This window comes from Scleropages formosus, chromosome 8 (assembly GCF_900964775.1).
Source record: "Scleropages formosus chromosome 8, fSclFor1.1, whole genome shotgun sequence".
In the NCBI taxonomy this organism is placed as follows: Eukaryota; Metazoa; Chordata; class Actinopteri; order Osteoglossiformes; family Osteoglossidae; genus Scleropages; species Scleropages formosus.
This window is the reverse complement of record NC_041813.1, coordinates 26979411-27085759: the sequence shown is the minus strand read 5'-3', so window position 1 is coordinate 27085759 and position 106349 is coordinate 26979411. Positions and strand designations below refer to the sequence as shown.

At 45.0% G+C, this 106349-nt stretch overlaps 7 protein-coding genes and 1 long non-coding RNA gene across 10 annotated transcripts; 3 read left to right on the top strand and 5 right to left on the bottom strand.

Moving 5' to 3' along the window:
- Positions 1–31860: 31860 nt before the first annotated feature.
- LOC108936996 (neuronal pentraxin-1-like) lies at positions 31861–36558 on the top strand. Of its 2 annotated transcripts, none has more exons than XM_018756726.2 (5): positions 31861–32396; positions 32807–33011; positions 34051–34295; positions 34705–34884; positions 35497–36558. In XM_018756726.2, exons 1-5 carry the CDS (start codon positions 31956–31958, stop codon positions 35716–35718), a joined length of 1293 nt encoding a protein of 430 aa, XP_018612242.1. In that variant the 5' UTR covers positions 31861–31955; the 3' UTR covers positions 35719–36558. The 2 variants fall into 2 exon arrangements, with proteins under 2 accessions (XP_018612242.1, XP_018612231.1); XM_018756715.2 differs by having other exon boundaries at positions 32804–33011.
- Positions 36559–38715: 2157 nt separating this feature from the next.
- On the bottom strand, positions 38716–47978 carry LOC108937079 (uncharacterized). The gene is made up of 3 exons (XR_001966323.1): positions 47918–47978; positions 42248–42298; positions 38716–38755 (listed from the first exon to the last, which is right to left on the bottom strand). It is a non-coding gene; the product is annotated as an uncharacterized LOC108937079 (long non-coding RNA).
- A 9249-nt stretch (positions 47979–57227) lies between these two features.
- On the bottom strand, positions 57228–67888 carry LOC108936979 (SEC14-like protein 1). Of its 2 annotated transcripts, none has more exons than XM_018756667.1 (16): positions 67654–67888; positions 66387–66511; positions 64603–64752; positions 64385–64516; positions 63940–64068; positions 63285–63507; positions 63015–63124; positions 62533–62722; positions 62169–62257; positions 62010–62080; positions 60826–60997; positions 60557–60691; positions 58483–58617; positions 57999–58226; positions 57587–57765; positions 57228–57484 (listed from the first exon to the last, which is right to left on the bottom strand). In XM_018756667.1, the coding sequence occupies exons 2-16, from the start codon at positions 66447–66449 to the stop codon at positions 57379–57381; spliced, it is 2112 nt and encodes a 703-aa protein (XP_018612183.1). In that variant the 5' UTR covers positions 66450–66511; positions 67654–67888; the 3' UTR covers positions 57228–57378. The 2 variants fall into 2 exon arrangements, with proteins under 2 accessions (XP_018612183.1, XP_018612193.1); XM_018756677.1 differs by having other exon boundaries at positions 67703–67888.
- A 1770-nt stretch (positions 67889–69658) lies between these two features.
- On the bottom strand, positions 69659–83595 carry LOC108937372 (rab11 family-interacting protein 4A-like). The gene is made up of 15 exons (XM_018757283.2): positions 83183–83595; positions 81188–81275; positions 80137–80222; positions 76835–76983; positions 76322–76513; positions 76040–76174; positions 74580–74615; positions 74211–74310; positions 73971–74074; positions 73226–73366; positions 72959–73040; positions 72725–72862; positions 72507–72638; positions 72248–72391; positions 69659–71997 (listed from the first exon to the last, which is right to left on the bottom strand). Exons 1-15 carry the CDS (start codon positions 83333–83335, stop codon positions 71881–71883), a joined length of 1797 nt encoding a protein of 598 aa, XP_018612799.1. The 5' UTR covers positions 83336–83595; the 3' UTR covers positions 69659–71880.
- An 815-nt stretch (positions 83596–84410) lies between these two features.
- coil (coilin p80) lies at positions 84411–88760 on the bottom strand. Its single transcript, XM_029254348.1, has 7 exons — positions 88280–88760; positions 87177–88137; positions 86927–87016; positions 86738–86785; positions 86390–86459; positions 85795–85883; positions 84411–85173 (listed from the first exon to the last, which is right to left on the bottom strand). Exons 1-7 carry the CDS (start codon positions 88528–88530, stop codon positions 85114–85116), a joined length of 1569 nt encoding a protein of 522 aa, XP_029110181.1. The 5' UTR covers positions 88531–88760; the 3' UTR covers positions 84411–85113.
- Positions 88735–95298, top strand: scpep1 (serine carboxypeptidase 1). Its single transcript, XM_018756114.2, has 13 exons — positions 88735–88845; positions 89553–89692; positions 89876–89965; positions 90331–90486; positions 90651–90725; positions 90841–90913; positions 91142–91179; positions 91432–91560; positions 91886–91970; positions 92157–92270; positions 92565–92702; positions 92941–93104; positions 93254–95298. Exons 1-13 carry the CDS (start codon positions 88791–88793, stop codon positions 93314–93316), a joined length of 1320 nt encoding a protein of 439 aa, XP_018611630.2. The 5' UTR covers positions 88735–88790; the 3' UTR covers positions 93317–95298.
- Positions 95299–99337: 4039 nt separating this feature from the next.
- LOC108936858 (meteorin-like protein) lies at positions 99338–102151 on the bottom strand. The gene is made up of 4 exons (XM_029254333.1): positions 102042–102151; positions 101185–101582; positions 100826–100885; positions 99338–99690 (listed from the first exon to the last, which is right to left on the bottom strand). Exons 1-4 carry the CDS (start codon positions 102149–102151, stop codon positions 99371–99373), a joined length of 888 nt encoding a protein of 295 aa, XP_029110166.1. The 3' UTR covers positions 99338–99370.
- A 1743-nt stretch (positions 102152–103894) lies between these two features.
- Positions 103895–106099, top strand: c8h17orf67 (chromosome 8 C17orf67 homolog). Its single transcript, XM_018756804.2, has 3 exons — positions 103895–104072; positions 105113–105213; positions 105878–106099. Exons 1-3 carry the CDS (start codon positions 104018–104020, stop codon positions 105992–105994), a joined length of 273 nt encoding a protein of 90 aa, XP_018612320.1. The 5' UTR covers positions 103895–104017; the 3' UTR covers positions 105995–106099.
- The last annotated feature ends 250 nt before the right edge of the window (positions 106100–106349 follow it).

The window sequence follows — 106349 nt, the reverse complement described above, 5'->3', positions numbered from 1 at the left end:
CTCTATGCATCCTGTGCCATCACTTAAGTCTTAAATTACTTTCTAAGGCTGCAAAAGAACTTTGTGTTTATGGCCATGGAACCACAGAGGAGATCAAAAGTGTATACATATCCAGAAAATTACATATTACACATAAATAATAGCATTAAGATTAGCTGTAGTTTCAATAACCATGATTTAAACATAAAAAGAACTACATTTATTAAATGTTAACGTACAGTGAACGATGAACCTCGGTGCAGCAAGTGGTAGGTAACAAACTAGGTTTGCTTGAGACTTTCATTCTGCAGCTATGTCTCCTTCTCTCAATGTAATGCATAAATTGTACTTTGCTGAAATGTACGTTGCTTTGGACAAAAGCATCTGCTAAATGAATAAATGTAAATGTAAATTTAAATGTACAGTGCTGTGAAACCAATTTAAAACAAATTACTGTTAAGATAACAATTTTTTTAAAAAGACCATAGCTTGTCAGGAAAAAAAAAAAAAACAATAATTCACACACACTTTCAGAACCGCTTGTCCCAGGGAACCAGAGCCTACCCAGTAACACAGGGCATAAGGCCAGAGGGAACACACCCAGGACGGGACACCAGTCCGTCGCAAGGCACCCCAAGTGGGACTCGAACCCCAGACCCACCAGAGAGCAGGACTGCTGTCCAACCCCCTGCGCCACCGCACCCCCACAATAATTCATATGCACCCATTTCATATATTTTTTTGAACTGCGAGCACCACCCAGCACATAAACCTTGGGCATGTAACTAGACAAACCAGACTTGGGCATGTAACTCAGAATCAAAGAAATAGTCTAGAGTTTAACGGAGAGTCAAAAAGACACAATGAATCTGCAGACAAATATGAACTAGGTGATGTGTGAAATCAATATTAAAAGCGATGTCTACAGAGGACACTTGGAGAACTGCAAGCCAGCATTCTATATTGAACCTCCGTGAGCTTTCCTTGCTCAGCGTGAAGCATCAAGGCTGTCAGATCCAGCCAAGCGACAAGAGAAGCCAAGCTGACACAGATGTTTCTCCATTAAGGTCAAAACTAAGAAACGAAGACGAGGTACTGGCTACCAAGCACGGAGGCAATGTCCATTTTTGTGCCCACGCCGTGAGCCTGTGAAAGGTCACATGACTAAGGAGATCCACTGGACAGATGTGTCTGTGTGGCCCTGTGACCCAGCAGAGGCGAGAAACCTGGATGGAGCTCGCCTGACTGTTTGCTGAAACGGAAGGGTGGCGAAATGCACAGCTGCACAAACAGCTGAAGTGTTAAACGCTGAACCACATATAAAAGACTTTACATGAAAGCCCTTGCTAAGCTTCCAAATGCTCCAGTGTAAATTTCACACTGAGTATCTGACGGTGCGAAGGGTCAGGAGTCAAAGAGTCAGACTGTCACCTGGCTGCGGTCCATTACAGTCTTTCTCTGCGGGGAACACCAACACCAGAGTAAAAACTATACACTCCACACTGGATTCTAATTCTGAAAAAGTCATGGGGAAGAAAAATAAACCGAGTTTCATCAACGCATCCATAGTGCAAGACAGCTTAGCTGTCCAGTCAGCGACACGATGAAGACATAATGTCGGCAGGTGGATAGTCGTGAACCAACGTCCACTTCACTGCACACAACAGTAAACCAGTGGTGAGGCTGAACCAAGTGTGATTGATCGTCTTTAAGAAACTCCAGCAAAGGCCATAACTTATTTGGCAGGGGAAACAAAGCATAAAAAATTGTCAAAAAATATCTTGCGAAAGGGCACAGTTTACCAGAAGTCAAAACGAACATTCATTTAATTTACAAACAAACAGCTCCATATTCGTATACGTTTAATTATTCAACTTCTGAAGCTGAGTTACATAGAAATATGTGTTTCTTCCTCAGAAAATCTGCCTCAGCATTCTTCCACTCTGATTGGAAGAGAGTTCAATGGGCTTTGACTAACAGTGCTCCGATTGGAGGAGAGTTTAAGCGATTTCAGGCCAGGAACGCTCTGATTGGAGAAACGCCACAGCAGGAAACTACACAAGTTTTGTCTGGAATAATGGGATGTGCTTTTCTTCTTATGAATCTTTTACATCCCCACAAGCCCCCGCGGTTTGTGGGCCGGCAAAACAGCTTGCGTTGCGTAATGCTAATGTTTACACTGTTGCTTTCCATTCCAGATATTGACATTGTTACTACTGAAACATGTATAAGTGCTGAAACAAGTGGGAAGAAATCACCCAGTGAGGACAGCCATCACCATGTCCATATTTCCTTCGTCTTTATTGCAGAGAGATGTATTTTTACTTGTCCGAAGCAAGAGTTATTGATAGGAGCCTCGGTACAGCCTGTTTGTTACGTTCGTTCATCATGGCATTCACGCCATAGCTGCCCAAATGAGAAATTCACTGGACACCCAGTAAACACAGAGGGGTGCCCACTAATTGACCAGAAGAGGCTCTTTTGTAGCGGCTTTATCAGTCAGTTGAATCATTTTTGGTGGCACACACAGTTCCTTAACCACAATGGCACCTTCTGCCAGAATACCTTGAGGGAGTCAGGCTGACAGAAAGGATTTAAGTCAAGGATGGATACCTCTTGTTGCATCTAATGTGCATGGTTTCTTGCTAGATGTGCACACCAGTGCAAAAGTTGCTCGGAAACAGTGTCAATGTAACCCCATCGCCACTAGGAACACAACGCACGCTACAGAGACCAGATCGCACAGCTTGAATAAGTTAGCAAAACCTTTTTTCACTCATCCTCAATAACACACACACATTTTCAGAACCACTTGTCCTATAGGGGGTCACAGGGAACCAGAGCCTACCCGGCAGCACAGGACGCAAGGCCGGAGGGAGAAGGGACACACCTAGGACAGGGTACCAGTCCGTCGCAAGGCACCCCAAGCGGGACTTGAACCCCCAGACCCACCGCACAGCAGGACTGTGGTTCAACCCACTGCGCCACCACACCCCCCATGTGTGTATCAGTGATAATACAATGTTTTCTGTGTTTCTCTACAGACTGTCTGGCTGTTGTGTCACAAAAAGAGGCTGTGAAGCTCTGGCTTCAGCTCTGCATTCAAACCCTTGTTCACACCTGAGAGAACTGGATCTGAGCTACAATTACCCAGGAGACTCAGGAGTGAAGTTGCTCTCTGATCTACTGGAGGATCCACACTGTAAACTGGAGACACTGCAGTAAGTACTGTGTGTGTGTGTGTTAGATTACTACTCACCCTTATATATGTGTGTAGAAATGGTTCCACCAAATGAATGAGTCCATGTATCAGTGTGAAAACAGTAAAGTGCTCATACTGTTGCTCTCCCACTGTCACAGGTCTCTGAGTTTCCACACACACTTCATAGACAGGCTGTGTGTGTCTCTCAGTCACTGTGTGTCCTTCTGCTTCTCCTGTTACCAAATATAAGGATGAGTGAGGGAAAAGAAAAAAAAGAAAATCAATAAAGAGTTGCATTTCATTTTACTGGTATTGATGTAGTTTTAAATAATATTTTGATAAACACTGGTTTCACAGTAATGTGCTGCTCTGCTTTCACAAGCATTCTGAGCCCTGCTTGCAGCGCAGGGATCTCACAGCACAGCTAAACCACTGCAAACAAGATGCTGGTCTTCCTGGGTCTTGTAGCTGCTGGAGTTGTTTGACTCCAGCTTTTCCAAATGGGTGTGACAGAAGCTCGGGGTTTCTTTTTCTGTCACATTCTGAATTCTTAGCTTTTATGCTCCTCCTCACCAGCCCCACAACCTCCACAGTCATGCACACCCCGAGAGTGCTCTGCACTTGGTATGAAAAGTGCAGCAAAGGGCTGAGAAAAGATGCACGGAGATAGAGAAGCGGCCCACACAGAGAAGTTCCGGGAGGGACAGTAGCAGGGAGGACCAGCGATAACAGATGACAGCATCACATCCTGACACACGTCCAGCTGAGCAGTTGTCAGGCGTGGGAAAGTTTTTATTCAATAATCTACAAATGCAAAATTCAGCAGTTTCCCCCTTATCCCTTCCACAGAGCTGCAGAAGCTCTGCTTTGCTGCAAAGAGAACGCACATGCCACCCGCTCAACAGCAGGTCCTGCTTGTATCTCACTCCCAAAGTAAACCACTTATAGGATCTTATATTAAATGACATTGTTCTCAGAGTGCATGAATGATGAAGTTCTTGTTTAAAGGCAAGAGTCATTAGTGAGGCAAGCGGTGAAATGATGCCCGCAGCCCATCTCTCAGCACAAGACCTGGGTTATAAAATACTGACCCAGAGCTTAGCGGAACAGCTCATTAGCAATCCCAAGCAATCTGGTAATGAATGAACTGTTTCGTGGTAATGTTCCCGCTCATGTATAATTCAACACACAAAGCAAACGGAAGGAGAAAGAAAAAGCAACATCAAATAAAGAATGATAGCAGAAAAATTGAAAGGGACCTTAATGACAACACAGACTGACATGCAGAGAAAGGTGGCGAGGCGTGATTTCTGTAGGGACATGTAGTGGCAAATTGTACACTGGTGGCCACCTCTATTTCACAGGTGAGACCATGACGTCCCAGTAGCCATACCCTGTCTGTAAAGAGGTGGGAGCTCTAGAGCAGCAGCCATTCACGTCACTGGAGATGACAAACGTCAAGTCAATAATACACCACAGGTGCTCACGCCATCTCAAGATCGGGGCCTCAGGTCTTCTGGATATACCATAGCAGGATTCGAAACAAATCCCACACAGATTGAAGTGAGATTACCATATTAAAACTGAATGGCTGGTATGCATTTTACAAAGCTTGCATGAATTAGAGAAAAGATGGTATCTTTTATAGACTATAACTGTAGTTAAAACAAGTTTATTGCCCAGAACTTTTCTTTATGCGACAAGTCACAGCACACAAGCTTTTGATTTCCATACTATCACTCATACATGCCTGCAGGAAATAATTCAGAGGAGCTCATGACAGATTCATTGTACAGCATGGATATTTGGGGAGGGGGACCTCTTTTCAGAGACCTTCAGCCTTCAGAGGACTTTTTGTGAAGGTTTCCTGCATCAAAGGGTGCCAGTTAAGTAGATATCACCTCCTCATGGCAGAACCGAGAATAGGCATGGTTTTATTCCTGCATTTTCCACACAGCAGGCTACTGTCAGAAGGCAGTATCAATCAGAGTACTGCTACAGACAAGGGACACCACAGTAAAACCAGGGTTCAGAGGTACAAAGCCAACTTCAGAGGACCTAAACAAAGTAATTAAAGTCTGCTGTGACATAGTGCCAAGGACAGCTTAGAGCAGGAGGTATTCAACATATTTCATATGCACTTGCCCTAGTATAATACTTTTAATTTGACTGGGACTTTGACACTGAGATGAAAACAGGGCGACATCTGAATGTGGAGATAAAAGAACCCATAAACTTAAAATATATAGGTCCAGACACTTTCATCAGGCATTCAGACCTTGAGTCCATTACTGTCAAGTCTTAATGGGTGAGACATTCAAAAGTCAGAATTATGTGGATTTTCACCACAGTCAAGGGGAGTACTACTCAACCTGAGGATGTCACAATTTCTGAAGTTCCGATGTTTAAGCAGGAAAGATCCAGGATGCATCTAAACTCTGAGACACGCTCTATGGGTTCCCAAAGCTGATATGTTTCGCAGTGTGAAAGAAGTGCATCAAGAGCACTGTGCACTTCTGTAAAGATATGAGTGCTCTTCTAGTGAGCTGCAACAACTCAGAGACGAACCCTTGCCCATCTGACAGACAGAGGCAGAAGTGACATGTGTGCCAATGCCTGGGCCTTTAACAATGATCAGTGCCACTGAGGATGAACATTGACCATTAGCCTGTTTATGGGCAGGTTAAGTAGTGAGCAGCTCTGTGGTGGCCTGTGCTCTCCGGAGCCTGCCGAGACTCGGCCGCAACAGCGGCCTGGAGTACTGAGCTCGAGAGGTTGGGGGGGGGGCACCGGGGCAGGCAGAGGGGATTAGCCGACAGATGGCTGGGTCCAGCGCAGCAGAATGAAACCTTCCGATTGAGTCTGAGAGTGAAATGGAGCGTTAGAGTGGAGATGATATTGTCACACGTTACCTCCCCAAACTCCTCCAAAGATGGCAGAACTCCCACCTCCCTTTCAGGACATTGCAATATCACCACCAATTTCACATACATTATTAATTTAGCACTCACGTCATACGAAAGTAGTTACATACTGTATTTTATGATTTTATGATAGAAAAAATGAACAATCTATCCCAAGGTGGTACAAGGTAACTGTTTGCCCTCTCTCTATCTCTCCTTATATGCTCACTGAAAATAAAAAAACCCTCTGACAAAATCCATTTTATTGGCCATTTTTCTACAGAGGGCACTGTTTGTTACTTATATCCATCAAGGCACTGCTGTCAGCTCTGCGTCAAACCACTCGCGTCAGCTGGTCGTAGCTTACATGCCCGTGTGAGCGTCTGGGCCACAAGAGCTTACTGCAAACCACAAGCAGTGAAGCATCCTTTGCGTAAGATTTTCATGCGCCTTCAAAAGGAAGCAACAAAAAGCATGACAAAGCATCAGTCACGAGTCAATGTCTTTTTGTCTTTGGTTGCCAGATGCAATATGTTACAACTCTTGGGTTTATCGAAAAGATTTCAGCAAGGTCTAGATGCTGACCGGCCGGAAAAGTACACAAACTGCACCGTGCACCATTTCAAAGACAAAGGGCAGGATTTCAGGGTATTGCTATGAGTGTCTATTCGTCAAATGTCGCATGACCTTTTTTTAAGCGTTGCAAGGTTTCCTTTTGGAGTTAATATTCCATCCACCTGTGCGGCCACCCCTCCTTTTCCTTTGAGGGTCTGTTTGTGAGGCACACTGTGGTTAACACTTAATACCATGAATAAAGACTCTGCCCTCACAGAAAAGCCAGTAAATGTCAACCTTACAGCCAGCCTAGTGATGCCCTAAATCTCCAGAAAGATTATGTAAAGTGGGGGTGAGTCCAAACACTAATCTTGGTGGTTGCTTTCACTGGGGTTTGTGACTGTATGTTAAAAATGTCATTCAGGGTGATGGGATGCGTCAAGTAAAAAAAGAAAGAACTTAAACCTAAATAAATCCCCTTTTCCTTTATGTGCCTCAGTACGTCTGAGAGGCTGCAGCTGCTGCACTGCAAGCTTTCATCCGCACCCATGGGACTTTGGACCAAATACTACTTGAATCTCTTCCCTGGCTTTCACTTCATATGTTGGTGGACGTGATTCTCAGTGAGAACTTTCTCTACAAAGGCAGGCTTAGAGAACTGTGAGAAAGATATAAGGTAGCGATAAAAACAAAAGGGGAAATATTTCTAAACAAAAATTATTACAGTAATAAGAATAGTAACAGCAACAATAATATGAATACATTTTTACTTATGCATTTGGAAGATGCTTTTCTCCAAAGAGATGTAAGACTCAGAGTTAATAAAAGTTCATTACACACACTTAGATGCAAACACAATTATTACAGCACATCTTATCTGTGATTTTGGTGCACACATTACTTAGTGGCCATAGCAGTGACTTTCAAATAGCAAATACAGAGATAAAAACAGTAGAGGGTAATGGAAAAACTGAAAGGAAAAAATGGGTTCAAAACAGATGAAATTTGAGACCATTTTTCAATGCTGGAAGGGATTCAGCAGTTCTGAGGGATATGCAGAGTTTGTCCTACTACACTGTGGTCAAGTCTTTTTAGTTTTAGACCTCTTGTAAGGAGAACAAGCAAGTAAATAGATGTGGATGTAATAATAATAATAATAATAAGAATAATAATAAGAATAAAAGGTGTGACACATAGCAGTCAAGGGACTAACTAGTACCTGGACACAGGCAGAGGATGGACTATATTGAGGCCAGCGATGAGCAAAATGATGGTCAGATATGGGCCAAACAGAAGCCATGCATGAGGTAGACATGGGACAAATATAGGACAGAAACAAACCAAACAGAGAAGATTCTGCCCAGTGCAGTCCATGGATGAGCTAGACAGTCCTGGTGAAGCCAGCCAAAGACAAACTCCAGCCAGGTCAATCCCCATACTGTCTCCACATCTATAATTCTAGGCACAGCCAACCTGATTTAGCACTGATAGCAATTATTATCCCATTCCCAAATACAGATACATTTTAATTTCGGAGTAAATAACAAAAGAAATGCTACTGAACAGCTTAACTGAACAGCTTCAACGTTTTTCCCATGCACATGTCACGGGTAATATCCAGGTATTGTCTCAACCTCCAGTTTTCATTCAATAGTAATTTAATATTTGCTGCACATCTTATGAGGGGAAATATTTATCGATAGATGTTTTTCTGGTTCATGAATCGTGCCATCTGTGCGTCTCGACTTCACAAAGTAGAATCCTGCGCACCACACTCTCTCTTATTCCTCTAAATGTAGGAACATTAATTCATTAACTGGTGCCCTAAAAATAAGACTATCAGTCATATATAAGCACAATAATCCAAAATTCTTGGCAGCTGTACAACATTCAGACTTCTGCTCATCCCGTTCCATGTTATAATCCTTTAGTAAGGCCATCCCAGAAACATGAGTGACATAGTATGGGTAGTTTATCAACTCACAGCAACCCACATCAACACATTTAAGTATGAACTGTTTCCATCCAGCCCTAGGTTGAAATTGTTTTCTGCTCAAGTGTCTGGGCATAAGGGACTGTGTTCCATGTTCAGACAATACTACAGCTCTGTCAAAAAAAAAACAAAGCAACAAAAAGTCAGTTAATATTAAAAGATCTCCTCATGGTAGCACAAACACTGCTCTCAAAGTGGAAGTAAGTGTGCATTTGTGCGTATCTTTTGATTTGACAGGTAACACTAGGTGGAAAAACTTGGACAGAAACCTTACCTTTATCTGACCACCCAATGGATGATGATGATGATGAGTTCTACCCCGTGAGGTTTTTTGCTACAGAGAGAAGTAGATCATCAATAATAAAGTGTGGGGGGAGACTGTAACAAAAGACAAAACTTGTCAAGATCTTGGAAAATGTGAACGCTGATACATCCTACACCACAGCATGTTTGCACAGTGGCTGCTTGGCTCAGAACATCAACTGTGACAGAGAAAGATAAACAGCTCTAAGTGTGAACTGTAAGGGATGCAGAAGCAACAGTAGCCCTGAGGATCTGTTCGCAGAAAGCAGCAAAACTGAAGATGAACATGGACTGTGAGCCGAATTAATTGGCATGCAAGCTTCAGAAAAGAACAGCAGGAGGACCTTTATCCTCCTTGTGAAGCAGGATAAAATGAATGCTGTCAACCATAATCTTCTCCACCAATGCTGATAGTGGAGAGGTCAGCTGGAGACCGTTTTAACTCCTTTCAGGTGATGAAAAACTCAGGATATATGCAGAGGAGTGCAGTGAATAGGGATATTCTAATTAGGCAATAACTTTCAACAAGAGCTCAATAAGACTGCACTACTAAGCTACCAGGGGCCAGTGCTATTGGGTCTACATGACCTGTAGAAAAATATAAATAATGTCACATACATGCATGTGTACATATATCTGTACACACACACACACACACAAGCACAGTGCAGTTCAGAGATTCTCTCAGACGTCTGCCAAAACATGTTCTTTCATCCTTTTGGGCATTGTTAGGAAGGAAAGGCAAAGGTAATTCCTTTGAAGTATCATTTGAGAGACTGAAAAGTGGAAAAAAACACACACACATACACACACACACAGAAAAAATTGATCCTGCAAATACATGACACTTCAAATCTGGCAAGTTTTCAAAGAGCATTTCCGGCTTTTGTTGATTTCCCAGCCAGCTGCCTTCTGCACCGTGCCCTTTTTGAGTGGAACGCTGTCCTGCTGATTGAGGGGAAGTTTTCAAGATGTTCTGCGCTGACAACACGCTTCATGGGAAGAAAACGTCTCAGAAGCACCAGGGTGCTCAGCCTTCCATCTTTGCACGCAAGAACATTCAAAATCCTGAGAGTCACTGTGTTCTTCATTATTTTACAGGGGTATGACAAAGATGCTGAGCATGTGACAGACAAGTGTGAGGGAGGAATTCCATTTTGTGACTCATAAGTGTCTCAATGCAGCACTTCAGAAATGTCACATTGGTTCACAGTGTCATACTGGGGCCTGGCATTTTTTCATAATCTCTTTAAACAGAGAATTCAACAGTTCATATAAGATGCATATAAAATGCTTAATTGCTTACTCCACTTATTTCACATATGAAGGGTGACATAATATTTTCCCCTCATCCAATTTCGCGCTGAGGCCAAAGTATTTACTTTGTAAACCTGGACAGTTGAGTGTCTTTTTCTCTTCTAATGAGTGAAGAGAAGTGTGACGAATAGAAGAACATAACACTGACAAAGAGACATTTGGGACAAAAGAACTGATAGAGGACAAAAGTAAGGAGGCAGCTAATGCACTAAGAGGGAAGGGGAACAAGATCTCAGTGCACTGCAGTCTTGAACGAGGAGCAACTTCCTGTTTTGCTTCCTCTCCGTGTCACAGACTGGTCACCTTCCAAAAAACCAAGTCACAGGTGGTGAGCATCTCTCATACATACAGTAGCAGTCAAAAGTCTTGAGAACATTTGCTGGACTCGAGCTTTTTAAGGAGGCACTTAGTTCATTTTTTTCAATTAATTAATTGATTTTGAGCTGGAAATCAGCAAACATGTCTTCCCAGCTTCCCACAGTTTCATTGTGTGCTGCATGTCCTCTCCTGGCTGTGGAGTGTTTTCATGTCGGTTCTATGCTACCCTTGAGGGGCCAAGCAGAGGAAGGTAGGCTTATGGAAGGCCACGATCCAGAGAGGGAGGAGAAGACAACATAGCTGGAACAGTGCTGGGAACACACCCAGTGAAGTCTAACATAATCCATTCACAATCTGCCCACAGCACAAATTCCATCCCCCACCCTCTATCCTCACACATGCATACACACCCGAAACGGAATAACAGAAGCGTATTTGCAATACAAGGATTCCTTTCTAATTCTAATTCCTGCCGTGCAAATGATAGGATTGTTGCTGCATGGGCTAGGCTGAGGGCAAGTGGCAGAGCTCATGGGTGGACAGATCCAGGGGATAATATCCAGGATGCATGGGGAAAACATCCAAGCACCAAAGACTGAGATTCAAGAACCTGGACCCAAGGGACACGTGATGATTGCCTTGGCATCCAAGAGCCTTTCTTTCAACTCGGACAAAGAGAATATTCAAGATCAATGCAAGATGCTTTCTCTGACCTTAACTCCTCCTATACACTCTGTAAACTCAAATCTACAAAACAAATCCAAGGGTGTAATTTGCACCCACTTTCCTGCTGCAGAGTTTATACAAAACCCCAAATTCTCTTGTGATTGTCATGATTCTCAGAGTTTTCAAAACTTGAGAGTTTTACACATTTCCGGTCAAAAACTTATCCAGTTAAGGTCATGGTGATGCCAACACAATCACAGGAAGCACAAGACACAAGGCAGCCTAGACTGAGGACGATCGGATACGAGCCAAACACGGTGTACTGGTGTGTATATCACAGACACATGCACGCATGCACACACACACACAGGGAATCAAGAATCCGAGGGAAACCAGTGAGCAACCAGTGAGTAAGTACTAGAAACAATAACATGAACTGATGGGCTTTCAAAGTCTGCGGTCACACACCATTAAATTCACATATGATACTTGATATATATTCCTGTAGTAATGCAAGAGCATGAAAGGGGCACTCCAGGCAAAATCCACTAAAAAATATTCTCAAAACTAATATGTGTATTAAAAATGTGCACAGCACATCCAGACTAAAGAGTTAAACACAATGCAATCTATTTGCACGTATAAAAAAAATGGAGCCCATATCTCACGCTTGACCCATTAGCAAATGTGCCAGCCTAAGTAGATTTAAAGACACAGTCATTCAATCAGTCAGAATGAAAAAAAAAAAATTAAATTAAGTATAGCTAACAGAGGGCACGTGAAGCTTCAACAGCTCCCACTATATCAGTGAAATACCGACCAGCTGTCATGTCGAATATTCAGGACCCAGTGGAAGCCCTGCACCTGCGAGAAGCAGGAGAGCACAACTCTCCTAGTACATGCATGCGGGCCTTTTTTAAATTCTTTTCAATACATCTTTTACATTTAATATGGCTAATGACTGTTTTGAAAAATTTATTTTCTAAATACATTACTGCAGTTGTTTATAGAAGTACTTTTTTCAATCTAAATGAAACTCACTTTTGAAGAGAACCTGGCAGGTCATTATTTAACAAGGTCATGGGTTCTAACAAAAGCCTGTATGTAGTGCAGATCATAGAAAGGTGAGTTGAGTAGCCCTTGTGTAAAGAATAGCTGTGAAGAGGTCTTATGAGACTGCATGTTCAGACATTGGTTAAAAGGAATAGAATAAATTCAGTCCACGGTGAATACTATAGCTCGTAATCTAATATCTCACTGGCTCTTACAGATTGATTCTTCCAGGAGCATTTCGCCTACAATGGAAATCCACATATTTTCATTCACAAATCCATTTCTTATGGCACTGCCATACCTTGCACATCATCTGAAATGCCAAAAAGAAACAAAAAATCCAATCTGATATGAGCCAAATAATAAAAGCATTTGTTTGCTTAAAGTTTTGTTTTTTGCCAAAAATAAGGAAGGCAGACATTGTTAGATACAAAATATTCAACGAAATTTTCAATCACATTATTCTGTAGATATTCACAATAAGAAGGGGATAAACAAATGTGTGATGGGGTAAAAGTATGTAATGAAAAAAATAAATTATACCCACTCTCATTTTCAGTTTACCAATTAATATGTAACAATTTAACATCCAAATGATAAAAGTGCAAATTTGATCTCATTAGCATTAAGTTGCAAAATTAACACACTTTGAATGTTTTACTGCCCTTTGCATCCTGAACATATGAAATGTTAAACAAAATGAAATAAAATGAATGCTTAATCAGCATGTTGCTAGAGTTGGTATTATGAGGCTGGTTGACCTCGATGACCCAGATGCTGAGGGAACAAGTTGGAGCAGCCTGACTTGTGACTAAGAAGGATGCCTGAAGATAGAAGCTGGGTGGTAGATTCATGAGAGGCTGCAGGAGATAATTAATAGTCACCAACTCTATCCCCTATGGTCACTAGCTCTGCCCACTGTAGCCGTTAATTCTGTTCTTATTGCCACCAGTCCAGTCACCATGGCACATTTCCATCATTGCATTTGTTTTGAGTCTACTCAACTACTTGTCCAGGCAATGGTGACATCCCATCTGAACTACTGCCACTCTCTCTTGTGTGGCCTTCCCGCTACTGCCATCAAACCTCTGCAGCTGATACAGAATGCTGCTGCACGAGTTGTGTTTGACTTGCTGAAGCGTTCCCATGTATCTCCTCTACTCATTTCTCTGCACTGGCTTCCTATAGCTGCCTGGATCAAATTTAAGACCCTGGTTATGGCCTACAAATGCATCAATAGCACTGCTCCTAGCTATTTACAAGACTTGATCAACCACTACACCCCAACCAGATCGCTTCGCTCGTCTACTTCTGCTCGCTTGGTGGTCCCCCACACGAAAGGTAAAATGTGGGCGTTCTCAGTTCTGGCTCATTGTGGTGGAATGACCTTCCCCTCTCACTCAGAACTGCTGAAACTGTCTACATTCAAGAAGGGTCTGAAAACTCACCTTTTCCCGACTCACTTCACCCATGATCTCCGTATGGTGTAAATGTTCATGGACCGTGACTTTATGATCATGCCTAGATAAGCCTTTACACAGCTGCTACTCCTGTATTGTATGTAAATGTCTGGACCTTTAAAAAAAAAAACAACAATTTGTAGGAAGGTGATCAGGATTCGGGGGCGCGGTGGGTTGGACCAGGTCCTGCTCTCCAGTGGGTCTGGGGTTCAAGTCCCGCTTGGGGTGCCTTGCGACGGACTGGCGTCCAGTCCTGGGTGTGTCCCCTCCCCCTCCGGCCTTACGCCCTGTGTTGCCGGGTAGGCTCCGGTTCCCCGCGACCCCGTATGGGACAAGCGGCTCTGAAAATGTGTGCGTGTGTGATCAGGATTCATGTATCTTGAGTTTTACGTACCTATTCGTGCAATGAACATTGGTGGATAAAGTGGAAAAAACCAAACTAAGTTTACTTAAGAATCACATGTATGCAACTACGTCTCTCTTTCTTCTAATGTAATATTACACAAATAGTATTTTCTCTGAGATGTATGTCGCTTTGGAGAAAAGTGTTTGCGAAATGAATAAATGTTAATGTAATGTAATGTTTTAAAGTAAAAATTACTCTTGATATGTTTAATAATTCTTTGCAACTGAGAAAATCTGAATATCATAAATTGTTGGAATAAAGGTAAAATGTGAAAATATGATTTTTGCAGTACATTTCCTGAGAAATCTGTTTCCCTAAAGAATTTGTGCATGATAGTGAGAATTGCAGCAGAAGCATTCAGTGCAAAAATGACATGCAAATATATGCAGCCATAATGGGCTGTCACAGTGGGCCAGACAACAGGCTTATGCATTATTAGTGTCAGCTGTGAAAACGCATGGTGCATCTCCGCTGAGTACTTCCCTTCCCCACACAAAACCTAATGCCAGGTCTCCTTGGATGTAGAACCGGTCCCATGCGAGTGACATCATTTGTTTGGCCCGATGACAGTCTGCGCCCCCCCCTTCCCCGGTTCAGTTTTGACTCCTGCTGTGGTCTGCTGATTTTACTTTCTCTTCACTGACACTCTTCCACAAACCAGGTGACAATACTGCACCACAGTCCCTTGAAGCAGATGACATTGAGATTAAGTGACCTTGTGCTCATGAACACCAGATATGCTCCCCTGGGACTTGAAGCTGTAACATTCTGTCCAGTATATACACTGTCTGCATAGATGTAGCACAGCATGGTGTGTTCTTTCAGAGGATTAACCAAGAGTAAATACACACAGGTGTCATTTCCTTCCCGAATATAGAGAGCCAGCAAAGGACAAGAGGAAAACAGCACTGTGTTTGTATCAACAAACAGGCACTGGGAAGTTGGCCATATGACAACTCAAGCTTATTGTAAAAAACAAATTATTTTCTTCACATAGGAATAAATATTTAAATACTTAATAAGTACAAAGCAAATTAAAACAGAACTACTGTAAGAAGCAGCCGTCTGCTCTTCACCTCCTGTTCTGTAATCAACACCAAAAAATTGTTGTGTTTTTTTACTAAAGGGTTTTAAAAACTATGGTAACTCCAAACCAGTTCTGAGGGCATCTCTCTGGATAAGAACCCACTGGAATCAAGAAGTCCTTGTTAAAGCCCAAGAGGGGATTTTCTCAGACAGCACAGAGTCCTTCAACTCACCTTGCAGCACTAAGCTTGGGCAGGAACCAGGTGCCCCAGGGGGCTGGGAGGGAAGGGTCAATGTGAAGCACACATAGACGAGTCCCAGATTATTCATTCATCTGGGTGTCTTTCACTCTCTGTGCAGATTAAAGTTAAAAAACAGCCAGATCCCCTGTCATCCCAGTAGCCTCCGGCACATTTAGAACAGGGAGAGACATGACAGGGGAGAGCAGAACAAGTGGGTAATGAAATTAAGTTTGCCAGGTTCAGGGGGAGCAAGGGCTATCGCTGCGTGGATCGGCGGGGATCAGGACGCGGGACCAGCCTGTTTTGGCTGCCTGTGTGTGTGGGGGATTAACGGCACAGGTAGGAAACGTGCACTGAGGGCACATGCTCAGATAAAGTGAGGGGGTGGAGGGGGGAAGGTATCGGCAAATGTTTAGAAAATGAATTACAGAAAGGAATAAACCTGAGTGTGGCAGACGGTGAAGCAGGGCCAGTGAGCCAATACGCCTGACAAACCTGGGCTCGGATTTGACAGCACGAACACAACCGGTACACAAGCACTGCACCCCAAGAAAAAAACACAGCCAGCTTGAAACAACCACAAATGAGCAGCCTTCTTTTTGAGAAACGGTTGTATATTCTCTCTCCCATGAAAATTCTGCTAACCTTGTGACTGCCTCCAACGAATCTCATACCAGATGAACCACAGTGCATTATTGCACAGTAGGAAGCGTGTTGGCTTCTACCAGTTTGCTTGCCTTGTTACCTCGCAGCGCTTCCCTGTGACTTGGCTCTACCCCCCACCGAATTGTGCAAGAGGACAGTGAGACAGCAGCAATCCACCAGGGTTGCTGTAGTAAACACCAGTAGGAACTTTCATGAGGAAAATTTTTAACAGCTGTGATTGTCAGAAACACCTCCTTGTGTGAGTCCCATCTCATTTCACTGGATAACATCTGGGCTGACCCACATTCTGTCCGCGGTGGCTGGGCCGAGTACCTCATAAGACCACACATCTGTGGAGGGACAGGTGTGCGAGGCTGCCCTAACAAGACCGCTGTGATTAACAGAACGCCGTGCACCTGGGAAGAGAATTAGACTGAGGCCTACTGGGCAGAATGCAATTGGGTCACAGCGCAGGAAACCATTGAATGGAGAGAAGGTAGAGCAAAGGTTCAGGAGCTGAGCTCCTCACTAAAAAGTTGTTGATTTCTTCCCCGGTGGGCATCCGCAGCTGCACCTTTGAGAAGCAGGGTTCTTCATCTGAATTACCTCGGTAATAACATTCAGTGAAATATATTGGTGAATCTCTAAAGTACAGAAGCAGCTTTGGATGAAAATGTCTACAAAGCAAAAGCATGAACTATTAAATAAAAAGAAATTAAATGTTGTTGTCCGGTAGCGGGATCAACATTGTTTTTGAGTCTCTTGCCGGTGCTCCCCTCTAAGGTAGTCAAACCGATGGTACGAAGCCGGGGAGAGAGAATGGGTATACTTGTAGGCGGATGCCTCCCAGAAAGAGATCTGCATCGACTTTGCCTTGTGCAGTTTCTAAAACAAAACAAACTAGATGAGACATCATACAGCCCACTTCTCCTTTCTATCTTGTGCCGTGCCTTGCTGTAAACTGACATCTGCCAAGCAGCAAGTAGTGTAGATCAAACGGGTGGTAACGAGCAAACACGCACAACATCAGATGGAGGTTCGCTCTGGATCCTGGAAGGAGCTATGCCAGTGCAGTAGTACAGGAGAAGAGAACCCATCACTTGCTGTGTCTTCAACAGTAGAACACAAAATGAAGACAGAACATGTTGATGGAGGCAGTCCACAGATCTGCAGGGTGCCTAATTAAATGAATCCTCTCCAAGACTGGGGATCCTGGATTAGTTTTTTGTTTTTTATTTTCATATAAAAGCAAAGTAGTTCTTGGCTCTGACTGAAATAGCAAGCTTGTTCAATGGAGGGGGTCTTGTGAGGGCTGTAGCTGTCACTGAGTGAAATGCGGGAGCTGGTGTTGAAAGGGCTCTAGTCGAGGGTCTGAGCATCGTTTAAGCATGTGGCGTATGATGACTAACCTGAGGCCACCATTGTACCTGCCATGTGTTGACTTTGCCTGTGATAAATCTTGAAACTGGCCTCTTTGGACTCCTCAGCACTATTTACACAATTATGAGATCCTATTATCAATGCACCAAAGGAACAGGCAGCAGAGTTGAACCACATGGAGAGGCACTTCAGTGGAAACAGATCTTTCCAAAAAACGTATTTGCAGAGCACTTTAGAAAACACCGAAGGGGACAAACCATGTCAAATCATTATCCTTCAGACCCAATACATTTGTTTATGGAAATGTATTTGAAATTAAAGCTTGGAAAACATGACATGCCGTTACCAACAAGTAATAGATATGACACTCGACAGAAAGGCCTGGGAAAACACACATTTTTTGCTCCTATTTTACCCCAAGTAAATCATGTAAGTATTGGTGTTGACATTTGGCACCGCTGGATAATTCTGCTGAAGCATTTTATGTTAATAAATGCTCCTGAATTTTCAACAGCTTCCCACCTTCTTGGGTTTGAATGTCGGGGATATGTGCCAAGTTCTGTGACCACAGTGTTGTATAATTACCATACACCAAGTCACCGGTGACTGAAGGTGGAATAGCAGCAAATGTTGCCTCATTCAGGTGTATGGACCCCAAGCTGTGGAAGCATCTGCGATGACAAATATGGCAGCATTTTCTGTCACTTCTCCCTTTGACACGGAATGCCACGTGCTCAGGCTTGAACAGTGCCAGATTCCACTCTTTTACATAAGTTCTGAACTCAAAAAGGATGTAAAAAACACAGCTTCCCCATGCTTGCCCTCTTGGCCACGGAGGAATGTCTTTTCTGAGTGCTATGGAACCATCCAGCATCAGCAAACAGTAAACCAGCACAATCCTGTTTGAAAGCGCTCACGGCATGCAGCCAGAATCCCGCAACAGATCCTTTTTGGATCCTGTTAGGTCAATCCTGTGCGGTGATGGGATGCATTTTGTTTCATAACAGGATTCATGCATGTGAACAAGAGCCTTGTAAACATCTTCAAAAAAAAAAAAAACAAAACAGAAGTGCAGGTGGTCTAGCCACTCTGTAAAGCAAATGAATGCAGAACAATAAATATCATAATGAGGAATAAGACCTCAAAAACCAGAAGAGGTACTTGCTGTTTTGTCTCTGAGTAACCAAGCTTAAACAGCATCAGTAAATGTCAACCAATAGAAGTGCACAGCTCTTCAAGGACAGTGTTGCTTTGGATAAAAGCAAATAAATAATGTAAGATCTCTCTGGGCAAGGGCATCTACGATAGGAATAAATGTAGATGAATATGTGTCCATTCCACACCAAGGCTTGCAGGGGGACCTTCTGTGTCCCACCAGAGTTCTAGTCCGTGAATTCAAAGTTCTAAGAGTAAAGGCTCAGGTGGAGTTGCGAGGCAGCTAACTCTCGCAGCAAACTGCACGCTCTTATTCCGACAACCATCCTGAAGAAGTGAGGAATGATGTCTGAATCCATGGCCCGGAGATCGTGCATCTGCCTTCACTGGTAGTCTCTCCCCAGCTGTGGGCTGGAGACGTCAACCTCGCTAATGCTGCACACACTTATGAAGGGATGGTGATGTGTGCCCCACAGAATTTTGGGCCAGTAATGACCTGCCAAGTCTGGAGACCTCAGGCATTTATTAAAGGGTAGCTGGATTTTGCAAATGACCAGCTAGTAACAAGGCATTTGAGGAATGCCACAAAATAAAGTCTAACTTCTGTTTAACTTCTGAAAAAGGTATATTTACTACCTGTATTCTTTTACTTACAAACCTGTAAGAATGCATGAGGCTTGAAGAGTAACTGGCAAATAGACAAACAAATAAAAAAATGATTCAGGCAGACTGCCTTCAGCGCTGGAAAAATCAGAGAGCATGCAATCCCTGCCCAGGTACTTTCTTTCCAACTTGGAAACTTCAGCCTTTGAATCTGAACAGATTCAAAAAATGAAATGAAAAGAAATAAACAAATAAGTGAAAGCTAGACTGAAGGCTGAAGTGAGGCACCACGGGAAATAAAAATACACGGTGCTGCTGAATACTGGAGATCTTAGCACACACCCCCACTCTCACCCACCCTCTAGCCCGGCTCTTCTGCTGACAGCAATGTCCTGGGTTACGTAACAGCACTCACTGGCACACCGTACACGTACTGTAGCTGTGGCAACGGGGGTGGAAGCTCTGTAATCCAGGACTTTAATCTGATTTTCCCCCTTCCGCTTTTGGGGTGGACTGCTGGTTAACATGGGATGGCCTGGCACAGCGACAGACTTGCCCCCATGGATGTAGTGCCCCAAAGTGCCCTTTGTCTGCCCAGCGTGGGCTCAGCCCACCAGCGGCTCATGGCAAGCACATAGCACACAGCCAGCGAGCGCACGTACGCCGTCAGGTAACAGAAATGTATTCATGATTCCAACAGTTTCCAACTTCCCTGCCTTCAAAACTCCTCTGCCTCAGAACTGTACATTTGGATTTCACAGTCATACCCCAATCCCTGCTGTCTAGTCATGGCTGCCCTTCCATGTACAGTCCTTCCCTTTACTGACTGCAAAACCTTTCACACACATTTACACTGCGTTATTTATTATAACGGGGGTGCGGTGGCGCAGTGGGTTGGACCACAGTCCTGCTCTCCGGTGGGTCTGGGGTTCGGGTCCCGCTTGGGGTGCCTTGCGACGGACTGGCATCCCGTCCTGGATGTGTCCCCTCCCCCTCTGGCCTTACGCCCTGTGTTACCGGGTTGGCTCCGGTTCCCCGCAACCCTGTATGGGACAAGCGGTTCTGAAAATGTGTGTGTGTGTATTTATTATAACACTTTCATACTTTGCACTACTGTAGGATAGCACATGCAGTTCTCTCCTTTGCTTGTCTGATTAGTGTTTCACTCCAGAGTCCAACAGTATGTCTTGCGACTTGGACCGAAAACCATGATAAAACCCTACATGGATGGCCTTTTGTCTGCTTTTGAGTATATGGCTTACTTGTGAGATTATACTAATAGCAGAACAGCTCTGAACTGTGATGCTCAGATAGAATGGTGCTCAGACTTGGTTTCTGCAAGCCCACCACGGTTAACGTCCAATAGTTTCAGTAAGGTTTCAAGGCTGTTTTCAGAGGTCATTGCTGGGTTGGTCAACAGCTTCCAAGATGGAACCGCCATGCGTCTTTGGCCTCCGACCTCTTATCTGGGATGCTCATTGTGACCTGACAGCTTGGGCACAGAAGCTTTGGTGGTTTGTGCCACATCATGCTATAGCTCAAATCATTCAATCACACAGCAAAGAGAGCCCACATGAGTTTAACGGGATCAGGCTCTCTACAATACTGGCAGAGGAAACAAGATCACCCTCCCCTTGTTGCCCATTTGTCAAGATAATGATTTTAAAAATGAAATCTAAATTACTTTGCACTACCAAAGTATGTTTTCTTTGATCAAGATGCAGTTTATCCTGCAAATGTACCACTAGGGAGTTAGTTTTATTTGCTTGCTTTTCAGTTCAGACAGTAATGTGTTCTGACAAACACACACTAATACAACAGATACAAGAAATAATGAAACCCAGAAGAGGGGTAATACTTCATTCTGTGCCGAAGTTGAATCAGAAGTGGCAGCACAGGAGGTCAGAGTAAGAGCACTGTCACCATTACAGCAATATGGCACCTTTTAAAATAGAACAGCAAGGTGCCAGCGACTAGGAGGTGATCTGGGAGGACAAACAGGGGAATGTCACGGAAACATACTATACTACTAGTTGTTCTTGAAACGGGATATAGCAATCCTTGGACAGCAGGTAGCACAGTGGTCAGAACAGTCAGTGATATGGAGCTGAAACCCCAGATTTGATGACATTACAAGCAAAGTTAAACTCAATTAAAACTATAAGGTGCTGAATTTATGTGAAGGGCAAGAGCATACAGAGGTGTCATCTCAGCAGAGAAGCAACTGATCAAATGCCCTGATTTCACTGTGTCTTTTTGTGATTTCCAAAGCAAACATTACAACATGCTAATAAACGTAAGGACAAGGAAATGAACACTTTGTTACTTACAGCGCAATAAATATTAACCTTAGTGTCTGTTCTGCTCTAAGGAACGACTTCTGTAAATATCAAGAAATGTGATGTGATTAAAGAAAGAACACTGCAAGCTGTGTGACTCGTTCTGGATACAAACATGGGATAAGCAAATTTATTATTCATCAAATTGTAGTAGTATAGATAAAAGCACATCCAGCCAAGCGATTCCCCAAAGCAGCAAAACTGTGGGCTTCTGGGAGAAAAACACCTCGTAGGAGATAATGGCTGGATATTCATTTTAATCCCTTTTAACCTCAGTCTTTAAACGAGGTTCACTGGTCATGCCCTGAGCTCTAAATTTAGAGTGTGGTTTTAAGGTCTTGTGCAAATAAATAAATAAATAAATAAACAGGCCCTGTCATTGTAAGCTCAGAATTAATTTGCGTATATGTGCACAAGTATGTGTGTGTGTGTGTGTGTGTGTGTGTGTGTGTGTGTGTTTCTCTCCAGGACTCGCTGTTTAATATCCATCTGTGTTATTTTAGTAATATGATGATAGGGGTTAGTACAGTGTCACTCCAGTAAAAAGGGTAAGTAAATTGTCCAAGTTAAGGCAAAATGACTGACAAATGAACTAATAAAAAAGCAGGTACTCATTAGACAGTCTACGAGGTAAATTAGAACCTTTCCAAGGTGTTACAGAACCAATACGTTAAGCTGCTTGGCAAAGCCAAACCAGGACAATGTTTCTGAACATCCTTAGGACGATGTGACTCAGGCTGGTGTTCTTAGGATGACAGCGAAGATCTAAGTATACAGTAAGCAGCAGTAAAAGTAAGTAAACAGCCCATTGATTACAATACCTCTAAATTTGGCTAAGCTGAGCTAAGTTTACCAATGTGTTGGTAAACATGTTTTTACACGGAAAACACCTCTCCCGTGAAGAAGGGATCAGTGACTGAATGAGAACCTGACCCTGTGTTCACATGTGAGATCAGCAGTCCAGGTGATCCCTTCACAAATCCAGTCTATTGCAGGAGCTTTTTGTCAACATTCAGTTTTCTGCTCCTTGTGCCCACCTCTGCTATCTCGCAGAAAGCTGCCAATTTCCTCCCATCAGCAGGGCCGCCCACCTTGGGATCGGAAGGGCTACTACCATCCATCTGTCTTCGTTCGGTTGCAAAGGTGCCATTGGTTCAGTGCTGTCTATATCTTCCCCTTTTGCTCCTGCAAGCCAACAACCCAGCAAAGCTACCCACAACCCTCTCGTCTCGGTCACATTGTGAACCTTATTTCATTTTATCTTATTTTTTTAATTTGTTTCTACACAAAAAAGTCAAGTCAATTGAAATTCAAAGCCTTGAATTTCACATAGTGAGAGAGGCATCATGCGAGACACTCTTCCAGCTGGAGCGTAATGGCGGTGAGAACACAAAGTGAAGGCTGATGGGATTTCCAGGGTCAAAGACATTGAAATATTTGTGCTTCCTAAAAGACACTTAACTCAGACTGGGAACTGCTTTTCAGAGATGAGCAGACCAGCCAACGCTACTGCTTTCAGATGGTCTGGTCTTTCAGCGATTAGCTCGGCAGGGGTAATCGCCATGGGGTTGTAGGACAGGTGACTTTAAATAGGTTGCATGTCAAGGCTTGCAGTAATTACAGAGAGGGGCTAATCGGCTTGTGTGGAGAGAACGGGCTTAGTGAAAGCAAAGCCATGCCCGCAAACCCTCTTGCGGTCCACTGCCAGCGCAGGCCTCACGGTGCATAAAAATACAGATTCCCCCCCAAAATGTTTTCTTTAGATTATTTTCAGACCCATGAACACATAAACATACACACATACATACTACTCTCATTGCCCCTCTACTTCAAATCAGTGTTAAAGAAAAGCTCAAATGCTATGTCTGTAGGCCACTTTCTCCCCTCCACAGAATCTAAATTTTCATTCCCATTTACATTCTGTTTATGTAGCTGGTAGCCACTGCGGAATAAACACAATTCCTGCCAAATACACTGTAAATGCAGACATATCGGGGGGGTGGGAGGATCTGCTCAGAGCAGTACAGCAGGCTATGCTACAATGTGACGGAAACATCTCCTCTTTCTCCCTGCCCAACGGTTCTCTTTTGCAACAGCGAATATCGAAAGAAATTTAATCAACCGTAAAATAATACCTCTGCTTGCATTCATAAACAGTCACTTAACAGGTTCTTCCTTCCCCTGTGGGAAGCTAAGTTACAGGAAGAGGGGCAGGATTCCACCCTCGAGGTAGTCTGCAGAGCCAGCCCACTGCGCCCACTACTCACACCACTCCCCTTTGCTGTGCTCCACGCATTTTGGCATAATCCTCCTTTGCTTGATTTTTGACCAGATTTCAACAAGCATCATGAGGTGAGCATGAGTTTTCTCTCGTTTTCTTTCTTTTGCTCTCCACCGGGCTCCGATTTACATGTCATCAGCAATGAAAGCCCAAGTGAACACATGAATATTTCAGCAGCAGAAAACCAAAATGATGACTCCGATGCAAGCCTCACATGGGCAGTGGCCTGATACAAGGTCATGTGACTGTTGTCTGCAGGGGCAACACGCCATGGCACTGCGGGGAGAGAAGTTACTTTTGAATTTGCAGTAAACTTGACGCCTCGCCGAACCCTGCTTCGCTCACAAAGATTATACAATACAGTCGCTTTCAGTATGGTTTGTAGTTTGATTTCGGCTGAAGCACAGCAGTTCATCTCGAGGCTTTTGGTTTAACGTCAACAAATAAGAGATGACATTTTCAGTTTATAAGCGGAAGCTGCAATGAAGACCATGTAAGGTCACAGAGAAAGAGAATCAGAAAAAAAGAGGGAGTGAATGATCAGCGCTCAAAGAGGTCATGTAGGATTTACTCTCCATATTGATGTTGAATCAAGATTTTCAGCAATGATTCACATCACCATGTGGGGGAAAGATATCTGATGCGAACACGCTTCTCAGTGAGTCAAACACACCCCAGCAGCAACCCAGGGGAGCCAAACCCACATGCTAAAGACTCTAACAGCAGATATAATACATCACCATAGCTGGTGTTTGCCCCATGCAAACAAAAGAGTGACGAAAATACACCTGTTAGTCATGCTGAGGGCTGCTTGTTCCTGGATTAGTCAATATTAAATGCTGATACAGTGGGGAGAAACCAGGTAGGAATTTGAATGTGATTTTCAGAAGAAGCACCTCAGAAGGTTCAAATCAGTTCACAGAACTCCTCTTGCTGCAGCAGGTTTTGCTGAAGTGCTTCTGCCATGGCAATGGGCCCTGGTGTGCCTGCTTCAGAAGGACACTGGCGGCGCTGTGGTTTTATTGCGATGCAAAGCACCCTGTTCCAGGGCAAGTGGACATCCAAAAAATGAATCTGAAGGAGATAACAAAGAGCTATTGCCAAAATGTCTTCTTTCAAAAACAAAGAAATGGCAATAAGTGAAGCATAAACTGGAAATAAATGTAACTGAACCGATGGCCATTTCCTAGGCCGCTGGATCCAGTGGGTTCCACATGACTTTTCATGGACCCAATGAGTGCAAGTTAAGGCTCACGCAGCCTATGCACAGCACCATAGAAGTATATAAGTGGGAGACTGACCAAGTTAGGTTGCTGAGGATTATCTGCTCATTTATGATCAGAGCCTGAAGCATAATGCCACCACTGCTGTAATTGTAAATATGAGATACGGAAGCGGTTATTTACATTCTAAACAGGCTCATAAACTAAATGATTCCCTCCGGAACAATCAGGGTTAATTAGACAAGAGTAAGATAATTAAGGCCTCCATCTAATATCTCTTCTTTGCTCATTGACCTATTGGGGGGTGCAGTGGGTTGGACCGGGTCCTGCTCTCCAGTGGGTCTGCGGTTTGAATCCCGCTTGGGGTGCCTTGCGACGGACTAGCGTCCCGTCCTGGGTGTGTCCCCTCCCCTTCCGGCCTTACGCCCTGTGTTACTGGGTGGGCTCCGGTTCCCCGCGACCCTGTATGGGACAAGCGGTTCAGAAAGTATGTGTGTGTGTGTGTGTGTGTGCTCATCGACCTGTACCAGTTAAACGTATGACAAAAGAGTGAGGGAATACTTAATTTAAAAAAAAAGTCCTATATCGTTACAATACTTGCACAACAGAGGGGTGCGGTGGCGCAGTGGGTTGGACCACAGTCCTGCTCTCTGGTGTGTCTGGGGTTCAAGTCCCGCTTGGGGTGCCTTGCGATGGACTGGCGTCCCGTCCTGGATGTGTCCCCTCCCCCTCCGGCCTTACGCCCTGTGTTACCGGGTAGGCTCCGGTTCCCTGTGACCCTGTATGGGACAAGCGGTTCTGAAAATGTGTGTGTGTACTTACACAATATTTTTCTACTTTTTTAGTGAAGCAGTTTAGTTTAAGTACTTCCTCACCTAACTTTTGACTTTGAACTGTCAAATTCAGACCAGTCATTAACTACAGGGTGAAATCTTGCTCTCTGACAGACTGGCAAGGCAAAAATAAATCCAGTAAGAGCAATATCTCCTCAGCATCTATTAAATCATTGTTTCTTTGTGTCTGAGCCACGGAGTTATTTGACACACATGCTCATAAAAACCTATATTAATAAAAACATTATTAATAAACCAAAATTTGGCACAAATAAAAGCAACATCAGACTCAAAACTGCTAAATGAAAAAATTCTCTCAATTGACTGATATATGCATTTTAATCAAGGAAAAACCTTGCCATAACACAATTTTGACATTCTCCCCAAAGAATATTTTTTTGAACAACGCAGCCCAGGAAGACTTCCTTGAATCTGGAGCTTCATGCAAATTTATGCAAATGGGGGAATAAGTGTGTGCAATTCTGCTTGCAGCTACAGATTTCCCCCTGCCAAGTGGATGCGGCTGAGGAGACCTCAGCTGAGCTGGTGCAGTAATGAGGTGCAGGAGTGCTGAAGCAGGAGCTCTTTGCCAGGAGGGGGCACTCTTTCTCCTGCACACACTCAATGACCAGCCCTGGGTGCAATGCGCTCATGGTGGTCCTGCTGCATGCTGGACACTAGCAACTGTGACCCATTCTGGCAACTGTGTTTCCATTACCACTTGCTGAAGTGGTTAAAATAGGGCCCACCTAGTACACTGGTCCCGAATACTTACATGTTTCTTAATTAATTTGTCACCTGCTGAGATGGTGATGGAAAGATTCGCTTTGGTTTAAGCTCTAAGATCCATCATAACTTAAAACCAGTTGTAGGATATACTGGGAAAAGATGGTATGAAAGGACTGAATTTATAACTAACCACTGTCTGTCAAGCCAGCTCACAATCAGACACGCAGACATCAGCAGACTCTAATAACAAGCTATGCGCTAAAAGCTTAATAGTTAATTATGGGAGCCTTGCAAAGAATGTTTTTTTAAATCTCACTGCAAGGACATCTCCTGCATGTACAAGAGAGTTGTACTGAAGGTTCTAACTCCGTGGGATGAGTTAATGGACTTCAAAAAAGCATAGCTACTCCAACAGGCACCCTTGATTGGTTGAGGAAAGAGCAACACTTGGTTCTGGTCACCTCGACAAAAGCAAGGCATTCAGTTAGAGGATCCAGGAGTGTTTCAGAATGCTTACTCCATTAGTTTCCAGTCTGCTCCTTTAATCTGCTCTCCAACATGCCTTACTAATGCTGAAATGTTCTGATAACCTCTCTGTGTATTAATGATGTTGGTCAATAGCAGTGTCAAATGCTCTTCAGATCATCCATACAAGCCAAAACCATGACAACACATAACCGAGGAGAAAAAAAAACTCCAACTGCCTTACGAAAAGTTTGCTTGAACTGGTAAAAATATGCTTTGGCAGATGTTTCAGTTCAAACAATATATGCATATGTGGTTTTTAGTTAATAATCACTATCACAAATGGCTAATTGTTGGGCTTTTTGCATTGGGCAGAATGGTCTACTGTATGAAACCACGTTGAGCAGTGCTGCCAGCCTTGCACAGTTTTTAAAAGCTTCTGATATGGACCTTCCATTCCTCCACTGTCAGAGGGTAGTTAGGGCTGACCTTCATCTACCTTCATTATCCTCTTTTCCCAGGCTTTGCACTGGAAGTGCCAGTTCTGGGGCTACAGTGGCTTGTTGCATTCCTCTGACACCTTCTTTTCTCAGTGATATACCACCATATTCACACGAAACCCGCCCCCAACCCTTATGCAACATGCACATCCTACTCTATGCCTAAGACCAGAAAGAACAAACAAAAAGGAAATGTTATTATGGCGTTCACAAGCATCAGCTAAAACTCACTCAGATGCCCCAGAACATGAACACCATCCAAATGCAGATTATCCTGGAGTTGTATCTGGAGACACACGTGACAAACTTGTTGATCATTTTTTATCTCACAACTAATGCTATTTTAAAGCCATTTCTTTTCCAGTCAAAACTCACACAGCTGGTGAAACTTATCCTACAGTAAATGTTGTTCATGATCGAACACAAGAATGTACATATATATCATCAGAGATGTTGCAATCAACTATGTTAAACAGACATAAACATTAGTGACAGAATCAGAATACATTTTAACATCTAATGTCCAACAGTACATTTCTCAAGGATGCATGAAGTCATTGTAAAGGCAAAAAAATATTGAACTGACTGAGAATAATTGTAATAGTTTTCATTAGTAAAGAAAGGTTTGTTATGAAAGAGAGATTCTCACCTATTTACAGGCAGCTGTGTGTCAGTTTGTGAATATACTGATGTTCGTAGACTGTTGTGAATCAACCCCATCAAACATACAGTTTGGACAAAACTGATCTGTTCCATTTGATGTACTACTCCATTCAAGAAAATAAAACCCGGTGAAATCGATTATGTTCTCCTGGAGTAAGTAAGCATCTGTCTCTCTAGCAAAGAGCCATTCTAGGGGAGGCAGATGAGAGTGTGTGGAGGTGTGAGGGGGCGTAAGGGGGGTGTAAGGGGGCAAGGGGGTTTTCCATGAGGGGGTCTGGACTCTAAATCCTCTTTCTGCCATACTCTCTCAAGCCCCCCATTATCTTATGACACGAGCAGCGGACTGAAGGGTGGATAAAATATTCAACAACAAAAAGAAAAAGAAAAAAAATCTATTTTTAGAGAGGGGAAAAACTTCAGTTGTATTATTTATGTTGCCAACCACGTCCATGTAGATGGAGATGCGGCAGCCAGAGAGACAGGAAAGGCACAGAATGGTGGGAAGGGGGTGAGGGCAGAATGGCAGGCAGAGTGCAAAAATGAGGTGGAGAGAAAGCAGTAGGAAGTGGGGTCACCATTCATGGAACCACTAGGGACAATTTGATTTTCTTAGTTTCATTTTTTTGGTGGTCAGATCCAAACTGATGAGGGATGCCAGAGCTCAGAGACATGGATACAGCCCAGGCTACATCATTCCACAGTGATGAGACAGGGGTCCCCAGCTGAGAAGTCCCTGTGTACAGCTTGGGGTTTCCTGGCTGGAAGATAGTCCTTAAAATGAGGTCAGTGTTCTAACCTCTGTGCATTGAAACAACCTGGTACCTTGGTACAGCTCAGACTCAGCTAAGCAACACATGCTTGTGGGCTTGCAGATTTATCAGCGCTGCACACTAATAAATTAAAGCAGCAAACCCTACCAAGTGAGATGTGAAATGGGTAGGAGGCATATTGGAGAAAACCAGCTTAAGGAAAGTAGGGGTTAGGGTCTGAACAACAGTTCAAAACATAATAGATGCACTGGAAATTGTTATTTCAGAGCTGGCGTCAGTCTTTCCAGCAATGTTGTGAACTGTGACCTGTGTAAGGGGTTTTAGATTCTTGCATCTGTCAAGAAAATAAGGAAAAAGAAGAGAAAGTGTCAATATGGGAATCAAAACTTTTACAGTATACTAAATATACCTGTTCCTACACTCTAACCGCAGTTATGGGTTGACAAGTGGCTAAAAGAAGAAACGGTATGAACGTTTTTCCCAATTATTCTTTCTAAAGTTCTCTTGTATGTCCCTGACAAATCAAAGAAGGGAAAAGCACGTTAGTCAGCTTAATAAAAGTGTTATCTCAGATGATGCATTATGTCAATTTGTAATGGCACCAATGCGAGAAAAAGTAATCAAATTATAACCTTTAATGAAAGACGAGGTATGGAAGCAAAGTACCATTTACAGTCCAGGAGCAGAACGGGACTGGAACCTGTGACTGATGATGGTGCTTAATGAACTCCACGCAGGCTGTTTTTCACATCCTGGCCTTTCAGTATTTCCAGGCCTTACTGAGAGGTCTCTATTACACTAAGAAGATAAACCCATTCCTCATGGTACTAAAGGATGCTCAGTACAACAGGGATATTGTTATAGTGCTTATCAATAAGTACAAGAGCACAAAATGCTGAAGGTAGCTTGGTTTGCTGTATCTACTCATACTGCTGGAGATGTTTACATTTAACAGGTGCAAATTTTATGAAGGGAACTATATCAAAGCTTCTTTAAGGACTTGGACCAGTAACTATTTGAGCATAGTGTCAGATCCTTAACTACTATATCTGCCATTTGCGACTACTCTGCACTAAGTCATTCTCTTGCTGTTCCATCCACTCAGTCTATCCTGAGTCGTTTCCACGAAAACATGCATTATTGCTATCAGGTCTAAAACTCTGTGAATCTGTGAAAATGGCTTCAGACAGAACAGCCTGGAAAGAGACAAATCATTGAGTGGCAACAGACATAAAGTATAATACTGCTTGTGTTGCTGTTGTTGATGTTTTGAATTCCCACACATATTTTCAGCAATGCTAACCACTGAAGGCCGAAGGAAGGTTAACAGCGTAGATCGGCATGGAAACAACTAATCTGCACCACTGATTGTGGTCTGTTTGTTACCAATGGATTTGGTGTGAACACATGGATCCACAAGAATTAACATGAATGTCTTTGACACTGCTGTGGTACTCGCAACAGAATGTTTCCTGTAAAGGAAAACGGTAAATAAATAATGAGGAAACGAGGCCAGATATTCGTCTTATATTTGGTGTAAGAGGCTTGCATTTCTTGTGCTAATTAGTACATTTGTCCTGTGAATATAACACCGCAGACTAAGATTATACTGACTGTGTGTCCAGAAAAATGAACCAAAACAATGCTTATCTAAATAAATGCATGGTTATTTGGAAAAATATTTACAATGAAATACTGCAATTTAAAATTCTAAAAATAAAGAACTGTTAATGCATGCATAGGTTGAAAGGGTTGAATCTGCTGACCTTTCCAAATCTCCTACATTAACAGCTTGTGCATTTATAACAAGAAGTGAATGTCAGTTTAATCAGTGCTACCATCAGTATTTGATGAAGCTGCTGGGGAGTAGCCCACTGACTACTGTTATGTTTCTTGACCCATAAAAAGTGATGAATTCAAAGAACTTTGAAAATTTCTACATCTCTTGTAAAACTACTCATTTAAAAGGCTCTTTAAAGCCCCTAAAAATTATCTATAGCGGAACAAGTAAACAAAAGGGAGGTTCCTGAATAAAGGTGGTCCTCCAGAAAACGTGCAATGAGCTCAGTGCTTCTTTACTTATAATATATGGACATATGATATATTTCAAAGAAAGAGAAGAAATGGCTTACAGTTCACAAAATTTTTGTTTAATGATAACTGCGATGGACTGGCGTCCCGTCCTGGGTGTGTCTCCTCCCCCTCCAGTCTTGCGCCTTGTGTTGCTGGGTTAGGCTCCGGTTTGCCGCGACGCCGCTCGGGACGGGGGGTTTCAGTCAATGTGTGTGTGTGTGTGTGTGTGTGTGTGTGTGTGTGAAATAACTGTGGGCTGACAAGTAAATGTGGAACCTCTTCCCTATAATTCAACGGAATATTAATCCATTTACATAATGATTCGTCACTATAAATCTAATATCTATTTCATGACACCTGTTACAGACGCCAAATAAGCGAACGATAAAATAAAAACAAAAAAACTGCAAAAACCTCCAATGCCTTCTTTCACGGACAAGCATACTCGATTAAATCAAAAAGGTTCCGAGGAAAAAAAAAACAGAATAAAATGAAAACAAAAATAGCAAGAAAGATTCAATGCTTTCATTGGTATGCACACACAATTAAATGTCTTTCTCTCAAACCAGTACTGCAGCAATAAAACGGAAATGACAAAGCGCCTCCACAATTAATTATGTATTTCTGATGCTTGGAAGTAAAGAGTTGTAATCTGTTAAAGCGGGTGTTGCTCTACCTTAACGCGCCGCCCACATAGACCCCCCACCGCGATGCGGCTCCGCGCGCCATATAAAGCGGGCGCGCTCTCCGAAGCGCCCTCCACAGCGGACAGCGCCGAGGTGCTGAAAGTCGCGGCAGCCGCGATTCGCGATTCAACTTTCCTCTCCTCTCCTCTCCTCTCTTTGTCAAAAGACAAAACCAGACCTCGACAACATGAAGAACGCCACGAAGGAAGCCGCCGCGAAACTTCTCATACTGCCACTCCTGCTCGTGCAGACACGGGGCCAGGATTTCGGGCAGACCCAGTTCATCTGCACGTCCGTGCCCAAGGACGTGGACCTGTGCGCGGCCACCATGCAGAACGGCGTCGCGTCCGAGGACCTCAAGAGCACGGTGATGCAGCTCAGGGAGACCGTGCTGCAGCAAAAGGAGACCATCATGAACCACAAGGAGACCATACGGGAGCTCACGTCCAAGCTGAACCGCTGCGAAAGCCAAAGCATGCCCGAGGCGGGTGATTCCCGAGCGAGCGGCCGCAGGAAGGAGAGCGGCTCCAAGAACACCATGGGCGACGTGTCGCGCGCGCCGTCGGACACGCTCTCTCAGCTGGGACAGACCTTGCAGTCCCTCAAGCAGAGGCTGGAGAACCTCGAGGTACGTGTGGACGAGCAGAGCGTCAGAAAGCCCCTCCGATTGCTCTGTGTTCCGCTCGAGAAATTCGGCGCAAACATCAACATGACGAATTTTCTCATATAGGCTTGATTTCACCCTATTAATATCCCATTTCCTTTCCCGTCTTTTAATCATTCCCCGTATTTTGGAAAACTTTCCATCATTTGAGAAGGTAAAGAGTCCTAATCCGTCGTGCGGCCAGTCGAGGACAGACGGCTTTTCTGACCAATTTAGTTACCTGATGCAAGTCGCTGCACAGCAGGCCAATCAGCTCTAAATGAGTTAATCTGCCTCTAATCGTCCAAAGTACCCTCTAAACAACTGTAAACATTGATTGCTTACTCTACCTGACGCGTGCGGTTTCCGCGGTGCCTTTGCCTTTACTGCAGCAGTTCAGCAGAACCAACAGCTCGGTTCAGGCCAATGGGCTCAAGGAGCTCCTGCAGAACAAAATCGACGAGCTGGAGCGCCAGGTCCTGTCCCGCGTGAACAGCCTCGAGGAGGGCAGGACGAGCCTGCGCAACGAGACGGAGCAGCGTGGCAAGGTGGAGTCCACGCTCACCTCCCTGCACCAGAGGATCACAGACTTGGAGAAAGGTGATCAGCACGACGTGAACGGGGTCCACAGTGGCCACAGTGTTTGTGCCACGTGTTTCGCGCGTGAATAGTAAATATACGCCAATGAACGTGCAGTGGGGAGTATAACCGTTATTCACTGACACCTTGATAATAAATTAATAAAGTGAATGGTAAATGAAGTTAATGTAAATTCATTTACCATTGATTCCATTTATTTTATAGAGCAGGGAATTCTGACTGCATCTGTTAAAGTGCCTTGATCAAAGATTCCACACCTGGAAGGGGATTTAAGCCAGGAACTCTGACCAGTATACTAACTGCACGCTGCAATAAATGCGTTCATTTAATGCAAATCTATATAGCTATCAAAATCATGGAACTGCGTCTCTAACGCTGATGCAGAGGGGGGTTTGAGGGCACTTGCACTGCTTTGTATATCCCTGACATGAAGACTTTGACATGCATTGTTAATTCATTTATACCACCTTGGTATAAATTCAGTATAAATCCAGTAGAGCCTACCATGAGGCAATCTGAAATTGATCTTGGATCTGAGGATGCAGTTTTCCTTTCCCAGGTGAGAGGTACTGAGCTGAGCAAAATCATCAGTAGCTGCGATGCAGCACACTCCTATCACCAAACACATCTGAAATGTGGACTGCTGTGCAAGCTTACAGATCTCCCTCCTGCTCAGAATTTTTTTTTAAAAAAGCAGGATGGTGTGGGGAATGCAGTCTCAATATTGTAGACTGTTGGCTGCTTTCACGGATAACACGGTTTGTTGTATAACCGGTGGCAATAATTGCTGCAAAATGTCATCCATATGAGCTCTAAATCCGCGGTCATTTTCAAAACTAGTGTTTTTTTCCCTCCTCTTACAATGCTATGTAACAGCCATTACTGAGACAATGAAATGTAAACTGTATAGACTGTTACATTTTATTAATCACAATGATCATTTACCCAAAGTCATTAGAGATATAAAAACTTCTTTCTGGAACACAGGCAGCTATTGAAACTCAAAATTTTAAGCAAACAGTTTCTATTCCACCTGCAGGTCAGAAAGACAACCGACCACTGGACCGATTCCAGCTGACTTTTCCCTTACGTACCAACTACATGTATGCCAAAGTGAAGAAGAGTTTGCCTGAGATGTACGCCTTCACTGTGTGCATGTGGCTTAAGTCCAATGCATCACCCAGTGTGGGCACTCCGTTTTCCTATGCTGTCCCAGGCCAGGCCAATGAGTTGGTGCTCATCGGGTGGGGGAACAACCCCATGGAGATTCTCATTAATGACAAGGTAACCAGAATCACACGGTCCACACACATGCAATGCCACAACCAAGGCAGATTTGTAATATAATTAAAATTGCACACATCGAATATCAGAATGGTATGTATGCAACAGAGATACATTGTTACACATTCCCATAACTCATGTGGCCAAGTGCGACCATTTCTGTGACAATCAGGTTAATTGCAAAGGCATCATGTTTACACTGCAAAATTTGTTTTAGCCGATGTGTGGTGTTCTGAAGAAAATTTTTTAAAGGCAAAGCCCTTGTTCTTAGGCAGTAAAAGATTAAATAATCTTAAGAAAAAATACAAGCAGGCCACTATGAAAATTAACACTGACATTTAGGTAAACAAAAAATTAATCACTTCTGTTAAGAGAGACAAACATAACAGAGGCATTTCTTTGGTCACAGATGGCAAAGCTGCCATTTGTCATCAACGATGGCAAGTGGCACCACATTTGCATCACATGGACCACACGTGACGGGGTGTGGGAAGCCTTCCAGGATGGAGTCATAAGGGGCAACGGGGAAAACCTTGCACCTTACCACCCAATCAAACCACAGGGAGTGCTAGTCTTGGGCCAGGAACAGGTAACAACCATTCAATTACTGTTTTTTTAACCTCCTTCTAGAGACTGGTGACCTTTGGTGTAATAACCACTGCTTCAGCCATCAGTAGTTTCTCTCAAAGCAGCATTTGGTTTCTACCATAGTTTCAATCTAGGAGAGACTAAATGGGTTCTGGTTCCTTTAAAAAAGATGAATGAATTGCAACCTTACCTTTGTTAATTTTAAACAACCGGCTGATGCACAGTCAATGGGAGTCAACTACATGTACATGAATTATTTAGTAATTCAGGACTGTTGGTCCAACTGAGAAAATTGTACCATTTGATTATTTCAATTTAATGCATGCTTTATTTGAATCAGTAACATGGGCCACTTGTGTGCATGTTTTCTGAAGAAACAGAGTGACTGTGAAGTTTTGTTCATTCTATTTTAAAGAGTGGAGAGTGAAACAAATGTAACATGAGAAAAATATATGCTTGTTTTTAAGTTGCTTTGTATGGCAATGAACAAAATGTTGCTAGTGTTATTTTGTAATGATTGTATTAGGTAGATTATGAACCAAAGAACTTTCCCTTTTGCAGGATTGAGGATAATTTAAATAAAGGATAACTAATTAAAATGTATTTCTAACAGGACACACTGGGAGGTGGTTTTGATGCAACACAAGCATTTGTGGGAAACATGGCCAATTTCAACATGTGGGACAGGAAGCTATCAAGTGGGGAGATTTACAACCTGGCCACGTGCAGCAGCAAAGCGCAGACGGGAAATGTCTTGGCATGGGCCGAGACCAGTATCGACATCTACGGTGGCATTTCCAAATGGACCTTTGAGCCTTGCCGCCAGATCAACTGATCAACACGACTGGAAGGAAAAGAAAGGAAAAAACACTTAACTCTAGGTTTCTGTTTGTCTTCATTTTAGTATTTCAAAACCAGGAAATATCTAAAGACAGAACAAAACAAGGAGTTCATACAGGCATTTTCATTTATTTGGAAGCAGTCCAACTACAGGTTTTCATTTTATGTAGCCTACATTTGTACTGTTTTATAACTAAGAAAGCTATACTGCTATAAATCTGATTTCATTTAATGTGAAAAAGTAATGTCTGAGAGACCCACAAAATTTTATACTTTTTTTTTTTTTGTTAAACAGAAAGACAGATGACATAGTGGGTCTGTCTGAAACCAGGTAGGTTAGCATATAATAACCAATGACATAGTATTTGAATCTATAAGACCTTTTTAATGTTTTTCCCACCAAACACCCTGGAACTTCACTGTGAGCAAAGTGGGAAGAAAAGAGACAGGAATGTGAAAACACCACAGAACGGGATGGATTTTCTTTTTTCCACTTGTTTCATTAATTTGCTGTAAGTGGTAAAGAACACAATTTTTATTGCCAACATATTAACAACCTGGGTGCCTTGAGTTGGTTAAAAAATTCAGCACACCTCATTTAATTAAATCATTTACATGTTTAATATATGTTTAATGTAGAATATCCGAACTGTATCATTATTACAATCTGTTATTGACCACTTTAAGTTTTGACAGGTGTTTGTACTCTGTTTGGAATGCTTTCTGTATTGCAACAGCATGAATGATCAAACGCTGCAATGGCATCAGCAAAAGTCTGCTTTTACTATCCTCTTTTTAGGTTGAGATTTTTTACTGTATTGTTATATGCTGTAAGCATGGCAACACTGAAAGATGAAAGTATAATTTTTGTAATAAAATTGTGATACTTAAATGTGTGCTAGTGTGTGCACATGCCTATCTACAGAAAATGCCATTTCTGTTAATTAAAAAAAAAAAAATTCTCAAGTACAGCTGTATGAACAACAGTTATGGACCAATTAAGATAAAAGTACAGCAGAGTCACTTGAGTCAAAGTGTACTGCTTCCCTCCTCCTAAGCGAGTTAACAGACTTTGGACAGAGAAGACTCCAAAATCTTTGCCTATCATGACTAAGTGTACCTTCCACTGCTGCTGAGTGCAGCTATAAAACAGTACCCTAGATAGCTGTAAGTCAAGGCTCTCCATGTGCCTTTAACAAATGCTGCGCGTAAGAAGAGAAGCTTTGATCAACTCGCACTTCTGTGCTTCTGTGTATCCGTTCTGCTAGGAACGGCCAGAATATTTTTTTCTAGCCTACAAATAAAATGACCACTGCTTTTGTATCTGTAGTACAAGTCCTGTAGGACATGATCACAGCTGGTGAAACGCTTGTGTTGGTGACACACAAGGACCATTTTGCAGGTGCGGTGCTCTTACATCAGTTTGATGAGCAATGGCTTTGGTTGAGTACCCTTCCCACTTGAAGGGGCTGTAAGGTATTGGTACTCACAAGCCTGCCATTCCACAGATTATTTCAGTTGTGAATCTTCCTTCCGTTCACACATTAAGACTTGGCAATAAAACCCCTACCCACTTAAGTTTTATTGTGAAAACCAAAGGATATCCATTCTTGTGGGATGGGAATGGTTTTAATACCACACAATTACATGGTGAGTCTAGACCTCATAACATTTTTAAAATTCCTTTTGGGTTGTTAGAGACCTCAGTTTTAAGGTCTCCCATGGCTTGTAGAGACAGACTACTACAGACTCTAACATTACAATGCACACAATGTTCAACAGACTTGAAACACCTCAGAGGCGGTTTACCAACCCAAGGGACAAAGGTCAGAGTTTAACCTTTGTATCAGGATTCAGGGCCTTTGGTGCCAGACCTCCTTGGGACAGGTGTATGCCTAGTATTAATACCTTTGTCAGGTCCATCTGAGCCATTACCAGCGACCTCCTGAGGGTATGCATCGTGTTGGGTTACCCTCATAATCTGAGCATTGCAGTGTCACAGCCTCTGTTCCCCCCTTCCTGCCTGGCCTGAGAGATACACCAAAAATAGAAATCCTTCAGCTTTATTCTGACCTCTAAACATCCATTCCCTGATCATCACAATCTCTCACATGTTCAGAGTATAGTATCAAGCTCTGCACTATGTCAGGGATGTGATGGTATAGCATTTTTGAAATTACAGAAATATAAGCAACACGAAGGTTGTACTATTCTTAACAGCCTTTTTAACAGCACTTAGTTGTAAATTTACATCATTATGTTTATCGTATTTGCTATGAATTTTGGAGTAAAATTTGCTTATTTTCAGTGTCGACAAGAGAAGGCATTGTTACTGGCAAAATGTGATACAATGGCTAAAACTGAATTGGTGGATTAGAATCTCTAATCCACAGTCAGAAATGTCAAGGTATACCAGTCTTAGCATTTTGGCATTTACTAACCAATTAAATAATGTATCTGGTGGGAGCACTATAACAGACACAATCATATTCTGCTACACAGCTGGTAAGCGCCGAAATACAAACAAGTTGACATGTACGTCGCTTTGGAGAAAAGAGTTTGCCAAATGAATAAATGTAAATGTAAATAAATGTAAGTAATGCTAAAGTATATAAAGGCAGCAAGAACACACTTTGGACATTTTAATTACCTCACCCCCAAATTAACAGGAATGCTGAATACTGAATGTTTTTACAATTATTTTTGTAAAGGGTCTGCAAGTACTTCCACTTTGGGGAGGTTTAATGTGCAAATAATGAATAGCTAAGATGGCAGCATTCTTTTCTGGGTAACGCTAAACTGACAGGCCTTTGGAGATGACTGGCACTAAGCCCAAATAATGTAGCCCCAGGGATGATAAATATTAATGTTCTGTGTGGGCAGCGGCAAAGGAATATTAGCGCCGCAACGTCTCTCACCGCTGAGCGATCTCAGACTGAGGCAAGGCTGGTTCTCCTCTTGCTCAGTATGGGAGGGAAGGCTCCTTCCCTTGCAGGCACAGAGCTCCTCCAGTCTCCGATTATGGCCCATGGCTGAAAAGAGAAGGTCCCAAGCTTGACCCAGTCGACTTTTTATCTCTCTGAGTTAATGCCGTGTGAACTCTCAACATCAATAAGAAGCCTGCAGGACCTGGAGTAACAGTGCAATCTGTGCAGCTGGGGCAACTATACTGCTGAGAGCTAAAACCATCTACAGAAAACATCTCTGCTCCACAGCTGCAGATCTCTTAACAGTGGTATACCTTCTACATCACATTCCAAGGTCATTCACTCCTGTCACCCTCTCACTACACACCCTAAGAATGGTTCTAACAGAGTGACAGGAAAAATGGCTCTGTACTGGTGGGAGGATTATTTAGTAACAGATTTATTACAGTTTTGTGCACACATTTTCTGAAATCATGCTGTGTGCAAAATATGGGCACCACCAAAAAGGTGTAAGTGTTAATGGAAATCTTTACACTGCCTCGTGCATCTGCTCATTCTAAACAGAGCTGTCAAACACAACCGTAACGTATGTGTAACCCAAACGCAGCATTATCATAACAAGCTGTGTACATGTGTAACGCCCATTTCAGAGGATCTCCTTATACAAGGTCACAGACAACAGCCCAGCTCCTAAGTACATATCTGTCAAAAATCCTGAAAAACTACCAACATGTCAACCAATGTTTTCTAAATGCCATGCAGCATCCATCAGTTCATTTTGGCAACCTCCTCAAACCTCAATCAGGCCACATGGGATAAGGTTAACCCAAACCCTCCTGGCCATCAGAAATCCCAACAACCCATGCCTTAGTGCTTGATAACCAGGCGGATCACTCATCCATACATCGGTGAAACACACTCTCTCTGTGTCACTTACACACTAGGGGGAACCCAGACAGCATGTCTTTGGACTGTCGGTGGAAACCAGAGCACCCAGAGGAAACCCATGCAGACACGGGGAGAATATGCAAACTCCACACAGACTGAGCAGCGATCCAACCCACATCCTCTCCACCACACAGGCGCTGTGAGAAAGCAGCGCTACTCACTGCGCTATCGTGCCACCCAAAATTACAAGTATAAAAGTACTTGCAAAAAAAGTACAAAACTACTTCATCTGTCAGTCAGGAATCAGTCCAGACTACTCAGGATGAGATCTTATTAAAATTGTGACTGTTGGTACAACCCTTGTGGCACAACTTACACACCAGTCTGAATGAAAGCAAGAAGTCATCCAGTGTAGCCTGTCTGTATTATAACAGTGTCAACCCTGAAAATGCCTGCAACAAAAAATTCTGATCATTTATGAATTTCTTGTATGGAAGATGCCGTTAGCATTGGCAACATACAGAGCCTTAATCAATACAAGCACAAGGTGTGAAAGGCCATTTACACACAAAATACAAATTGCAAGACTCAAGCAGAAAGGAATAAAATTATCATTTATAATTTTTAAAAAAGTGTAATTCAGTTCCTTATCCTGGAAGGAATGTTGCTTCTTTGGCAACAAACAAGATTATGATGGTATGTTCTTGAGATTGTCAACAACCCTTAGGACCCTTCGCAATGACAATGAGAAGATGACTTTTGTTGATGGCAACTGATGTTCCATGATGTTCCACTTATCCTTACAGAAAAAAAGGTTGAAAATGTTGAGCGACTGCAAAATTATGGATTTCTGGCATTGTGTGGTTAATCTGCCCTAGTAACGTTTTATGTGTCGCAAACCTATTCATACTATTGAACACGTACCAGCACAGTCACACATATCTGTAAACAATCTGCACTTTGCAATGGTGGGATCACGGCACTGGGCCATCACGTGACCTGGCTCTGGAACAGGTCAACGGGTTTCCATGCTTACCAATTAGACCGGGGTTAGCCAAGGATCAACAAGCTAAGGTGACACCTCCTTCTCTTTTCTTATGTGACAGACTAAGTCAACTTCCTACTGTTCTCCTTTTAGTTATGTCTGTTTTCAGGCACTATGCTTTATGGGAGAAGAGAGGGACATGAGTTCCAAAAAAAAAGCCACCTGCAGCTCCACAGCACAGGCACAAAGCTAATTATTCCACAATACTAAATCTGACCACCAGTTACAGATGTTAAAAAAACCAAAAAGAAAAGAAGCCACAGAGCAAGCAAAAGCTGCCAAGGTTTCAGGAAAACAAGTACAAGTATAGTTACACTACCCTCTACTGACCCCCACCAAAGCTGGCTCAGATAGACTGAGCTCTTGTTCCTCAGTGTCCAGAGAAAGTCAAGCCTGGTTGCTGTGGAGGTGGATGGAGGGGTGGGTGTGAGGGTCACAAGGTCAGATCTTATGCAGTCTGCAAGACAGGTGCCAGAGCTAACGTGTAAGCTCAGTATCGCCTTAAAGTGACTGTATTTATGTGCTTAGCAGACATTTTCAACCAAAGCTTATTTACAAACCTTACAGATTTACAGGTCTAATTGAAAAAGCACCTCTGTTTAAAGGAAATAAAGGATATCGCCATGCTGACACTGCAATATTTTGCACACTTTGCTAGATCCATTGGCACCATTCCTCACAGTCACCTCTGGAACTCCACCCGGTTACGTTGTAACCCATTTACTCCTACGCCTCCCTGGTACTTTCCATCCTTATGAACTGTTCTGGGACCAGATTACAATCAATCTCCTCTGACAGCACTGATTAACTGTCATGTCTAAATATAGTAGGTTTGCTTATCTCTTATCAATACTGCTGTCGATTCAGATTAATGGGACAATTTAAAGCTATTTCGTAAGAGATTTGCAGAAGATGCCTAGCTACAGTTTGGAATTACAATCCTGTCTACTGTTATTACTAAGCCTCAGAACACTGTTCCCCCATAATGTCGACCCTTTGACTCTATTTACAATTGCAATTACAGAATACTGTACTTTGATATGACTAATACGATTGTAGCGCAGCAGGTAGCGCTTTCCGCCTCAAAATGCCTGGACTGTTCAAGCATGGCTTTGAATCTGACTCAGTCTGTGTGAAGTTTGCATGTTCTCCCCATGTCTGCATGGGTTTCCTCCCACAGCCTAAAGACATGCAATTCAGGTGAATTGGCAATGCTAAAATACATGCAGTGTATGGCTACCTTGTGATGGATTGGTGTCCCGTCCAGGTTCTTATTACCCCCTGTCTTGTGCCTAGTGATTCTGGGATAGACTCCAGACCTTTTCGTTCTAGACTGTCACATCTGGAGAGAACTTGGTCATGACCTGATACAAGCTGATCACTAGATAACTGTCTCCAAAGCTACCCAGAAAACCAATTTTCTCCTCTGGAAGAAGTGACAGCAGTGCAAGTGTTTTCGAGAAAATATGAAAACATGTACTGTAGTATAAATACAGTGAATGAAAAGTAAACTAAATATTTCTTAAATATCATCATTTCAGTAAACAACAGGTTTTCCCCTACAGCTGTTCATGGATGGCAGGAAACCTTGCATACACATGCTTACGAATACCCAGTGTGCTGTTTGTCCTGCAATAAGTATAATATAATTAATGACTACTTACCACAAAGGGAAATATTTAATTTCCTTCTCCCTCCTTTTAGTCTGCTTTGGCCTGCAAAAGAAAGTCCCTTTATTTTCTGTAGTTGTCAAATGTACTCATCGTGTAGTTCTTCTGGTCTACCATCCACTGTGTCCATAACATTACAACTCACATACAGTTTGGTTGTTGCTGTTTCTGTTGTGTACACTACAATGCTGTGCTCTGCACACTATAACATGAATAAACTTTTTAATCCCCAACTGACTTAATACATCAATAGTCATAAACAGAGACACAGTGCATGACAGCTTCAGCGCTGTAGCTGATAATACTGATCAGATTTTTATCCCTGATACAAGTACATGAGACATTACTGCTATGAGTCCACTCAAAATAATCCTTGGGATTAAAACAGATTTTTATGATTTCATTTCACATGTTTTTAATCCTTCTATATCTTCAGTGTTTCAAGACACAGTCAGTTTGTTTTTTAGAAATTAATTACACTGGAAAAAATGAAGAGAAAATCCAACAGATGCAATCTCACGCCTCCACTTGGAGTTTTGTCTTTCTGGCAATATGTTCCATTTCAGGCTTTGATGTAGTCTGCAGTGCATATATCTGAAAATGAATCCCGACCACAGTGTGTGCTGGAGTCAGCAGTTGGCTCCATGCAAATCAAATGAGCCCATAGTTGTACTGAAACACAGTGCTAGTTAATATCCACACTGAGGCCACATTAGATATTTTACTCTGGAATGAAAGCCCATATGCGCTTTTAATATCTCAACAATTCCGCTGCAAGCATACTGCAGTACAACCACCAAAGGGAGCATGTTGTTATTAATGTTTTTCACTGATGCAGGGTGGGATGAAAAATCTAATTGCAATAGGAAAATAAGCAAATCATTCAGCCTATATCTGAGAAACGTGTTCTGAAAATATTTGTTAGCTATCACAAAAGGATGACCTATAAAGTTTTCTTAGTTATGATTACTCCCCCTTCTGGGACACAGGCCCCCATCCAGAGCTCTCCAGGCATTTCTGCCAGTCTCTTCAGCTGCCCCCGCTATGGCCCATCCTCTTGACATCTTCCTCCAGGTCATGGGACCAAGTGTTTTTTGGATGGCTTCTTTTCTTTCTCTCCTGGGGGCTCCATGTAAGGGCTTGTCTAGTAATGCTAGAAGTTGGTCTGCAAAGGGTGTGGCTTATCCATCTCCAATATCCCTGGAGAATCTCTTGATCTGCCGAAGCATTCCCATGTATCTCCTCTACTTGTTTCTCTGCACTGGCTTCCTATAGCTGCCCGGATCAAATGCAAGACCCTGGTTATTGCCTACAAATGCATCAGTAGAACTGTAGAGATGTTCGCTGCTTTGGAGAAAAGCGTCTGTTAAATGAATAAATGGAAATCTGCTGGCTGCTGTCTTGTACATTGCCACAGCTCCTGGTTGCTGATGGTGTCAAGCTAGCAAATTTGGAGGATTCTTCTCAAACAGGTATTAATAAAAGCCTGAATCTTCTTGTTGGTGCTAAAAGTGGTCCTCCAGGTCTCAGATCCATAGAGTAAAACTGACTTCACCTTGGTGTTGAAAAGTCTGATCTTGGCTGTGATGGAAAGATTGGAGGCGTTGACTTTGAGGACTTTGCTCTTCCCTTTGAGGACTAGTTGAGTTGTCTGCGATGACGCTGGTCTTTTCCTGCATCTATTGCTGGGTGTGGGAGGACGTCAGCAAAATCAAGACCATCTAGCTGTGTCCACAGGATGCCGTTTTGCTTCTGTGCTGTGAATGTTCTCATGACCTAGTCTATCGCAGCATGGACAAGAAAGGTGACAACCAGTAGCCCTGCCTCACTCCCATCTGGACCTAGAAGCCATCAGTGAGTTCACTGTCCTGGACAACCCTGCATATCACCCCCTCATAGGAGTTCCTGATGATGTTTGTGATCTTCTCTGGCACCCCATAGTGTCTCAGAAGCTTCTGGAGGATCTCCCTCTCCATGCTATCAAACGCCTTTTCATAGTCAATGAAGTTGATGTACAGGGGCGAGTTACACTCCAGTGACTGCTCCAAGATGATGCGCAGTGTTGCAGTCTGATCGATACAAGATCTGTCCTTGCCAGCTTGCTCGAAACAAGCTTGCTGATCTTAGAGCTCAACATTGTTCTTCATCCTATTTAGGAGGATCCTGCTGATCACCTTGCTTGGGATTTCACATTAAGATAATTCCTCTGTAGTTAGAGCAGGAGAGGAGGTTGTCTTTCTTGGGGATCTTGATAAGACAGCCCTTCTTCTAGTCTGACGGGACTATGTTCATTTTCTCAGATTTTCTTAAGTCCCATTAAGTCTCACATAATAATGATGATGTCTCTTTCAGGGCAGCTTTGTATGATGGTCTGCAGCATGCTATAGCACTTGTCCTTGCTTTTCACCTCGCTGTCATTTGTTGGGGTATTGCACTGGATGATGTTCATGTTAATCCTCCTCTTTCTGGTTCTAAAGGAAGCTGCAATGATCCTAGGATCATGGGCATCCCATCTGTTAAGTGCTTTCTGGGCTGTCTTGGACAGCATTAAGGCGACTGCTTGCGTGAGGGGCATGTTGTCTTCCTTGTGGCCTGAGAACAGCATCAGCTCCCCAGTGGTGAGCCTCTGCTGGCTGGAGCCTGTCCATATCAATTCACTGATTCCTAGGATGACAAGGTTATAGGTCTTTATTTCAGCGGCCACTTGTGCTGTCTTCCCAACTTCGTACATGGTCCTTACATTCCATGTTCCAGTGGTGATGGTAACCGTGGCTGAAATGCTTCCAGATGGATCTGGCTTTCAGTGCTCAGCATATGTCCTTTCGATGAAGGTTCATCTTCTCCCAGGGCTGAGATGTCCTGAGTATCTCTTGCTGGCGTATCTGTAGCTAGCAATGTTTTACGGTAAAGGGTTGCTGGCCCCTCGCCCAACCCTCCTCTTTCCTCATCCAGGCTTGAGACTGGCCATGGCGGAGTTTTCAAGTTTTCTTCTAAGACATTAATGATATTTAAAACCCACACTTTGCATTTTGCAAACAGGAACAGCAGGAGTTTGCATTACTAGTGTGTCCTTACTCAAAAGAGTCTTGTTTCAGACACAAAGGTCAGAGTTCAGCAAACAGCACAGTCGAAACAGCTGCTTTCTGGAGATGTAGCACAAGAGAAAGGTACAAGCTGCTCATTTCTGTGGCTGGGGCACTAATTTTATAGGCTAGAAATATATTTTATAAAAAACATTGCTTGCTTGGAGAAACACCAAAACTTGCATTACTGTAATTTTAACACTATAAGTTTTAGAGAAGGTTAAAATATCTACAACCCGATGTACAAAACCAAACAGAAGCATGCCTGCTCTGCAGATCTACACCATGTATTCTACCTTGACTAAAGAGAAGTATTCAGAGCAACTATAAAAGTTCCATAAAGGTTTATGGTACGGTATCTAGGTTTCCTTGTCTACATTTACATTTATTCATTTAACAGATACTTTTCTTAGCAGACAATTTTACCCAAGGTCACATATAATCTTAGATTTACTAACTCCCTCAACAATCATTTACAGATCTATACAATAGAGCAACGTAACATACACAAACTGGTACAGGTATGGCCTTGGACTGTGAGAGGCAACCAAAGCATGTAGTGGAAACTCCTGCCAACCTCGGAGAGAACATGCAAACTACAAAAATGAGTAGGGTCGAAACTACATTCAGTGATATAGCCCAGACATTGCAAGACATCAGCTGGACCTGCTGTGCCTTAAGTAAATATCAACTTTTAAATATTTTCAGCTTTTTAAAAAAAGAGACTAATTTTTCTGTAAGTCATCTGGTTGTACAAGGATATGAATGTGTAACAGAATGTTCTGCTGATCATCTAATTGAAAAGCACACCACAGAACCCATTATCACATTAGGAAAGAGGAAATGGAGGGGCTACGATTGACAAGAGGAGACTCCATTAGGGAAATCAAGTGTGTGCAAGTGGAGGGGTGGTTATGCATCGTCTTGCTCATCATTTCAATACCAGAGCAAGGATGATGATCTAGGGTTTGTACTGCATGCTAAACAGTGCTGGGAATAGACCGGCAGCAAATGTGACAGACCACTTACTGGTTCCTACAAGGAAACAACAGCAGGTCCCTTCATACAGCTGCCCCCCCCCACACATTCAAACAAAAATCACAAAAGATGTGTGATCCACTGATGGAAGGGTCACTGCGAGTCTTTCAGCAAATGTGTGAGATATTAGTGTGCCTGGGAGAGATGAATATGCACCTGAGTGTGTGCGTGGTACTATGTGGTTGTCTTCAAATGTTTATAGTAAGTGTGTATTTGTGAGTGCCTGTGTGAGAATATGCAGGCGTTAATGTGTGTGTCCATGAATGTCTTTAAAAGTATCCAAGTGATGGTGTGTGCTCACTTGAGAATATAAGTGCATCTCTGAGTGTATATATAAGGTAGTGTGAGCCTCTAAGAGTGCCTGGACCAGTATGAAATTCAAACATTTCTCCTCAGTGCCAACAGTATTTTCCTCTGCTCGTGTCAGCTGTCTCTATGAATCCATACAAGAGGTGTGACAGCCACCGTCGTCCTGCAAAACAAACTGACCCTCTCGTCACTCCCAATAATGCACACTGCTCACAGAATGTCCCCTGCTGTCATGCGTGACAGATATGGGAAATAATAGGGCTGGCAGGTGCTTAACACAGATCGAACACCATCCACCTCCAGCTCTTTGTGACGGATTTATTTGCCATGCAGAATCCCACTCTCCACAAACGCACAGAAAGAACATTGAAGACAGTTTTCAGCATGTGAGTATTTAATTGTTCAGTGCCAGCTTCAGCTGAATGCACCCCGCTAAAATATAAGGTAGGCCCAAAACGTCACTGTGAAATCATCAGAATAACTGACGTCATTCCAATATAATCAGTATAATGTCAATGTGCAATTAACTATCAAGGCCTTTCTACCCACATCTTTACTTTACACCTGGGATGCACAACTCTGGTCCTGGAGAGCCAGAGGCTGTGCTAGGTTTTGCTCATCTGCATCTTATAATTGCTGTATTAAGTAGTTACCTGGATGTTATGTCAACTCATCTGGTATCTCAGGAGTCAATCTGAATTACTTCAAAATGTATTCTGTAATTTATGCAGGGCTTGGACTCCTGGAACAGTCTCACATCCAACCTTTACACTGATTTGCAGAAGGAGAATCAGCTAGCCCTCAACCTCGGCAATACCAAAAAACCACGAAATTAGATATATTGCATTGGTTTTAAATTCTCACATTTCATGAGTGTCCCTGAAGAAAAAAAAAATCATACATCACACAGAAGCAAAACTAGTGTGGAATTTGTGTCATGTTTGCAGCACTTTAACATGGTCAAAAATTTAAAATTATTTTTAACATATGAAATTAAATTCAAATATACTTTACATAAAGCAGATTTTTAAAATTTTATTCCCTGAGGCGCCCGATGTTGTTTTAGGCGGCAAACTGGAAGGGGCGCGCGACTATCTGAATGCAAATATATTCTGTTTTAAACAAACTTTGAAAGTCTGTTTTACACGAAGTATCACAGAACACATTGTTAAAGAAAGTCTTAAAGTAAACTGGGATATAACATACCATGTGAAAAAAAATCATAAAAACGTACCGAGCCGACGAAGAACGTCGCGCGCTGATTTCTCCGAACGGGTGAGCTGCACCTGAACTGCCGCCTACGGTCGTCGTCCGCGAGCCCTGCTAACTCGTTAAAAACTTTACTGTCCCACTCTGTACACGGAGCCAAATCTGATATCTCGACAGAGTTTTTAGAGCAATTTTCGTCCGCCTTCCGAAACAGACTGTAATTAAACACCCCCAGGTAGGTATTCCTAATCTTAATTGAATGGTGTCTTTCCAGAAACGTCAGTGATAAAAAAAGTGAAACATCACATGTATCATAATGTTATGACAGTGTATATATTGTATATATAATATACCAGTCTTATTTTAGAAGCAATATTTATACAGACTGTGTTAGGGATTTGGTGTCGAGAGGACAGAGTATAATCGTTTTTTTCTTGGTCCAGTAATTTTGACCTTACCGCATGTAATGCCTTCTGCAGAAATTCCCTCTTCTCTAATAGTTATTTAAAATTGTGTACAGTCCTTGTACTTCTGTATTAAAATCATCATTATCCTCTTTATTCAACTGGATAGGTAATCATCTGCAGTGCAAGACAATTTTACCTGTTTTTGCAGTTACTGTACTTCATTTTTACAGGTACCAGGTTCTTTGGATAAGTATGTAATTTGTACTTTTTTCTCAACCATAATCATTAGACTATGCCTGAGAACTAAGTCGAGGCCTTAAATCAACAAACCGTGTCTACATCATTGAACAAGGTAGTTAACCTTAGTGCTTTCAGTCAGCATAAGTCTGAATTAACAGCTGAAAATGTAGTAGTAAACCGTTCTAAAAGTTAATGCCATGTAACTATAATGGGGGAGGTGTTGACATTTATAGATGGAGCTGTGGAAAAAGCATGGACTTAGAAGCCTTTCTCTGCAAACTCAAAGTTTAAGGGAAGCTTGTCTTGCTCAAAAGTTTGACAGGAGAGCACAGAGAACCAGGCTGCTGTCAGAAAAGGTCTTCCCAGGAGAGTGACAATTGAAATCTGGAGTGCCATAATAAGGACAGCGTGGGAGGTGTCGTTCAGGTAAGATGTCATGCTGACGGTGCTACACAGTGACTCAGTGTGGTCATTAAATGTCCCATATTGCTGTCCCTAAAGAGTAATGCAAGAACCAAATTCAGTTTGAAAATGCCAGCCTGTCATTCAAAACATCAAAAGTTAACTACATAACATCGCTTTGCTGGTCCTTTCTCAAGATTATATTAAATTTGAGTAACAAGATGGTTGCACTTTCAAGTTCATTTCTGTACGTTAATAATAGCCTAACTGAGTGCCATTGAGTTCTATATTACTATGCTTGCCACCTCCCGCAGTTTAGCTATGATATCCTGTAGGTCACCTGCTTCTTTGCACTGTATAGGTTACAGGCACATCCACCCATTCGTGTAACATCAAGACTCCTGTGTCTGAAAATGTGTTTCAATGAGGCAGTGAAATTTTTGGCCATATGTTTGACAACAGGAAGCCAAATACAGATGCATAAAAGTTCACTCAGGACATTTAAAGTCTTAGTTTGTCTTCTTGTAAGTTTGTAGGGTTTAAGAGGCAGAATTTTAAATAGCTTTTTTAATGCCAGGGGGGCAGCTCTTTCCGTGGCTGTTCATTTACCTTGTTAGTGACTTATCTGTCATCAGTTTCTTGGGAACAACTTGCTTGTCAACAATGTCCCATGAGGTGTCAGCAATGTCCTTGATCGTAACTCACAAGCTACCTACTGCTCTAGCTACTCTCTTCCCATCAACTCTCCTTCCTCTTATTAACTTTTTTTAGCAAATTGAATCACTGGTTATTGTGTATTTTACTTGAAGGGTACTTCATGTGTATTGCACATCTTTCTTAAGCCAAAGTTCCAATTGCTGTACCAATGAAAGAAAATCATTTAAATATTTAACTGGTATTTGTTTTTTGTTTTCCTCAAAGTTTTCATGTCACATCTGTATTACTTGTATTAATTAAAAGTCAGCATGCACACATGGGCTGTCAAACTCAATTGTCATAAGGTGTTTTTTGCGTGTTTTTCCTCCAGCATATTCTTTTATCATTTAAACAGATCCATTATTCTGTTAACATCATTATTTAATTAATCCTTTTCTGGAGAGGTTCCATTCTTGTCCATGTAGGGACACAATTTAAGACAGTTTTTTTTTGTCTCTTTAAGCAATGTTAGTACCAGGAGAGCATCCTAAATTGGTTTAATTGATGGAATAATCAGTTGACTTCAGTGTTTACATGCTAAGTGGAAACAGGAAAAGGGGATGTGTACCCATTCCCTAGAATTAAGCCTTGGCGATGCAGCACCACTTATGTGAAGAAACAGGTACATTGTGTCCTTGTGCCTTAAGAAGAGATGCTCACCTTCAAAGTTATATGAATACTGAAATAATCCTACCTCCCTGCCTGTCCATCAGCCACCAGAAGCCAACAAAGCCACAATCCATAACAATAATTGTTATGTTCTGCTGGTTTGTAGCATGAAGTAGAGGGGAAAAATAATATTTATGGATGATAAAGTTGCTTTTCAAATTTGGTGTTGTATTGTATCTCCGTGTTTTGGCCATATTGTTGTTAACCGGGGGGATTATAATTGCATTTGTTCGAAATGTAAGGTTAGCCAGAACTTCCACACAAAGAAAATACAATAGCAGTGCACAAAACTGTTAAATCTTAGCTGCGAAAGAAAAACAAGGGTGGGGCACCTTACTTCATTTTTCAAAAAAACACCACACATGGTAAAGCTGACCCTGTGGATCTTTAAGTTGATCTTTATTATATTTTAAATATGGTCATCCACAGTATATGCGAAGACAAGTACCGATAGCTGCTGATTTATGGAACAGCAAAAAAAAAAAAAAAAAGTCACCAATAGACTGTCTCCTTCTGAAAACTGGGTTCAGTAATTTGGTCCTCTCTTCCAAATAAAGAAAATGAAGCATTTCTAATCAGGGTATGTTTGTAGAAAATATTTGTTGCACTGTCACCAATGCAAGAAATCATCAACTGTTCATTTAAATTTAATGACAATGTCTATAACAGCCATAAGTTGAGAATAGAATATGTCCAGCATTACAAGTGTACTGTATTTAATTTTTCTAAAAGGACCTTGAAAATGCTGAGAGCCAAGGTGCCCCACATACTTAAATGGGGCTATCCACTTGCATGCTTGAACTGAAAGCCATCCCACTGCCTCCTCCTCTTTAGTTTTGGCTTGTTGGGCTTTTACAGATGAGACCAGAGTAAACATCTGAAGTCTGTGTTTCTGACAAGTCCATTAGCTCCTCATCTCTCTGTGGTAATAAACAGGAATGAACACAGGTTAAAAGGATGACCACTGTTAAAAGACATAATTCAACAAGCCCTACTCTAGCTATGTTGAGAACAACACACTACAGAGTAACTACAAGAAGGATCAATACATTTTATGCTTCTTCCTTCCTTGTTTTATGAGCAGGAAGTTTGAAAAACAAAAATTTTAGAAAATACCCACCAGTTTATGAACTGATTTCTTACATTTAAACTATTCCTGCAATTTCATTATGTGGATTGTTTCCAGTTGTAAAGCTGGCATATGTAAGAATCTGAAAGGCAGTAATTTTGCCTCTCTTTTTTTGGACTGAATACATGCATTGTTCATTTGCTGTGAAATTCGCAATTAGAACTTCTTATATAAACAAACTCCACTCCAAGTTGTTGCCAGCTTCATTTGCCTGGAGGACTTATGTAATGATTAAGAATAGTGATGTGGCCAGAGTACAATTTGACAACATGGAAAATACATTCTACTTCAGTCGTCTCTGTTTGATTGGATACCAGAAAAATCCATATGTTTGCCTTCTTCTGCACACAAAATACCCCATTAGCTTCTGACTTGCCAAGAAAGAAACACTTTATGGTCCAACATTGGGATATTAAGATTAATATGCAAGCAATTTAATCGATTTAGCATAAGTCAAGAAATAATAGGTGTCTACAGTTTTGAGCAACTTATCAGTACTGGTTACGTAGAACATGTTTAATTCTGTCATTTGTAGCTTCAAACATGAACTAAAAACATGTGGAAACTATCACTGCTGGTTCCAGGATATTTTTTCCTTTAATCCTTAATTGGGTCAATAATCTCTCTAATTAGACTAAATGACCATGTGTTCAATGTGCCGTGGAGCTGATGACAATGAACAGATTGTACACTGTTACAGGATATAGATCCCTGAACTGGATTACCTGTCTCTTTCAACCAGCACTTCAAATCCTTATTTTTACATGCTGCTGCCGCTGCTTTTGGACACCATTGGATAACCCTGTCTATTTGGCATACAATACTTTTCATGTGCACAACACTCAAAACATATATAAAAAAAAAAAACCTCCACAGATTTAATCTCTCACTGGTTCTTTGTGTGTACGTAATCACATTCATGTACTATTTAAGCACTGCACAAGAGCCAGATGTGTAAAATGAAAGCAGAGACAAGTCTGTAATGAAACAGAAAACACAGGCAGGCACTTAAGTACACACACAAAGCATGCTGAGAAGGTTGCCATTGCAACTGCTTTCACTCTGTGGATCCCATCAGAAATTATACTATATCAGAAATGTATTTAAAATCCCTTAACATGAAAGACCATGCATAAATGGGGACTGTAGACCAATATAACAGCAAATCTAAATTTCAGGCCATCCAAGTGAAAGGATTAATTAAACATCCATGATGTAGTCCTTTTGAAATGGATTCTTAAGGCCACTGTAAACAAAACCCATCAAAGTCCAGAGGTCAGGGAATAACAGCAAAGTTTAAATTAATGTGATAAGTTGCCTTTTTTTGCATACTATGAAACCTCAACACTCCTCAGTCATGCTCTGTTGTTATTTATTATTAGAATGGTTGAAATATCCCAGGCCAGTTAAGGACAGCTATCCTTAATTAGCCCCACAAACTACAGTCCTCATGGGGCTCCTTGCCACTTAGCCAATCAGACGGGATTGTCCCTGTCACAATAAATGCAGAATAAGCTTAGAGGGTCGCAATTACCAGGAGCAGTCAGCTTAGCCAGTCTCTGAATGCATTACAGCCTCTTGCTGGCCCAGAGCCTGGAAGGAAGTCCATGTCAGTGGAAGGACCTTTGAGTGGACATCGGTGCATGTGTACAGAATCATAAAAGTGCCACTAATGGGCCTTCTTAAATACAGCCCTCCTGCTCTCTAGGGTTGAATAGCAAAGGCCTTCCATGCATTTCATCTGTTCCCTCAGGTGAAGCATCAGACTATGAGTTCCAATATCCAATATCCATTGCTGAGTGATGGCAGCTTTCCAGACTCAAGAATTACATGTCAGTTACCAGCTGAGTTAGACTTGTAACACCAGGCTGACATGTGAAAATCATTTGATCAATAAATCAAGTAATTACAGGCAAAGACTGAACCTTGACATACAACACATGCTAGGGCTCCCCAAGGAATGCAGTCAGCAACTGCCATTATTGTACTGCTTCTATCAAACATCAGTAAAATAATCATAGTGACAAAATAAGGTATGTGTGCATCTTTGGATAGGGAAAGAAAAACTTAAATTAACTGTCTGACAGAATGAATCCACCCATTGTAGACCGTATACAATAAAACAAAAAGTGAAAGGGGGAAAAAAAAAAAAAAAACAGGCTCAATGGAGGATCAAGGGACATGTATCAGAATGTAGAGCAACTGCTGGAGAATCACCTTTTCCAGCTACTTCAAAAGATTTTCATAGAGGAAAAATTGGATACCCTCCACAAAGCAGGTTATAGACTGGAATGAAAGGCGGTGAATCCCAGGGAATGGCTCAGAGCAACGCTCTTTCTGTCTCTCTTCTGCATGTTGTGGGAGTCATCTAACTGATCTCAATGGCTTACAAACCACAGAGCCTCACCCATCCATTACACCCCATTTAGAATTTGATTCTCCCGCTTCCAAAGTTAAACAGCTGGCAGTTCATGCACCTCTACTTTACTGGTATACATCTGCTGATCTGGCTAGCTGACTACAAACGCTAAATGGTTATTCGATTCTATTTATTTTTATATAGCGCTCTTATTACCGGAATGACAAGGATTGCTGAAAAATTTTCCGGAGGATACAGAGCAAAGATCCAAAAGATGCAGCATTTTGTGATGATATCCTGCCAGTGTACACTTGCATTACATTTTCCCTAAAGTAGCAATGTAAATTCAACCTCCAGATCCAGTTCAGAGGACTATACAGCACACCCTACGTGACTCTCAAGGATTGAGACAGCACACCATTGATGTAAATCACTTCCTGAGGATTGACACTGCCCAGCAAAAGTATAAAAGCACTATACCGCATAGCTCTGAAGAAGTGAATCTATACACACAGGTGTGAAACAGACACACTAAGGCTCAGCACTGATTTAGTGACTGGAAGAGAAAAAGCTAGTAGCTTTCTTACAGGAGTACGTGTGGCATTTCACTCTTCTGGCATTTCCAGAATCTCTTTTTTTTTATCTCCTGTCTACAGAACAAAGATGGATGACAGCAAATGAATCACTTGAAGGGCTAGCAAAGCATCTGACCCACTGGGTCCCCTATTATTTAATGAAGAAAATAACTCAAATGTCAAGAAATACAAGTCAGCGAGTCCAGAAAGCAGGTATGAAGTAGGGAAGATGTTTCAACAAAAAGGGTCAAACTGGAACAGATCCTAGACCCTATAGCAGACAGAAGCACATTTTTAAATATATTCATTTGCCTAGGCTACATAGAAACAACTAGGTGACTGAGAAGTACAACAGAAGTTCTTTACACATCGTAGTAAATAAGCATGAGACTATACTGAATAAGTGGACAAAACTCAGAGTAGCCAAAGGATGGGGTTTGTTGGGGAGTTTCGTTCCCATATTACCTGCTCCGGATGCTCAGCAGCCTTGCGATGTGATGACACATCTTAAATTTCTGGAGTTTAAGGTCATCCTTTAGAAGTAGCACTCCATGCCCACACTGATGACAGAACAGTAGGTTGGCAGCGTGATCAAAACATGACACACACAGCAGTTAAAAACTGCCATCTTATGGCACTGGAAGGAAGTTCATGCAGTAGCTGAATACAATAGAACGATGTGTGGGGTCAGTACACATGAGTGGCTAGAACAATTAAAACTTCAATTAAACACATAGGGAGATTTTTTTTCTTTAAATAAAACTTACTTTCCTAGAGTAAATGTCATACGAAGTCAGTCCTTACAGAAACAGATGGAAGGTGAAGGTGCACAGAATAACAATAGAGATAGAAGCAGAATTATACAGGCCCCTTTATGACTCAGATCATTACTGAAAATTATTTTTCTTGCCATTTGGTGAGCCATATTTTTTTGCAAGCATTAGAACAACTGAACATTAGGCTCATTATTAGATTCAACTAATGACATGACACCATTCTGAAGGAATTCAAATGTCCTCCCACTTCTCAGTAATATTCATGTATGTCACTGCATCCTTAAGCATCTGGAGATGCTCTGAAACATACAGCACACTGTTCTACAGTCTTGGCAACTACCAGAACAATATCTGTACACAAAAGCTGTTTCAGCTTGATAGTTATGCAATTTAAATATCTATGCAGTTAGAATGAAGTTATTGTAGAGTATTTTTTTAAATTATGATGCAATATTCTCACTAGCCAGAGAATTCAGGCTTGTGCATTTATGACAACACTAGTTCATGCAAATTATAGTCAATATCACACAGACTTTGCTGTTGATAGATGATGGCCATCTTTTCAGCAACACTTCTATAAACACCTGTGGCATGCAGCCACATCTGACACAGACACACACACCATTTGCACTTGGCAACCTGTCATGATTACAGCTTACTTTGATGCTGAAACCTGGGACAATAGCAAGTTGATCGTTATGAAGGACCCACCACTGACCTAAATTCTCAGTCAGTTAGCCACCATCCAGCGGCAACAAATAACTCAGGATGAGCGCAGTTACATCATCCATGAGATATTGAGTCTACTCACCAAGCATGAGACAAGGCTCTTTGGCGCAGCTCTCCAACATGTCCCTGGACAACACTCCTCAGACCTTCCTGGATGTCTCTGAGGGTACTACTCTAACCTGATGATGGCCCCAGGAGGAGTGGAGCCTCCAGCTGAACTCCCTCATCACCAGTGAAGCCATTGTCACTGCCAGCCAGTTGCTTGACTGTGGCAACCAACTACACAATCCTCCAGGCGACCGACTCGGTACACTTGGCACAATTCCTTTCTGAGTATGTTACAACAATCACACCACATGGACATCATAAAGTACCTGTCTGGTCACAGAACACTATGGTACTCAGGGCTCCATGTAATTGCCCATTTCAGTGTAAAAATTGCCTCACACTTGTAGAACCAGAAAAAATATCTTTATAGAGACATCACTCTGTAAATGGAGGAAAACAGGAAAACACAATATTCAAAAGGTGAAACGACAATCAATTATGCCTGAAGTAGCAGCATGTGGCGACAACTCATACTGTAGCATGATCAGGAGTACATCACAAATCCGTTTGGTGGTGTTACACATGGTGTATGATATTTAGGTTATCCCCAGAGAACATACCAAAGATGGACTTTTTCCAGGATGGGGCACTTCAGTGACCCACCAGTGAGATTCACCTTCAGATTACCCACCAAAATAGACCAAATGCTCATCTAACAGGGTTTACTGGTCATCTCCCTTTGTTCATGCCTAAGAGAGTGGCGAGAGCACCTTGCCACAGAGTACCTAACTAAGAGTTAAATAACTTTAAGACCCTCCTTTGGGATCAGTAAACTAAACTCAACCGCTGGTTGACCACTTCAGTTATACAAAGACAGATTAGACACACTTATATATGCTTGCATTCACTGAAGAACATACACAAGCAAAAGAAATATGGACTTTTATTTCCTCTGGCAAACATATGAAATGTATTGCCTTTTAGCACTGTGCCTTCAGTTTTCTTGCCCAACTTTTTACCGGACAAGGTCAGGCACGTAAAAGATGTACAGATAAATGCCAGCATACATCCGGATGGCATATTATCTGTGTGCAGTTTGCATGTTCTCCACGTGTCTGCGTGAGTTTCTTCCAGGTGCTCCGGTTTCCTCCCACAGTCCCAAGACAGGCTGTTCCGGTGGACTGGTAACCAAGTCACACAGTGTGTGAGTGATAGAGTGTGTTTCATTGATTTATGGATGAGTGACTCATTGTAAGCAGTGTATCTAGCAGTGTAAGTCACCTTGGTGACTAAGGTGTGGGCTGATAACACTGCCTAATGTTCAATGGAAGTCACTTTGGAGAAAAGTGTCTGCTAAATGAAGTAATGTAGTGTAGTGTAATACCCATGTAAATATCTTCCATTTGACAAGAAGGAGCCTGACCCTCAATCCTTGCTCCTATTGATACGACCAGTGTTATCTAGAGACAGTGGAACTGCAGCAGGACTGCTCAGAGGAGGTGGTGGTAGCACTGAGCATGGAAAAGCCACTGTGGCTGGACTCCAGACTGGTCATCGAGCCCCTGGAAAAGAGGGAGGTCATGCCTCCGCGTCAGTACCAAGCTGACAAAGCAGGCCAGGGACACTGGGGGAGAAAGTTGGGAAATCATAGTAACTCAGCTGACCTGAAATCATGGGAGGCCAGCAGCTCAGTGTAGTACATTATCCTGCATCTTGGGGGCAACACCTGCAAGCTGGCCAGCACCTCATCCATGCGAGGCCTGTAAGAGGCAGCACACGGTGGTGCAGACTGGAGCTTCCATTGCAATAAATAGAATCCTGCCCATCTGGTCACATGGGAGCCCTGCAGATGTCAGAGAGGGTAGCGAAGATGTGGGAGGCTACAGTCCTTCATCTCTTAGCTACATTATTAACTGGCTGAGAGCTGTAGTACCTGGAGTCTAGGTTGTGTTATAAGCCTGGAAAAAGCTCCTTAGTGAGACAACGTAACATAATTGGCAGTATTTAACTAATGATCACTGTCTATAACCATACATTCCTTTTTTAAGCTCATTAACTCTTACTGCCATCTCTGACCTGCACACTCTCACCCTCCTTGCAAGTGAGGGGTGACTCCACTGCGATGTAGTCCTTCCCCAGCTGCCAGGACCTATCAATCAGCTGCACACTGTTCGCGCCCTGCAGGTCCTTCCTCAGGGGCTGGGGCACACACTTTGAGTGAAAAATGCTAAAAATGACATCGCCCTTGCAAACATCGAAGTCCCAGGTGATAACAGAAGAAGCATCGATCACTTCAACCAACACCTGTGTTGATGAAAAAAAAATTATTGGTGACTAACAGTACATGTTTTTCAGAATGAAACAGAAGGAAGCAAGAACACATTTTGCAATGTTAAACTGTTCTGCCATTGTCATTACATTGATAACTGCATTACTGCAATTTAATTCCTCTACCACCAGATGGGGTCATGTACGCTGCTGGTCAAATGCTTCATTTTACAACACTTCCGCTTTGGTTTTTGTGCCCAAGGGCAGACATTCACTATATCAGTGACCTAACCTCATGTGGAGCACCCTTGGCAATGCTGACGCTCTGATAGATGGTCTCTGGCCACAGACGTATGTCTTCAATCCCTATGTCTTCCAGCGTCTTGTACAGGTTTTTGGGGACCAGTCCTCCTTCAGGGACTTGGCACTGAATGAATCACAGCAGACATCTATCAGCCACATCTTAGTGTGTTTTTTTTTTTTTTTTTTAAATAATTCTCATATATAACATACAAGTAATGACACACTTCAGTATTTAGTACTGGGCTTGTAACTTGTTATTGCTGAGTACTTTGATTTATGAGCAAACAATAATAATCATTACAAACTACAGTTTGAATCCCATTATTAATAATAGATTATTAATATTATTATGGGGTTCGGGGCTCGTTGCTACGGGCTGTTCGTTCCCTGTATGACCGGAGCAGGAGCTTGGTTCGCATTGCCGGCAGTAAGTCAGACCTGTTCCCGGTGCATGTTGGACTCCGCCAGGGCTGCCCTTTGTCACCGATTCTGTTCATTATTTTTATGGACAGAATTTCTAGGCGCAGTCAGGGAACGGAGGGTGTCTGTTTTGGTGGCCGCGAGATCTCGTCTCTGCTTTTTGCGGACGATGTGGTCCTGTTGGCTTCATCAAGTCAAGACTTGCAGCGTGCACTGGGGAGGTTTGCAGCCGAGTGCGAAGCGGCGGGGATGAGAATCAGCACCTCCAAATCCGAGGCCATGGTTCTCAGTCGGAAAAAGGTGGATTGCTCCCTCCGGGTTAGGGGGGAGTTGCTCCCTCAAGTGGAGGAGTTTAAGTACCTTGGGGTCTTGTTCACGAGTGAGGGAAAAATGGAGCGGCAGGTCGACAGACGGATCGGTGCGGCGTCTGCAGTAATGCGGTCATTGTACCGGTCTGTTGTGGTGAAGAGGGAGCTGAGTCGTAAGGCGAAGCTCTCAATTTACCGGTCGATCTACGTTCCTACCCTCACCTATGGTCATGAACTCTGGATCATGACCGAAAGAATGAGATCGCGGATACAAGCGGCAGAAATGAGTTTCCTCCGCAGAGTGGCTGGGCGCACCCTTAGGGATAGGGTGAGGAGCTCAGTCACCCGGGAGGAGCTCGGAGTAGAGCCGCTGCTCCTCCGCATCGAGAGGAGCCAGTTGAGGTGGCTCGGGCATCTGTTCCGGATGCCTCCTGGACGCCTCCCTGGGGAGGTGCTCCGGGCTTGTCCCACTGGGAGGAGGCCTCGGGGCAGACCCAGGACACGTTGGAGAGACTATGTCTCCCGGCTGGCCTGGGAACGCCTTGGGGTTCCCCCAGAGGAACTGGAGGAGGTGTGCGGGGAGAGGGAGGTCTGGAGTACTCTGCTCGGACTGCTGCCCCCGCGACCCGGCCCCGGATAAAAGCGGAGGAAGATGGATGGATGGATGGACTAAAAAATATATACAATAAGCTATTATATGTTTAAATAGCAAATCTCACTTAGGGAAGACTAACATGCATTCATGTAGATACTGGAACAGACATTAGAAAAGACTTATGTTGCTCACACCGCTTTCCCACTGTTTTGTAACAACAGTTTTACATTATTTTAACATGCTTTTTCATATCTAAAGTCTACATAACTTTAACAAAGTCTAATTAAATGTACAAATTTAACTTGACCATGAAAGGGAATTTTCATGGCCTGGGTGCATGTAAAGCAGAGTAAGGATATAAGAAGATAAAGTAATTAAGGAGGCTGAATTAATACACATCCGCCTTACCTGTCCTGTTTTGATATGGTACTGAGGTAAAACAAACAGAAAACTGTAAGACCTGTTCACAGTATTAGAGACACACACACACACACATTTTTAGAACCGCTTGTCCCATACGGGGTCGCAGGGAACCGGAGCCTACCCGGTAACACAGGGCGTAAGGCCGGAGGGGGAGGGGGAGGGGACACACCCGGGACGGGACGCCAGTCCGTCGCAAGGCACCCCAAGCGGGACTCGAACCCCAGACCCACCGGAGAGCAGGACAGTGGTCCAACCCACTGCGCCCCACCAGTATTAGATATTGACCCTGTATTTCACCTCAGAGGCAGCCCACTCACCACACAGTCTCCACCTAGGAAGTCAGGAATAACTTCACAGTCAATGTAGTCCACTAAGCCACCTGGTCCCCTGTAGTCATTCCCTGCATAGATGAGGAACTTCTTCCGTGTGTTCTCATCAATGAAGGGACTGATCTGAAGACCAAGGCAATATCACAATGTTTTTTTCACCACTGAAAATGATTACAACAGTAAAAGAGACTTCATTACAACTTGACTCATTGTTTTTGTATTTTTCTAAAGAAAATGTGACCAAAAGTTCCACTCACAAAAGTCCAGAGGACAGGGAATACTCGGGGGGCCCTCACAATAAGCAGACGTCCCAGGGTCTCAGGGTAGTTGGCCTCCACCACCTCAATGATGCGCAGCAGTGCCCTGACGGCTGGTCGCCACAGATGCCTCATGCTCAGGCCCTCTAGGTCCACCAGACAGGTCCAGCAGCTGCAGGCAAGAACAAACACAAACTTTTCTTTGTTAAGGATGGTCATATTTTAGCTCAGTATGGGATGGGACATTACACCCATTTTCTCAGTATTGCAGCCTACACGTGTTCACTCAATATAGAATGGAACCTTACACATCTTTTGAGTGCAGACTCTCACACATCCTGATAGCAATAGGACAATACGATAGAAAAGTGGGACAACTGATAGCGTAGCTGTAGAGGTGCTGCCTTTGGACTCCAAGGTCACAGGTTCGATTCCTACCTCCAGCTGTAGTACGCATGAACAGGGAACTTACCCTAAATTGCTCCCGTAAAAATTACCCAGCTGTATAAATGGGTAAATAATTAAGTAACAACTTTGTAAGTCGCTTTGAAAAAAAAACATCAGCTAAATATAAATACAAGTAGAAGACACCTTTGTACCCCTGATGCCTGTACTTTGTGAGGTATAATCTGAGGTGGTCTTGATCTAGACTACCTCCTGACCCAAATTAAGGCAAAGTTCTGTATAAATTCTCTTTAGTTGTATACATTAATAATGCATCCTGCCACAAAAAAAAATAAGCGTGGCAAAATAGCACAGTGGTCACAGCCTCCACCTTCTGGAGTCGAAGGGTCCAAATTCCACCTCCACCTACTGCAGTACCCTTGAGCAAGGATGTTAGCCTAGACTATATAAACTGTATGGAGCTTAACATTGTAAGCTGCTTTGGAAAAAAATATCAGCTAAAAGTTTATTTTTAAAAAATTTAAAAAACACTCCATACTACTTTAGACAGCAGGAAACAATGAAAAGTCCTAAGAGAAAAATAATGTACCTATCCAGTCTCATCATTCTTTACATGTGGTACTCATGCCAAACTGTTGTCAGAAGTTAATCATTTGCAGTAGGTAGGTAACTGAGGTCAAAGTTTCATTCTGCAAACACAAGAACATATGCCAGTAAGGGCAGTGGATGGAACACAGATTCACCAAGGAAAGATCTGCTGAAATCAGCTATTTCAGTACCTTACTGGCCGGCGGAACAACTTGGTATTTTCTCCACAGCGTCTCAAACCCTCTTCGTTGATTGACAGTACCTGGGTTAGAGAGAAAAGGCGTTAACAGCATTCGCACTTTGAGTAAGGGATATGCATGTGTGCGTGCTGGTCCACACAGTTCACTCACATGTCTCAGCAAAGACTCTTGCCCCACGGCACGAACCAGCCCTTTAGTGTCCATCTGACCCAAACGTAGGATGTAGAGAGGGCGCCCATCTGTGGGATTGGGGCAGGAAAATATATTCAGTTTTAATGACTGCATCTCATGGCTGTCACATTACAGTCATGCATTTCCCCACACTGTCAATAAAACAGCCAGCTGGGACACTGAGCCAAAGTTTTATGGACTGTAAATAAGACAAACATTTACAGCGTGGCCACATAATAAAGACATGGTTCTTTATTTCAGTTTACCACTAGTTATGTAATACTTTACACTACTCCATCTCATCCTGATTCTATCTTGCGGCACACTGGCTTTCATTCTATACCTCTGTCATCGTGGTGCCAGCCCCCAGAGTAGTATTCCAGCAAGACCTGCGGAGGTGCCCATGTCTCCAGCAAGTAGTCCACCTGGTGTTGCTTCCGCCAGGTGAGTGACTGGCAGAGGAAGTCACGCGCTTTGTCCACGTTGAAGTCACGTGCACGCAGGAAGCGCAGGATATGCTCATCCTTGGGGATCTGTGGAAGCGGTGGGTTTTAGTTATATTAGAGCTAATACTGTCACTATTTTCGTTACGTGATGCTTTTATCCAAAGCAACTTGCAATTTTACTCTTTTTTCGTAGGTGGATAATTTACTGAGGGAATTCAGGACAACACTCTTAGTACTCCAGAACATCTCCTTGGATTTTGAGTAGTAACCCTCAGCTTATAAGAGCAGGTTCTTAACCACTACACTAGCCAAGCTGTTACCCTTTAATGAAGTCCTTAGGGGTGTGGCATTTGTAGGTTTGGGTGCCCCAATGTCTCACCTTGCCCTTGTGGGTCTCCTGCAGCCACAAGCGCAGCTGAATCAAGCAACTCTCCTGCAGAGGAGTGAGGTCTCCCAGGTAGTGCCTGATATAGTCTGCCTCTAGCTTATCTGCAGGGCACACAAGCACACAAAGTGTGCCTCTCAAAGCACTACAGTTGTAAAAAATAAGACAAGTCATCACCGTGCCCAGTTCTGTCAGAACCCCGTAACTGTAGCTATGCCTGACACAGCACGACTGAACATTTGCCCATGTGTTTAGTTGACTGACCATCTGTCATCCCTGATGGGAGCTCACTGAGGCTGCTGGGCCAGCTGGCAGTGTCTGTCCTGTAACGGCTGTCACCAGCACAGGACAGAGTGACAACAGGTTGCTTGAGTTTTGTTAAGGTGCTGGCCTCAGTAGCACAAGCTGCAGGTGGTGCCCAGCGAGGGATATGAGTCACTCCTTCCCTGTGCAGCTCCTTCAGATGGTACTCAATGATTTCCTTGCCCTGAAGGGTAGAAATCAATGCAACATGTTGAAAAACTGCAGCCAACAGACATGTGACCATTTCGAATATAACAGTTGCCTTCATTTATTTTCCTTAGTATACATATATTTGCATCAAGTTTGAGAATAAAGCAAAAAAATTGTGTGAGTATTATCCAGTATCCAAGTTTTTTTTTACAAAAAAACTGAGAATTTATTTAATTTTTTGTAATTTGTGCCTGTCTATTAAAATGTTTGTAGTAAGCGTTTTCAACTGGGATTTCATTTAACTCATTGTCACAAGCGCCGCTGACCTGCTAGCCCCGGTTTTCCATCCGTACTTCACTAACAAGAGCTCTATTATGGGTTGCGTGATAAAATGAAGCTGTAGACAGCAGCTAATGGTCTTCAGCCATATGGGATCTTGCCCTCTTGCTCACGCACACACAAATACCTTCTTTATGCTGCTGGCATACTGCTTAACTGCAATCTTTTCTGCCATGCTCTCAAAGCCAAAGAAGGATTTGATGTCCAAACTGGCTGACTGCTCAAAACACGTCCAGTCTTCATTTTCTGGGTGCACCTGGGTGGACACAAAGTCCAAGTGGTTTTCACTAACACTGTAAGCACAGGCATCCGGAGAGTTAAACAGGAAATGGCCTGTAGTGCACTGTCAGCTGTTTGAAATCAGAAGACTCACATTGTGAAAGATTATTATTACTTCATGACTTTATTGCAATTTTAACCATTTATGCAGCTGGACTCTTTTTAATGCATGCATAACCTTGAGGTTATACATTTGTGTCCACACTGATAAGCAAAATCTGACCAAGGGCAGCAAGTAGATGTAAGGTGTTTATGGATGTGCTGTCACGGCGATGTGGGTCAAAGGATCATACCGAGTAGCTGCATAGTTCATGGACGATGACCCTGTTAGAGAAAGTCTCATTGTGCACCTCAATGCGTAGCATCCGCTCCCGCAGGTCCAGGGAATTCTTTTGGATGAAGTACAACAAGTCAACCCCAGCAATCTGCAGGGAAAAAAAATGGAGATGAAGGATCCTAAATTCTAATGCCAGGCACCCATCTGTTACTCTACTTATAAATGCAACCACACCCTCTTTAGCAGCCGAGGTGCATCTACATCTAGTTTGCAGCGACGTTCAATCACACGAGTGGCGCCATCATCACCGTGAACCTCGCTGATGATGTCGCTGCCCACGAACATTGGTATGAGCGGGCAGGTGGGAAACCTTCTCTCATAGGCCTGGGGAACAGACAGGAAGCAAAGGGAGGCAGTGAAACTTGTGGAGGACAAACACTGGTTAAATTCCTGTACAGAGAACTAATGTATAACAATTATTGTAAAACAACCCAAAAATAGACGATGAGTAATCCGTTTCAGCTCAAACTTTTTCTAAGATTTAGCCTGTAGAAAAATAAGTTCATACTTTGTGTTCAGACTTCATTTCGGTATCAAATATGACCTTATTTACCAGTCAGCTACCTCCAAAGTAGAATTTCAACTGATTGGAAGTACAAAACATACATTCAAACAGGAAAATATGAATAAAGATACAACTAAAGGTAATGCAGTACAAGCCTGCATTTAATGACACTCATGTGCATTATGGGGAAAAAAAGCATGTCATTCATGTTAATGTGTGAGTTTCCTGTTTGGCTGGTGTGGATGTGTAGGTCACGGAGTCTGAAAACAGAATGGGTCAGTGAAAACCTTGAGGAGGCTTCAATGGGAAGACCAGTAGGAACCACATTTGTTAATAAAAGAAACACTACAACAAATCTGCGCATGGATGGATGGATGGATGGATGAAGTAATAAACATCTGCTTTAGCAATATAGTCACTCTCAAAAAAAATTCTGTGTCACTTAACAGTGCTGCATCTTGTTGTGTTACATAAGTCCCCATGAGTTGATGTCTGAGGCGCAATTTTTACATAAAGTACAGGAGGAACAAGCAAACTGACAGGTTTAGAATGTATTATTTCATGCTCTTATCAACATTGCCAGCAGGTTTGATGTAATCCAAACATGCAGAGGATTTGCAAAGGATAAAACTGGGGCAAGGAACCCTCAGTAAGATGGTTGGAAGTCTACGCAACTTTTTTCTTTTAGTTTTCTTTGCGCTGTTTGTGTCTAGCCCTTAAAAATATACCATACATTTAGTTTTGTAACTGTACACTTCTACTGTAGCTGGAAACAGCGAAAGATATCGGTTAAACAAAACCTTTTTATACACTCCTTGGTACTGATTAACAAAGGCTTGCACCAAGGGTGCAGTGGATGTTAGTTTTCATGCTTCAGTAAGAAAGAAAAGAGCTAATCTAAACAGTAGCATGATATTTACTTCCGTTACAGCTGGCCTGAACAGTGAATGCGTGCTACAGATCAAATTTCTTCTCCTCATTCTGAGTACAGGCCACATTGCCGATGTGCCTCTGGAATCTGCTTTAATCTGTGACAAAATGCTGGCGAATAAAACTAGCCAGCAGTCCAGACCTTCGGTTGAGACTATCCTTTCTCAATAGCACTCCCCCCCAAGTATTAGTTTATAACGTTATTGTGTCCTATTGATCATGTTTTTAGTCTCCCCAATACCTGATATGTTGTTATGCCTCGGTATTACTGTACATGGCACAGTCGGTAAATTCTGAGGCTAGCAGCCAGAGCAGTGCCACACGGCAACCAGTCAAAGAACTTAGTGACCGCACCACGTAAAATGACGGTGACAAAAGTGACAAACTGCTGTAACCAAAGTCACTAAGAGAGGAAAAACCTGATATGTTTTCTGAACCTGTCACTGTTTTCCTCCATTTGGCGTATGTTGGTGGTGACGAGACATCAGATTTCTTGTTACAACAAACCAAAGTGGTCACTCACTGCCATCACCAGCTCGAAGGGGTGCTTGTAGACCCTCAAGGGTGACTGATACTTCTGCACCATACTGTCCTTAGAGAGGGATTGAGGGATGATCTGAACAGTCAGGGGTTAGAGGTCACAAGTCCCTGTAAGAAAAGTGACTGCAATCAAACAGAGCTTCTTATTTTATATTTTTTCTACATCATTTTTAACCACTGTTTCTGTACCAACACTTAATTGACCATTCTGATGAATTTATATCTTTATACTTATCCCCAAACAAACCCCGAGCTTCTCGTCGCAAAGTGAACCGGCCTGAGCGGGAAGGTCACGTTCGCCGGCTTTTCAGGGCATTTCAGTGAACTTTTCTTCACTCAGGTTTCTTTATTACGACGTACAGCGGTGTAAAGCAAGTATTCACTTTCATACGGTTAAAGACAAAACAGTAAGCAAGGGAAAAGGCTGACGTGTTAGGCAAAGCAAAACAGACTCCTGCGGTATGACAGTGACACTTGCTGTAGTACAGCACGCTACGCTCCGGGTTCCGATGGGCCGAGAAACAAGTTCAACAATGCGATTATGAACTGGACTGGAATACCAGCGAGGGGAGAATATATCGGGGCAAACACAAGAAAACATTGAGGAAGCATCACTTTCGGCCCAGGACCTGAAGCCTACTTAACCGTTAACATTCACTTTCCTTCCCTTCCTCCACTGGCCACCCAGGGACACTCACAGTCCTTCCCTTCATACATTCCCCACGAGTCCCCACAGCGGTGGAACACTTATCACGTTACCCACAATTCTCAGCTACTTACGTCTAATAAACCCCTTTTCCCGCTCAAACGTGCCACTGCCTAGTAACGCGGCTCCTTACGCCTTACGGAGGGCGGACAAACACCAACGGAGAAGAACGCTGTTCTAATTCATTCGCGGTTTACATTTCTCTCTTGTTCCTTGTTAATTGAAACCGAGAGCTCGCGGGAAACTTGCGGACCGTCGTGGTCGAGTTCTAACGGTTAAAACACTGTACGACAGGACAGCAGTCTACTCCATCACACACTGACACGTGTGACGTGAAATGTTAACAGAAGAGCGAATCACTTCTGCCGTCGGTGGTGCACAGAATGTATTGATTCATTGACTGAATGATTGATTGATTGCAAGGAGACCTCACACAGATTTTCCACGCCGGTGCAGCACTTGTAACAACAACATCCAGCCAGTGACTGCACTTCCCTCAATGGTATCACTTTGACTTTCCAGATGACTCGAATACAGTACTTACACGGCCGGGCTAGTAAGTAAGTTGCAGCGCGCCGTGTCGCTCCGCTCACCTCCGCGTTAATACACACATAGAATCTTCGATAGATCGTGTGTCTATGGGAGGCTCCGCGCTCGGTGTGAACCGACGTCCTTAAACACCGCAAAGTAATACACAAGAACAGAGCTTCGCGCGACTGTTAGGTTGAATAAAGACCTCGGGGTGGGGTGGTCTGGTCTGAATTCGCTCGCTCACAGTCCCGTTCGCCACCCCCAGCAGTGCAGTCCGCCTGCCCCGCCCACTTCCACCTGTCAGTCACGTGTCGCGCCTCCCCTCCTGTCCTGTTACCCGTCATCCCCAGTCGCAAACCAGTTACTTTCCTGTCACTCGCCTGTTATTCAACTGTCACTTGTCTGTCACATGCCTTACTGCCCTGACACTCACGTGCTCCTCGTCTGTTACTTCCCTTTCCCCGATCACCTGTTCTTCACCTCTTAGTCACCTGTTAAACAGGCACTTTGTAAGTTGGCCACCACTGTGTTTGTGTTTATGCCATATTGCGTTACTTTAAATTAGAATTGGGTTGGATTTGGCGTCTATAAGCGAGCAAAAATGAATAGCAAATTGTCTTTCTAAATCTTTTTCTTCACCTGAGGTAAATACTTATATGCCTATTTTAAACAAAGGTTTGTACAGCTATTTGTTAGTAAGAGAAGGCAAAGGGCCAGACAAGCACAATGAGTTTTGACAGTGGCCACAAAACACCTTAGTGCCATGTTCCCATAAAGCACACTTTGAATCGGTTGTTAATTATGAGAGGAGTTTCATGGAATGAAACCCCATCTGGATTTAACAGACTTTTTGACGGTTCCCTTCATCATATTGGTTTCAACAGGGAAATGTTTTATCCACATAAATACGGTTCATCCTGGGAAACTTTTTTTTTTTCTGTTCACATGTTTCCACCTCGTGGCCGCTACTGAGTATTGCAGCTACTGAAAAACAACGTAAAACAATAAAATTTACAGCACACTTGTTTCTTGAGCAGTTTCTTTCTCGGGATAATTGTTCAATGAAACCACAACTTTAGGCGAATTTCCCTATGAGATGATCAGATTAAAATGACTTTTTATGGAAAAACCAAACCATTCTGTGAAAGTCAAGTGCCTCCACTACACGGAGACACGTGAACACCTTAACCACTAGGCCAATGAGCTACAACTCTTTCTGAGCCTCTCAGACAGACCTTAGAAGATGACACCAAAAAAACAGAACTTTCTCATTAGGGAAGAGATGAACAAATCATTCTGACCATACATAAACACTTTAACCACTTGACCACACAGTCTCTACTGAGCATCTCTTATGTTTTACGAAGACTTCAGCAATAGAGAGGATCAAATTACCTCTTTCCATCACTTTGAGAAGATTTAAACACGACACCATTCTGACCCCAACCGAGCACCTTACACACTGGGCCACATCCTTCACTCGCTATTATTAATGCTTTACCTTAGACATTAGAGCTACAGCTGTCAGAAAAGTCCTTCACCACCGGCCCCCATAATGATTTGCAGTCAAAACAATTTTCAACAGGCAGCCCTGTAGGGATGGAGAGCTCCTTTTACGTAGGGACTAAAACATCAGAAATACTTTGGAGAGAGCCTACACATTTTATGTTGTACTTGCTCCCACTGTAGCAAGCTTTTTGACATTTAGAAAAAAAACTTTCATCTATTTATAGACCTGTATGTTTTAGAACAATATTTAAAATTTCAATATTTGCTAAATTCTTATGAAAGTGATTGCACTCTGGATTTAGGGTTAGGCAGCAGCACTTTCCAAAGATCAATCAGTTAAACATGACAGTGTGTTCTGTATTTCTCCTGCACCTGAACTACACGGGAACCAGTGAACTCATCTGCCACCTGTCAACGAACGGTTAAGAAAACAACCAAGACACTCTTGTTTTGAAATGATGCTTTTATCATTTTTATTCATATAGCTTAAAAAAAAAAAAACAGAACCAAGCAAAAAAAAAATTCTCATATTCACCTCTGACATTTTTAAATAAAAACATCAAACACTGAGGCTACAGACATATAGAAGTGGAAATGCACTTTTAACTGTTCTGCACAGTTAAAAAGAAAAATAGCCTGAATACCTTTCACCATGCCAAATATTTCCTTTTTTTTTTTTTTAATTAAGATTGAGCAAAGTCACAGCTAAGTTGAGCACTCCGAAAACATCATTTGGTTGTTTTCCAAATAAACTACTCAGTAACTCTACAGTGCGGCATCACAACAGTTAGTATCGAAAAAGACACGATTATGGACCACAAGCAAAATACTAGAGTGGGTGATCAGGCAATGTTACTTTTCCGTTTTCTCTTCTTCTGCCAACAACACATTGAGTGAAACGTTAAGAGCGTGAAAAGGACGACTGCCCTGCCCTACAGCAAATCATCCTGCTTTGAATCTTGGGAACGACACATTTACCGACTGCTTAGCTTGTGCAAAGTTCTGCGAGGAAATGATTTAATCTTAATGCCGTGCTTCAAGAATATGGAAACAATAAATGTATCTTAAGCTTGGAGAACAGTAATATTGCCTTTATGCACCATCCTCAATGGGAGAAACTGGTGATGAAAGTATATTCTGGAAGAAGGGAGGGCCATGTGAAGTAAAACACAAGCCACAAGTCAGTGGAGAAAATGTGAAGTTAAACTTCGAGGGGAAAAATAGTGCAATTTTGATAGCACGCCATCTACTCGATAAGGCCTTTTGCCACGTGTTACATAATTGTAAACGAGACACTTTATAATCTTATGTGTTGGTTGGCATACGAACACAAGTAACTAAGTTCTGTACAGCATTTACAGTTTCGGAAAAATACCAACAGTGAATTTATAAAAGCTCTCTACAACCAGAAAAGTAATAAGATGAACAAATAGTGATTGTGACACACCTTTAATACCAAGGCACAAGTACAAGAAAAAAGGTAAAAGACACAGAAACCTCCGTATAGTTTGTGCAACGAAGCAAAATTACTCTACAGCAGTTGATTACTGGCTCTTTCTCTAACTAGTCTCTTTCTAATACTGTGACTCAGGGTGTTTCGAACCCTGAAGTTACTAGAACAAGATACAGTGTGAGACAAGGTGCTACATAGACTAATTTAGTGGTTTTTTTTTTTCCATGTGTGTGCCAAAAATCTATGGCTACCTGCAATATCATGTACATATGTGAAAATGACTGTAGAAGCCGATACCCTTTCTGTACCTCACTTTACTGAGGTTCCTCCAAAAGTGCAAACAGAAGCACTCAAACACTGACCCTTCTACAGATGGTCTGTTGCCCAGGACCTACGTCAGCAGCGGGCAACTCGTCTGTTCACGGCACCAAAAGGCCTCAGAAGACCTCGTTCCCTCAGTTCCATCTATACAAACTCAAAGCGTTCCTCACGCACAGATGATGTGCGCTCCCAAAAAAAATGGAACCAGTCCATGGATTCATAGCAATTACACCCCAACTTTTTTTTGGATATCTGAAACACCCCAACTGCACGGTTTGTCTCGCAGGGCTCTTCTGTTCCTGTACGTACTACTGTTGGCAGGGATCTACCATGTGGCATTTCATCGCCCTACAACCATACCGTGCTGCACAAAAAAAAGAGAACTAGTGCAAGCCATGGGTTCGGCGCACACGGAACAGGCAGCTGGAACAGATCGACCCTCCGCTTCCAGAAATAAGAGTAGAAAAAAAATCTTTTGCCCTGCAAGTGGCAGATTTTCCTGGGTTATGAGAACCCAAAGAGAATTCATCACCCTTAAAGCAAAGATAAGCTGTTTTTAAGGGCATCTGGGCAAGTTAAATGTCATATCCAATGTATGAAAGCAAGATCAAAGCGGTCGGTGAATAATTCACGGTCACTTAATGGCCCAGACTAAGGAAACCCAAACAAAGTGAGGTTATTTTGGTCCCCATTTGTCCGGATGAACAAAGAAAAATATATTAACCATCACATGACTGGGTTTCCTCAAGTCCTCTGCCCTCAACCATGTTCCCAACAACCTTCATTCTTTTCATTCGTGATCAGTACACAAGTAAACATGAAATGGACAACTGGACTGACAGATTACTACAGTAGAGGAAAGCAGCTCCTTTTTGTAGACACAGAGCTGCTTTCGATCCACCTCCCTGGAATGGCACAGCCCCCCGTTTCAGCCCCCCAGATGCCGACAGTTGGGATCTAGCTCTTGATTTCCAAGATGGAAGGGTTGTGGTCAAGGATGGCCAGAATGATCTTGTCCATGTACTGCCTGAGGCGCAAGTTGATTTCTTCTTGCTCCTTCAGGGCGTCCACCAGCTGCAAGGAACACAAATCACCACATGAGCACCTGTCACTGTGACTTCGCGTCAGTGACTCTTCTGGGAGATAGTTCTGCTGAAGCCTCTTGTGCAGCGGACAGTTTTTAACCCAGTTCTACAGCTCAGCGTGCAGTGAAGCCGATTTTGCTGGGCATCTTTGTGACAGGTACAACAGCAGGGTGCGAGACCTTATGCCATGGATCTTGCGTCAAGAAGTTGGGGAAGCGCTGTCAGTCACCCCGACTCACCTCATCCCGGGAAGCATTGTCAATCTCTGTGGCCAGGGACTGGGCCTTGGTCTGAGTGCCAAACAGGTTCTTAGCTTCATACAGGCTGAGACTGAGGATCTGTCCGTTCAGGTCATCATTCTGGTCCAACAGCTTGTGGTTTTCCTGAAACATCAGGCACAGGGAGCATGTGAGGAGAGGGCAGAGGGTGGATGCTGACACTGTGTCACGAGGCGCCGACCGTACACGTGTCCGAGTGGCACCGCAGGGGAGGACCCACCTGTTTGAGGCGCTTCACCTCATGCTCCAGCTCGATCTCACGGGTTCTGGCGCTCCGCCCTCGACCCGGGGTCTCCGTCTCTAGCTTGAAGAGCTGCAGGTGGTCCAGCTCCCTTCGCAGGTCCTCAATAACCTGGGGCAGGGAACGGCGGACAAAAGCGGTCTCAGCAAGCCCTTATCCTCCACTGGGGCGTGTCTGCGAGTGAGAAAGGGGCCCACCTCCTGCATGGCCTCCTTCTCCTTTTGAAACTGGTTCCGGTTCTGCCACAGCTTGTCCATTATCCTCCTGTACAGGTCCATCTCATCCTTCAGACGCAGACTCGTGTCCTCTAGTTTGTCCGTCATGCGCCGTTTCTCCTGCACGTGCACACGAACGACGTCAGCGTCTTCAGGGGAGGAAGCGGACAAGCGAAGCATCGGACGGTCTTAGACAGCGAAGCGGAAGAAAAATACCTGGTCTAATTTCTCTGTCTGTGACTTCAGCCTGCACACGTTCAGGGTCATTTCTCTGTTCTCCTCCTCCAGCTGATGGACTCTGTCAGGAGGAACACCTGTATGGCTTAAGCGCATCTCTGCCCTACCGTCACACCGCACGGCTCCTTAGGGTTAGGAAGAGCGGCTGCTAGAGCCATCGTGTGGAACCCAGAGCAGCGTGGTTCTACGGCATTACAACGAGTGAGACCGAGAGATTTGTTGGGCTCCAGCACAGGGAAGTTTTACCTGTTGCTCAGCAGCTCAATCTGTGCACCTCGGTCTCGGCCCATCTTGCAGTACACCACGCGGTGCCTCTTAATTTCGTCATCTAGCGTCTGCTCCGCACGCACCTCTTGATCCTTCACCTGTTCCTCCAGTTCATGGACCCTGAGCGGACGGCCCGTACCACAACAAAGTCACACGCTCGCAAAATCCAACAGGCAGGTGTGTGGATTTCCTTAGTCTGTTGCTGCGTTTCTGGATTAATCTGCGTATCTGAGTCTGAGATGCCTGCGAATGTGTACGTTATCTGGGTGCGTGTAAATGTATACGTATCATTTAAGGCCATGAAGTGTCGTGGTGGAGCAGTACAAAAGAACTCCCTGGACTTCGGGGTAGCAATTGTATAATGACCTTTTCGGACAAACATATATTTCAGCACTGAAGCTGTGTGTGGTGAACGGCTGTAGGGGTTTAGTGCAGCCTATCTATCAGTGTAAATTACCTTGGATCAAGGCATCAGCTAAGTGCTACACAGTAATCATCGCAAGTCGAGAAAAGCACCTGCAGATGAAAAAATACACACGTGCTGTGCGGCGTCTCGACGTCTGCAAATGTATATTTACATTTATTCACTTAGCCGATGTTTTTCTTCAAAATGCCTTACAGCGTTAATGTTACAATTATTACAAACTTAGTCATTTGCCCGTTTATTATCATTCATATTAGAGCATCAAAGTTGCGTGTCAGGTGTTTGTGAGCGAGAACATACCTGTGGACAAGCTGCGTGTTCTCTTGCCTGAGCTTGGACTTGAGGTCTTCGCTCACCAGGCTCTCGTTTTCCAGCTCCGTCACCTTTTTCTCCAGGTAGCTCACCTGCACAAAAAAAAAAAATAATAAAATTTAAAAAAAACTGGAGGAGTGATCCAGCAGCGGATCACCACTGCCCCACGGGGAGTAACTTCGAGCGAACTCCCCCTGCCACAACCCAACCGTCCCCCCCCCAACACACCTTCTCGGTGATGTCAACGTCACAGGAGTCGACGCTGTCACAGAACAAGTCATCGGTGCTGCCATTACCACTGCTGAAGTTGCTGCTGTGGAAGAGCTGTCTGAGGTGGGCATGAGGAACAGCTCGGTAAGTACAGCTCCTTCATAAGAACGGCTACATGAGGGCACCTGGTCATCAACAACGGTGTGGTAGGTGCAGCTGTGTGAAGGCCACCAGGGATCAACAGCCGGGACCAGCCCTGGTGATATTTCTGCTTCAGAAGTGCTTTTAAGTGTGCGTGCGTGTGTGTGCGCGCGCACTTCATGACGGAATCTAACAAGGAAAGGCTTAAAGGAAGAAGTGAAGGTAACAAGGAGGAATGAGACGTACCTTCCGAAGGCTGTGCTCGAGATCTTCCTGTTAGGGCTGAAAGGGAAAAAATACAGTATATATGTTCGAATTATTCATTTTGAAATATAATTTTTTTTTTTTTTTTTTTTTTTTTACTCCTGAAGTAGAAGCAGCAGGTAGCGCAGAAGTTAGAACCGTCACCTTGCAACGGAAAAAAAGCAGGTTCAAATCCCACCTCCTGCAGCACTACCCTTGATCAAAGTACTTACTATGAATTGCTCCAGCAAAAATGACTCGGCTGCCTAAATGAACAAATCGGTAAGTAGTTAGTCTGCAAAAACTCTCATTATAGGTGACTTTTCACAAAAGCATCAAATTAAACCATAAATAAAGTTATTATGGGGGGAAGAAAGTTTTCTGATCTGAAGAGCTTCATGAAATGTTTGCCCTGAGCATGAACTCTCTTGCTCATACGAACATCGCAGCATCTTCTCAGACAGAGGGCACTGCCACTTCCCCGTCATACCGTGCTGTAGTCACTTTGCTCGTGTTTGTAGATCCCACAATACAACAGCATCCATAACCAAACCACAGCACGCTGTACCACGGCATCCAGCCACTTCGTGACGAGGGGACGCGTGCAGTACGGTCCAAGGACTCCCTGGTAGAGCTCACCTAATCACAGTTGCCTGCTAGTCATTGCCATCTTGTGTTGGCAAAAAATAAGAAGTAAAACGCCCACATCTCAGTTGCATGGAGCAAATTCTTGTCTTGTTGGTTCGGACACCCCAGTGGAGATCAAGAGAGAGAAATACACGTACAAGTTCAAAATGTGACTTTGAGGTGCAGCTGATATACTTGGTGCATCTGATCTATGAAAAACTCATTTGAGCAGCAGAAGTTACCCTGGTTTGAGACAAAACACGTGTATCTAAACAACAGCGGAGAGGACAGGGATTTTTTACCACGCCGCCAAGGATCCTGACATCCTCACTATGAGCAATATTACAAATGTATTACCGATATGATCAATACCGGGTGGGCGAGTGCCTCCCTCTGCCCCAGATTTGGAGGAATACGTCGTCCCACTTTCGACACTGTAGGAGCGGAGACTTGGACCCCATCCCCCACGCAAGTTCTGCCTGAGCACGCAGACAGACACAAGACCCGTTTCCATCCCCTCGGTTTACACCTCCGCACCGTAAGACATTTCTGCATTTTCTCCAGCTCTCCGCTGCTGTCATAGCAACAACATTAGGAACCCTTTGAAGCGGATTTGTAACGGCAGGCGAAGCCTTAAGCGGCGCTGAAGGAGGTAAAGAGTCCCGTTAGGAACCGAGCGACATCGCAAGAAACACACTCAGCTGGACTGATGGCAAGAAGCTCCATTTGCAGTTGAACCTCGGAATGTCCGTGCCGCTTGGAGCCCCTCACCGAGCGCGACGTGGTTCACGTACTCTTCCGGAAAGGAGGCGTTTGCCCCCAGGGGACGTTCATACCTGTTGGCCCTGAGGTTCTTAAGTCGAGCTTCCAGGTCGTTGAGAAGGTTGACCTTCCGGCAGCACTGGGAGCAGTAGATGTCCAGCAGTTCACCGCAGTACAGATGCCTCATCTTCTGTGGAGTGTGTCCAGCGCTGCAGGGGGCAACAGACCGTTTCTACAGTGTCTGGATCAGAGTTTCTGGAATATTTTAGAACCCTACTTGTCTGAGCGGTGCTTCTTGCGCAGTGCAAAGTGTGTGCCTGCGCGAGTTTGGCAGAAAGGGTGGGTGACGGGGTTACCTCGACGGCACGGAGGAGCCGAGGTCAGAGTACCCGTTGGTTCGAGTCTCGTCATCGGGACCGGGGCTACCGGGGGTGAAGTCAACGTCCTCGCTCTCGCCGTAGTCCTCGAACTGCTCCTCGGCAGAAATCACAGACGCAGGGGAGCGAGCGCACAGGTCGGCGCTGATGCAGGCGTCCAGCTGCCCAGAGCTGCCGGAACAAACCGTGACCCTTTAACGCGACTTCTCGCGCTTCTACGGCGCTTGGGGGTTCCCAGAGTAACATGTAAAGCAGCCCTTGATTTGCAGCTGGTTTCATGACCTACCACACGACTTTTTAAATTTAATCCATTAATCCGCAGTAAAATCCATCCAGTTACTGATTGTCCACCCTCCCGACCGAACTAAACGACTAAGACTTCTGAATGAATGAGATCCAGATTTAAACTCAAGAGTTTCAATCGCTGATGACACGGTGGACCTCTCAGGTGCCGAGCCCGTAGCGGACTGGGAAAAAGCTCGGCCCCATCACCTGTCGTCGGACGGTCCCCCGTCCGAGCTGTCCATGTCCGAGTCCTGGGTCTCGCTGTGAGCCAGAGATCCGCCCTCCGGATACAGGGGGACGTCGGAGAATTCGTTCACGCGCGGGACGGCCGGCTGACCCCCCCCCGCCTCTCCGTGCTGCAACAGTGAGGAGGAGAATGACTTCACCTGGGAGCCGTCACAGTCGCTTCTGTGCTCTTCACGATGCGTCGAGGTCCACGAACACAGCGGAAGAGTACTTCACACTAGACATCATAAGACAGCCGGACAGAAACCGGACTCATTTTCTGTGCTTTGGCCCCAAGAGCAGCCAAGGGTAAAGGTGCCGAGTCCTTAACCGCATGAGCGATGCTGCATGAAGCGATGGAGCTTTAAGGAGAGCAGGTTACACTGTCCAGTCAAACTACTAGAAATATGAAGAGGAGAAGAGAGCGAAGAGCAGAGGGCTGCGGTAAGACGGTGTCACAGCAGAACTGGCTTTAGTTCCTCTTAGAGTTGAATGTTAAACCCCCTCCACCCCTTGCAGGGACTTCAAAGCACTCCGCTGCCCCCCCGGACAGCTTTCGGTCCAGGATAATGCCTATGTGCCCGTGCGCCCGCGCGCACACACACACACACACACACACACACACACACACACACACACACACACACACACACACACACACAGAGCAACACTAACCCCTACCCTTTCACTTATGGCCCCCCATCCCCCCTCCTCTACCAGCAGCAGGCCAAGACGCTATGCACGAGAGACAGGCTCCGCCCACTGTCCCACAGGTGAAGCCAGGTGCCCACACTGCGTCGCAGCGTGTGTCACAGAAACTGGGATTCTTCTTGGCCGGCGGAGCACAGCAGCGGTCAGGTTATGTCTAAGTTCTCGCTCGTGCGCATACTCCGTTCATTCACGCTCGCCGCACTGGTGACGCCGACGCCGCCGCTCTGGTGAGGATTAAGCCACTCCCCTTCTCGGGCCGTTGCTCGGCAACGAGGCTGAGCGCGGCCAGCCGTCGGTGGCGACGCGGAGGGGAATGCGGGGATGGGATTGCAGCACGCGCTCAGCTTGCTTTCGGTGCATTTGCATTCCAGGGTGAGCTCCGAACCGAACGGCCGCCTGTCTTTCAGGCAAATTTCCTCGTCGGCACTAAGGGACGTGTCACGCTGCGGTAAAGAGCCCGGCGAGGTCACAGCGGCACCGAGAGCCGCCACCAGGACAGCGCGGCCGGGGCGTTACCATTTTATTATTTCCCTCATGCTGGAGACCTGGGTGGCTTTCAGCGCTGCACCAAAGCGAGGTTCTTAACCTGAAGCTCCCCGATAGAACGCTGCGCCAGCGAACACGGATAACAAAATGCAGATCTGCTCCGAACGCAAGCCCACATTTGGGATGAAAGAGTGCGCTCCAGAAGCGAAGGCCCCGACTCGATTAGAAAAAGGGCTGGCTTGCAGGAGGTGACGGGACTGCTAGAGATCTACACACCGCGGCGAAGAAGTGCGAACGAGCTGCTCCCAGGAGAGGAAGCTCAGCTCAGGGAAGCTCAGCGAGAGGCAGCAGCTGCGTACAGGTGGACAGAGAGGACGGCAGGTGCGGAGAGACGAGGTCGGACCCCCGGGGTACGTCGGGCACCGAATCCGGGTCCTTCGCCCGGACCCACGGAGGAGATCAGAGACGTTCAAAAATTACACGGAATTCAATGAAACTGGAAAAAAGAAAAAAAGACATAACCTGCAGGGTGGAGAAACAAAAAAGGAAATGAAACGTGGCGACTTGGTCCCTCGTTTGACATTCTTGGCATGGTCAGAGATGAGCTTAACGTGCGTATGCTCCGCTCAGAGTGCGTTCCGGCTGAAGAGCAAGAAACCTGAAGCACGGCCTTCGGAAGGTGCGCTTGGCAGCTGTACTTGGCGCGTGACCCAGGAAACGCATCGAGCTTCGCGCAGGGAGGCGAGAGAGACCCCGGCGGCTGCCTGCCAAGAGCCGCTCCGCTTCCTGGGATTCACGCTTGGAGCCGTTTCCTCGGTCGCCGGACCGGCCGTCTTCACGGACGGCGCGTCCTACCCGAGAGACGCCCTGCGAGGAGCACGGGGACTAATGGGGCGCGCACACAGGGACGGCCAGCAGGGCGGCGCCGTGGTTAAGGGCTTCCCGAAGGCTGGCGATGTAGGAGGGCTCCTGCTCCACTTGTGCTCTTAAAAGTAAAGTTAAGCCACAGAACTCAGTCCGAAAATATCGAGCTAAAAGAATTTTTCAAGCTTTGTAGTGCGAGCTGAGCAATGGAACAACGCCATGACTCCTCTTTTTTTCTTTTTTTATCCCCCCCCCCCCCCCCCCGAACAGTTTTTGTTTTGAACTCCAAAAATACTACAGGAAACATTTCTTGCCTCTAAATTCAGTTTAAAAATCAAGAGATGCTTCACTGATATTTCTGGGAAAGTTCAGGCCAGAAATAGTTTCTTTCCGTTCCGTGACACTTCAGAGAGAGGTGCTTTAAAAACGTGGCTCGCGGCGGTTTTTGTCTGGTCCAGGAAGAAGAGTAACGTCATTTTCAGGGAACAAGATCCAGAAATAGTCGTTCAGCAGTGGCCTCGTTGTTCCCACACCGACATCAGTCAAAGTTGCCACACAACATCTCACACACACACACACACACACACACACACACACTTTCTGAACCGCTTGTCCCATTCGGGGTTGCGGGGAGCCAGAGCCGAACCTGGCAATACAGGGCGTAAGGCTGGAGGGGGGAGGGGACACACCCAGGACGGGACGCCAGTCTGTCGCAAGGTACCCCAAGCGGGACTCGAACCCCAGACCCACCGGAGAGCAGTACCCGGTCCAACCCACTGCACCACCGTGCCCCCCCACACAACATCTATGGGCACAATTTCCTCAGAACCCAACCCAGTCTGCACTGAAGGGACCCGATCTCCGTTCTCGCTGAATACCGCCCTCTACTAGCTGCAGTTCCCCTGCAATGCATCCTGGGTAGGGGGTGATCACTTCCATGCCTTTTACAGCAAGAGGGGCTGTGCGAGTGGTCTATCTTTGTCTTCCACGCATGTCTATAGATCGCAAAATGGGGAGCGAAGGCAAACCCTGCTCCCACTGAGCCGGGTCCAACCAGCACTTCACGTGTTGTCAAGCACCTGTGTCACCCGCCCTCCACTATACCTGCAGAGCCGCTTAGCTGCCTACCGAGGACACGCATGTAACCGTGGCAGCGGGATCTTCACCCCGGTATCCCTTTACGGAGGCAACGGAACCGAAGCAGCAGCTGCCAGATCACCCACCTGGTAGTAGTAGCCATTGTCGGTCTCCTGTGGCCGTGAGGCCAGGTGGAAGGTCCCCAGCGCGCTCTTCAGCATCTCCTCACATCCTGGAATGCGGAGAGGAGGAGGAGTCGGTGAGCCGAGCACACACCTGTACTTGGAAGCTGTGCGCTGCCGACAGCGAAGGTCATCGCACCCGCTGTAAATTATTACTCCGCGGGTTAAAAAGAACGCAGAGTCTTTTAAATAATGTGTGTGAAGTGCAGAAAAAAAGCAGGTCATTCTAATGCATCTGTCCCAGTTGGGCTTCCCAGGTAAGTGCAATACGTGGGCAAAAGGAACCCTGTAAACCACAGCAGATGTTGTCTTCACGGTTAACGCCAAAGCCCAAGAGTCATAAAACATTTACGGGGCTCCGCTTGCCGCACTCCGCCAGTGCGGGGGGTGGGGGGACCGCAGGGAGACCCAATTCCAGTTTCTCACACGGCGAACAGTGGCGGCCGGACAAGTCTTCACCGGGGGGCAGGCAGGAGAGGGGGTTATTGAGCTGGATGGAGAGGTGCGAACTCCTCCTGTCCTGTTCATCCCCAGAGCCCCAGCGCACGGCAAACAGGGGCAGCAGAGCCGCAGGCGACAGGCAGGCAGGGAAAACGGCACAAATCAGGGACGCACAGACAGCAGGGCAACGCACACTGCAGCCTACACTCCACTGAAACAGGGTAAAGCTTATAAGGATGAGGTGGCGCCTGAACGGCACTGATCCAGACAGGAGCTTGGGCACTTTGGAAGAGCCAAGAAGGAGACACTTGGACCTTAGAGGAAGGAGCTCTGGAACTGGCCAGTTCTCCATCTCCCTTGTTCTCAAGCAGGGGAAACGACCGTCTGGCCATATGGACAACGTCGGTGAGCAGCCCAAATGTCTCATTTTTGCCCTTTCGTTGCCATCACGTAAGTCTCACCATTAAAAATGCTATTCGAAAAGAATCTGTATTTCATCTGAACTGGGAAGTGAGGCTTTTAGAGACGAAGCAAGGTCAGCGTTGGTAAGAATGCTCTTTCTCGAGAACATTACCTTTGATGGCAAGAACTCCATGGCAGAAGCTCTTAAAGTTGATCTTCCCCTGGGATCTGGGGTCCAGGTACTCAGACAAACGTCTCACCTGAAAAGAAGGACACACGCCTGGAGAGGTGCAGCAAGTTCAAACCCCCCTGTGTACAGCGAGGTGACTAACGGGTACGAGGGGCCGTCAGCAGCTAAGCGAATGAAAGTTGGAGCATTTAAAAATGGTCACCGTTGTCTCATAAAATCTGATTTTTTTTCTATACGATCGCCCTCCTTCTACACAGTTTTACCCATCCGAAATATGGTGTTCTATTATTTCATTTTTCCATCCACCTTAGACAATCATTTCAATTTGCACTAATTGTGTTTAGCAGTTTCTGAATTCCAAGTATACTTTCACATAGGCCTAAGCTATTGTAGGTATATTTAAAGGAACAAATGCAGTATTTTTAGTTGCGGCGTCACAAAAGAACTGCACTCAAAATCAAAAAAAACTCAAAAGTTCAAATCCCATGCAGGTGTAGCTCGCTGCGGCTGCATCCCTCTACGGATTCTTCACCCGAACCGCTGCCGTCCAAACACGGACCTGTGTAAATGTGCACGAGGTACAGCGCTTTCGGGGTAAAAAGTAGCTGACGCCCAGTACGGCCAAGAGTCACGAAGCCAACGGAGAGTCGGTAGGAACAGCAGTGCACATGTGTCACCGAAGGACGTCAGCATGCAAAGTGTGAATTAAAACCACTGTATTTCCAGTTGTCTCTTCAACAGAAACTGATCCTGAATAAGATGAATCAATTTTTTTCTGTGCTGCCAAAACTGAACCAGATATTTATGTTTGCATGTTTCTATAGAGTGTCTGACCGGGGGGGTGCAGTGGGGCCGGCGGGCTTGGCCGGATCCCGCTCTCTGGCGGGTCTGGGGTTCGAGTCCCGCTTGGGGTGCCTTGCGACGGACTGGCGTCCCGTCCTGGGTGTGTCCCCTCCCCTTCCAGCCCTACACTCTGTGTCGCCGGGTTAGGCTCTGGTTTGCCGTGACCCCGCTAGCGATAAGTGGTTTCAGACACTGCGTGTGTGTGTGTCTGACCGAGCTGTTACCTTCACAGGGTTAATACTCATTTTTCTGACTTACAATTTGACCGATGTTATTCAGCAGTTCCGACTTCATCAGTGCAGGACAGCAGCTTGGATGAGGGGCACGACAGGAGGACTGGGATTCAACCCAGACACCTTGAGGGACGGACGCACTGAGTGTGTTCGCAGGACCTTGAGCTCCACTGCTCGCGGCTCGTGTTCTCAGAACCACATACTGCACCGTGAGCCACTTTTGAGGGGGTTTTTCACGAATACACACATTCAAACATATAAATAAATAGTACATGTCGTGCCGCGACTCAACACCCAGCATTCATTCAAGGGCCTCTAGGGATCTTATTGCCTGAAAGATGCCACTGAACGACAGACAATAAGCCTTTGAATCAATGAATGTACAGTGTGGCTGCAGTTATGGCAAATGCGTCGGATTTAATTTAATAGGCACGTGACACGAAAAATATTTAAAATCAAATGTTGAAGCAAACGGTGGAAGAAAAAAAGGAAATAAAGCGGTAAACGCCGGTGTAACGTATATTAGAGAATGAAAGAGCGCGCATCCATTCCATCGCCGCTATTTGTGGCCTTCGGCTGCCGCACTGCTGTGTGTGTAGCGGTAAAAGGGTGTAAATTGTACAGCGCTTGGAGCGTCATCGCCGGGCTTCTCCCTTCTTCTTCTAACATGATCGTTTGCCTTCATTCTTCCGAGTCACACGACGGACGATCACGAATAGCGAACGACAGCCGAGCGCTGCGCTGCGCTGCCTACCTGTTTCCAGAACGGAGCGAGACGGAGACGCCGGCGGAGAACAAACACATGATGATGTTGTTTACATGATCATGTTGTTTACATGTCAGATCGGACGCTGTCGCGCGCTCCCTCTTTCCTTCTCTTTCGCAGCCCTCGGTGACCCACCTCGTCCCCCTGGCCGAAGCGCAAGCCCAGGTTGACCAGGTGCTCGATGCGGATGAAGCCGTCCGCGTCCTCGTCGCACACGTCGAACACCTCCTTCAGCTTCGCGAGGAAACGCAGCAGCTGCTCGTGGTCGCGCAGCGACGCGCCTTCCATCGTCTTTCGGGGGGCTTCACTGGGCTCTGCGGGCGGACGGAGCGTCCATCGCCAGCATCGTCATCATCGTCATCATCATCATCATCATCAATGCCATCATCGTCGTCATCGTCCGCCCACACGCCCTCGTTCGTGACATCACCGAAGCATCACGAGCGGTCGCGAGTCGCCGGCGGCCAGGAGGACTCGAGAACGTCAGCGATCAGCTATTAGTTAGCTGCCCGCCTCGGGATCCCTCGATCTTCTAGTGCCTTCCCGGCTTCCGCGCGAGGCAGCGACCGTGGCGCGCGCGCGCACGAGGGCACCTGGAGACGCTGTGAAGCTGAGATCCTTCCGCCGAGCGATAGCGATCGATGCTGTTGCAGGGCCGGAGACAGGTGTGTCCAGCCCTTTAGCAGAATAACGTTCCCGACGCATAAACTGTTTCGAAAAACCTTAAGAGGGAGAGTGTTGCTGCATGAAAGGCGCTACGTTACTTCATTAAGCAAACGCTTTTCTCCAATGAACTCGATGTAGATAGATATACTTTACTGATCCCACAAGGGAAATTATTAAATGTAGTTATTAAATTATGTATTGTTACCAGCCCACACACCTTATTCACGGCGGTAACTTACACTGCTAGATACACTACTTACACTGGGTCACTCATCTATACATCAGTGGAACACTCTCTCTATGTCTCTCACACACTATGGGGGAACCTGAAAAGCATGTCTTTGCACTGTGGGAGGAAACCAGAGCAAACTGCAGACTGAGCAGGGATCGAACCACCCAGGCGCTGTTCTCTGCTTTGGAGGACTATTGCTGAGACTTTTTAGCCTCCTCAGCGCACAAGTCCCTGGAATGAAAAGAACCGGTGGGTAAATTTCTATAGTAATTTTGAGCGGAAGGAAAGGAACTATAAATTAATGCGATCGCAATCACCTATTGACTTGCGAACCAATGCAGTAAAGAAACAAAGAAACAATCGATACATCTGCGTGAGTGAACGCAGCAGCCAGTGTAAAAGGTGTAAGTTACAGTGTCGTCACCAGATGGCGCCAGAGTGACCAAGACCACCGTTTAAAAAACTGCTTTGAATAAACGTACAGATACACAATCATTTTGATGTAGCTTCCTATTACTTTACTGCAGGAGAACACAATTTACCCCGTTACCTCTACTGCGGTGAGTTACAACAGGAAAAGAAAATAAATCAGAACCACATTTATGAATGCATAAGACAAGGGACTGATGAAAATGAGGGGAATAAACAGCCTAAGGCAGTGGTTAGGTTTAAAGAGCAAGGCACAGGATTTCAATTTAATTAAATCAAATTAAAAACCAGGACCATGACTAACAATGTTATAACTATTTACAAGGCCTTTTTACTGGTGTTGGAAAAATAAAATTAAATGATTCTAAGCAGAAATAACTGACAAAAAAGTTTTTTTTTTTTTTTTTAAACATAAGATGCATCACAACATGAACAGCTGACAAAAGCTGTCAGTGTTTCTTATACAATATTTATTTCACTAAAAGTGAACATTAAACAACCTTATAAAAACACAAAACAATAAAACCACATTCTCCACGAGCCAGTCTTCCAGCAGCAGACCCTGAGTTTGATCCTCTCACAGAAAAAGCACAGTCCATCCTTCCACTGTGTCAATGTGGGTCACTGTGTGTGTGTGTGTGTGTGTGTGTGTGTGTGTGTGTGTGTGTGTCTCTCTCTCTCTCAGTGTGTTGATGTCCTTCAGCCCAGTGCCGATCATCAGCTAGCTGCCGGTCATGCTTCAGGTGATGTTCTCCAGCAGAAGCCTGGGCTCTAGGAGGGACTCCCAGCGCTCCGTCAGCTGTTTGAACACACAAAGAGGCGTGAGAAACACTACTTGCACACAGCTGCACGGCGCCACACCGAAACCCCACGCCGACATCGTACGGTACCGAGTAAGTGCAGAACAGCTTCTGAGCCCAGAGATCCGAATGATCCTGGGCTGATACTAAATCTCATTTGTTCTTTCAACTGACATGACTTACAAATTCTTGTTTTATACATCAGCTACTTTACTTACACATTTTTTACCCCTTTACACAGCTGGGTAATTTTTTTTTTTTTTTTTACTGGAGCAATTCAGGGCAAGAACCTTGCTAACGGGTACTACGGAAGAAGGCGGGCTTCGGACCTGGGTCTTCCGAGTGCCAGATGACCGCTGTAACCTCTACGGTACCAGCTGGCCCAAATATGGTCTAATCTCCAAGAGTGACCTTCAAATAAGACATCTGAGCGTTCCTTCTTCCGTTTTTCTGTTTTATTTTGCTCATATTCTTCCATACATCTGTTCCACCGTACATCTGTTCATGGCAAATTGCTCTGAGAAGCAGTACATAAACTTTACTATTAATGAAAAGGTGTGTGACCCCAGGGCTACACACCCCGCAGAGCAGATAGGCTCAATCGCCACAATAGCCGTTACCTGGGACCCGCGACAGACCGCGTACTCCACGACCTCTGACCCGTCCGGGGCCTGGTACACGAGGTCAAACTTCCCCGGCTCCGTTGGGGCTGCCGGCACAAAAATACGCGGAAAAACAATCAGCCCCGTGTTTGCATTTCATCTCGCAGTCCAATCCACGTGAACATCAAAAAGGTTCACGGTACATTTACATTTCTTCATTTAGCCGACGCTTTTCTCGAAAACGACTTGCAGCGTCAAGCTACCGATCGCTATTTACCCCTTCGGACACGTGTGTAATTTTACCAGAGCAATTTAGGGTAAGTAGGGTAAGTACTCTGCTCAGTAGGGTAAGTACTCTGCTCAGGGTACTACAGCAGCAGCTGAGATTTGAAGGCAGCATCTCCAACCACTTCGCTACCAGCCGCCCCATGATGATAAATGAGAAAAAAAAAATCAGGACCATTTTTTCTTTAACTATTGAAGATATGTTTCAACACTCACGTATTTCTGCTAAGACAAGGGGGCTACCGGCTCAAAGCTCCGAAGCAATAAATGTCGTGAAAGATCATCGAAACCTTCAGACAACCGGAACGCAGAATAAGCACAACGGTACCTGGTGCTGATGACAGCAGCTCCAGCTCCACTTGGTTGTTGGTCTGGTCAAAACCCGTGATCTTCCCTTCCTGACAAAGCGAGGGGCAAGAAGTTACCGAAGCAGAAGAAAAAGCACCCGGCAAACGCAGGATACGTGGCGCAGCTAAGGAGACCGAGAGTGACCGTAAGAAGTCCGTGGACCATCCAGCTGAGACAGATGTGCGTTCCGGCGCTGGGAAGCGTTTTAGGTCATTTTGAACAGACGCAGCAGTAAAGAGGTCGATACCCCGACTCTTTCAGGGAAAAAAACCAAGACCAACCCGTAAACAAGTCGCAAGGATACGGAGAGTTCCAACGCCTTCCTTACCTTATAGTCGGACACCTCCGGCGTGTAGTTCTCAGTGAGCTCCAGCAGCTGTGCGGAAACAGGGCCGTCGATTAGGCGAACATCAGGCAACCTAAGGGCATTTTAACCTTCCTGCACTGAACCTGGAACCCTAGCCGATTTCCCTCCCACCCCCCAAGTGGCGCCGCGAGCCGAGAGCACGGGTCTTACTTTGAAGGCGATCCTCTGCCCCACGGCCGGGGGCGCAGCCAGCAGAGGCAGAGACGCGTAGTCTCTGCGCGGGGCGCTGGCCGGGGGGTTCTGAAACAGCCAAGCGGATCGAGAAAGGTGTCACTCAAGCACGGAACATTTCTCACGCTGCAGCAAACCGCGCGGCCCCTCCAGGGCCCCGAGCCCTGCGGCCGCAGCGCGACGCCGGCGCGTCGTCGAGCCCCACGCCGGTCCGGCGAGAGCCACCCACCTGCAAAACCACGGTGCGGTTGGTCAGGATATCGTCCTGCCGCTGTTGGCGCTGCCCGTTCTGGCTGGGAAAGCGAGGACCGTTGTGCAGAGGAGCCCCCCGCCCCGCCCCACGGCTCCCCCTGCCAACGCCCCTGCCGCCACCCCCGTTCTGCGGTGCCCGCACGTTTCCGCGCCCGACCCCCCTGCCAGCGGCTGCGGCTGCGACGCCGCCTCTCCCCACGCCCCTAGGCGGCTGGGCGCCCCTCCCGGAACCCCTGAGCGGCGCCGTCGCAGGGTCCGGCCGCTTGATCGCCAGCTCCGTCTCGCCGCCGCTGTCTGAGCTGGAGCTCTCGGCTCTCTCCCCGCGACCCTTCCCCTCGGCAGCGGCGGGACCGGGAGCGGGAGCAGCGGAGCTTGAACCCGCAGCGGCCGACGGGTCTTTGCGGGACGCCTGGAGAACCTCGCCCTCCTGCGGCGCTGCGGTGTCGGAGGAGCCCGAAGAAGAGGAGTCCGACGTGCGGGGGGCCGCGGGCCTCGCGGGTTTGGCCTGTTTCCCGGGGGCGCCGGCCATGCCGCCCGGCCGCAACGCGCTTTTTCTGGGAGGTTCCTCTTCGCCGCTGCTCGTCCCCGAGGAGCCGGAGACTCTCTTGCGAGCCACAGCCATGCGGACGGGAACGGGGCCGAGCGTCGTGGGGTCTTTCTCCAGAGATGCCGGCTTCTCTGGCACCGCTGCCTGTTCTGTGCTGCGCTTCCGCTGCTTCTTCTTCTTCTTCTTCTTTTTCTTCTTGGTCGCCTCCACCTGCTCCTCCACCTGCCTCTTCTTGCTCTTTTTCCTCCTCCTCTTCTTCTTCTCCTCCTCCTCCTCCAGCGGCTCCTCCTGCGGCTCTCTCCTCCGCTTCCTGCTCCTCAGAGGCCCGGAGTCGGTCTCCCCCGCGGAGGCGCAGCCGTTTTCCTGCGGCAGCAGATGATCCACCTTCACTCTGCCAACAACAGACAGCGTCAGAGAAGCGTTCAGCATCAGCAGCAGCATCAGCAGCAGCAGGGCACACTGACTGACCGAGTGACAGCTCACAGCGCGTAACTCTCTGCGCCGGACGGACGGACGGACGGACGGGGACTCACCTGATGGTGTCGTTGTCGCGGACGACGTGCGCGCTCTCGACGGGGGGCAGGTAGCAGTCCTCCATGAACAGGTTCAACACCGTCCCCCGGCTGAACTCCAGCTTGTCCCGGATGACGCTCGCGAGGTCCGCCACCACGCGACACCGGTTCAGGTCCACGAGCACCCAGCACATGCGGCAGTCGGGCAGCGCCGGCGGCGGGTAGTCGAAAAGCACACGGAGCCGCACCGTACAGGGGCCGCAGAGCGCCATCGCCGACAGCGCAGAGCAGCGCAGAGCAGCGCACGAGCCACCCGTCCACGCCACTAGAAGCACGCGCTTGAACCGGGCGCTCAGCCTCAGTATGACGACACAGCTCAGGCGGCGGATCCTGAGGCCACCGCCACCTGGCGGCCTGGAGGAGAACCGTTCGGCCCACGCCAGCGCTTTCCGGGGCTCGATCACGTGACCCGCGGGTCATATGACTCTGGTCCGCTTCGGCCGCCCAGTCGAAGTGCGCGCGCGTCGGGGACATGGAGGGACTCCGAGTGGCCGCGGCTCTGCTGCTTCTGCTCTTCGGCGACTCAGGTTAGCAGACGAGGCTCATGGGCGCGAGCGCCTCAGAGAGGTGGTGGCGTGTCCGCGTGCAGAGTTTTTCTTTATAGGGTGCGCTCGTGCATGAACCACACTCACTCGGTGGAGAAGAGGAAAAAAAAAAAAAATCTGTGTTTCTGTTTCGTGTAACTAACTAGTAACTGTGTGTGTAAGTGGACCCCGTGAAAAGTGCACAGCCGACTCAGTTTTCACGCAGTGATGAAAATGAAAGTTCGCGGTCACTTTGCAGCCGCCGTCCGCGAAATCTCTGCGTAGAGGGCGTGCGGCAGATTTAATAAAAAACGGGAAAAAAAGAAAAACAAAAGAACAGAAACCTTGACAAGAAGAAGTTGACAGACGACGTGAGTTCAAATCACAGATGAGCCACCGTGGACTCACAAGTTGTGCTCGCGTGACTGGGCTCCGTTGTGGGGGGAAAAACGTTCTTCGATGTAATAATAGTTCATAAAATAAATTACCTTCCTGAAACTTTATGGCAGTTTATTTTTAGTCCGTTTTTTTTTAAAGGACAAACATTTACAACGTTAGACCGAACTTCTTCGGTAACTGCTGTTATTTAAATGGTGCGTGACCATAATCAGAAGCGTCAGCGCATTAGTAATATTTTCCTGTCATACATGTATAGCTCGATAGCAGAACTTAGTCGTGTGACTCGAGTCTTGGCTGTTTTTCCGCCGCAGCGTCCGCGAGAGCAGCGCCACCCAGCGAGGCGTGGGGTTACGTGGATATCCGCCAGGGGGCGCACATGTTCTGGTGGCTCTACTACGCCAATGGCTCCGCGGGAAGTTACAAGGAGCTGCCCCTCGTCATGTGGCTGCAGGTGGGACACTCGGGCAGTTTGAAGATGCTCGGTGGCTCTTCGTTTTTCCTCCTAATCGGCGTCCTGCTCTTGTACTGGGAAAATAACCAATTTTAATAAAAGTGTGCATTTTTATCACCTTGTCGTCATCCATTCTGCTCATCGCATCTGGATGCCATAATTACTTACCCCTCCCCCCACCAGGGTGGCCCCGGAGGTTCCAGCTGCGGTTTCGGGAACTTCGAGGAAATCGGACCCTTGGACAGAGACCTGAAGCCCAGAAACACTACCTGGGTAAATGGAACGTGCGATTTAATGTTAGCCCGTTACGTACCTGTTGTGTTTAACGGCTACATTTAAGCAGTTTGGGTTTTTTCAGATGTCTGTCACAAAAAAGTCAGAGATTAATCATCGCAGCATTTTATTAGTTCTAATAGATTTACCTACACACTTTGTCAACAGTTACACAGGGTTCTTTTTTTTTTTTTTTTTTTTTTGCACTAAAGAATTTTAACTGTATACATTTTCGTAGCTGTTTCCGAGTAGCCGCTGTACACTGTGATGGATGCATTACCGACGTTCCCGGTCATCTCGCGCAGTGGCTCGGGTGACCGGGCCTCAGAGCACCAGCATATCAACGGCTAACTGCGCTCTACCAGGTCCAGGCGGCCAGCGTCCTGTTCGTGGACAACCCTGTCGGCACCGGGTTCAGCTACACGGACACGGAGGAGGCCCTCGCCAGAGACGTGGCCACGGTGGCTGCTGATATGATGGTCCTGCTCAGCAACTTCTTCGGTTCCAAGACAGAATTCCAGGTACACCGAGGAGCGCCGACTGGTCCGGCTGGCCGTCAGCTGAATGTTAATTGGTTAATAGTGGGCGCGCCGGTTAAGGACATATGTTGAGCATCAACAGTTTCTCACGTTTGTAAAACTAAAGCGTTCCTATACGAATGATCACCGCCTCGTCCGTTCCCCAGGGCACTCCTTTTTACATATTCTCAGAGTCGTACGGAGGGAAAATGGCTGCTGCCATCGCAATGGAGCTCACCGAGGTACTTTCCGGCATTTCCCCCCACACTTCCTTAATGGGCGTTCGATCTGTCTACAGAAAGTGAGTTACATTAATGTCTGCATCTGTCCTCAACACCTTTCTTTCCTTAATCTCAGGCAGTGTCACAGGGAAAGATCAAGTGCAACTTTGCTGGGGTGGCTCTGGGAGACTCCTGGATCTCTCCTTTAGGTACGTTTTCTCTCTTGAAACGTTTTGTCTGGGGGGGGATGACAATTGTCTGGAGAATCAGTTCATTTTAGTAATAGTACACCTTTTTAAACTACGCAAATATAGGCCTTTTCGTATTTAAAAAAAAAAGTGCAGTTTTGCCAATACGCAACTTTTATCCACTACACTGTACTGGAGCAGGATGCGTAAAGTGACTGCACAGCAACTTTTTCTTCATTTTCCTTTCAGATTCTGTCCTTACTTGGGGGCCATACCTTTATAGCACCGTGAGTGATGCTAAATCAATTACTGTCGTCATAGTACCCTGTCACTTTGTTCCTTTAAGTGACTCGGTTACTGTGGAGTGGGATGGTGTGTGCCACATGGTCATGTGAGCTCTGAACTCTACCTCTGCCATGTTAGACAACTGGCGTGAGTTGAGACTGAGATTTTTCAGTCTCAATGTATGTCGTCAGCCATAGCAAACTTTGTAATGACACCTCTGTGTCGATCTCTCTCCCCTGTGCAATGATTCCTAGTCACTTTTGGATGACAATGGCCTGGGTGAGGTCACCATGGCCGCCAAAGCTGTGCAGCAGGCTGTGAACGAGGGCAACTTCCAAAAGGCAACTGAACTGTGGTCAGACACAGAGAGTGTGGTGAAGCAGGTAAGATAGTGTGGTTGGTTAAGCGATTATGTGCTCAGTCCAGCTTGGTTTTTTACAAAGTATGTGAAGTAAGGGGATATTCCATCACACTGGCAAAAATGCATATGAATCTGATGTCGACAGTTGTGGGGTTTAAACAAAAACTAAATTCCATAAACTGTACAAATAATCTTTACCCATCCATATGGGACCAGAAAGGCAGGGGGCACCTTACTGCAAAAGCTTTACTTCAACCAGTGTAAAACAAACTGCCCAACACCCAATTTTGAGCCCTATGCAGGTGAGGCAGCATCATTCAACCCATAAGCACAATTTGTACTTTCAGAACACCAATGGAGTCAATTTCTATAACATCCTCACCCAAGATTCTGATGACAAAGTAACAAGCGTAGAAGGAGCGGGACACCTTGGTAAGACATTCACACTGCCAGTAAGAAGCTACTCCAAGGAGTGTGTAAATTCAGATCTCGCACTGTGTTGCTTATGTCACATATACCAGTCCCTTGAGCAGCAAGTATGAGGAAGAGAGGAGAGGGAAGGGAGCTGTTTTGCACTGACTAGTGGAGTTCAGTGTTGTGCCGTGTGTCCCACCATAGCCCTCCTGACACACCGCCATATCCGGCCTCTGCATCGGCAGTCGCTCGATCGACTGATGAACGGCCCAATCCGAAAGAAGCTGGGCATCATCCCTCAGAACGTCACGTGGGGAGGTGTGCCATAAGTTTCCTCTCTACCATCTTTCTGTTGTCACATTTAGGCCTTTCTGATCTCAAACAATGTTTTCCCCTCATCACTGTCAGTCTATCATGTATACTATTTTCCCCATCGTCATGTGCTGTGGAACTGTACAATGTATTTTTTTTTAATACAACTGAGTGGCTGTCATGTAAAAACTAAACAAAACACCTTCCTTATTGGGGGGGGAAAGTTATGCACATATTGAAGTAACTTACCCATTAAGAGATTGGACTACGCTCAACCAAAGACCAATGCTTTGCCTGTAGGTCAAGCTTATGAAGTTTTCAGCAGCATGGAGGGAGATTTCATGAAACCTGTGATAGACATAGTGGACCAACTGCTAGCAGCAGGAGTCAATGTCACTGTCTACAATGGGCAGCTGGACCTGATTGTAGACACAATAGGTAAGTTCAGACAAAGAATTACCCTAAATAATAAATGCCCTCTGCAGTGATCATTGGATCAGCAATAAATGTAGTAGAAAATTCATTTGAAACAAGTTAATGTTGGGTGAAGTATGAGTCTAAAGAAGGGTAACCAGGCCTGTAGTTGGGTAGCTGACTACATACATGTATTCTGTTTTATGGACAATGTAAAGAATATCACTTCTGTACCAGTGACCATGTAGCTGTGTGGTGATAGGTCAGGAGCTATGGGTGAAGAAGCTGAAGTGGGCTGGTCTGCCTCATTTCAACCTTCTGAAGTGGATGCCTCTGGATGACCCTGCTAACCCAGGACAGACGGGGGCCTTCTACAAGATCTACGAGAACTTTACATTCTACTGGATCCTTAGGGCTGGTCACATGGTAAGGGCTAGCAAGTCTTGAAGGGGAGACTGGGAGGCTGCAAAAACCTGCGTGTGTTCAGAGACAGGGTGGTTGAGAAAATAGGTTGGGGAGCAGGAGGTGTAGATACTTCTGTCTTTTAAAACTGATTACTTTGTTTTTGCTGACAGATACCAGCAGATCAGGGGAGTATGGCTCTGAAGATGCTCCGCATGGTGACACAACAGAAGTGACCTCACCAGCATATCACCCTCACGACACAAATTCCAGCTGTGACAATCTAACAAAATCACCAAAGTGTTCTCTCACTGTTTGTGTTTCCACTGCAACTGATTATTTTGATTACTTTGCTTTACTTTTTTGGAGAGCAATAATTTTTTTTTCCTAAGGCTGGAGACATGTCTTTTAATGCCTCTCTGTATAATGCTCAAAAACAGATTCATCAGGGCCTCCTCATGGAAAAAGCTCAAAGTTAGAAACAGCCTATATTCAAGAACTTTAGATATGAGTAAGTTCAAGTACTACAGTGTGAGCCTTCACAAAGAGGGGATAAAACAATTTTTGCTGAAGACATAACATTAAGGATCCCTGCTTTTTTTTTTTTTTTTTTTTTTTAAAAACTATTACAAAAGGATAATGCACTTCTATGCATTCTGCCATTTTCTCCCAGTTTGGCCATGGCCAGTAGCCAAATTTTTATGTCTTGTATTTGAACTGCAACCCACATATGCACTGAGGAGGAATAAACATAACACACATCTCCTTGATACACATGCTGTAAGCCACCTGGTTCTTTTTATTTTGTAGGCTACAGGCCTCACTGAGTTACAAACTTACCAGCAACATGTCTTTAGAACTGTGGGAGTGCAACGTGAGTACCCACACTCAACCAGTCCAAAGATGAGAAGAATATGCAAACTCCTTAAAGATGGGGCCAGGTTCATATCCATGCCTGAACATATGGCCTACCCATTGTGAGGCACTTAGGCTATTCCTGCACCAATAACTATCTTCAGGCAAGTTTGTTTAAGCACCTTGTTCAGTACTGGGGGCAACAGTCTCCAAAGTAGAAAATGAACTTTTCACTTGCAGGTTTAACAGTCTTATGAACTCTGTGCCAGTAAAGCAGAGGTAGGTAGGAATGAGTTTCATTTACTCTGTTACTTAAGGAAATTTTTGGAGGAGTTATACTTCTTAGAGCAGTTTTTGCCACTAATACTTTTTGACCAGACGAGAAGCTTTGTCATTTCAACTATATACAGCTGGTACAGTACACATTGGAAACAAAACAACGTTCCTCCAGAACCATGGTGCTACATAAAACAGTTACCTACACAGACTGCATAAAGTGCACAGGTGCAAGACTTGTAGAATTTTTCATTTTATTCCAGTACACAGTCCAAAAATAAGTGTTTCAGGCAAACCGATGATTTAGAATTGCCACTCCAATGGAGTTTAGTGCAGTGTATTAAGCACCGAAAGTCATTTTGGATAAAGCTGTCAGGTAAACACTACCTGTATTAATAATTCATGTACATCCCTTTGGAGAAAAATGTGTGCTAAGTATACCTGCCCGAACATAAACTAGCTCCCTGTTGTCGGCAGGCCACACATCGCACATCAAAAGTACCACAACCCAGCAACTGCACAGTAAGAGTTATGGTCTGGCACCAACGTGTTCCTAGCATGCTAATAATAAGTTAAAGGTTTCAAAAGAACTTCAAAATCTTTTTGCAATTTTTGTATTGTTCTCTGCTGTGTACGTTACTTTGGGTAAAGCACCTGCCACATGAATAAATGTAAAGATTTATAGTTAAAACAAAGACTCATTGCATTGAGACAGTATTTGTGTAAGATTTCATTTTACTTGTAACTGTCACTGAAGAGTTGGAGTTGAATATCTCATTTTAAAAGTTTCAAAAAGTCTCCAAAGATATGTTAACATTGTAATGGCACTGAGGTGGTGTGGATTAATGTAAATAATTGGTACTAGTGTCTATTCCTGTGTGTCTTTCTCATTGAGCATCACTAATGTTACAGCCAGTCTGTAACTGAGGAATTTCCAAGGGGTGACCCTCCTAACCATTGTGCGGAGTAGGAATGATCTGGGGGAACTCAAGTGTTCAGCAGACCATCAAGTACTGTCTGTGGTGTCTTTGTCAAGGCTGTTATTAAAAAGACATGTACATGTTCAATAAAGAGCACTTTTCCAAAAGTCTGTCTCCTGAGCCTGTCACCAGGAGACCCATGGGAGATGCTACAATAGTTTGAACATTTACTTTTATTCATTTAGCAGATGCTTTTGTCCAAAGCGACATACATCTCAGTAAAAGTACAATTTAAGCATTACATTAAGAGAGAGACAAAGCTGCAGACACGTGACTCAAGTAAACCTAGTTTGTTGCCTACTTCTTGCTGCACCGAGGTTCATCATTCAAGCAAGTGCAAACGAACACATTCCTTATAAAAGAAAGAGCAATAGTTTGAAACATTAATACTCATATCTTCTGAAATATATTTTTGGATAAGTACTTCTGCACAAGTATTGTTTTTCACTACCCACCTTTGCCTTGACTACCGAGTTACACTGCAAGATTAGCACTGCCAGTAAAGCTAGTTTACCAACGGATCAAATCTGCACCCAAACTAAAAGCACTTTCATTTCCCCCTCTTGAGTCATTGTCCATCCTATGTACCACAGACGCAGTGTGTCACATTTCACACACTTAAGGTACACGGGGACTGCAGGGCAACATCTTCATCCCAGCCAAAATCCCATTGATGTCTCCCAGAGGGGTTTTCGCAGGGCCTGAGGCGGGTTGTCGCTCGCGCGCTACCTGGTTGATCCTGCCAGTAGAGTTTACATGTGGGATGAAGACCCAGTTCATTGGCCCGGTTCTCATCCACCTGTCTAAATCCAGATTAAGAAGGTGCAGCGTTACTTGGTTACCTCAGCATTCACTAGAGCACCTCGTCCACGTGCCTTATTTAAAAGCCCAAGTTTGGCCATCGTGCTGCACGTGCCGGTCTCGAGTCGGGACATCCGCCGTTCTGCTCGAATAGCCAAAGTGCCATTTTCTCCAAATTTAACTTACCTCAAACAACACGGAGCTTCACACTGATTTTACTGCCCTGCACGCTAAACAGGTCTCACTTTAACTGTTTGAGTGAGAGACGGTTTTCTGTGCTCCTTCCGTTTCTTTAAAGACACAAAGCATGACAAAACGACACTGAAGTGTTATTCCTGTCAAAGCAGGTTGGCACACGAAGCAAACACCGGAGAGGACCGTTCGTTCGGTCCTTCTGGAAAAACTTAAATTACAGCTCACTGAGAACCGCTTTTCGGACTAGTAAAGCGGAACAAACCATAAGTCTCAGAATTCAATTATAAAACGAAATTAAAGGGAGCTCGTAAAGAATGAGCGCGTTTTATAAATCTCGGACGTTATATCTTACTCTGCTTTGTGCTGCCCGCGCGCTGAAAGCCCTCGCGCCATGACGTCGACGTCACGCTGCTGCGCATTGTGCGCGCGCACAGCGGTGGTCCACGTGGGAAAGCGAACCGGGCGCCGTTTAACCCAATTAACGCGAGGCCTGTGGGCTCCAGGGGGCGCGCGCGGAGGCCGGACTCTGCCCGAGACCCCCGGGCCGTTCATAGAGAGCCCGCTGTTCCGCAGCTGGGGGCAAATACGATTGCGGAACTCGAGGGGCAACATCCGGCTGCGAGCTGCTGGTCACTTCAAGCGGCACAAGTGGGAAGTTGCATGTAGCGGTTAGCTCTGTGCGGGGCCGAAATCGCGTCAACACTACTTAGCAGGCCCAAAATAAGTCCTGCAAATATATTTCTAGTATAAAAGGGTGTAACAAAAGAACTTTTTCCAGTCAATATCCTTATTATTTATTGTCTGACTTGATTTATTTGACAGGAGTGTTGCCTACAATACACTGCCAGCTGGATTGAGTTCCCTACAAACTCAATTTGGCTTGAACACAATGGCAATTTTGCTGTTTATTATTAACCCACCTATAGACCCGTTTTCCACAAGGAATGCAAAACAGATGTTTGCTCAAGCAAGTATCTGGAAGCTTCAGCTAGACATACTATCCTGTCTTAAACTGCATTTAGGTATTAGTTTTGTGTTGCGCTTGGTATCATTATATTTGTCATGCATTTTTAGTCTGTAGATGGATCAGAGAGTCTGCAAGGTCCGTTTATAATAACAGCTTAAATATGTTAGGACTACTGGCACCATCAGACATTGAAAGGACCTTAATATAATTTTTAAGATTAAAATGTTTCACAATTAAAATATTCAGTCTGGAATTATATGATATTGTCTCTGCTCCAAAGGGAAACAAACTTTGGATTTTTCAAAAAACATGTTATTGGAATGGAATATAAAAAGTGTATACAAGGGGGCTTTGGGTCATAGTAGCCTTATCATATTTAATTGCTCCTACAGACAGGCAAAAGTGTGAATTATTGTGAGATGACTCTGTCCACCTGAATTTGTTTCTACAGATCCAAAGACCCCCGAGCCTGCTGGCTGACAGAAGGGCCTTCGAGGATCATTATGTCAGCTGAGGACTTATCTCTGTGGGGCTATTGTGGCAACTCTATTCAGCGTAAAGCCATTTACACTTTCATTGGCAGCCATTTAGACCCAATAAAAAGTTCAAGACAGCAATTTGTGAATCCTGCTCAGCCAAGTAGAAGTGGGGGGGGGGGCAGCATGGGGATTGAGTGGTGGTTTTAAAAGTCAATTAGTTGTGTTCTATTGGGGAGCTGCCAGCAGACGACCCTAGAAGTCAGGGCCCCAAGTCCCCCGCATCTGTTCACCCCCAGTTCCCAGGCCAGAATCTGAGGTTGCTTCACCATGAAAAATACCCATATCCAGCCCCCTCATGCCTTTTTCCATCTTAGACACATTTGTATATCATTTTACGGTACAGCTATTCCATTTACATAAGAGGGGGCACCATAATGGACAGAGGTCCTCGGCAAAACGCCCCACGTAACCATGTTAGACACTGGCCTCCCAAACCACATTGTCATCAGTAACTGCACTATTATATACTGAAATGTAGACTGGCCCTTGCATACATTAAGTCTTTTTCTTACCAAATATATGTGGAGACAAAGGCTTTGCGCTTTGAATCGGAATTCTCTTAGAGGTGCTAATGCCCCCAGACTTTTATACTCTCTTCATGAGCTCATTTTATCTGTAAAACACTCCATAGTGCACAACTATATGAACTGGGTCAGTGAAATACGAAATGCTTTTGTTTCGTTTGTAAGAGTTATTACGCAAGGTTGTTTAAAATAAATTCTTTACTACTCTTAATGCATCTTGGTTCCATTTCCAAACTTTATTTTGAAAAAGGGTACATTTCTACATGAACATAGTAACTGAGGACTCATTATAAACATCAAAGTAAATGTATGGGTGCAAACTCTGTATTAATTAATGTTAAACAACTAGGAATACTATAGTATACAAATATGTAAAATTTACACAAAATAATAGAACTTGTTCCTATTAAAACAAATAAAATTTCAAATGCACATTACATTCTTTTCCCACATATCGATCAAATTCATTACAATCTAGCATTCACCATATCAATACCCTGTGTTGACCTATGTACTTTAAAACAAATGTAAACTATTACATTTCCTTATCTCATAGAAACCTTAAAACTACTGAAATTACATTTGGTATTTTGTGGATTTTTTTTTGTTTTGTTTTGTTCATACATTATAAGTGCCAAAATCCATTCCCATATGGAAAAAAATGTTCATGAAAAATGCTGATATTGAAAAGAAAATGAAAATATACATGATAAAAGATCTTCATGTACTACGGTAGCATGAGCGCGTCACTGAATGCAACATCTGACGTTACGCAGCAAAACACATGCTCCGAACATGAGCTGCTTTGTCAAAGGCAAATGAGGTATAGCGGTTAAGCTCCTGCTCATCAGTTGTCTCAACAGAAGGGACAAGCTACTGAACCCTTAACGGCTCGTGTCCAACTTCTTTCTAAACAAACAGAAAACTGCAAAAGAAAACTAATAATATACTGTAACAGTTTGGGACTAGTTGAGATCCTGTCCAACCAAGCTCTACATATTAAATCAGTGCTATCTAAATTACAGCTTATTGCCATTACTGCTATTTTCCTTTGGTCCATCTCAAAACTTTATACCAGACACAGAGATCCGGCAGCTTTTCTATGCTGCGGTTGGTGGGATTCATCATGGGTCATGACGGCTTCGGAAGGGACCTAGTCCAGGGGAAACTCGCAGGGGTTCTGCCTGACCTGCCGAGAAGCGCGGTAAATGGCGACAAAGTCTTTGTACCGGGGGGCACAGCCCAGCCAGGCCTCCCCAAAGTGCTCTGCTCCAGTGAAAAGGAACTGTCCGCCACCTGCCTTCACCTGGCACTGCAGCAGGGTGTGGATGCGGCCATGCCACCCCCCGGTCACACCCGCATCCCGCTCGAACGCTCCACTGCGCTGCCGATACACCCGGGCCTCGAAGATCTCCACCGATGACGTCTGCTGCTGAGCATCGTGGGACACATTGCTGATGTGACCTCGTACCACTAGGACAAAAAATGAGCAGTTACTAATTCATCCGTTTCGCAAATCATTCTTCCGTTCCTTTATGACAGCAAAATTTCTCTGTTGCTTGCTGCTGCTGTATCACATGCAAAGGTATCACAACTGAAATGCATTTGCATGGAAACAAATTGCCACCTTTTAAAGAGTAAAACCATTACTTTTCTGTGTAATTTTCTTAAATATTTTCCCCCATAAATAAACCACACAACAGAATGCGGGGGGGTTCCAAGTTCTTCCGCTCCAACATTCCCCACGTAATTTTCCTAATAAAAAAAAAAAAAAAGAACACTCACACTCTCCTCCAGTAAGTATTCAGACTTTCATTATTAGGCAGCTATTTTCCCTCATCAAGAAAGTCAGTGACGCCAGTTTGCGGTATCAGGGTGAGAAGTCAGTTCAAAGGGGCCCTCGCATCTGGGCTGTTGGTGCCCTTAGCGTCTCTGAACCCCATTGTGTGGTTGAGACCCCAGCATCTGTCAGGCCCCACCGCGAAGCCCATCAGCATACTGCTCTTTGTTGCACGGATTAGCCCTTGGGGGCAAAGCACTGAGCATAGAAGAGCTGACATCTCATGTGTACTAGCTTTACCCCCCCACCCCGCTTTGACTTAGTAAGTAAAGACAGTATATATGCATTTAAGGCAAGAACCGTTGCACGTGACAGCCTCGTCAGTTTTTAAATCAGCTCATGTCTCCAAACTCACCCATATCTACACTTTTATAGATTAAACCAGTGTGGGGTTCATTTGCCAAACAGTACAGTTCTCTCTACTTCTCTATTCCATGACTAAAAATGACAGCTGTGAAAAAATTGATGTTACGCATAGTTTCAGACTCCCAGCGAGATATTTTATTGGAGGAATTCATTAAAGGCACTACAGTCAGAGCTGAGGGAGTAGAGCTGGCCAGTGCTTTAAAAACAATTGACATACACACGTGCGCGCGCGCGCACACACACACACACGTGTGTGCGGGTAAATGACTGGTGCTGCATCTGTCCCTGGTGCTGTTCTACACCAAGCACATTAGAAAACATATCCGGGGTGACAGAAGTGACCGGCGAGCTCCCCTCTTTCAGCACTACGTTCAGCGGTGAGCCTCAAGGCCCAGGACGTACCGAAGTCACTGCTGCAGACGGCCAGGAGGAGTTCGGCGTCGTTGCAAGGACGGCACACGGCTGCGGAAGGAAAGAGGGACACGATCACAGCGGGGAAAGAAGCTCCGCAGGTTGACTGAGGTGTCTGATGCGAAGCATCCGGCCTCTGAAATTTACCCGGATCAAAACTCTTTCCTGCTGTGCAATGCAGGGTCACAGTGGTCCTCTGCCTATCCTTGAGGGAGGATACACTCTGGACAAGACCAGGAGTCACACACACACTCATTCATTCATTCATTCATTCACTTGAACCCACCTTCAAGTCGCGGATTTCTAAGGCTCCCCAAGAAATAGTGGAAACGGGGTAATGAGGCTCTCACCCTGCACCAGGGAGGCGCGGAGGTCCGGGGCGCTGCTCCGGTTGCCCAGCAGCTCATAGCGGAAGCCCACGGAGCGCCGGCTGATGTCCCTCTGCACACCGGCCTGGAGGAAGACTGCGGGCTTCTGTGGACCGTCCACGCGGAAACAGTACACCTTGTCGGAGCGCGCACCCTCCGCCACCAACAGGTGCAGCTCTCCCGCGCGCTCCATGTAGACGCTCGCGCCGCCGACGCCGCCGAAAGGCTTGATGCACGCGGTGGTGTGGCGCGCGGACGACAGGTTGGGCTCGAGGACGACGCGCAGCGCCTGACTCGGGTACACCCACTCGACGGCCCCCTCGGTGCAGCGCAGCCTCACCTGCTGCACGGCGCGCGCGCGCGGATCACACGCCAGCCCGCTGGGTCCCGGGTGCGACGGGAGCGAGCATCACGGGGGAAATTGGAAGAAGAAGAACGAACGCGACATTTAACAGCCTGAGATACATCAAAAATAACAGTAAATCGCAGTAAGGTCTCTGTCCCTTATCGGTTACATTTCCTAAATGTCTTTATAGTCAAAACAAGTGCATTTTTGCTGAATTCCTGGGGTTCGGGACATTTTTTTTTTTAAAACAGATGTGCACCGCAGCTTAAAGACTTGAGTTGAACAGCTGCAGCTGAAACCGTGAAAAACCACATCTGACAAAAATGCGCAGGATGTGCGAAGGAAAAAGTAGCAAAAAAGCAACATCGATGCACTTATAACGAGGACCTTGTTTACATTTCATACAATGTGGAATAATTAGAACTTGATTTCAGAGAAAACACTGATGACACGAGTTTTAAGGCAGAGCACGAAGTCACTTCTGTGAGCTCACCTTCCTCTCCAGTTGCACAGATCGGCCACACATGCAGACACACAGTGCAGCAGGACCGGGATCGAGACCAGGAGCAGGATCCCCACGCAGCGGCTCCCCACGGGTGACATGATGATGTCGGTCGCCCCACAGCCACAAGAACCACGAGTGCAGCTAGAGAAGAGAACATAACCGAGAGGATGATCTTCTCATTCTGCAACTCCCGAGGGAGAAGGCAACACACTCCAGCTACTGATCCTAACAGCAATGATGCTGCACGTGGAAAATCGCACCCATGGCACCGCGAGCAGCTCAGCGCTTCCTCCACGCGCTCCAGCGGACAATGGGTTTCCGAACGTTGACACGCACTCAGGTCGAACAGCGAAACACGCGCAGCCATCAGTTGATGAAGTGGTTATTAAGAGAGGTCTGTTTTGGAGAAAGGGGGGTGCGGTGGCGCAGTGGGTTGGACCACAGTCCTGCTCTCCGGTGGGTCTGGGGTTCGGGTCCCACTCGGGGTGCCTTGCGACGGCCTGGCGTCCCGTCCTGGGTGTGTCCCCTCCCCCTCCGGCCTTGCGCCCTGTGTTGCCGGGTTAGGCTCCGGTTCCCCGTGACCCTGTATAGGACGAGCGGTTCTGAAAATGTGTGTGTGTGTGTGTGTTTTGGAGAAAGAGAGAGAGAGAGACTGTGTGCGTGGGGGCCGTGGGGGGTCCTTGCTGGATGAGAATGAGTGATAAAAACAAAAAGTAACACTCAATAAACTGACACGTTTTGTTTCAAACGTACATACGTACCAAGAACGAACAAATGTAACGTTTTAATGAACGTTTAATGTATCAACATTAAGACCCAATTATTACTAAATTGGCTCACTTAAACCGATGGGTTTTACCCGGAAAATGTAAGCAAAATATGGGAGAAATCATGCATTTACGCGATGTAAAGTAATTTCTGCAAAATGATTCGTTCAAATTAAGGAGAAGAACTGGAAGACAGAGTTTGACATTTATGAGACTCCAAAACAAAAGCGGGAGGGGGATTAAACGGAATACACGCGTGTCTGCAAAAACATGCTTTGCCACACGAACATTTACACGTGGGTCACGTTCTGAGACCCCGCGTGCCGTGGACCGGCCCGAGCTCGTGGACGGAGCGCCATTGATTGTCCAGCAGCGTGGGTCCACGGCACGTCGCAGAGCCCACGACCCCGCAATCCCTCTCGCAGTGCCTTAACTATAGTATAATAATTATATGGCCGCATACAAAGAAATACTGCCTTTTTACACGGCTTCTTCACGTGGAGTGTCTAACAAAAGGACCGTGGAATGGGGATTTACCCCCTCGGGTGGGTCGATGAGCCCCCTATCCGGGGCGCTACAGAGTACCATGGTATTGTGGTCTAGTCCTTGACCCCCTACCTGACCCCTCGGCCATCTGTTACCTTGAGACTCCCAACACATCGCCCAGAGCTGCACACACATCCTTCACAGCTGTAAAGTACGAAAGAAACACACTAAGTCTTTAAAATAAAATAAAATATCGTTACCATCAGTATCATGTATGCACACACACACACACACACAGAGTCAATCACCCGTACACACGCTAAGAGCAGTTCAGAGTCGCGACTAAGTACTGTTAAGTAAAGCGGTTTACAAATGAATGGCAATTTTGTGGCGCCATCTAGTGGCCGTTTGACGGAAAGCAGCGTTACTTTCAACAGCGCTGCTCCGTTTTACAGTACCGTATTGCAGTGTTAAGAGTCACGCAGTTCACGTGCGATTAATGTTCTCACCTGCTGCGCCGTGATATAAAATCTTAAACGCAAATGACACGCAACCCGAGTAATCGCTGAAGACACGTTTGTGAGCAACAGGTCAGGTACAATGCAGGTGTTTGATGACGTAAAGTTTGTCTAGTGACGTAAGGATGCGCTGTACCCCTTGCAGCGAGTCGACAGCCCCCCATTCCGTGCGTGTGCGCGAGCCGAGGAGAACATGAAGAAACTATTCGCATTTCTCGTGTGTTTCACCCTGCTGGCCAGCCTCTCAGGTACGTGCATGATGACATTGAGAGATTATTTATCTCAGTTTGCTCTCAAGTAGATAAGTCAGTGTTTATATCACATTTCTCCCAGCTAATCAGTTCTGTTGACTCCTTTTGCATAAAAAAGAAGACAGAATTAATTGGTCCAGTTTGGGCAACATTTTTTTTTTCCCATCTTTCCAAGGTGTCGATGTTTCCAGAAAGTGAGAACACTCACACGTGTTTAAATGTACTAATATTGCGCTTAAGTGCTGGAGAAAATTCTAGTGTAGTGGTGGGAAATGTTTCACTAACAAAGTGACAGCGACATGGAAAAAGGAGCCGAACATTAACACGCTTTGTAGCAGGTTTCAAAGGCCAGTCGGCACCGTAATGCAGTCCGTGGCAGGCTGTGTAGAACGTGTGCGCCGAAAACGTTGAGAAGCTCTGTGGTGTTGTTCAAAGTTCTGCTGGAGAGAACCCACAAGCACTGGCTGCCACGTTGCTGGGTGCTGTCGGGCAGCGCTCGCAGGGTCGGGATCTTTTCCAGGCCCCTAGCGCAGGTCGGCCTTCTGGGTCACGTGATCTCGGATCCTGACCGCGGGGGTGTGAGCAGGGGCAGGAATGAATGGCCACTTTGTCAAGCCCCTAGAAAATAGTGCTGTGTCCAGATTCCCTTAAGTTATTCTACCAAGTCCAAGAAAAAATGTGGTATGTAGGCCTCAGCAAGGTACAACCGGTGCAGGTAGTGCAATTAACTAGTTGCAGATGTTGGAGACCCACTAATAAAAGTTACACGAGTAACAACTGCATTTGTCAGGATCAATCTATACAGCCACTTACATATAACATGAGGAGCAATAATCGTTTCAATAAATTCCTATGAGAATTTTTCAGGCTTGGATTCTAGTAAATAACATTACAGCCTGTCCCACCGCACAAATCACTTTTAGAGTGGGGTTAAAAGCTGAGGTTTGGGTACATGGGAGCCGCGGAAAGGTCCCTCTCTGGATGGAGAGCTTCAGGAGGAGAGCGCCGAGCTCTCAGCAGCGTTCCTCTGTCTCAAGGTGCCACGCCGGTTGTGAAAGAGAGCGTTGCCAAGCAGCTGTTACGGAGCAAGAGACAGGATGAGCCCCGAAAAGCGGGTTTCCCGGACGAGCCAATGCGGGTGAGCGCTCGGGGTCACGCGTCCTCTCAGCTTCTTCTCCATCTACTTCGCCTTCTTCTGCATTTACTGTTGCTCGAGTTTCATGCATCTTTTTCGAACATTGATTTTTTTCACTTATTTTAAAATAAAGTATTTTCGTCGTTTTGTATCTTTTCACAATAAAGCCCCCTCGCAAGGTCCCATTAAAGGGGCGTCGCAAAATTAAGTTTATTATTATTACTCGATTTATTTATTTGTCACGTTCGCTCCTTAAACGTGAATCAAAAGGTCTCTTTACTCGGAACAGCTCGCGTCCACATGTGTATGCACGTTCCAGATGTTGCTGACGTATAGATGAACGGGATTTGTAACATTTTAGTCACGGTAAAGGCCGAGATAGGCTGAGAGAGACAACTATAAAACAAAGGAACGAAGAAAAGAATCACCAGCACACATACATTTTCCCCATTTTTCTGTCTAGTCAGCAGTAATAAGGACCATAGAGAAGCTTCAGCAAATGACCGAAAACAGGACACTGTCCTGTATTTGCAGTACTTCTAGTATAACATGTCTGATGTTCCAGAGACAATCTTCTCGCAGATGACACTACAGGCGCACCACACAAACCAAGGGATGTCCTCCAGCCTGCTGTTTGTTTGCCAACTGTCTCCTTGTCCCTGGCCAGGAGTACATGCTGTACCTGCAGCAGCTGGACCAGAGGGCCCAGGAGACCAACCTGGAGAACTGGCTCAACCCACACTGCTACCCCCGCTGTGACCGCAACTATGGCCATCCCGTGTAAGCACTGGATGAGGACATGAGAGCGGCGAGCCCCTTCTCACTCGTCAAGGATTACGCAAAAGCATGCAGGCTTTGTAGCCACCTAGAAATATGAGTTTTTACTTCAGCGACATATGCGTCATCGACAGCTTCCAATGCAGCCATTATTAATGTAGACTGTTTAGGAATAAAAACAAAGCAGATACTGAGCTTGTTGTGATGCGTCTCACTTAAAATGTGCTTCTTTTTAATGCAGTGGGAATAGAACTACAGAAACAATATATTTTGCTCTTTTTGCAAACATACGGTTTAAGGAAATAGTTGAAAAGTGTTATGATTCGGTGCTTAAAGTGGAAACTGCTGCCGAACCTGTCAGC

What these genes read in the sequence shown, in the direction of transcription:
- LOC108936996 (XM_018756715.2), top strand. Translation starts at nt 31,956, where the DNA reads ATGAAGAACGCCACGAAGGAAGCCGCCGCGAAACTTCTCATACTGCCA. An exon ending in AGAGGCTGGAGAACCTCGAG is followed by an intron (nt 32,397 to 32,803) that starts GTACGTGTGGAC and finishes CCTTTACTGCAG; the next exon opens with CAGTTCAGCAGAACCAACAG. An exon ending in AGATTCTCATTAATGACAAG is followed by an intron (nt 34,296 to 34,704) that starts GTAACCAGAATC and finishes CTTTGGTCACAG; the next exon opens with ATGGCAAAGCTGCCATTTGT.
- LOC108936979 (XM_018756667.1), bottom strand. Translation starts at nt 66,449, where the DNA reads ATGGTGCAGAAGTATCAGTCACCCTTGAGGGTCTACAAGCACCCCTTC. An exon ending in AGGAGACCCACAAGGGCAAG is followed by an intron (nt 62,723 to 63,014) that starts GTGAGACATTGG and finishes CCGCTTCCACAG; the next exon opens with ATCCCCAAGGATGAGCATAT. An exon ending in AGGAGGGTGAGAGTGTGCAG is followed by an intron (nt 57,766 to 57,998) that starts GTCAGAGATGGC and finishes TGACATCTGCAG; the next exon opens with GGCTCCCATGTGACCAGATG.
- LOC108937372 (XM_018757283.2), bottom strand. Translation starts at nt 83,335, where the DNA reads ATGGAAGGCGCGTCGCTGCGCGACCACGAGCAGCTGCTGCGTTTCCTC. An exon ending in GCTTCGGCCAGGGGGACGAG is followed by an intron (nt 81,276 to 83,182) that starts GTGGGTCACCGA and finishes CCTTCTTTTCAG; the next exon opens with GTGAGACGTTTGTCTGAGTA. An exon ending in ATTGAGCTGCTGAGCAACAG is followed by an intron (nt 73,041 to 73,225) that starts GTAAAACTTCCC and finishes TCCTCCTGACAG; the next exon opens with AGTCCATCAGCTGGAGGAGG.
- coil (XM_029254348.1), bottom strand. Translation starts at nt 88,530, where the DNA reads ATGGCGCTCTGCGGCCCCTGTACGGTGCGGCTCCGTGTGCTTTTCGAC. An exon ending in CGGAGGTGTCCGACTATAAG is followed by an intron (nt 86,460 to 86,737) that starts GTAAGGAAGGCG and finishes TCGCTTTGTCAG; the next exon opens with GAAGGGAAGATCACGGGTTT. An exon ending in CGGTCTGTCGCGGGTCCCAG is followed by an intron (nt 85,174 to 85,794) that starts GTAACGGCTATT and finishes GTGTTCAAACAG; the next exon opens with CTGACGGAGCGCTGGGAGTC.
- scpep1 (XM_018756114.2), top strand. Translation starts at nt 88,791, where the DNA reads ATGGAGGGACTCCGAGTGGCCGCGGCTCTGCTGCTTCTGCTCTTCGGC. An exon ending in CAGAGAGTGTGGTGAAGCAG is followed by an intron (nt 91,561 to 91,885) that starts GTAAGATAGTGT and finishes TTGTACTTTCAG; the next exon opens with AACACCAATGGAGTCAATTT. An exon ending in TCCTTAGGGCTGGTCACATG is followed by an intron (nt 93,105 to 93,253) that starts GTAAGGGCTAGC and finishes TTTTGCTGACAG; the next exon opens with ATACCAGCAGATCAGGGGAG.
- LOC108936858 (XM_029254333.1), bottom strand. Translation starts at nt 102,151, where the DNA reads ATGTCACCCGTGGGGAGCCGCTGCGTGGGGATCCTGCTCCTGGTCTCG. An exon ending in CTGTGCAACTGGAGAGGAAG is followed by an intron (nt 101,583 to 102,041) that starts GTGAGCTCACAG and finishes CCCGGGACCCAG; the next exon opens with CGGGCTGGCGTGTGATCCGC. An exon ending in CGTCTGCAGCAGTGACTTCG is followed by an intron (nt 99,691 to 100,825) that starts GTACGTCCTGGG and finishes TTTTTGTCCTAG; the next exon opens with TGGTACGAGGTCACATCAGC.
- c8h17orf67 (XM_018756804.2), top strand. Translation starts at nt 104,018, where the DNA reads ATGAAGAAACTATTCGCATTTCTCGTGTGTTTCACCCTGCTGGCCAGC. An exon ending in CCTGCTGGCCAGCCTCTCAG is followed by an intron (nt 104,073 to 105,112) that starts GTACGTGCATGA and finishes CTCTGTCTCAAG; the next exon opens with GTGCCACGCCGGTTGTGAAA. An exon ending in TCCCGGACGAGCCAATGCGG is followed by an intron (nt 105,214 to 105,877) that starts GTGAGCGCTCGG and finishes GTCCCTGGCCAG; the next exon opens with GAGTACATGCTGTACCTGCA.